Below are 144179 nucleotides of genomic sequence, written 5' to 3' on the forward strand. Positions count from 1 at the left end.
TATAATTACCCAGCTTGTTCAGTTGCTGGTTGCCCTTTTGTGGCTCCAGACCTGTGAGTGCATGCTTCCAGTGTTTGATTCTTGTGTATGACCCGGCCTGCCTGACTCCTATTCTGGTACTGACTCCTGCCTTTTTGGACAATGTGGATTTCTGGACTCCTGACCTCAGCTTGTGTGACTACCCGTTCTGGCTCCTGACCTTGGCTTGATCCATGACCACCCACTTGTCTTATGCTTTGGCTTCTTGTTGTTATTTTTTATTTTTAATAAACATTTTGACCAGTACCCTTTTGCCTCCGTCCTGATTCAGTGGTACCCTGACAAGAAGCCACGTGCAGCACCTCTCCCGAATACCTCCTGCCCCCCCAGTGCATGGAGCTCTATCCCCATTAATTACCTCAGTAGGCCCCGTGTGGGCTGAGGCTGCAGGCGCCGGCCTAGGGCACAGATAGCTTGGGGGCGCCTCCTCTTTGATAAATTGATCTCACTGACTGCTAACCTTGCGTTTCTTTGCTCCCTTGCGATGCTGCCGTTGAGTAATGAAGGTGCGCCCGACTTAACTGCAGAGCGTTCAGGCACACATGATGGAGGCCTGCAAGAAGAATGACTTCAGAAAGAAGAATGGTAAGTGATGGGGAGAGATAGTATAGAATATAAAAAAGGGAGAGATATGGAGAAGGGGGATCAAATAAAAGGGGGATAGATAAAAGAGAAAGAAGAGAGCTAGGGAGAAAAAAGAGAGATAAAGAGAAATGAGGCTGAAGAGAAAGGGGAGCAATAAAGAAAAATGAGGAGAGGAGATTAACAGAAAGTAGAGTGGAGAGATGGGTAAAAAAGTGAGGCTGGAAGGCTGGACTGAGAGAAGACTTGATCTATACCTTCACCTATACCTGCTTGTGATTTTTCACTTGTATCAACACCTGCAGTGCTGTGTTTCCATGTGGTGTTTATTTGATCTATATATTAAGTACATGGGGGGATAGGTGTTGCATAGTGACGGAAAGGACTGTAATAAATGATATGAAGTTACTTTACAAACTTGCTATCTTAATCTTGCTAACCGATATGTTCTTAATGTCTCGCTGCAGTGGGCACATTACTTGTCATTCACCAGGGATCCAGCCCATGGTTAGTCCTGTACTTAACCACAGGTGCTAGTGTCACTTGAATTATCTGTACCCTAGACAGCTAGGTTCCGTACTGATGCCAACACTGAGGGACTCTGGTCAAAGCTCATCATCTTAATCTGAAACAAAGAAAAAATAACCTCCCATGATTCCTGCTTCCCTCCCTAAATGTAGTTTCTTGCTCAATACACACTGACTTGAACCCTGGGTGCTGTGTATTTTAATAATATTCCATGCCCAGTCAAGCACCCCTTGCATTAATGTTACATCACGGGGTGCTATCAAATCTCAAGAGACCAAACACCCCTATCCTGAACCTATAGGTCTTTATATATCTTAATTCATTCCCATGCACTCAGGCTCAAACCATACACCCCAACAACCAATTGGAAGCATGTGTATGCTGGGGAGATTTCCTCTGACCCATTGGGGTGAAAAATTAATTGAGGGTGACCAAGCTTCCAGTCGTGACAACTTTTGGGCCTGGTCCTGCCCACAGCTGTACTTCTTGCCACACCCTCCAACACAAGTGTCCCAATTTGCACACCTGCAATGTCGGGCAGTATGGTTCCATCTACTCTAAATTTAATTTATTTGGAAACTCACTAAGATCCAGTGGGGTAGCCCTTTCCTGATTCTAATTACTGCCCTGCTCTAAGCTCTCCTCCCAGCTTACTTAACCCGCTCCTGACACTATCTGTCCTACCATGCTCTGATATAGAATTGGATTGAAGCCTAATTCTAATAAATAAATATATATTTAATGACTATTCCATGCACTGCCATGCAGCCCTTACATCAAATCTTAATGTCTGTGTTGTCCTAGTTTCCTGATTTATTCTCAAACTGTAAACAACACAAATGCAATCAGAAATCACCCAAGGTACAGAGGAAGTCAGAGAATGGAAGGTAATAAATAGGCCAACTATAAGTATATAAATACTAATATAGATAAGAGTCTGTAAGAAATCCAGAGAAGTCTGGTCAGAAATGTCTTCATGGAAGACTTGCGGCCAAAAAGCCACACCTCTGACTGCTCTAGACTGAAGAGTAAAAAATGTTTAATATTTGGCTGCAGCAAAAGACAGTTTGTTCGCTAAAGAGCTGGAGACCAGTACAAAAATGAGTGTTTGCAGTCAACAGTAAAAGATGGTGGTGGTTCCGTGCAAGTTTGGGGCTGCATTTCTGTAAATGGAATTGGAAATTTCTCCCCAATGCCGAGAAGTACAGGCAGATACTTCTCCATCATGCAATATAATCATGGAGGTGAGCTTAATACCCCAATAATTAGAAACGAATAAAGAATTCATTTAATTTCTCTTCTATTTCCATATAAAAAAAAAAAGACAAAACTAAACATCTCTGATATTGCGTTAATAAATGCGTGACATATATTACAAGAGCATTTGCTTTTATCTTTTGAATGTTAGAGGCACGCAGACAAAAAAAATCCTGGGGCAAAGTTTTAAAGATTGCCTTTTTTTACAATAGGAGTTTTACTGTTTATTGGGCATTTAGTTGCTATGGAGAGAAGACCTCTTTTCGAACTTAGCGTCATCAAAATAATTGTTTATACATTGCAAACTGACCCTCAGTTGCATGAGCTTTGTTCCTTATGGTAACAATAAAGGAGGACAATATTACCCTTTCGTTTGGAAATTATGATGCATGGTAATACTGTCTGAAAAGTGTGAACAGTTCTGAAAGTTAATCATCAATTAATCACAATGTGCAATTATTCTAACCGTGGGGAAGAGATGTAGATTCAGAAATAAGCCATTTAGGCACACTAGAGGCAGTTAGACAGCATGTGGCGTACGCTATAATTACAAGCTGGACGGAAAGCATTTGCTGTGTTCTCATAGAATGTCAAATTATTGAGACTGTGCAGTACGAGGATGTAATTTTGGCAATCTGCCTACACAGTAGAAAATAGTAAGTATTTTCAAACAGTGTTTTGCATTCCATTTAAATAGGCATATACTGTATGTACAAACGTGTGCAAATATATATACCTATATATATATATATACATATTATATTATATAGTATATACTGTGTGTGTATATATATATATATATATAGTATATACTGTGTGTGTGTGTGTGTGTGTGTGTGTGTGTGTGTGTGTGTGTGTATGCATTGTACAGATATTTAAAAAGTAACTACATTATAGTATATAGCATATATACACCAATGCAATATCCAGTCTGTGAAGGGAAAAATTTGTAGTTTACATTTAATCTGAAAATAAACACATTATTACAGTATAGACATTAATACTTCTTTACTGGTGATATTACGTAACCAGCAACCTAGAGCTTTTATATGTTGGTTTATCTGTTTTTGATGGACCACTACAAATTATGTATGGGGCTTTCTTTCGCGCTATGGCCAGCGATGCATTTAATTTACCGTCTGACCTAGGCAGCGCCCCCAAATCGCCTGCTCCTCGTTGGAGTCTGCACTGCCTTAAAAGGCGCGGTGATATGACATCATACACCTGTGTTCCGTGTCTTATAGACATGCAACTCCATCTCATGCAGACTATGGAGGCTGTGCTGAGTGGCAGTCTCTATAGTGTAATGACTGTTGTAGCTTCGATTCTCCTGGCTAGGCTTAACTCCCCATTAAAAAAAACCCCAATAATGACACCACACCATAAATATGGATGAGAAAAGGCCACAGCCAATTTTATTTATTAGAGTCATTGTCACACCAAAACCTGAAACAATAAACATAGGTGCGTTAACAAGGACAATGACTCAAAACACCAACATATACATATATACAATAAAACACCCAAGCTTGCCAAGCAATCCAGGTACCATAACCAAATGCCACTTAAGGAAGGGGCATACCGAGATGCCCCCACCCTGATCTGAGGTTCCAGCACTGACAGCCAAGAACCTCCCACCAGATGTTACCAACCATTCACTTACCACCACATTAACCCCCTGGATACCTGGCAAGCTGCCGCCCCCCTGTGACAAACGACACAAACCTACAAACAAAAGAAAAAAGGGAGGGAGGGTGGGACACGCAACCAGGTAAGCTAACCACAAAAAAATGGTTCCTGAGCCCGGGAAAGCAGCCACTTATATAATCTTCCCCCAACTCCACCCCGAAATTCCCGCCAAAAAGCCTACTCCTCCTCCGCACAACAGTCAAGGCCCACTATAGCCCATGCTGGCCCCCCCGTGGGCATCAATGAACTAGTTGAACCCTGTAACTGGTTCATTGAGCAGCGGGATACTGGGGGATCTGATCACTCATGAAGAGGAAGCTGCCGCCATTGACCTAGTCGGCCTGGGCCAGAATACGTCATACATTAGTGTGAATTATATGTTATATCATTTTGCTATGATCAGGGCCGGTCCTAGTACCAGATGGTCTTGCCAGCCTTCTGGGGTGCCTTTACTTGGGGGTGCCCACCGCTGGAGGATCAGGGCCAGTTAGGGAGATCATGGATTTCCATCTAACCAGACAAAAACAAAGTGAGTGCAAGCTCTGTTCATACAGACTGTGTGCCGGCGATTGATGCCATATCCCAGCATTCAGCACTGAAGCCCGTATTTAGTAGACATGTGCAAATAGGCCAAAAACAATTCGGACAATTAGGTTTTTTGCCCATGTGTTTTCGGGCAACGAATTTCCCTGCCCCTCCAGTTCGGCGAAAAATTAGGGGCATTTTAAATTTGGGAACAAACTACATTGCCCGGTGTTGACATTCACTCCCTCTCTCACACTCTCTAAATGTTTCACTACCTTCTCTGCCAACCACTTCTGCTGACCTTCATCTTCTATCATCTATCTTTTCTCTTCAATCTTCTATCTTTGTCTGCATCTCTGCAGACATAACCAAGCGAGAACTTCCACCAAAATGGTGGGGCTTGTAGTGAGGTCTTCTCACTACCCGATCCTCCAATTAGTAATGGCCTACCCATAAACACACATACGTCTGTTCTTCTCTCTCATTCTCACTCATATTATATTCTTCATTGTTTCTCCCCTATACCTTTATCTTTATCTCTCCATTTTATTATGATATGTCTTTCCTCCTTTTCTTTGATCACTCTTTCTCATTATCTTTTTCTTTATCTCATACCTCAAATTTCTCTTTATCTCACCCCTTATTTCACTATATCTTCCCCCTTTCTTTTATCTCTCCATTTTTCCTCAAAAATGATAAACGTTATCATTTATCTCTTTCCTTCACTTTGATTCTCATTATCTCTCCAATTTCTCTTTTTTCTTCATACCACTGCCCCTTTTTCTTGTATATCTCCCCTTTTTCATTATCTCTCATCCTTCTCTCATTTTATCATTATCTTCCACTTCTCTCTATCTAGCCCCTTTCTCTCAACTCTTCATTATCTCTCCCCTGTACCTTTCTATTTATTTCTCCATTTTGTTACCATCCATCTACTATTTCACCTTATGTCCCCCTTCTTTCTACCCATCTCTTGATTTTTATTATCTTCCTTTTTATCTCTCTCCATTTTCTTACTATCTATTTTAACCCTCCCCTTTCTAACAATCTCTTAACTTGGTCCTTTGGTGAGAGCCTCATGTCTGTTCTCCTCCTGCCAGCCACCAGAGGAGAAGGAATGGTTGGGGAGATCATGGATCTCCCTCTGATGAGCCATACTGCCCCACATGGCTACTTATATTCTATATAGCCAGCCAATGCTGTTGGTAATTGATGCTGAGCCCCGGATATGACGTCACGATCAATTGCCGGCAGCATTAAAAGGGAGCAGACCTCATACAGACTTTGTGCTCCCTTTGTTTTGGACCAGTGAGAGAAATATCCATGATCTCCCCAACCGGTCCTGCTCCTTCGGCAGCAGCAATGTGCACACATAATGGTTTTTTGTGCGGTGCTCATAAAACAGCTGGATGCGCGCCCACACGCACAGCTTAGAGGGAGCATGATGTCAATGTATAGTGTTAGACTGTGTTCGGCGTCAGTGTACGGTGCTTGAATGTGTGTTACCCATGTTATTAGACTGAGTGTATGAGCCAGGAGCACTGAAGAAGCTGTATAGAGTAGGTGGCAGAGCAATTATTTCTTATTTTGTAGAAATAATTGCTCTACCCCTACTCTGTATTGCTGTATACCTTCTTTGCTGCTTATATCTGCTAGACTTTAAATATTGCTATCTATGTAAAAGAAGGCTAAAGGCGTATGAGCGGCCCTGGCTATGATAACTGCCACTATAGCAGTTATCTGTGCGTGTGGGCGCGCATCCAGCTGTTTTATGAGCACCGCACAAAAAACCATTGTCTAATTTAAAGGGAAAGTCTCCTTTTATTAGTATTGCATTAAAAATAAGTTTTGAAATGTATTGTACCGTTTCCTTTTTGTAACAGTTCCAGATTTTGCATAATATAATCTTGTCAAACAGCTGTATATCAGACTTTTGTATGTGTTCCAGCTATGTAATCTTAGCCCAATTTTCTTGACAAACTTTCTGATTCCTTTTCATACATACTGCCTTGTGGTAAATAGTAGAATAGCAAAGTCCTAATCACCCCACTCTTACTAATGAATGTGTATGGGGAAAATAATTTCCCCTTGGAATCCCTGGTAGCAGTTGCTCAGAATGTCTGCTCCTCTCAACTTAGGTATTGCATGCAAAACATGCGAGTATGAATTACCCCTCTATATCCCCATGTGGTTTTCCTGCCCTACTAGGCAGGGAGCAGGTTGTCTAACCCTCCTCTTTTCTCCATTTACTCTAGTCCTTCTGTGATGACTGCTGCTAGCCATGAGCATACCTGGGAACTCTCCAGGTATGACACGCCTCGCTCCCCGCCCACCGACATCACAGGACTGCCCACCGGCGTCAGTGGGCAGTCCTGGCCTTGTCCCGTAAGGAAAGGCTCCAGGTAGCCGGAACTCAGAAGTTCCCAGGTATGGCCATGAGAGCAGCCTTGAAAAGGTGTGGGCCACTTGGGTGGGGTAGATAAGATGAAGCAACCTTGTTGCGGTGGAGGCTAAGCCCTCTGCATGCAGCACAGGCAGGACAAGTTAGCTACGGCTTGGTGGGTTGCTTTCCCTCAGTGCTGCGAAATTCAAGATGGGGGTGGCAGCTTTTGGTTTCTCAGTGTTGGATCTGACGTCAAATGCATGCAACCTCTGTAGAAGGTCAGGATGACGCAGAAAACGTTACAGTTTTTTTCTTGGCTTCTGCAATTTTGGAAGTACTGTTTTGACAGGAGTTTAATCTTCTCTGTCTACCTGTTAATAGCTGTTTCCCAAGTGATTTTAAAAATGTTCCAGAAGGTTCTGATTAACCACCCTGTGCCTCTGAGGTCCTTGTTTGCCAGTCTTTCTACTTATTTTTTAATATTTCATTTTAAATTATTTTTGTCCACTGACCAGAAGACCCTGGAGGGTCCTTTTGCAGGGCATACTTAGGGAAAAAACCAAAACTTCTGGAAATAGTAAGCACGCAGTTTGTTCCACATGTAAAAAGACTTAAGAGATCTCTCTGTTTCTCATGAATGATGGCTAAGTAGACAGCAGATGAAAGAAAAGAATGTATGAACTGGATGAGGTCCGAAATGCAGGCTACATTCTCTCAACTTAGAAGTCTGCCCAACCTTCCATATTCAGTGCAGGAGATGAAGCACCCATCCTTTGTTCAGGACTTTGAGGTTTATGGAAGGGAAACCTCCTCAACCTCTGAATTAGAGTTGATGTCCTGATGAGGACCTTTCTTCTGAGGAAGGAGAAATTGTTGAGCAATCTTCTTTCCTGTGTAAGAAGTGGGCAAGCTAGCTTTGACAGTACAGACAGCCCTGTAATTATTTGTGTCCAAGGCGGAAACAAAGGATGAGGATCCCTAACAGGGTTACTCCAAGAAATCTAAATATTTTCCAGTACATGAAACCCTAGCAATTATAATGGAAGTATCCAGAAGGAAAGCCGAATACATCCAAGAGAGTAAGGAAGCTCTAACCCTGTAAAGAGGAAGATTCTACCTTCTTGGGCCTGCCAAACGTGGACCTGACTGTGGCCAAACCAACTAAAAGAACTGTCCTTCCAGTTGACAGTGCTGCTCATTTTTCTGACCCCATGGACAGGAAAGCAGAACGTACTCTGCATAAACATTTCAGTTTCAAGCCCTGCATCACTTCAGGCTCAGTAGCAAGGTCAGTCAAATCCTGAATGCAGCACTTGGAGTTTCAGAAAGAGGCATTGCCAGAAATGTTTCAGCCATCACCTCTGCTAGAGACTGTTTCTTCAGGTCCTCTACAATAACCGCGCTGGCACATAGGGCCTTGTGGCTAAGGAGCTGGCTAGCAACATTGAAGTTCTTGATAGAGCTCAGGACAGGAAATAAATTCTGGCTGCCTCAGAAAAGAAAGTTTCCGAAGAAGAATATCTCCTTCTGCGACTTCAGAGTCCAGGAAGATCAGCATGGCTCAAGGTCCTTAAGAGGGAAGCCCTATCCATCAAGGGGTCGTGCGGCCTGCGGCAGAGGTGGTGACATGGCCACCTTTCATAAGGTCAGATGCCAGGTTCATTCCAGTTGGGAGTTGTTGGGGGAGTTTCTTCTTGGAAGCCTGGAAGAGGATTCCTTTAGATGCATGGGTCCTGCAAATTATCAGTCAGGGTTATCACATGGAATTGAAGGCAATGTCTCATCCGCATTTCGTGGTTTCTACTCTTCATACATCCAGAATCAGCTGAGAATCTTTGACCATGATAGTGGAAGAATTCATAGACCTGAATTTGATTCTCTGTCATTCAGCTATTGATGTAAGGGGTTGTATTCCAGGATCTTGGTCATCCCCAAAGAAGCAGGGAAACTGAGGCTCATAGATTTGCAGCTTCAGAATCATTACATAACATACACTATATAGACAAAAGTATTGGGACACCTGACCATTACACCAACAGGGACATCTAAACACATAGACATTAATGTGTAGTTGCCCTCCCCTTTGCAGTTAGAACAGCTTAGACTCATCTGGGAAGGCTTTCTACAAGATTTTGTAGTGTTCCTGTGAGAATTTTAGCTCATTCCGCCAGTAGAGCATTTGTGCAGTCAGGTACTGATCTTAGATGAGACGCCCTGGCTTGTAAACTCTGGTCTAGTTTATCCCAAAGATGTTTGATGGGGTTGAGATCAGATCTGTGCGGGCTAGTCAAAGTCTTCCACACTAAACTCATCCAACCATGTCTAAACCTGGGATCTAAACCTGGTCTTTAAGGATTTAACCTTTCGTGCTATTAGAAGATGCTTCTGCCAAACTTATGACATTTCCTAGAAGCCATCATCTGCAAGAAAAGTGAGTGTACTCTACCTAGTACAGAATCATTTTTGAGGATTTTAGACAATAAGGTCTCCTTTTCTCTGTCCAAGGCCATGTCGGATTTCCATAAAAGACCTTCACCTTTCTACGTTCTACCCAGAACCAACTTCTGACTCAGTTCACTGCCTAAATGTAACCTGCATCATAGAAACTACCGGTAGATTGGAACCTTTTTGTTGCCTTTTCTGCGGTCATCAAGCAAGGTGTCCAGAGCTACTTACGGAGAATTCATTTTTCTTGCTCCTCTCCTGGCAGCAGTTTTATCACCCAATAAAATCTTTTTGTATCATTCTTGGCATGACTTTTTTAATTGAACACAGGGGAAAGAGAGAGATCTGGGAATAGTCTCTCTGAAAGATTGCTGCAGGAGATGAGCAAGGAAAAGGAAATTCTCAGCAAGTACAACTCAAACTTTCTTAGTATCGCTATAAAGCATCAACTCAGTGGTGTTTGAGCAGGGAAGGCCACCCAAACATCACATGACTGATTACAATGGCTGTACACGTTACCAAAAGCGACTCTCCCAGCACGAACTGCCCCTTGTCAATGTAGTTCCCCTTTCCACATATACCAAGTAGTACACACATGAGCCATGGCTGAGCCTAGTATGAAACCAGCTATTGAGCAATCAGTTTAATGAGTATGCACATTTTTCAAATTGGAAGTATGTCCTCGTATACTTGGAGGTCCAGGGTCCACACCTTCAGAAGCCTATATTATCTTCTCTGTTACCATCATTGGAGAGGGATAGCTTAAGTGTACTACATTGCACTATTTATTTTTTTTAGATCTCTTCACAAGATTTGCTAAACCTGAGCACACTTTTTTTTTTTTTTTTTTTGTCAATTCTCCGTTTATTAAAAAAACATGCACGGCAGTAAACACAAAGGCGTTACAAACGCATGGTACAATGTGCATAGTCACACAAGAAGCACGTAATATAAGTCAGAATGGATGATCCACGGATACATATTGCAAGATATAAGTTACACACATATAGACATTAAAGGATCATTTGTTTACTGCAAACCAGAGTCACGCACACATCAGTAGTTGCTCAAAAGGCACAGGAGAATAACAGAAGAAAAATACATAGCCTCAATAAAGACGTTACAATGTCTGGAACGTCGAACGTCAAACAAGAAACAAACGAAACCTGGGTCTCACCGCACAAAAAGATCCGCAGGAAAATGTCTATTGTCATATTGCGCAGCCAGAACGAGCACGGAGAAAAAAAAAAGAAAAAAAGGGGAAAAGAGAAATAGAAGCAACCTCAAACCCTATCGAAAGCGAAACCCGGGGGTGCACGGAGGACCCCAGGGAGGGCGAGACCAGCGTGGTCATGGAGGCTGTGCACAACCAACGGCCATCCCACGCGACGAGGACATATAGGATAGCCATGGGAACCACTTAAGGCCGTTTTTATACAACCTGAGCACACTTTATCACTGTTTTGGAATTTGTGTGACTACTACAATAACAGACTCCAGGTGTGCAGATAAAAGAAGTTTATTGGAACAAGTTTATAAAACCTGTTTTTTTGTTGATACCAACTTATATTACTGTATACCGCAGTGAATTTTATGCTTGAGAATCTTTTTTTTTTCATGGGACTTCCCTTTTATGTATAAAAGGGTTGCCAGGGGCAGAGCTTGGGAAGTACGGTGTCACTAAAACAGGCACCACTACAATGCATGCACACAACTGGTGCATGCACAGTATGAGATCTCCTGCGTCCCAGACAGGGGTGAATAAAAATCGGAATCACAGGATTTTCCTGGAGGCTACTACTGTTGCCAGTCATTTAATATTTTGGATGACTTTTCAGAGCGTCAGACAGGGCGATTAAGGTCAAGCCTTTCCATTGTTACCTCAAGGCAGTAGAATTGTAGAGTACAATCTGGCTCATCTGCCCTGCTTTCTTATGCTTATCTTCTTCAGGCTGCTTATTGTGTGCATTGTGGTGTTTCCTACAGCTTCTATAGACTTTCCCCTGGTGGAAGCTGCTTTTACCAGGAAGTGCATTTAATTATAGTTTCAATATAGTTCTGTTTTCAAAAACAGAGCAAAAGGGAGGCTGCACATTTATATAGATTACAATCTTGTAATCCCAGCCTCCATATGGGTGAGCATCCGGTTCCTTAGCTCTTTCAACAGGCACGAAGGCGTAGGTCACGCAAAGATATGAGACAATACATAAGGGCATGTAGATCTAAAGAGGCACACAGGTATTCTCAGGAAGGACCATTACCTGGTGACTGACAAAGACTGCAGGTGATCATTCAATATTCCTAACCTTTTGATCTGGCACACAATCATTCACAACCAGTGAACACAAAACCAAATCATGTTTATTTTTTTCATCTAAAAAGGTACTTTATTGGAAGGTATGAGACATCACAATGGGGGAAAAAACTCAGCAAGGATAACAGTATGACCTGCAAGAATTTCAAATGGGAGTGTTAAACAGAACATGCAAATCAACTTTCTTTATGTGACCAACTGGTCAGCCATGGGGCCACGATTCTCCAATTCACTACTAAATTGACATAACTGAACGGTTTTACTAAAAATACATTTACTTCACTTGAAATGACGAAGCACTCCAGGGCAACTCATTTATATATTTACCTGGTGTTGAAAAAAAATACACACATCTGTCGTTACTAAGAAAGAAAACATTCTGACACTTTGTTTCTAATAAGTGTTTTAAAATTAATAGAAAAAAAAAATTCTATATATATAACCTTTTTGGGACAAAAATCTTAGGACAACATTAAATAATGTAATGATCAAACATACACTTTCTTTGTTCCGTAAAATAAAAGCTAAAATAGCGTGTTAGCAGATTCTATATTTTCAGGGATTTCTGTTGTCTTCAGCGATTCTGCAAAACTGAAAAAAGAAAGGAAGTTGAGGACGACGGAAAAGTAAATATTTTTACATTTCAAAGACCAAGATCAAGCCTGTAAAACGCCTTTCTTGCAGTTTAAGGGCAATGTTGCATAATCCAGGCAAAGGGCCAGTTTTAATACCACTTGTATGACATCTTGTCCAGGATTTAAACAATAAAAATACTGTCAGACAAATGGCATCGCAACAAGGATTTTGTAAAAATGCACGATATATATATAAAAAAAAAGTTTTCCTTTGTTGACTGGCACTTGCATTGTTTAAAGTCCAATAAACCCATATTTGATGCTAAGTCCATAACAATGAAAACATGCCAGTTAATAAAAAAATATATATAAAACAAAAAAAAAAAACTGTCTAATACAAGATTTCCAGGTTCACATATTAACCTGAAAATGTTTCGCAGCCCTTAAATGAAAGGCTTTGTGGGAAACAAAATTCACTCCGTGTGTCACACATGTGAGCTGTCCCAAAGAGGGGTAAAAACCAAAACCAAACATATGCAGAAACCATGCAAACCGGTGTAGGGTGGTACAATGGCAATGCAGCGCACTGTACATTAAGTATGCCTGGATTGTGATACAGCATTGTTTTTGTGACCGCAAGCAAGTCACAGTTTCCTTTTGGCTAAAACTGGTAAACTAAAGAATTTTATATGTAGATATATACAAAACAGAATATTTGTGATGTATCTACATGGCGAGCAGAATGCGCGCTCTAGATGATACAAGTACACAGCTAAAAAAATGCTGCAGAATTGTCACAACTTGCAAAAATATGATGTATGAACAACGTGCAAGGATCAAATGTATTTCCCCACAAAGATATCTGCAAGTTTTCACGGTCTCTTAAAAAGGAACCACCTTGCTGCTTTCGTAGATCTCCACCTAGGAACATTCTCTTATGGACAATGTCGTCACAGAAGAGCCAGCTGGGAGATGACAAAAAAATAAAAATAATAATCCACTACATCTATGTGGAATCAATCTGAAAGAGAATAGATTTTGCGAGTCGATCTGCATGCTGTAGATTTGTTTCCTACGCAAAGCTACAGCATCCACTGGTGACGATTTGAGTAGGCTCATAGAATAACTCCAGATCTTCGTTGTATTTGCACATCAGCATTTTTTTTTACATTATACACACAGAAAATGTGCACTTGCAACTTAAGTCTTATGTGAAGAAGTTTTTGGCCCATGTGATTCTATGTATTAAAAAGTAAAAATGCCTGCAACAGCAGCAACAGGTAACATTTAGGGGTATTTAAAGTTCTCTTCAAATGCACTTAATGATGGTTATTCATTTCTGGTCACGGTTTCCTCAAACAGGGTGTGCAGAATGCACGTGACCTCGGGCAGCTACCCCACAAAAGGCACCTGCCCACCTACATTTTGGATAAAAACAAAAACACACAGGAATTCAGGGAGGGATTCCCTAGATTATAAAGCAAGGTGTTTAAAAGGCACCATGCGTAAAAAGTAAAAATACAGCTAAAATAATATCCTTATTTTTCTTTGGTTTGCTTCCGGCTTCACTAAGAAAAACACAAAATGAAGGCTTCAAGTAAACAACGGGAAAAGACGGCTGCAATAAAACCAAAAGCCGTTACACTGAACTTACCTATTTACCCATTTTTTGCCTGTACATTTGCATCATTCTTTGTCGAAAGACGTCAAAGTTGTCTTCTTGGGAATCTGCACCCTCTTTATTTTCCACACCTAAGCCCTCTCCAGCAGACACTGCCCCCCTGTAAACATAAAGCGGCAGACTTAAAAACAATTTTGTGGTAGGAGCGGAATCAATGCCTTTGGATATCTCACGTTATATTTTCTCTCCAAATGTTAGCCTGGTCACCCATTTGACTGAACATTGCAGTTTTCAATCCCAGAAGGGCAATGAAACTGGGATAACAGCATTTGAAGAGGTACGCCAGGAATTCCCTCGGACTATGTGCTGTGCAGGAAACGGCAAGCTGGAGGGGGGCACAGTATTCAGTTTATTTCACCATAACATAGCCCTGTTATATTTTAGGTCCTTTATTTCCTATATAAATTTAGGATTACTGTTAGCACGTAAATCCCTTAGTACATCAAAGGGGAGGAGAAGGATCAAGCACATGGAGGATCACCCAGGAGTAACGGATCTAAGCTGAAGGAGTAAGTGAATAAAAGTATCCCCTTCATTGCAGTAGAAACCCAGGGTCTCACACCCTACTTGGAATCTTCGATGGTCCCCTTGCTAGCACACAGCTATAAAACAAACCAGATGAGGTTTTGCCATCAAATCAAAAACAAAAACAAACCAAAGCCCCAACATACGGCACTTAAAGTACACACTCATGTTACACTTGGTATCGCAACATACACTTTTATGGGGTTCTTTATCCCAGACCCGCCAGATCCAAGTCCGCGTCCTTCTTTCCAGCCCATTTTACTCAGCATCTGGAAACCCACATTCTCCTGTGTCAGTTTCTTGTTGGCAAACTCCAGATCTGCAGGTTTCTAGAAACAAAAACAAGTTGTAGTTGGAGATTTAAACAGAATAATTGGCTTCACAACATTACAACTTTCTATTTGACATTTAGCTCTTTGTTTAGGACAAACCATTATACAAGGCTTAACATCTGTTATAAAATTATGTTGGAAAGGGATGTAAAGGGAAATTCTTTACGCAAAGCACCACATCATAGCCATTTTTCTAGAAGCAAAGCACCAAACCAGATTAGAAATGGTATGGAGCAACAATATACTTATAGAAATGTGTACAGATTCATATGGGTGACCTACAGCTACAGTTTCCTCAAGCATTTTACTATGTCTATCTTTGATTTATTATCTCACCTTTCTTCTGTTGGTACCACGCCCTCGTGGACGGTCATATTCTATACGTACTGGATCATGAACTGCAGCAAGAGATGGGAAAGAAACACACATCAAACATTAAAATGAATACATAAACGGTTAGACCAAAATTTCAGCACGATTGCACTTCTGAATTTTAAAACAAAAAAAAACTTATTGTTAAATGGCATGGAGATTTACATGTGTCACAGAACATATGTTCCATTAGTCATAAAAGTTTGTGAGCAAGAATTTCTTTAAAATTAAGTTGGACTATATTCTATCAAACACAGAAATTGAAAAAAAGGGCCATATAAAGCAACAGATTATCGCCAAATACATTTTCTAACCTTTGGGTTCATCCACAAGACACACTCTTTTGGGCGGCAGCATTCCAACTTTCAATTTTGAGACCCTCTTCCGTGGCATTGGCGGCCGTGCTGGTGTTGGCATTTGACTAAATGCAGCGACTAGTGGATTTTCAGTGCTGGGAGCCTCAGCTGCCTCACATTCGGCTTCCATCTCCACATCATCTAAATCATCCAAAAGCTGGGCATCATCAATCCTTATATTCTCCAAATCGCCGTCATCTTCCAACAAATCATCGTCGTCGTCATCATCATCATCAGATGCCTCTTCTTCCGCAAGTTTGAACTCCTCCACCTTACTCTTATAGAAAAGGTAGGCTGGACTCTCCTTCTCACGCAGAAACCTTGGTAAGAAGGAAAAAAGATCATTGCAAGACGCAGACAAATATTGTGAGAGATTATATATACACACACATTGTTAAATGCATTCCTTGGTATCAGCTTATGGAAACACTGCCATAAACACAAAGAGTAGAACTCACCAGAATTCTGGGTTGTTAACGCTGTTCTCCATGCTGAACTGCTCAATTTCTGGACCCATCTGAGCGACAAACTGTGCCAGCTTTACAGCCGTGTCCTTGGTCTTCTCATCAACTATAAATAAAAACACTTATCTTTTATTTATATAGTGCCAACAATTTACGCAGCGCTTCATACAATACATATATTCAAGGGGTATGACAAGAATTGACAGACTAAGACAAACCGATACATTAGGTGGAGAGAGCCCTGCTCGCAAGCTTACAATCCGGAGGGAACGGGGTGACAAACATAAGGCACAGAGACAGGGTGAGAGGTAGTGTGGTGAAGTCAGCTGAATTCCATTTCCTATTTAGGCTTACGGCTTTTCGATTCCATAGCTAGGACTCCTATGCTGATCCATTTTAAATAACTAAATAATACCGTTTGTAGGTTTTAAAATTAGTTCAGGTCTCTAGTGTTTCACTGCAAATACTGGAGTCCATATTGCATGGGCTTCGATGCATAGAAAATAAGCGATGCCTCCTCCCTAGACTGCCTCTACTAAAAGCACTGAGAATTCATGGGTACACGTATAACACATGCTCAGTAGCACCCCCATCGAAGTTAACGGAAGAGGTTCTTAGTTTTGAAAATAATAAATACAATTTAAAAGGCGCACTCTAGCCCCAAAATTCAGTGAACCCATTATAAATAATTAGAACCCTACCATCCAAACACTGGGAACCTGGTGCAGACTCATCCTTAACATCTTCAGAAGGCTCCTCAGCCTGTGACTTAGTTTCTGAGGTTACGGTGGAGGCTACGGTAGGGTCAGAAGCCTTGGCAGCAGTTGCTGTGGAGGTTGTGGTAGAAGTCTTAGCTGGGGCAGAAGCCTTGGTAGCTTTGACATTGGTTGTAGTGGAAGCTTTTCCTGGTGCAGTAGACTTGGCAGGGGCTGGTGTGGTAGTTTTTAATGGAGCAGCAGACTTGGCAGGGGCTGGGGTGATAGCTTTTGCTTGGGCAGGAGGCTTGCCAGGGGTTGAGGAGGTCTTGGATGGTGCCACTGTGGTAGCCTTGCCTGGGGCAGAAGGCTTGGCAGGAGTTGAGGTGGTAGCTTTTGCAGGGGTAGAAGCCTTGACAGAGGTTGTAGTAGCTTTTGCAGGGGTAGAAGCCTTGGCAGGGGTTGTAGTAGCTTTTGCAGCGGTAGAAGCCTTGGCAGGGGTTGGGGGAGTAGCTTTTGCAGCGGTAGAAGCCTTGGCAGGGGTTGGGGGAGTAGCCTTTGCAGCGGTAGAAGCCTTGGCAGGGGTTGGGGGAGTAGCTTTTGCAGCGGTAGAAGCCTTGGCAGGGGTTGGGGGAGTAGCTTTTGCAGCGGTAGAAGCCTTGGCAGGGGTTGGGGGAGTAGCTTTTGCAGCGGTAGAAGCCTTGGCAGGTGTTGGGGTAGTAGCTTTTGCAGCGGTAGAAGCCTTGGCAGGGGTTGGGGTAGTAGCTTTTGCAGCGGTAGCAGCATTGGCAGGGGTAGTAGCCTTTGCAGGGGTAGAAGCCTTGGCAGGGGTTGGGGTAGTAGCTTTTGCAGGGGTAGAAGCCTTGGCAGGGGTTGGGGTAGTAGCTTTTGCAGGAGTAGAAGCCTTGGTAGGGGTTGGGGTAGTAGCTTTTGCAGGAGTAGAAGCCTTGGCAGGGGTTGGGGAGGAAGCCTTGCTTGGGGTGGAACCTGGGACAGATGTCGAAGAATTTTCAGGGGCAGAATCCATAGCAGACTCAGAAGCAGATGCACTGAAAGAGGCTGGAGAAATGCACGTATGGGTTGAGGACGTAGGAACGGAAGATGAGCTAGAAGGTTCATTTTCATGCATTTTCTCATCCGTATCAACCTTATCTTCCGAAGACGACAATACCTCCATTGGCTCAACCTTTACAGATACTTTTCTGAATAAACGGGTAGCATTCTTCCTTAGTTTTTGCCTCCTTGAGTATGCCAAGTTCTTGAAAAGCTTTCTCTTCACAGCTTGTGCCTTTTTTGCATACAGCATGGCCCTCACAGACTCACAGGCTAGCTCTTCAGGGGACCTCCTTGTTTTTTTTGTCTGAGCGTTGTTTACGGATATCTGGCCGGTAGATTTCTGAAATTCTGCTAGTTTCTGACGGTAATATAAATATTCACCGCTGTCTTTATCAAATAAGAACCTGAAAAAATAGAAGTTATAAATCATATAACCAAAGCCTTTTATAAAACATTACGGTGGAAAAACTTGACAAATAGCTTGTGACCCTCTTACTATAACTTACTATGTATATATTACCCTCCACCAAAAGGGGTAGAGTTTTATAAGGGATGAGGGGCAATAATTATGTAAAATGGGTCAAGGTGGAGGATCCATGCAGAGCTAGACAAACATTTTCACCCATATCTGGAAAAGCTTATATAATGTACACAGCTGCAGAAACATGTTACAACATCACTTTTTGTGCAGCTTCCTGGAGGAAGGGGAAAAATTAAATAAAGAATATTCTGAACCTTGCCTCGCACCTATTTCTAACAAAATAATGACAATTACATTTCAGTAGACGTCACGGAGGGTGAGTTTACAAATGGGCCCTTACCAGAATGCTGGACGTTCTCCTTCCGATTGGCTCCCTTTCATGGCATTCTCTACCAGCTTGTCAATTTCCGCTACAACCGCAGGGTCAGCTTCCTTTTTAACTTAATAGGAGAAAATGGATATTCCAGTCGTTAGAAAAGAGGCTTCCTGAAATCATTATTTATAAGCTACCAGTGTGAAACATTTAATTTCTACGTGATGAAACCATTCACACATTAAGTAAAAAGTACATGGTAGGACAGACAAGTGCAGATTATCAAATTTAACCTATGGAGTATGGCAGAGCGTTAACCTCTAAGGGTAAAGAATCACAATTCTCTCTCAAGGAAAGTCTGTTAACATTTAGTAGCATATTAATCATCACACCTCACAAAACGTGCTGGCAGAAGCAATACGGTCTGAACTTTATCCCTATTCATTATGAAGGGCCAACACGGGCAAGCTTCTCCGGCTAAAAGGGCTGGGCTAGTCATGCATAATGTATAGTTTAATGGAATAATATTTAGTGGGATTGCTTCAGACTTAACACTTCAGTATACAGGGCCAGTAGTAGCTCGCCGGGGATGATCCAACCCTACTGCAAACTCTTTCTTCTCTGCCGTGAATAAAATGCAAGTGTTAGGCCACGATGCACTTTTCGGGACAATGTGGGCATACATTTCATAGGGGAGGCTATAGCTTTTTAGAGGACCTATGTGAAAAGATTATATTTTTAATACAAACTGCAGATTTCATAAAATAAAAAACACTTTACTTTCAACATTCAATAACGCTAAATCCCCAGCATATGAGTTGTTACTTTAACAGAACCAACCTTTGCCTTCAACATCGACATCGAAATCCTCTTTAGCATCCTCGGACTTTTCCACAGGCACAGGGCGCGATTTTAATTGTAACTTGTTGCCCGGTTTCTTCAGCCAGTCTTTCAGCTGAGCAACGAACTGCTTCCCAAACAGGAATGAATCCTTGAAATTTGGATACTCTGAAGGCTTCCGCTGCATTTCACTCAGCCCCAAGACTTCCATAATATTATTCTGCCTGGAGCTGGAGATCAACGCAAAGGTCTGTCCCAGCAGCACCATTGACTTGCGACACAAAAACACGGTGCTCTTGAGAGCACCAAGCAGTTGGCGTTGGTCGGTGAGGATAGAGTGTTTTAGTTCATAAGTGTTACAGGCCATTAGCAAAGGAATTACACTTCTTAGTAGCCTCTGTTGGATAACCATCATCTCCTTGTCGAAAGGCTTTATGGCTTCAAAGAAATCATTTTTGCTCTTCACAGCTTGTTTCTCCATCAGTAAATCCAACAGATCATTGTCAATTTTGGGGTTCTTCAAAGCTGGGTGACTTAGAAATTTAACCCCAGTAAAACAGCGTTCCCTGTGGTTTGAACTCATGACACTTTTAAAGCATTCAACGATCATCTTGCAGGCTTCGGTTTTCACCTTGAACAAAGCTTTGTGCTGTTTTATATGGTCCATATCGTTTTCCATTGTATTGAACTTGGCCCACCGCATCATCTGCATACTGAATTTAGTGACAGGACTGTTGGCATCTTTGACATTCGTTTCTGTCTTCTTCACAGAATCGTTTTCAGTCTGTTTCCCCGAGGATTCACCAGCCTTTCCGGTTTTCTGACTTGGGCTTGCTCCACTCATCGTCTGTCCTGCTTTGCCACCCTGAAATGGACGCCCTGCCTGCGCCTTTCCACCCGGACCCTTCTGCATCATGCCTCCACGAGCCTGCTTTACAGACATCTTTCCCCTTGCTCCTGGAGACCTGAACAGATTTTGAACAGGACCTGTATAATCTGCTCTCTGTTGAAAGCGCTCTCCTTGAGGTGCTGAACGAAATTCCCTGTAGACGTCTGGCCGGACCATACTGTAGTCTGGAGAACGTAGAGGGTCACGTTCAAGCTCCCAACGTCTGGGGCCATCCAAATCCCTAGAAAGTAACTCCTCGCGCTCCCTGTTTCTGAGCGGATCAAGTTCATAAATCCTACGGTTAGTGGCACTAAGTTCCTCCCTTAACAGACGCTCCCTTGTCAGAGGGTCATCTGAACGCCACCTGTCTAAAATCTGATCACTGAGCCTTCCTGGTGACAGATCTCTTCCGTATTCTCTTAACTGGTATGACTGACGAGCTAAATCTTCTCTCCGTGTCTCAATATCCCAGTTTCTGCTTAAAGAATCACGATAACCATATCTTTCGCTGTCCCTAAAAAGAGAATTGTAGCTCTCCATTGGAATTCTTGAGAGATTTTTTGTCGGTCCTGTTAGAGGGAGGAAATAATAAAAAAAAAAAAAAAACACACATTACCAATGAGTTTCTGTATAAAAAGAATATTCTCAAAATTTGTACGTTCCTTTTTTGTAACATTACGTAAATAATGAGAACCTATAACGAGAGCAATATTAATGAAAACAAATTAAATAAATATATATTTTATATGAGTTATAGTATCATGCAAGGGACTATTTAACAGGTGAGCATTATCAACATGAACGCACCGTCAAGCTGAAATTCCTTTACTGTTTCAGAGATCGCTTGGTCCATACTAATTCGATACCTCTTCATTTTCTCCTGCACTACAGCATCAAAAGTCTCACGCGTTATCCTCTGACTCGCCATGTTTTTTGACTGTGAAAACCAATGAGAGAAGAGATTAGGATATGCATCAAAGCAAAGCAATGACAGTAATGCTATATACAGTAAGGGAAGGGTTACATGTTATGGGAAGTGGCATAGGGTATTGGATATAGGCAAGTATTAAAAAAAAATTGCAGCTAACACACACTACGTTCTTTCTATCTCCTCCAGACTACATAGTTGGAGGAGAGAGACAGAGCATCTGCGGAAACGATCACTGCGATCACATGAAAACACTGCCGGATCATTGGTTCTCGCAAAGGCAGCCCCGATGATCACTGCGATCGCATATAAATACTGCCGGATCATTGGTTCTCGTAAAGGCAGCCTCGATGATCACTGCGATCGCATATAAATACTGCCGGATCATTGGTTCTCGGGGACTGTCTCATAAAGGCAGCCCCCGTGAACAATAACGGACCAGACGTGGTGCCCTTGTGTAATTCCACAAGGGCATCTCGCAATGCCTTTTCTGGACATACATGTACATCCACAGGGGACTGAAGAAGTTAACTAAAGGTGTTACAGACTGCCGTGTAAGACTCATGTGGCCGTCTTCTCACATGCACACTGTGATTGCAACCAAAATGGATGCTGCTCTATTCCATCATTATGTTAGCTTCATTTGGGGCTGGGAACGGTTTCCTGGAATCAGAACAACTTGCCCTCGAATCGCTTCATTAAGCTCCTCTGACTGAATTACAAAAAAGGTATTTCAACTGATGTCGAAGGCCCTAACAGGCGCACTTGCAGTAGAACACCAACAGAATATCAGGTGTTAATCATTAAGACAACTCCCATTGTGCTAGGTAGGATGTTACCTTTTGAATGAAATATCAACTTTTTAGCTTTAAAACATTACAAGTAAATGGTGTACGGAGAGGTAATTCATATACATCTTTATAAGAAGATTTAACAAAAGAAAGCTGTCCGCAAAAATAAAAAAAATAGATTAGAGTATTTTTCCACATTTTATTAAAAATGATAAACTTTTGGACTAATTGAGATGTGTATGTATGTACGGTATGTATATATGTGAATCATAAGAAACATGTAGGTAACATGTAAACAAAGCTGCACAAACTGGACCGGCCTCCCACGGGGGGTGATTGTGGCCCGGTACCCTCCCAGCACTCAAATGGTTAATGCGTAGCCCACCTGCACAAAGGGCAATTCTGGTGCAATGTGGCCTCCATATGCTCCACACGCAGGGCTATACCGCACACTCGCTGTGTAAACATGTTACCTCAACTATTATTATGAAAAATAAAGATGCCGCCAAGTCCAAAGCCCACCCATATCTTTACATGGAAACCAACGACCGTGTTACCCACCTCCCTTGTGCTACCGCTATCAGGGAGACACGGGCATGAGGGAGGGAAAGAAGACTGCCAGCGCCATGCCACACTATTCACGCGTGGGTGTGCTGGGACGCGCGGTATTATATAATACTAATTAGCTTGCGTTTCTGGCCTACAGAGATTGGCTCATTAATCGAGGCAATTAGAAACCACGCATAATAAGAAACCCACGCTAAATAAACACTGCTTTCAACTGTATGCATATTAAACCCGACTAACCCAATATATCTACCAACAAAGCATTATAATACAGTTTTACCTTCTCACCGATCCTCTACAACCGGGTACTCCCGTTGTCCCCTTCCTAGGTCTCGCACGTTGGCGTGTTGACGTCACACGCTGACGTGGATGCCCGGATAAGCCTTCTTTATTAAGGGCAGGGGAGTGGTTTCTTTCTTTCTAGAACTGTTATGTGCGTTTCTGAGGTAAGTAGATAAACAGAAACATAGACGTTATAATTATACGTCATTGTACGCTTACATAATCCTCAATAACAACCCTGGCTTTAGTTTTTATTTTATTTCTCCAAGGAGGTATTTGCCCTCAGAAAAGATGGAGGCAGCTGAGTGATGCCACTTCCGCCTATGGTTGCTATGTCAGAACCTGGAGACGGGTAAAGAGGAGGCAGGTAACTTTATACGCGTGTTTATTATAGCTTTATTGGTTTCTTGTGCAACTGGATGCATTTTGTTTCTGTGTGAGGCCTCTTTGTTATCGGTTGCTTTTCATTTATTATACATAAATGGGTGATGTGCTTTATACCCATGTGGAGCCACCTTTATTCGATGGGGCCCTTAGATTTTTTTTGCACATGTATTAAAATGTTCTCGCAGGTTTGATGGACAGGGATAATTAATTTAAGGTTCTGCTCCACTTGCACCATAATCCTTCCCGTGTGAACAATGAGCCTGTCTGCCTTTGCCCATAGCTCTAAATATACAGTTGAAATATTAGTGGCAATAGGAACATTAATACAGACAATGCAATGATCAGCATCCCAACATATATGAAAGATCTCAATGAAAGTGGACTTGAATATGTATTTGTCATGTAAAATGCAGTGCATTGTTTATGTGACCTATGTCAACATCTGCCAGAATTGTGCTTTGGGAATCCTTTGTTGCAGGGACTGGACATCATGCCAGTCAGTGGCTCGAAAAGCAATCCCATTGAAATCTTGGTACGTTCCCCCAGAGATATTCACGTAACCAGCTCTGGAGCTTACTGGCGCTCCGTATATCATATGGCAAGAGATGCGTTTGGCCGAACGCATCTCCTGCATGGAAAATGGCTGAGGGGAGGGTGAGGAACGCAGCAGAGGCATAATATGAAGAATCCCATGCATTTAATGATCATTAAAGGTAGCACTAAACTTAATGTGCATTCAGTGGCTCGTGAGACACGGTCATGCAGTGAGAAACATATAAGACAGCTTCATGAGAATGGCCGAAGAACAAGGATAGGTCCTAGAATGAGCTGCTCACGCTTTAAACCCAGCTCGTGTTCCTGAGTTGAAGCAGTTCCGAATGGTAACTAGGCCAATAACGACAGGAAACGGTGACGGACAGAAGTATGAAATGTATGTTCTGTTTGAAGACATCTAAAGGGACCTAAAATGTGCAACAGTGCAGAAAATGAGACCTGGAGAAACATCCATAAGATTATTAACATAACATGAACTCTAAACATTTTTAACAATATGATTATTGTGTATACTAAGCAAAGCACTCAGCTTCTTTTCACCCCACAGATTCTGTTCTGCATTACCTTCGCACATTCCAGCTACAACTCATCTTGTGCCATTTCTTAGAATTAAACTAATTCACAGTTGTTGAGAACAGTTGTGCAGTCAACCTGCTCGTAACAAAAGTATAAGAATTTGTAAAGCTAAGCAAAAATAATGTAGGATTTACACAACATGCTGTATTTTTACAGGTTGTCCCAGATAAAGAGCATAGTGAGCCGTGATATCTACTAAAATGGCGTGTAGATGGATTACGCAGGAGACCTTTGATGCTGTTGTACAAGAAAATATTACAGAGTTTGAGATGGACCCAGATGAAGCGTTGACTGAAGCTATCCAGCAATTTGAGTCTCAAGGTACCTTCTGGAGATTGTGCTTATTCAATTCAGTTGACTAGGCTGAACATGACCATCCTGAACTGGTCATCCTGAACTGGTCATCCTTGCTAATAATTGTACCGGATTTGCCCGAATATAGGCCGCACCTTCCCCCCCCCCACTTTAAGTCTTTAAAGTGGGGGTGCGGCCTATATTTGGGGTTTAGCGCAGGAATGCACAATTCGTATTGCCCGACTGCATGTTCCGGGTGCTGGGCAGGCAGCAGGGTTAGGATCCAGATCCCCGCAGCACTGCAGGGGACCTAGATCCTACTCTCCGGCAGGAATATTTGCCTAGTGGAAGCTGGGACGTGAGTATCGATGTAGCACAGTTTGCATTAATGGAAAGAACATCCAGTCTAGATGTTTTCTATCATAGCTTCATACAACCTTTACAACCCTTGCCTGAACCAGTCAGCTGCAATGAGCAACTTAATACTAGGGCAGGGATAAGCTAATGGGGTGGAATTAAACCATTACATGGGTTTAGTTAGGCTATCTAACTGTAATATAGAATTTGGAAAAAGTGACAGATCTGCTTTATGTAGCTTTACTGTATAGATGTGTGTTTGGTGTACGTTACAAGCAACTTTACAACCACGCCCTCACCCATCAAACACAATGGACTTTTCCCTACATTGTAATGGCTAAAACTGTTTTTGCTGTGTGTGCATGTGATGTACTGTAATACACCATGATGTATGGTAATGCGTCACAGTACCATTAACTACTATTTTCCATTTTAATTAGGGGTTGACTTGACAAATATTGTTAAGGCACCGAAGAAACCTTGCAGCGAAAATGAGGTTGAACCGAACCACGACATTCTGCAGGTTTGTGCCAAGATTGCATAATTTATGCATCTCTTTAACCCCTTAAGGGCAATGGCCGGTCCCTAAACCCATTGAAAACAATGCATTTTGAGCCCGTACATGTACGGGCTTTGTCAATAATGGGTTAAGAGCGATTGTGCCTTTTTCCTTCCCTGATGTCTGTCTTTTCTAGGAATGTTTTTCTGGGTGTGAGTGTTTTGTGGTGTTCTGCAGCATTAAAAGTCAGAATCAACGTAAATGATGCTTATAATTGAAGCGCATAAATAAAATACATTATTATTCTAAAATAAGTATCAATAAAAACCTAGCCACACCTCTAATCAAACACCTTATTACAAAAGAGTCCCTCTTTGGCCATGTTAGGAGCTATGAGATGTTAGGAGCTATGAGATGCTGTTTCATAGGTAGCCATGCAATGGGAGACCAGCTTTCACTAAACTGACAGAGTGAAACTAGCCTGCTTACATGTAATTGCCAAGGATACATCTACGTGTCATCCTTTGGGATTGAGGGACCTTAGTAGAAATGACAACTTTCAGGTCAAGAATATAGCAGCCGAGGGGTGGTCTATGCAGTCTGCTAATGGCCTCATTGTGCAGCGCTGCAGAATATGACGGCCCTCTATAAATCAATATATAATAGTGATATTGGCAGCTGCACTTTGTGACTGACTCCTACATGTCCCGGTAGTTTGCCAACCCCTAACATAACCAATCACGGAGTGTGATGTTGCCATCCACTGTAATCAAGTGTTACATATTTATTATGGGTTTGGATTATTCCCTGTATTGTCACTACTTGTTTTCACTCATTTGAAACAAGAAAACGAACAGATGTATGTTGCTGATGCGCTGTGCTCTTTCTCTCATTCCAGATACTGGAGTCCCTGAAGAAAGCCATAGACTCATCAGCTTTAAACAGTGTCTCAGAACTCCTTGTCAAGTTTGGGGACCAGTGTAAACAGGGGCTGGCACACCGTTACCTGGCAGGCCAGAAATCTGCCTACCCTGTGGTGTTGAAAGCGTGGAAGCTTTCAGAAGGAGACAGAGAAACATTGTTGAATGCCCTCTACGCCATGTCCTGCCTCACTGATGGACAGCCTGATTTACTAGAGGCTGATGGACGACAACTGCTGATTCAGGCTTTGCAGAACCACGCGAGTGACGCAGAGGTGACACTGCTAGCCATTCGTCTCATCCGCCACGTGTGCCTAAAGCATGAGCAAAACCGTCAGGATCTTGTGAAGGCAGGGGTTTTACGGCACCTGACCGCTGCCATAACAAACCATGGTGCAGATCTAGAAGTTCTGCGTGAGTCCTGCTCTGCTCTGAGGATAATGACCTTTGACGATGACATTCGAGTCCCATTTGGCCATGCTCATGATCATGCCAAGATGATTGTTTTGGAGTATGGCGGCCTGAAGCTTTTAATCCAAGCTGCAAAAGGTAGATTTTTGTTGTCCATAACAACTACATGTCTTATTCTATATTAGTCTTGTGTGAAATAAGTCTTTTAAGCTATAGAGCTAAAGATCCCAGCACTGCCAACCTCCCTCAGCCAAATGACTTCTTCTATATCAATACAAATAGGGGGCTCAATCTCTGTCATCTCAGTAGTGGTCGAACAGCATTTGTCCAATTAGTTCAAATGAGCCTGTCAACACTATGTTTAGTGTCAAGTGTTCTTACCCATTTATTATTTCCTAATTTCTGCAACAGTTAAACTTCATAAAAAGCAGCCAATCCAGAAGGGGAGGTCAGGTGTGTGCTGGGAATTTGTATGCTCTAAGCACCATACAGGTGTAATTTAAATTAATTTAATTACAATTACTGTTGTGTTGAGAACATTTGTAATGTTTCGAGGTGACAGAAACAAATCTAAGCTAATCACTGTGTATCACCTTTTAAAGCATTTGCAGATAACCCTGGTGTCCTTAGTGAGCTGTGTGGTACCATTGCCCGTCTCTGTGTGCGTAATGAGTATTGTCAGGACGTGGTTGACCTGGGTGGCTTGAACTTCATGGTGGCATTGTTAGCAGACTGCATAGACCATCAGGTAATCTATACAAGGGATGGATCCCTAGCAAACCCCTGGATGGTATTGGACCAAGTAGATCCTTGCAATATTTTATCAATGCATGCATACTTAAGAACATTGAAGGTGCCAACTACTCAACAAACTAAACCAGTGATTCGCTGAAATATTATTGGATCAACATTACAGACTAAGCAGATATAATTGCATCATTACAATAATGATGGATCATCATTACAGGCTAAGAAGGAAAATTAATTAAGGTGGACTTCTTCAATCTTTTTTTTTAGATACTCAGAAAGCAGCTTCCCCAAAGCAGCACTCTGTTCCAAAGATTAAAACACCAAAAATGTGGTTTCATTAATGTGCTTTAATAATAAATCCATTGCTAAATTTTCAATACAGTTAGAGACTTTGGGTTTTTTTTGTCTGTAAACCCCCAGGAACTGGTAAAACAGGTGTTAAGTGCCATCAGAGCCATTGCTGGGAATGATGATGTAAAAGATGCCATTGTGAACTCTGGAGGGACCGACCTCATTGTCCTGGCAATCTCGCGACACCTCTCCAATGTTCAGGTAATTTAAGTATCCAACCGCTGGTAATTGGTACGCTAATTGTGTTATCACTGTATATTGTGAACTTTTATTATTTATCAAAACTACTATATTCAGGGCCGGCCAAAGACTTAACGCCGCCTGGGGCGAAGTTTAAAACGACGCCGGGGGGGGGGGCGGCGGCGAAGTTTAAAACGCCGACGCCGGGGGGGGGCATTTTAAACTTTGCCGACGCCATACGATCCCCCCTCCCGGTACTTACCTTTAAACAGTCTCCCTGCTCTGCCACGGTGCCGGCTTGTAATGCTGAGCGCCGGCAATTGACGTCACTTCCGGCGCTCTGCATTACAAGCCGGCACCGGGACCGAACAGGGAGACTCGCCGCAGAGGAGAGAGAGAGAGGGGCGCCGAGCGGGTAAGCGAAAACCACTCGGTGCCCCTCTCTCTCTCTCCTCCGCTACAAAAAAAAAAAAAACGCTTGGGGCGGCAAAGTGCCGCCCCTTCTAAAGTGCCGCCTGGGGCAATTGCCCCAGTCTGCCCCATTATAGGGCCGGCCCTGACTATATTTTACATAGGACCATGCTCGCCAAAAAAAGAAGTTTTAAATGCTCAAAACCACAAATAAGGGGTCTAATCACTAAACAGAGAGTTGACAGGAGACAGTTGACATTATGAACATCTAAACCCAGTGAGCTTTTGCTGCAGGAAGGTTTTTGTTTGCCTGTCTAACGGATAGTTCTCGCCCATTGAAGTATGCATTATACAGGGTCAGTTCAGCCCTTTCTCACTGGAGAAACTTGGCAGTGTTGGCCATTCATAATTAATAGTGAAGTGAGAGAGCTAAAAGCACCACTCTCCTGCCAACTCTCTCTCTCTCTTTAGTGAATAAACACCTTTGCTGTAGAGAGCTCTCAATTACAGAGCTTGTCAAGATCTGAGATTTCTGTTGACGTACTGCCAAAATTCACTCCTATTCCCACATTGGACATTAATTCATAAGGCATTAGAATGCATAATAATTTGATCTGCAGAAAAGTCTACCACTACATTTACCTAATTGTAATTGCCCAATTGAATGTAAATGCCTTGCAAACTTGCCCCCTTTAGTAGGTTGTAATCACAATTGGGAAGAGATGCTTATTGTCAGAGGTCAGTTTATCGATTGGGCGAGGTATAAAGGGTTCTACACAAAACCTACAGCGTGAGATTGTTCTCCTCTTGTGAGCATTATGCCCTCTGACCATACCTTGACCAAACTTTACAGTGTTTGTGCAATATACACAAGCAGATCACTAGTAACATGGCATGTAGCTGTAGACTGGGGCAACATAATCATTATTGTGACAGAAAACTGTAACACAAGTTAAGCTTGGACTCTGGACATAGAGCTACAGACCGCTAGACTTCCGTGTCAAGTCCTGCTTTCACCAGGAAAAAAAAACCTAGAAATTAGCATTTTTGTTATAGAAAGTTTGTGTATAAATACCACTACCCCAAAATTAATAAAAAATGCTGAAAACCCATAAGATTTTGGGATTTTCTCACATGAAGTTCCAGCTTCATCTGGGTTGTTAATGTTTGGCCGTTTGAATAATGTAAAATGGTGCATTATTGTTACTCATAGTTCACTCGTCAATTCTTCTAATCCTTTTATTTATGCGCTTTCTCATTGATCTCGTTTTTCATTAAATTATGCTTTCTGCCTCCCACATCCATCTTAATTTCATTAGTTCTTTCTCGCCACTTAATCATCATCCTTCCCATATTTAATGCTGTTTGAGAGTCTGCATCTGATAGATACATTGTTATAGCCGATTGTATTACAAACACTAAGGCTTCTTGTAACAGTCTATTCTCTCTTTTTCAGGTCTGTGATCAGGGTTGTGCTGCACTAGCTATGCTGGCTCTGCGCAAACCGGAAAACTGCAACGTGATCATGGAGGGTGGTGGAGCACTAGCTGCTCTCCAGGCCATGAAGACACATCCACGGGACCCCACCGTGCAGGTAAACAAACCGATGTCTGCCATGTGGATTCTAGACATTTTTTTTCCTTAAATATTAAAGGAGCCAAGGTACGTCTCAAAAATCTATCTATCCAATAAGCAATACACCTCCAACCACGAATAATGCTCTCCTATGATAATTAATGGTGGAACTCATTTTAGATTAAAACTGAAATTTGCCTTGGCCAATCACTTTTTTTTCTTCATGTATTTAATTAATCCAATGTTGACATGTAAATTCTCCCCCCACCAGAAACAAGCTTGCATGGTGATCAGGAATCTAGTCTCTCGGAATCCAGAGTTCTGTGAGCCCATCTTGGAAATGGGAGCAGAGTCGCTGATCGTACAGGCTCGCAGCACACACAAAGACTGTGACGATATAGCCAAAGCTGCTCTAAGGGACCTTGGATGCAAAGTAGACCTCCGAGAGCTATGGACTGGCAAGAAAGGAAGCTTAGAGCGCTGATCCCAGCATGACCTGGTCAGAATAAAACGCTAGCAGGTTAAAAGGAGGCAAAGGATATTGTCTGTCCCTCCAAAAATGAGCATATGTGCTCCACTGTAAACAGTCTTTATTTATTTATGTTGTACATGGATTAACAAGGCACAAAGCCAGTGGTATAAATCACATGCTATACTTTTACAGTGTCTAATTTGCTTCACCTGGAGTTTTTATTAAACATTATGTCTATACACTTTACAAAGCCCTAAACAGACATGCCACATTGTGTAGGATTATGTGTGCCACATAAGTAACCAGACTTTTATCCTACAAGGTGGTATGCATATTCCATATGTGTCTAGTGCCAACCGTGATTTAAAATATGCTTTTAAATGACTAGGTGTGAAGTTTAGTCTGTAGAAGAGGCACATTTCTGTATCAACATGTCTCGCATTTAAATGAATGCTTTAATTGAAAGCTGGGTGGGCTGGCACCCCTTGGACCTGGAGCCAAGTCCAGCCGAATGGTCCTATAATGTCCCATCCAGTATTATAGTGTCCCAAACAACATTTGGAAGATCCTATGCTCAGTGGGCATTATCCTACATGCATTCATAAAAAAGGGCTCCACAGAATTTATCTACAGGGGCACAAAAAACATCTATTGTGGGGGAGGGGCAAATGCTGCGTTTAGTCCTTGCTGCACCAGAAAATGATTTAGGCAAATCTTAAAATGAGAGCAGCCCAGGGGATAATTACTCCCCTGCACCCTCCCATTTGGAAAGCGTGGCCACAAAAATAAGATTAGTTGGCAAACTAAATTCTCCAAAATAAAGCATGTTAGCTGGAGACATTTTCCGAACCCACGTGATGGGCTACGCTTGTTACCTGTAACTGATCCCTCAATACAGTAGATAACTGAATTATATCTGGAATAATAAAGGTTTACAATTTATTTAAAGGCATTTTATTACTAATCTAGGACGCAATATTCTGTGTGCATACATTCCAGCGGTCACCCAGTAAGGTGTGATGGCCACTAAAGGGCTAGCTTAACCCGCTGAGGCTGTTCCATGCTGTCATGGAATTTTATGCCTTAAAGATGCGGTGAAGACATGGAACATCCTAAGTAAACTTCTTCAGTGCGATCAGCATCGCGTCATTATGCCTCTGTTATTGCTGTTGCTCGATGCCGCGATGCTGTGTCTCCAAGCTTTTCTTCTCTCTAACTCACTGTGTGCTACTGTATCACTAGCGTGATACACACCATAATACTTAATGCCCAGCCGAAGTATAATTTACTGAAAAATAAAGATGCATATCTTTTAACATAATTATACCACTGTGCGAGTGTCAGTTGTCAGTTGTCTTGGTATAAAAAAGCCACAATCTGTAATGTACAATTTGACCAAGCCTGGAAAGAAATGCAGATTTCTAGGTTTCCAGCCACAAAAGTGGGAGACGATATGACATTTACTCCTGGCTTAACTGCCCGTCTCAACCTCTGTATTGGTGACTACTTCAAGCAAGTAGAGCTTACAAATATTGGTAGATTCTGTACTAGGGGAATGCAGGTGACCTGATGTAACTACTATTTTAGATAAAAAACTTTAGTAAGTCCAGTCACTCCTAGAGTGAAATATCACAAATCTGACCCAGTACCTTCAACACAAACATGGCACATTTATGCATGTGGGGAATGACTTTGTTAGAGTGTGTTTGTGCAGTAACATACAACTATGTCCCTAAATTCACATCTAAACTTTAATGTCTGTGTTAAAAAAATGCAAAACAAATAAACCACCAAACATTTTTGCAGGGATTGGTGATAAAATGGCAGCATGAAAAGTGTCAAAATACCCCGTGGGAAATATCTTTGGTTGTCTATTTCATAAAATATATACTTTAAGGGAGTACATTCAATTAGTGGGCTGAGAAATTGATTTGTGTTCAGTAGAGGAATCCGTAACAATTCCAAGTTGGAAGTGCATGACCTAAATGTGGCCCCCAAACAACCCAACAAATCTATGCGTGGGTGCTATCATTATACTCAGGAGATGGAAAGTATAAAAATACCATTTCAAATACCCTGGGTTGTCTACTTTAAAAAAAATATCTGGTTTGATGAGGGTGGATTGAATTGGCCAGCTTCAAAAATGTCTCAATTGGGACATGTCAAAATTCCAAGTTCAAAAACTAAAATGCGCACCTCACAAATATGTCCTTTTTAGCCCCAAATCCACCCACCAAATGTATGCATGAGATGATGAACACCTCATTGGGGTCTTGTTTGGCAGTGACGTATACCATCATCTGTATATTCATACCTTAAGTACAACATGTGTGAAAAATCCCACAACCGTTACTACCACAAACTTTCGCAAAGGCTATTGCTACAATTAGAGCATGAAAGTGTTCAGATACCACCAGATACCTTTGCTAAATAAAACACCCTTAACCTCCAGTGGATTGTGAATGGATTATTTTGTTATCTTCCCAGTAACCCAAAAGCTAAGAACAAAGCACCAGATGTGGCACTACATTACATGTCATAAACTGGTTTGTTGGATAAACCTTGTTTGCCTCAAATAAACGTAATCATGATATAATTGTGTATTGTGGGTAAATGGCTTATTTTCCATGATGTTTTTACCTGGGGCTAACCTGCCCAGACAATGTATATACTATGCCAACTCTTGCTGTGTTAGTCACTTCTTTTAGGAAGTAGATATATATGTATATATATATATATATATATATATATAACACCATTCTGATTTACAGATATATGCAGTAGAAATTGTGCTACATACTGTATAATGGGGTCCGGGTAGACTTTGATGTATTGAGAACACTGCATTTACTAATACACTAAACTGCAACAGAAATCAGGATTCGGGGGTGAGGGTTTTTAAATTCAAAATACACCGGGCTGCCACTACCAGTGAAATTATTCAGGCTCACCCTTTGGGCTTATTAGAAAGCTGATGGTGTCGGTCCGAAGCGATCCAGGAAGACACTTTTGTTGTTGTCCAAAAAAGATGAATGAGACAGGCACTGTCTCATTCATCTTTTTGGACAGCGAGGGTTATTAGCCACATACATAGTATATGCTTCTTTTTGCATGGCCTTTGCAAAGGATTTTGCGTCTTTGCCTTGTTGTGTTGGTCTCAGAAATGTTTATTTCTTTTTTTTATTATTATATGTTTGTTTCTTCATTCCAGTGAAATGTTTCATTTCTATTTGATATTTTTGGTTTCATACTCCTAACTTCAATTTAACTTATACTACTTTATATCATTGTTTTGCAAATATATTTCTGATTTTAGTGTGCTGACCTCGCCCTTTTACAGTGCCAACAAGTTCAGCAACACTGTATAGTTACAAAGGGTTGACATACAAGTTGATACATGCCGACATATTACTTGAAATAAAATTTAACGATGACAGAACTTACAGCAAAAAAGGAGCTGTTAACAAAACTACCACTCGCAAAATCTTAGATCGATTTCTACTCCTGCTTAAACTCATGCCGTGCCAGGCACATCAATTGTTACCAACGAGATGTTTTTCCATGATGTGCATAACACATCAATTGTCATCAAAGGGTTAAAGCCAGAAGGAGGCATTCTTCGATTAAAAGAGGAGAACTGGCGGTTTAAATTCCATAGTTATGGATGTGCCAGGGTGATCAGATAATAATGATATGAATGCTTGTCTCTCGGAGAGAAGCAAATAGTTAATCATTGATGCATGTGATACCGGAGTTTTACTTTATGGTTCACCTTTTTCTCCAACTGCATAGAGCGATTCATCAGAATCCTCAATATAAATTCGGTCTGCTTCCCCATCACTCCAGCTACTTTGCCTCGCACTCCTCTGCGCACGTGCAGATACTCACGTTCCAGTAGCCCAAACTGGCTCATAAGGGGTTAAACTAGCTCTAAAGCCGGTAAAAATGCAAGAACTTTAATATGCATTCATCATTAGTAAGCCCGTTTTGGGCAACACACTGCCCCTTTACATTTGCTTTACTACCTTTGGTGTTATTCTATTTATCAACCTCACCTTAGTTAATGGCGATGCCCTCTATTGATTAGCTACAACCACAAAGAGGACAAATGCAGAGACATGTAATACAAGTATATGGTGAATGAGGTCTGAATATAACATTCTCTTATTTCTAAAACGTATGCGCGTTCATATACGTAATTATATCAAAAGCAGGCGGGTCCGGTGCTGCTACTAATCATATTATTGCAGGTAGTTGTGTCCTGCTACCAAGAGCAGGTCTGAAGTACAGCGCCTTATCTCTTGTTTGCAGGTAATTGAGATATCGTAAGTGCCTTATCCCTAATATCCCTGAATGCCTTAAATATCACATGAACTCTGTGTGTATAGAATGTATTTGCGTGTGTAGATAGATAAGACATAGTGTAACACTGCATACACATTGCTGAACATATAGAGAAAATAGGATCAATAAATTAATGGGGCTAAATATATTAACAACATATTAAATTAATATTTCAATTGTTAAAATGTTCATACTGCTCTCCAGAGGTCTCCATGCTTTTTTGCTCCATGAAAAAGACTTGTCCAACCAGTTCTGTTATAACACTAGACAACGTTCAGATTCCATACTTAACCCTTTCAGGAGCGGGGGTTTGCATACCATAGTGACCAAAGTTTTTTTTTTAATTTTACCGTATTAACCCATGATTCCCCTTTTCCATATTTGATGCACCCACCCAAATTATACACGATTTTGTTCAGGACCAGTAAGGACAGAGCCCTGCATTGCTGATCGCAAACAAATCCCAGTAGGGTCCTGTCCTCCAGTGACCTTCCAGTAGACGTCATTTTTGAATGGTGTACGCAGGGCTGGTGCAAGTATTTTTGCCACCCTAGGCAAAACATAATTTTGCTGCCCCCACAATCCCCACCTCTTTTAATGCTTGTTATGCTGGGCCGCCCCAACCAAGTCTCAGCAGACAGCAGCTCAGCATGAGCCTCCCCCCTCCCACCAACATCTATGCGCAAGGCAGGAGCATAATTACAATAGGGGCGCCGCGCAAGTGTGTCGCGGCGCTCCCATAAGGTCCTCCTAACTGGCTGACTCATAGTGACCGCGAGCCGCGGGTGCCTACTTTGCCTATGAGTGGCACCGGCCCTGGGTGTACGGGAGCTCAGTACGCTTTTCAGAACGTTAAAAACGTGAATAGCTTCAGCAACAGTTCCCTCTGGAATCACCAATCCCTACCCATAAGGCCCCCAGAACATCAAGGTGCAAAGGCCAGTTTTGCATCTTATAAATTCAACGCAGCCATTAAGTGCAATTAGGTAAAGAGATCAGGGAAGTAACGCTTTACCGTAGACTACACAGTTATTCTTAATGCATATTTAGGTTGAACAACAAAAATATTACAATTTAACCCCTACAAGGTAATATAAACTTGTAGTACCAATAGTTTTCCGAAAATGGGGCCCCAGGATGACTCACAGGCCTATAGTAACAATGGAAGGCGGGAGGGCCGATCTGAATGAAGGCAGAAATGGTTAATGTGGTTGTGTGCCAAGCATATGACGGACCCATCAGGTATGTCTGAGACCTAGGGATTGGAAGTCTATTTAAACTCCTATGATCCAGCCTTCCTAAAACACTACGTCAGCTTCCAAGAAACCTTCCCTTCTCTCTCCTTTTTATTCTCTTTATTCCCCTGGGGGTGAGCTCTCTAAACAGACTTGCTGTCTCATCAGCCGCACCTAAGTTCATCACCTCTTCCCAACAAACTGATCTCTCTTCAGTCCACCATCCAGTTTAAAACTCCTTACTCTACATTATAATCCTCCTTCTTAAGCAGTGCGAACCCACATCATCACATATACAGCGCTGTCCCTGCAGTATGTAAAATGTATAAACTAAGCCTGTGAGTTTATACATCCCACCGAATGCTGGAAAACACTTTACTTGTGCTGCTTAGCAACAGGTGAAAATGGTTTGTGTGTGGAGGGAAAAAAAGCCTACGTCCTTACGTCCTTACGCCGTCATAGACTTATTATTGCCAGTAAAACGGGAGGCATGGAACCCTAGATGTCGCCAGTGTGACAAAACAGCCTTCTGGTTATCCTGACAGCGAACTCAGCAGCGTCAATGTTACATGTTGCTGACCGGCACATGTAAAGCGCTGCCTTGCACAATGCGTGATGTATAAACTCACAGAGGGGACTCAGTTTCTCTATTATTATTATTTCTCTATTATTATCTCTATTATTATCCATACTGCAGGGCAGGGCTTTACATGTGTTCTGTGGTAAATGGCTAATATCACAGCAGGTTCTTGACACTATATTTCCCAAAACTGTGGAAACCATTTAATATGAGGTAAACGACACTACAGTGAAACTGCATGGCATAGTGACATTTATGTGTACAAAATCCCCTTCATGAGTGACACACCTGTAAACAATCACTGTGACATATATTTATACTGGCCCTCTTCCCCCTCCTGTCACCTTTCCCCCCGTTTCTAATACCCTCTGTTCACCCTTCTCCCATCCCCCTACTCAAAATAGCAAACAGGCACATGGGACAGATGGCCACACCCCCTGTTTCTGGCTGGTTCGTGTCGTTGCCAATCGCACCTCACGGTTCTCCCACCCTGGCATTCCAACGCCCATTAACATCTGCTCTTCCGCGATTGGGCGACCGCTCCGTCACACACGTTTGCCTAGCCAATGCACGAAGTTTGGTTGCTAGGCTACACGGAGAAGGGTGTAATGTGGGTGGGAGGATAGTCTTGGGTACGGTGGCCTGGAGTTTACGCATTTTGGAACTGGTAACGGGGGACCAGCAGGCAGAGGTGAGTGCATGCCACCTCCAGACCCTGTCACCTGCCCCTAATAACTTCCTCGTGTGCAAACATGTGGCATCATCTGTCTGTCTGGTGCACATGCATAAACCCCTTCTCGATGTGATCTGCCTAGCCCTGCTAGTTTCCTCACACGCAAATACTGTGCACTGAGAGGGGTTTATACTTGTGTCTCTTTCTAATACTTTAATAGTGTGGAGCACAGAGGGTTAAGGGACTGACATCCCGCTCTTTGCATGTTCATGTGGCAGACCCTCAGTAATAAGGCTGATGGGGTGTTCTGGGTGTATAGGAATTTGATTAGCTAATCAGACAGTTGATATCTGCACCATGAAATCATTTGCAGTGCCCATGACAGCTGTGCCCTTCTTTTCCTGCCTTCTTTTCCTCCCTTCTTATTGCAACCAATAGAATATTCAACTAATAAGTCACCCTTTACTGCATTGGACGTGGATTATTTTCTATGTATAACTTTTGACGTCTAAGACCATGTCCAGGGCCATGCCATCCAATTCTGTGTCAAATCTGTGGGAATTTGGTTTTTTTTTTGTAGCGTTGTTTTCAGGAATTTACCCAACCCCTACATGTTATAATGATTATTTTTCGCTGGCTGTTTTTTTTCCTCTACAAGGCTTCTATTCACACTGGTGGCGTTAAACTTATCACATGCTGCTTATTTTCCAGAGGAACATCTGCTATCGTGAGAAGATGTTCCATTAAAAAGGACACCCATTTTGGGCATAAATAGCTTAAAATGCTCAAGAAGAGCCAAATCCGTCTGTTTCACGCGTGGTCTTAATAGGCTCTAATAAGGTGCTGCGTAGTATATGAGTGTTTTCAGGCATTAAAAACAATATATGCTTTAGGGCTGTTTACCACACTGTCACTCGGTGTCATACCGAAAACAACCAACTAATTGATCTCAATATTCATGCTCAGAGCAGGGCTCATTTTCTGCAGGTCACATCAGGTTGACATTCTAGTTCCTTTTAAAGGAGAGAGTTGCAGCTGAGGAGTTTTCCTACTTCCCAGTTGAAGATCCATGCGTGTTTCCTAGTGTGCATCAGAGCTTACTTTGATTGATTGGCAACCTAATCCTCCGCAGGGATAAATCATGACCCAAAGTGATCTAAAATGAGACTAAGGTATGAATCTTTACATCAGGAGAAATCGGCAGACCACATGGGCTAAATGGTTCTATATCTGTTTCTATATTTGGGTGGATTGGTTTTATTGTATTAAGTTACCTCTGGGGTAGAGGCAAAAACCTCCAGAAAACAACATTACAGAATAACACAATGGGAATGTCCTCAATCCATATACAGGGATTCAGCGGAGTACAAGGAGGGAAGTACATTTCAAAGGAGAAATTCTAGGACTAGAGGTCATAGTCTAAAACTAGACGGCGAAAGGCATACTTGTAATCTAATACAGTATTGCTTTCTTGAAGGGTGGTGGATACACTGTATGCTTTCCAGCAGAAGCGGCAGATGTTAAGGGATTAGTTGTACCTTTTTTTTTTTTTTTTTTTTGACAGGACAGTACCTTTTAATTGAGTTGTAAGACCTCCCTACCCAAACTCTCAAAATGCTGTATAATAACAAGGTTATTGTTACAAAGAAAAAGCAGCAACAACAGCTAAAATACTCAAGGTCTACAGTGCCCCTTCCCAAGGGCACTGTAGACCTCTCCATCCTGCTAATAGTCACACCAGGTCCAACACTTGGCGCTGCACCACTCCAACATTGAATGTTCATGAATGAATATGTGCATAAGATCATATTCTTGTTGCAAAGGAAATCGCAGGTCACCTAAACATTAGGCATCTCATTTACAACCATGACTTGAGAAAACCAATTTAATGATATCCTTGAAGTGGTGCAAGGCAATGTGAATTTGAATTTGCCCTAGGTTTATCATCCCCCAGGGACACCTCCAGACCTGGACATTCCTAAACACTTCTGCCCAGCCTGTAAGATTTGATCACTAAGCAAAAGCAATCCTTGAAATGGCTTTTCAAATAAACCTTTAAGCCCTGGGGACATCCAGAAAGATGTTTTGTTTTCTCGGTCCAGCTAAACCAGTTGTCATTTACTACAGGTGTTGATCCAGTAACCTGACTGGAATTTCCCCAAAATATTCAGGGACGATGATCACTTTTAAAAAGCCATTTTTTGTTTGCCAGTTGGTGTTTTATTTCCTGTCTTCATCCACAGCAAAACAATGGCAACCGGCATCCTGAAATGCATCACTCCCTGAGCGTGTAATCTGCCGTGTAAGGATTGGAGTACGCAAAACTCTAATGGATTTTGTACTGTTTAACCCCTTCGTGACAAAGGCTGATTTTACTTTCTGTACCCTTCATGACAATGGCCGTTTTAACATTTCTGTGCTGCTCGTGTTTAGCTGTAATTTTCTTCTTTCCCGTTTACTGAACCCACACACATTAGATATTGTTTTTTTCAGGACAAGAAGGGCTTTCTTTAGGTGACATTGTTTTGATTGTATCATATTATTTACTATTAAAAAAAGTATAAAATATGGTGAAACATTTAGAAAAAAATTACTTTCTAACTTTTAGTTGAAAAATCTTTTACTCATCTATAAAAGGTAATCAAAAAACCTGCTAAATAGATTCTACTATTTGTCCTGAGTTTAGAAAAACCCAATGTTTTTATGTTTTTTTGCTTTTTTCTACACATTATGGGGCAATAAGTACAGGTAGCGTTTTGCTATTTCAAAGCCATTTTTTTCCAAATCTGGTAATTCTTCCCCCCATGTGCCATTTCGGGTATCTTTGAACCCGGCCAATGCAATTTACCCCATCAAGTCATATATTTTTGAAAACTAGACAGCCCAGGGTATTCCAAATGCTAGTATTTTAACCCTTTCCAAGCACTTATTCTACCATCAGCCTTTGTCAAACTTTATGGTAGGAATTTTTTTGCATTTTTGCATGTTTTTTCACACACATTTTACTTCAGGTATGAATAAACAGGTTCTCGTATATGTCACTATCACAAAACACCCCAATATGTGTTCAGCAACATCTCCTGAGTACAGCAATACCTCACATGAATGATTTTGCCTGGCTGTTTGGGGGCAAAAGGGCCACATTTGTGGCATGTACATTTTTCAAAGTTGAACTTTGGCATTTGGGGATCCACTGCCCATGCCCTATTTGGTACATCTTTGAGCCGGGCCATTTCAGTGTGCCCAACAAAACCATATATTTTTGAAAACTAGACACCACAGGGTATTTTAAATGCTGGTATTTTAACTCTTTGCATGCACACATTTTACCACCAGCATTTTTTCAAAGTTTGCAGTAGTATTTTTGTGTGTGTATTTTTCCCACACACACCTACTTTATGTATGAATTTACAGCTCCTGGTATATGCTGCTGTCACACGACACCCCAATATGTGTTCAGCAACATCTCCTGAGTACAGTGATACCCCACATGCATGGGTTTGTCATTTTTTGGGGGAACTAAAAGGCCACATTTGGTACGTGTGCATTTTTCTAATTGGAAATTAGATGTGTGGCCATCCTTCCCCCCGTGTTAATTGGGACCTTGTTGAACCTGGCCAATTCAATTTACCCCATCAAATCATAAATTTTTTAAAAGTAGACACCCCATGGGCATTTAATATGCCAGTATTTTAACTCTTTCCATGCGAGAATTGTTTTAAGCTAATATGCTAATTTTAGGACTTGCTCACAAAAATATATTTTTTATATATTTATATAATTATTTTTTGCCTTTTTTTAAAAAAATTTTTTTACATTTTTTTTCAACTTGAATTTCAGTGGGAAATTATTTTTACATTTTACTGTTTTTTTACTATTTTTTTCTAATTATTATTAATTTTATTTTTAATTTATTTTTTACTAATCACACTGTGATTAGAAAGCTGAGCTCCATTGACTTGCATGGTTGAATGCAGTACCTATATTCAACCTGCAACTGGAGACCATCTAGCGAACTTTTTCGTCTTGATTGTTTTTTTTCCCGGGCCGTCGCCATCTTGCTGAAGATCACCGGCAGCTGCGGCTGTGACCGCTCTCCATAGCGGTCACAGTCCATCCCAAGGTAAGTGTTTGGTGTCGCTGGATGCCTCCTGATCGAGGCATTCCAGCGACACCATTTAAGTTTAGGAGGCGATTGTTGATCGCCTCCTAAACGCTTTTAAAACGGGCATCCGCCGCCATACAAAGTATGGCGGATGTTGACACCCCGGGGAGGGGCCAGAGATGGCCCCTTTTTGCCGATCATGGCGTTGCTGAATGCCTCGAGGTGGAGGCATTACAGCAACGCCGTTTCGGTGCAGAAAGCGAAAATAGATCGCTTTCTGCACCCGTTTAAAGACGTTAACGACTTGATTTTCGGTGACGTGCCCGGACCGGCAATTGTCATCAAGGGGTTAATAAAGGGACATTCCAGCTGTTGCACGCACTTTAATACATATGATAGCTGCAAATCAGTGGTGAGAATCAGTGGACCATGAAGGAGGAAGCATCTTCTCCCTAAGTTTTTTTTCTTTTTTGCATTATAAAGAATGTTTTTTTTCATAAAGTGCTTTATTATACTGTACTGTACAAAAGTTTTAGGCAGGTGTGAAAAAAATACTGTAAACTAAGATTCCTATCAAAAATAGACATGTTAGTTTATTTTTGATAATTTAACAAAATGCAAAGTGAGTGAAGAGAAGAAACATTTGGTGTCCCCACCCTTTGCCTTCAAAACAGCATCATTTCTTCTATGTACACTATTTTAGGCAAATAGTTGATGTATGATTAAACAATTATACCAAACTCATTAACTAATACAACTGCGTGAGTGAGGAACAGCCAAACTCGCTATAAAAGTGAAGATGCTGAAGACAGTTTAATCTCAAAAGTTATACACCATGGCAAGACTAAGCACAGCAACAAGACATAAGGTAGTTATAATGCATCAGCAAGGTCTCTCCCAGATTTCAAGGCAGACGGGTTACCAGATGTTCTGTCCAAGCTCTTTTGAAGAAGCACAAAGAAGCAGGCAATGTTGAGGGCGGTAGACCCAGTGGTGAGCCAAAAAACCTTTGCAGTAGATGAAAGACACATCATGCTTACTTCCTTTGCAATTGGAAGATGCCCAGCAGTGCCATCAGCTCAGCATTGGCAGAAGCCAGTGGGACCCTGATACACCTATGTGCTGCCCAGAAAAGTCTGGTCAGAAGTTGTCTTCATAGAAGATTTGCAGCCAAAAACAAGGCCAAGTGACTCAACTATTCACAAATAATTATTTGCAGGCAACAGTGGAGCATGGTGGAGGTTCTTTGCAAGTTTGGTGCCGCATTAGTGCAAATGATGGAGATTTGGTCAGAAATAATGGTCTCCTCAGTGCTGAGAAGTACAGGCAGATATTTATCATGCAATCTATTGTGCATGACAAGTGATGGTTTTGCCCCCACAGAGCCATGATCTCAACATCATCGCCTCGCCTGGATTACATGAAGAAACCAAGGCTCCCTAAATCCACAGAACTGTAGTTAGTTCTCTAAGATGTTTTGAACAACCTACTTCTGAGTTCCTTGAAAAACTGTGCAGGTGAACCTAGAAGAATGTTACTGTTTTGAAGGCACAGGGTGGCCACACCAAGTATGGATTTGATTTACATTTTTCTTCTGTTCATTTACTTTTGCATTTTGATGAATGATAAAAAACTATTAACATGTCTATTTGTGAAAATATTCTTACCTTACAGTATTTTATTTTGCACCTGCCCAAAAGTTTGGCACAGTGCTGCACATTGTTTTTGGTGAGGCTATCAGGGACATTAACCTGCTGCTTTAAACTTGAATCAGCTTGCTGACTTGGATCTTTTGTTTGCCGCTTTACCCCCATTGTAGTTTCACTTCTAGAACGAGTGTAGTTTGCACTTCACTCACGATCATAGGAGAATCACATTGCAGAGGTACAGTACCTAGTTCTCCACGGATTATGTTTAATCATCAATTCTGGTGCAAAGTGGTAAAAATGTTTTGGGCAAGGCTGGTTCTGCTGTAATACATAGTAGATTTCAAAGTGATGGCTGATGGTTATGTGAGTTGTAATTGAGCTGCTGCTGCCGGGCTGGCTATTGGCTTTCCTTTGATTGGTGAGAGTATTGTAGTTTAGAACATCTCAGGTTGCCAGACACACACACAACTGAATTCCTCACTTGGTATAAAAGTATTCTATTCCTCTGAAAAACTCTCATCAGTTTTTGATTACATTGTCTGTTTGTAGACCAAATAAAGTAGGACAGGCTGTCTACAGGAAGCTATGATAGTGCATATGTAAATAAATCAGACTGCGTGTAGCACCATCGGGGTTAATGCACTGAGAACACAAAATATCATGAATCCATGTGTATTCTCTTAAGATGCAGACCTCTTCGGGGTTGTGTGATTACTTTGTGTATCCAACACTTTAAAGTGTTTATAATGTTATAAACCCTTTTTGATGACATTGGCCAGTTCTGTCTTAGCACAGGCAACTGCACATTTTATTTTACAGCTCTGTTTCTAGTGCTTTAGTCAAACAGTGCTACCAAAACATTTGATCTTCAATTTAAAATATAGACCTGCTAAGACACACGCTGCAGTGAAAAAGATTTAGATGAAATTGCAGAATCCTATTCACAAAATGCTCTATTTTTAAATCTTTCGTGTTTGTGGGTAATCCTAAAATGACCTATATATATACCACTGACTTTAGAGCTTTAGTGACTTTTAGGGGAAAAAAATAAGAAACCTATATTATGTTACTTGTTGGCTTTTCTATTATTTATTTACCATCCAAGATTTAGACTATGGACTCTTACTTTAAAAAATACAGTGTTATACCTCAAAAACACAATTATTGTACATACATGACAATATATGGTGGTACTTTGCAGAAGAAAACACTTAACGTGTATACCACGGGGCAGCAAGTTTCCTGCTCTCGGAGTTTGGATGGGGTTTTCATTCCCAAAAAGTTATTTCTGCTTTTTTGTTAAGTTACTGCATCCTTTGCTGGAATGGTGATTGGGTATATCAGACCTTGTAAAGGATAATGTAAATGTGAGAGGATGTTCTCATTTGATGTACAACCAAGCATTGATAGGTTGTTGCCTGAAACTGAGTGGTTTATGTGTTGTTAAGGATCTACTGAGGTTTTTGTGCATAACATGTTTGAGAGCTTTGTGTAGGAGTAATTTGTAGAACGACTTCTTTAAGCATAATATTTGTGTACTGTGGTCTTTTGGAAGAACATGCAGTTGCTCTCCACACCCAAAGTATAATGAGAAAAAATACACAAACAAAACTATTGAGATACATCATAGAAGCAATGTTTGGTTTCAGGCATGGTCATTCTGCAGCAATGAAAAACCTTGGGGTTTGCATAAGATTGGGGGGTTCTACCTCCTTGAATTTGCCATGCATTATGTATTGTCATTTCTGGCAAATTTCTGATATCTGTTGGTGTTCCTCAGGGCTCCATTCTAGGGCCTCTACTCTTCTCCATCACCACCTCTTCTCTGAAACAACGATATCATCCTTTTGCTTTCAATACGCTTTCATCCATACGTGGATGACACCCTAATCTTAATTTCTTCTCCAAACCTCTCACAGTCTTTTCTAATGCGCCTCACTTTCTGGAATTGCATCATGATGGGGTCCTATTATCTAAAGACTGAGTTTATGGTTACTTTGCTATCCCCTCCACATCCTGACATCTCTATCACTGTTGATAACTCCATAATTCATCCAAAAGACCAACTTCACTGCCTTGATGTCACACTTGACTTTGCTGTCTCCTTCATCCCTCACATCCAATCACTTACCAAATCCTGCTGCCTACACCTGAGAACCATCTACCGAATTGGTGGTTTTCTCGCACAAGAAACAACCAAAATAAGATATCCACTCCCTTGTGATGTCCCCTCAGGATTACTTCAATTCTCTACTAACTCATCTCTTTCTCTCCCACCTGTCACTACACCAATCCTTCCTAAACACTGCTGCTAGACTAATTTTCATTTACTGCCATTCTTAATCTGCTGACCCGCTGAGTCCAGCCATTGGCTCCTTATACCCTCAGGAATCAAATTCAAACACCTAACCCTGACCTATAGAGTCCTCAACAAATCTTCACCACCTATAGCTCTACTCTCATACACAAATACTCTCCTAACCTCCCTGTTCGTTTCTTCCATCACTTGTGTTTCTCTTCTGCAAATATTACCTCTAACCATCTGCGTTTTCTTGACTTCACATGCACTGTACCACTTCTCTGATATTCTCTGCCCCGTTCTATCTGTTGTCGTCCCTTGTATGCCTCCTTCCATTGCTCCGTTGTCCATTTCTTATGCTCACATGCCCATTGTAGGCACTTTTGGCAGTGGACAAGGGTCAGCATTGGCACCCTGACTGGTCTGCGGATATATTTTTCCCGTAGCAAGGGTGAGGCGAGAGAGGCATTCACCTTGGGCGCAGCTGCGAGGGGGCGCACAGCCGCCCGAACAGCAGCTTCAGCCTCCAGGACTGGTTGGGAAGATCACGGATCTCCCTAACCAGACCAACATTAACGTTGCCATTCAAACGAATTGGGCACACTGGGCAGTTGCCCAGGGGCCCAGCATTCTAGGGGCTCCATGGTGAATCACATTGGTGACAGCAAAGGGATTCACCACGGAGCCCCTAAAAAAACAGTAGCGTTTCTATGTGGGAGGGGCGAGCAGAGAGGCCACCTCCCCTGGGATGGTCTTCAGGGGACTGCTGAGGCAGTGGCACGATTGTGCTCTCCCCAACCAGCCCTGGTCATCAGGCGTCACCGTGGGCAGTGTGTGCCCGATGAGCAGGACTGGTTGGGGAAATCACAATCCAGCCCACGATTAGGGAGCGCAAGGTCTGTCACTTCAGACTTCAGCTTCCTGCTACCTAATCACTACGCGCCGGGAAAGTTTGCAGAGCACCAGGATATGATGTAACCGCGGCGCTCTGCATCAATAGCCGGCGCATAGTTATGAGGGAGCACTAAAGCAGAGGCCTGGAGTCACAGACCACGCACTTCTCCAGGACAGAATGGAAGATGATGGAGGATGAGAAAAGTAAGAGATGGGGAGAAAGGAGTATAAGGGCTGTGAATATGTGTGTGTTTGTAAGCTAGTGTGTGTGTATGGGCAGTGTGTGTGTGTATATGCGTGTTTATGGGCATGTGTGTATATATGTGTGTGTTTGTAAGGTGATGTGTATAGGCAGTGTATGTGTATTAGCAGTGTGTGTGTGTGTAAGAGAATTATAAGTATTTGTATGTTTGTAAGCTGGTGTGTGTGTGTAAAGGCAGGGTTGTGTAAGGGCAGTGTATGTCTTAAAAGGAGCTAGCTACGGCTCTGGCAAAATGTTCACTTGCTGCCAAATATATCGCGCCCACTGACAGGTGCTATGATAACAAGATTATCAGTGTTGTTCACTTCACCTGTCGGTGGTCATAATGTTATGGCTGATCGGTGTATAGAGGTATGGTTTTAAAAAAAGCAAACAAAAACAAAAAAACACCTACTTGTGCTGAAAAAAAACAACCCATTATATAATTGTGTTTCGCCAGATTGTTGGCTCATTAATGGCTATAAAGTATCACAACCCCTTTATAGAGTGCCTTTATTTGTGTTACTGGAAATAATGGACGTCATACTAAACACAGCTTACATTTGAAATCCTTTTACCCACCTATTCACTTGTTCTAGCCTATGTCACATGGTAACAAGACCTAATGCCCCTGATTTCCTAAATTCTGTTGTGAAGCACTGCGTCCAGTATCATTTTGTGCAGATATGTTAGGTGATAATCAGGATAGTTTTATAGTTTTTCTTTACCCAGAACTTGTTTCAAAACTAAGGTGTGTGCAGCTTGTGGCTTCCTAGGCGTAGAGAAACGCTATGCAGCCTTGTAATCCATGCGTAAAAATGTATATTAGTGACATGGTGATTAGTCGCTGCGACTGTTGAGGTCTGGTTAGGGAGTGACACCAGGACTTGCGGATCTGTATCCCATGCAATTCTATATCCCAGTCACCACCAGATGAAGCTGGATGATCTCCAATGGAATTATTATTACCTGCATTTGTGCTCTCCATATGGGACACTAGGGCCCCATGCAGATCTACCAATAAATAATGCATATTAAATTAATTTGTAAGTGCTGTAATGTACATTCAACCTTCAACCTGTAAAATCACTTACATTTAAGAAAAGCTGTCACTGCAGAGCTAGCTCTCAGCATGGCGGGGATGTCATGCACTCCTGTGCCTCCCTTGCAAGATTCCTTGTACATCACTGTGCGCTTTACTGTGGACAGATTAGGTGGACGACTGGCTGGACAAATGGCGACCAGATGGGTTTATGTAAAGGTGGGATAAATCACCTTGCTCCACTGGTAATGGCTCGTGTGGACCACCTCCTACACAAAGCTATGAAAATACATGGAGAGAGGCTACAGGTTACAGTGGAATCACCCAAAATCCTTATAGAATATTGGGTTTTAGGATATCTATAATTAGGCTATTGTATTCAAATTCTTATTTTACTGAAACATGACCCACATTTTCTGTGCTGCAGTTATAAGATTCAAAAATTTTTTAAATGCGGATTGTGGTCACACTTTCTTACAACGCCTATGCGCCCTGGTAACATAATAGATCTAAATTTAAATCATGATCTGCCTGCCAAACATCCAGAGTGATTAAAACCTGTGGTTTAAGGTTTCCCCCTTCATCCACCCGAATATCAGGCTTGAAAGTGATCTGAGCAAAACATCCCACTGTTACTAGAGTGGAAAAGAAGTGAGTGGCTTAATGGAAGCAGCAAGTGCTCCTGGGAAATATTACCTGATTAATTGTGTCTAATTTTATGCATGTATTTTATCTCATCCGCAGGGGTGATTTTTTTTTTAAAACCTCAGCTGGCTGAAGAGGCGTGGTATGGATAATGGTATTAAAGGAAGCCAAGTGGGTCTAAATAAAAATGGTGCACACACGATCCTGCCTACGGCTGTGGTATCAGAGGTAAGGCAAGCTAGGAAAAAATATGTTGTCGGTGTTAACATGAATATATACAGAGGCAAGAAAACGTAAGTGAACCTTTTGAAATTACCTGTTTTTCTTCAGTAATTTCTTTGTGAAATGTTATCTAATCTACATCTAAGTCACAAGAATAGACAAACACAATGTGCTTAAGCTAATAACAGACAAACAATGATAATATATCACATCTTTGTTGAACACACCCATTGAACATTCACAGAGCTGCTGGAAAAAGTAAGAACCCTTGGATTTATTAACTGGTTGAACCTCATTTGGCAGCAGTAACCTCAAACAAACCAGCTCAGTAGCTGATGATCAGGCCTGCACAACGTTCAGGAGGAATTTTAGACCATTCTTCCTTACAAAACTGTTTAAGCTCAGCCATGTTCCTAGGTTGTCTGGTGTGAACTGCTCTCTTGAGGTCGTTCCACGGCGTAAAGTCTGGGCTCTGACTGGGCCACTGCAAAATATGTTGTGTTTATTTTAACCATTCTCTAGCAGAATTACTTTGATCTTTAGGGTCATTGTCCTGATGTATTACACAACTTCTACTGAGCTTCAGTTGGCGGAGAGACACCCTGACATTATCCTGTATGATACCTTGATAAACTTGGGAATTCACTGTCCCCTCAATGATGGCAAGCTATCCAGGCTTTGAGACAGTAAATAATGATGCTCCCTCCACCATACATTGGGATGATGTTTTCATGTTGGTCTGCGGTGCCCTTTTAACGACATGCATAGTGCTGTGTGTTCTTCCAGAACAATCCAACATTAGTTTCATCAGTCCACAAAACATGTTCCCAGTAGCATTGCGAAGCGTCAGTGTGCTCTTTGGCAAACTTCAGGGAAACAAACAGGGATGTTAATTGTAGAGCAGTGGCTTTCTCCGTGGTGTCTGCCATGGACTAGATGCCTGTTCAATATTTTGCATATGGTAGACTCATGAACAGAGATGTTGACCAGTTCCAATGATTCCTTCAAGGCTTTACTTGTTACTCTAGGTTTTTTTTACCATACTGTGCATTCTGCATTGTGCCCTTGCAATCATCTTGGCAGGGCGCCCACTTCTAGGGAGAGTCCCCAGTACTAACTAACCTCCAATTGCAAACATCTTCTGAGATTTTTTTGTGAGGCATGGATTACATCAGCAGATGCTTTTTGAGACCACACATCCAATACCGTTTCATTGCTTGTACTCCAGGTTTGCTAACTCCTGACTCAAATTAGCTTTTGTTGAACTGATTAGCTTAGGGGTTCACCTATTTTTTCCAACCCACACTGTGAATGTTTAAACAATGTATTCATTACAGACAAGCACAATACAGCAATTTGTGTTTTTAGCTCAAACAGATTGTATTGTAACCAGAGTTGACTTATTTTTCTTGCCACTGTACATATATACACCAACAAATGATTCCTTTTGAAAATAAGATATAGCTCATCCTTTTGTTACTAAGTTTCAATATAATTAAGGATTCTTGTCATTTTTCTTTTTGGACTAACAGTAGAGGTACTTCATTTGAAACCGTATGAATGGCTGTATATCAGTCAGAACTACAGGCCTGAGGGCAAAATGCTATTAAATTGCTAGTGAAACATGCTTGGACCTACAGCCTGGGGGGCAGTGATAATACCCTTCATATGGGAATAAAGACAAAGTCAACCAAGCATGCAGAAGTCATTTCTTGGAATGTCCACACACCCACCCATTCTCCATAGTTTTGTCCCGTTTGATGTTTATCATTATTACTGCAGGCCTTATGGCAGTCATAATGTTATGCTTTATCTGCGAGGGATGGGGTGTGGGTCACACATGTTACAGTCGGGGTAATTTGCAGAAATGGATGTAGGGTGATTTAAGTTTCTCTAGTACAAGTCTTGCAGACCAAAATGGAAAGTTTCACAGAAAGCAACCCCCCAATACTTCCAATATTGGGCGTCACACAATGTGACCTCGCACAACAACACCAAAAAATCTTTGAGGCCTAGTAGAAATCCCAGCCATTGCTGCTTACAATTGCACTCACTTAGATTGCCAGTTATGCAGATTGAGGTTAGCTCAAAGTTGCTTAATTACCGCGTTTACTTAAAATTAATATTTTTTTTTTTTTTCTGCAAGGGGCATAAAAATGGGAACAGTATTCTCAACTCGCTGATGTCTGGAGCGCTGGCTGGAGCAGTGGCCAAAACTGCTGTTGCCCCCTTGGATAGAACCAAAATCATTTTCCAAGGTAGGTCCCTTGGCCATAAACACCTATAGAGAGCCTGTCTGTCACCCTTCTCAGGACTCTGAACTACCCCTTCAAAAATCATTAAATTATACAAAGAAAATCTCAAGATTTTTTACACAAGGGTGATGGAAAGATCCTTAGGGTTACACAGTCTGAAACAAACCCCTTTTCCTTTTTTCTCTGACTTAATTGTATCTGACAATCCCAGCTGGTGCTTTTCTCACTTGGCATATCAGAGATGAAATCCCTGCTTGAATTCAGGTAACCTAATTCAGAATTTCTTTACCGCCTGACTACATTTTATAAGAGACCATTGTTAGAACCATTAGCAAACTACAGTAGAATGTTTGTGATGGACTATTAAAGGGTTAGTATTGGAAGACCCTTAGGTCAGCTCGTTCCTTAAAGCGTAAGATCTTGATAGTGTCTATTTAACCCCTTAATGACAAAGCCCGTACAGGTACGGGCTCAAAATGCGTTGTTTTCAATGGGTTTAGGGACCTCCCATTGTCCTTAAGGGGTTAACAGACAAAATAGTGTTTTAGGTGCCTTTCCAGTAATGGCATGTATTGAACATATATATGATAACAATTATTTCTTCTCCATGTTTCCCAACAGTGTCTTCAAACAGATTTTCAGCTAAGGTGAGACTACCATTACCTGCTGTGCATGAAAATAATATATATATTTCAAAGACATGATATCCACTGCAGTTAGATAAATGACGTAATCTGGTAAAAATTGGGAGTTTAACCCAGTTTCTATAATGGTTTATAATTTCATATTGTGCAATACATTCCTTCATATTGCCCATGTTATTAATCAATATATCATATGAAAAATGGGCAGACTAGATGGGCCGTCAAATGTTTCTATCGCTCTGTAGTTCCCCATATTGTTCCAGATAACCTGTCTCTGTAGCTCTTGTGGCTCCTTGTCATCTTTCTCATCAACTCTACCTGTTGCGTTTAGAATTTATGTGACCTTAAATGATACTAGATGATAGATTGTATATAGTAATGGACAAAATAGTAAGTTGTTTTTTTTAGGGTTTTTAGGATTTTCATTATCGATTAGTCGAATCGATTTTTATCGATTATAAAAAGAGGTTTTTTTCAGAGCAAAAAACTCCTCTTCTTATATAATCCGACCTCAAACAGAGATCGGAATATAACACTAGAATCCAGATCCCCCGCAACGCTGCAGGGGACCTGGATTCCCCTCACTGTCAGCCGGTGGGTGTCCGTGTGATGCGCACAGACTTTCCGTGAAGGGGAGTAACAGAGGCTGTCTGTGCAGACCCCCACCGACTGACAGAGAATCGAGGTCTCCTGCAGAGGATCATCCTTTCTGTCAGCTGGTGGGGGTCTGCACGATGTGCACAGACAGCCTCCGTTACTGCCCTTTACTTACGCTGAGGCTTCTATGAAGCTGCAGTGAAAGTGCCTGTTAGCAACGGAGGTTCACAAAACACCAGGGAGTTGGGAGAGAGGCAGAGTGATGTATGGGAGGGAGAGGAGGCAGAGTGGTGTATGGGAGGAGGAGGAGGCAGCGTGGTGTATGGGAGGGGGAGGAGTCAGAGGGGTGTATGGGAGCCACCCTCCCATACACCACGCTGCCTCCTCCTCCTCCCATACACCACGCTGCCTCCTCCTCCTCCCATACACCACTCTGCCTCTCTACCCGACTCCCTGGTGTCTTGTGAACCTCCATTGCTGACAGGAGGCAGAGTGGTGTATGGGAGGGGGGGAGAGAGAGGCAGAATGATGTATGGGAGGGGGAGAGAGGCAGAGTGATGTATGGGTGGAGGGAAGAGAGGCAGAGTGATGTATGGGCGGGGGGAAGAGAGGCAGAGTGATGTATGGGCGGAGGAAGAGAGGCAGAGTGATGTATGGGAGTGGGGAGAGAGGCAGAGTGATGTATGGGAGGGCGGGAGAGAGGCAGAGTGATGTATGGGAGGGCGGGAGAGAGGCAGAGTGATGTATGGGAGGGCGGGAGAGAGGCAGAGTGATGTATGGGAGGGGGAGAGAGGCAGAATGGTGTATGGGGGGGGGAGAGAGGCAGAATGGTGAATGGGAGGGGGGAGGAGGCAGCGCTTTGAATGGGAGGGGGGAGGAGGCAGAGTGGTGTATGGGTGAGTTATAGTGGTGTATGGGTGTGTAATGAATTTCAGGGAGGCAGAGTGTCATATCTGGGGGAGTTAGGGTGGTGTATAGGGGGAGGTAGAGTGGTGTATGGGGGTTATAATGAATTTCAGAGTGGCATATCTGGGGAGGCAGAGTGGTGAATCAGGGAGTATAATGAATTTATGGGGGGAGTAGTGGCATATCAGGGTGCACAGTGGCATATAGGGAGGTATAAGGCATAAATGGGGACGAGTGGCATATTGGCAGTTATAAGGCATATCAGGGGCACAGTGGCATATAGGGGGTATAAGGCATATCAGGGGGCATAAGACATATCTGGGGGTAAAAGGTATATCAGGGGGCTCAGTTGCATATCACTGGCATATAAGGAGTATAAGGCATATCGGGGGCACAGTGGAATCTGGCATATAAGAGGTATAAGGCATATATAGGGGCAGAGTGGCAAGCTGGGGGTCAGATGTGCATAACTGGGGGCAGTTTGGTAAATAAAAGAAAATACAAACAAGGCTTTTTTCTCATAGTTTTTATTAAATATGAAAAATAGTTAACATATGAATTACTATTTACTAATAACTTTGTATTAAAACCTAGTTTGAGAAACACTGTGTTTGGGTTCATGTAGCTTTTATTATTATGTCAGTAAAATAGGAAGGTGAATAGAGAAATGCCATTGTGATAAAGAGATGAAAGTGTAAATTGTAATTTTTTTTTATAACATTTTTTTTATCCGATTAATCGGCCAACTAATCGATTATTAAAATAATCGTTAGTTGCAGCCCTATTGTTTTTTGTACCGATCTGTTGCAAGCCTCAAAACATCCTTTGGTTCTCTGTCTCAAAACATCCTCCTTTTTCATCCTGGGAAGTCCCCCTAAAATGATGGAAAGCTTTTGTATTTTATGTTTTATCCGTACAAGCCTTTGCTGTCATTGTTATTGTGTCCAAAGTGTAAATGACTTCTTCACCCCATGAGTCCAAGGGTTTGGCTTTATGGATGGGTAATGCTAGTAGCCTTCTTAGGGACTGCACCTGGCAAGTGTTGTTGCTGTTATGAAACTATATAACTTAAAAGCAATTGGAGATTAGTATTGTACTGTTGTTTGTTTGTTTTTTTTTGGAGGGGGGGGGTATTTTTTTAATATGTTTCCTTACTGAAATGTTTCTCTTTTTCTCCCCCTTTCCCTTATGATTCTGTTGTGTTTTTTGGCAGGAAGCCTATAAGCTGATCTATCGCACTTACCTGAATGAGGGACTGCTGAGTCTTTGGAGAGGTAACTCTGCCACCATGGTGCGTGTTATCCCGTATGCTGCCATACAGTTCTGTGCTCATGAGCAGTACAAGAAGCTGCTTGGAAGCTATTACGGTTTCCAGGGAAAGTAAGTGATTCTTTACTGTGTTAACGCTGCCCTCCGCCACCTCTGCTGGAACAGTGTTGCATTTACCCCCACTCGCTCTCTGTCTCGCTTTTTTATATTTAAAAAAAAAAAAAAATCCCCCTCAGCGCAAACTTGGTTAGCCCATGGACCTTCCAGCTGCTCAGGGTTATGGGAGATAACAATCAAATAATAGGCTAAGTAAATAAGTAAAGGCCGCCTAACTCTGCTGGCATCCTAGCATAACCTCATCTTTCTGAGATGTGCATTGCTTCTTGTTTAAAAAAGTGATTCTGGCACAAACTTTATGAGCTCAGCAAATAATGGTATGGTCCAATCAGTTGGGTTGTTAGATTGGTTGTGCTGCTGATAAGGACTTTGTGCATTCGTTTTTATGCATCACCCCCAAGGAGCTCGTGCAGTTTGTTTGCATATCTCTTGGTGGCGGGAATATCTTTCTTTGATTTGTTTCCCTTATCAAATCCTAATGTTGAAAACAGGCATGAATGAAACCATGGGTGTAGCGCAGAAAGGTTGTACTGACCTGTAACATTGTGTGTTTAATAGTAACTCTTTCCCTCCTGGTTGGTGACTTTTTATGTATGTTCTGGTATACCTTGTAAAATTCCAGGCCAGAAAAAAATAAGAATGTACAGAATGTTCGACATTGTGTAATATTCTTTAGTGACCTGTATTTAAAATGAATATGTGACCTTTCCCAAATTCTTAGTTTTGCAGTTTGGTATAGTAATGACACTTATTTAATGGTATTTAACCCTTTGAGGTCAGGCCATTTTTTTTTAGTTTTTCTATAGTTAGGTACGGGTGAAAACTTTATAAACAGCTCATACTTTTATCTAGGGAAATGTTTTCTGTTTTGTTCCCTAGACAACGTAAGCAGTTCATAAATGCCTAGTTAAAGGCAAACCACGTATCACATGATGTAATGGTATGAATAGAAAAGGCATGAAAATGTGTTTTTCCTGATTATATCCCTGTATACGCAGGACCAAATAAGCAAAGCAATGAAAAAGATCTGACCCCCACTTAGTAAACATAGTAATATGAATATATAATATATATACACATTTACACACACATACATACATACATGCAATCATGGCCAAAAGTTTTTAGAATGACACAAGTATTGGTCTTCACAAAGTGGGCTGCTTTAGTGTTCTTAGATATTTTTGTCAGATGTTACTATGGTATAGAGAAGTATAATTACAAGCATTTCATAAGTGGCTTTTATTGACAATCTTTTTCAAGACCTCTGCAATCCGCCCTGGCGTGATGTCAATTAACTGACTGATGGCAGCCCATTCTTGCATAGTCAGTGCTTGGAGTTTGTCAGAATTTGTGGGTTTTTTTTTGTCCACCTGCCTCTTGAGGATTGACCACAAGTTATCAATGGGATTAGAGTTTGGGGAGTTTGCTGGCCGTGGACCCCAAATTTTGATGTGGCCCAAGCCACTTAGTTATCACTTTTGCCTTATGGTAGGATGCTCCATCATGCTGGAAGAGGCATTGTTCGTTGCCAAACTGTTCTTGGATGATTGGAAGAAGTTGCTCTTGAAGGATGTGTTGGTACCATTCTTTATTCATGGCTGTGTTCTTAGGCAAAATTGTGAGTGAGCCCACTCCCTTGGCTGAGAAGCAACCCCACACATGAATAGTCTCAGGATGCTTTACTGTTGGCATGACACAGGACTGATGGTGGTGCTCACCTTCTCTTCTTTGGATAAGCTTTTTTCCCTGCCATCCCAGGTGACACTATGAGAGACTCCTCCTCCGTACCTGAGATAGGGCAGGACTCAGAACATTTAAAAGGCCCCTCCCCTCCTAGCACCCTCAGTGTTTTTTCCTGCCCTACATCAGGTAGGGAGGACTCGTCTCCCGTTTGTTATTTTATTTCGGCTCTAGGTTGAGCCGTTTCTCCCTAGGGCTAAGCCCCCTCGGGTGGGGGTAGTCTCTGCACCTTAGCCTGTGGCTGGTGCCGCGCTGCCCGGCGCTTACTTACCTTGGCTGTGCGGTGATCCGTCCGGCTTCCTTCCCTCAGCTCCCCGCTGCTTCCACTGCCGTTCGCTGTTCCTAGACGCCGCGGCTCGGCGTCTCAGCATTTTTAAAGATGGCGTCTCGGCTTTTTCCGGCTCGGTTCGCCAGGCGTGTCCGGTATGCGTTCCAAGCCTCGTTTTCGTTTCAATTCAAAATTTTGGCGCCAGAATTGCTGCTGTTGCAGCTTGTAGCCTGATTTGGAGTTATTTAAGCGGTGTGGTGAGTTGACTATGGGTTATTATATATTTTCTGACGGTGCTGTTGCATTTTGTCTGATTATGTCTGCTCCAGATAATTCTGAGCCTCCCTCTGTTGAGGAGAGACCTAAAAAGGCTTTAACTAAATCAAAACATGCGCAGTGTTCTGGTTGTCACAGGCCTCTGCAGGATGCTAAGAAAAAGCTCTGTTCTGCCTGTCTAAAGTCCGTTGCGGATTCGGAAGCCTCTGGTGGGAGAGAGTTTTTGGCCTGGCTCAAGGAGGAGATGCAGTCCACCTTTTCGGCTTTTCGTCAATCGGTTCCTGCTCCTTCCCATCTTCCGGCAGTTCGGGAACCATCGCTCCTGGGTTACCAGCAGTTTTCTGACTCCGAGTTTGATTATCCTGAGCTGGAGGAATATTCTTCTGAGGAAGGTGAAATCCGAGAGGAAAGTTCCTATTTGTTCCCGGTGGAAGAAATTGATACTCTCATTTCTGCGGTAAAGTCTGCCATGAACTTGGAGGAAACAGCGACGCCTAAGAAGGATCACTTCTTTGCCGGCTTCTCCAAGCAGTCACCTTCTTTTCCTGTGCACCCTGCCTTATCCGACATCATTAAGCAGGAGTGGAATCATCCAGAGAGGAGGGTTAACCTGTCCAGGCGGGTGAAACGCCTCTTTCCGTTTGAGGAGGACTTTGAAAAATTTTGTGCAACTCCGCTGGTTGACACCACGGTGATGAAAGTTTCCAGGAAGACTGCCTTGCCGCTGGAGGATGGCTCTCATTTCTCGGATCTGATGGAAAAGAAGGCTGAAGCAGCCGTTAAGAAATCTTTTGAAGCTTCCTCTGCTGCTTTTAAACCTGGCATAGCATCTGCCTCTGTGTCTCGAGCTGTTAAAATCTGGCTGTCACAGATCGAGGAAGAGGTTGCGGCAAAAACGCCTAGAGAAACTATCCTCAAGAACATTGCTGCTCTCAAATTGGCAGTGGATTTTCTCTGCGATGCCTCGGTTGAAAATGTCAGGATGTCAGCCAGGGCCTCTGCACTTTCGGTGGCGGCCAGACGGGCCTTATGGCTGAAAGCCTGGGGGGCTGACAATGCCTCAAAGAACAGACTGCTAAATATCCCTTTTAAAGGAGGGTCTCTGTTTGGCGAGGAGCTGGAGTCCCTGCTTGAGAAGACGACTGGGGATAAACATTGGATGCCTCTACGCAGAACTGCTCCCAGGAGGCGGCAGTCCTTTCGTCCATACTTTCCAGGCCAGTCCAGGGGTTATGGTTCCGGTTTCTTTCGCCCTGCAAGGGAGCATGCCTTCCGGGGCAGATTCCATCGTGAGAGAGGTAGACACGACAGGTTCGCCTTCCCCAAAGCGGCCCAGGATCCCAAGGGTTTTGCATGACTCGTCAGTCATCCCGGTGGGAGGAAGACTTCGGCATTTCATGGACTATTGGTTCCTCATCACCAAGGATTCCTGGGTGAGATCCATCATATCCCAGGGTTATCGACTGCAATTCGAAAGCAAACCTGCAGACCGGTTTTTGATCTCCCACCTTCCTCAGAACCTGGAACAGCGGGGATTCCTGCTGTCGGCTGTCCATCAATTTGTACATACAGAAGTCCTTATTCCTGTGCCCCGGCAGGAACAGGGTCAAGGAGTTTATTCTCGGGTCTTTTTGGTCCCAAAGTCACCAAAGGGGTTTCGTCTCATTATAGACCTACGTTTCCTGAACCGTCACCTTCGTTTCCTAAGGTTCAAGATGGAGACCATAAGATCAGCACTGGACTCTCTAAACCTTCAGGACTTCATGGTCTCCATAGACCTAAAGGATGCGTATCTTCATGTTCCTATGCATCCCTCCCATCATCGGTTTCTGCGGATAGCTATTCCTTGGGGTTCAAGAATCAGTCATTTTCAATTTCAAGCCCTGCCATTTGGACTGTCTCCAGCCCCCAGAGTGTTTACAAAACTCCTTGCAGTGGTGGTGGCCCATTTCAGACGTCAGGGCATTTCGGTCATCCCTTACTTAGACGATTGGCTGATTCACACGCATTCAGCGATTCTCCTTCAGTCTCACCTTTCCCGGGTGGTCCAGACGCTTCAGGATCTCGGCTGGATTCTAAATTGGGAGAAGTCCAAGTTAGTCCCTTCTCAACGATTGGAGTTCCTCGGCCTTCGCCTGGATTCCTGCGAAGGAAAAGCTTTTCTTCCTTCGAGCAAGATCAGCGGTATTTATTCCCTAACCTGCAAGGTGCTTTCTGCACGAAAAAGTCCACTAAGGCGGTGTATGTCTCTTCTCGGCAAGATGACTTCAGCAAGATATGCAGTTCCCTGGGCCCTGGCTCACATGAGGGTCCTTCAGAACCATATTCTTCATTTGATGGAACAGAACCCATTCGCCCTGGACAGACTGGTTCGTCTTCCTCCGCATGTCAAGGCATCCCTCTCCTGGTGGCTCCTACGAGATACTCTGGCCTCGGGAAGACGATGGGCCTGGTCATCCAAAGAGCTCCTGACGACGGACGCAAGCAGTACAGGCTGGGGGGCAACTTATCGGGACGACTTTGCTCAAGGTCTCTGGTCGCCTGCCACTCAGCTCCTACCCTCGAACTGCCTGGAGCTGCTGGCGGTGGAGAATGCCCTTCATCACTGGGAAAAGCATCTCTTTGGCGGCAACATCCTGCTTCGTTCCGACAATCGGGCGGTTGTCGCCTACATCAACAAGCAGGGGGGTACAAGAAGTCCTCGCCTACTGCGTCTAGCTCTCAGGATTTCCTTTTGGGCAGAATCTCGTCTCATGACTTTGTCTGCGGTTCACCTTCAGGGGGCTTTGAATTCCCAAGCCGACTTTCTAAGCAGAACTCCCGTTCTAAGCCACGAATGGGCTTTGCATCCGGCAGCCTTCCACATGATTGTCCAACGGTGGGGAATGCCCGAGATAGATCTCATGGCCTCCAGGGACAATGCTCAAGTTCCGGCGTTCTTTTCTCTCAATCCTCGGGACCAGCCTTTGGCGGTGGATGCCTTCGCTCAGACTTGGAGTTTCAACCTCGCCTATGTTTTCCCTCCATTGCCTCTGATATCCAAGGTTCTTCAAAAGATCAAGTTCGACCGGGCATCAGTTATACTGGTTGCCCCGGACTGGCCCAGACGTGTATGGTACGCGGGCCTAGTCTCACTCAGCCACGCACCACCCCTACGGCTCCCGGCCTGGGAAAACCTGCTTCACCAGGGTCAGTTCCTTCATCCAAATCCTGCGGTATTTCAGCTGACGGCTTGGAGGTTGAACGGAGGATTCTGAGGTCTCGAGGCTTCTCTGAGTCGGTTACGGAAACTCTTCTGCGCAGTCGTAAGAAGGTCACATCCATCAGATACATTAAAGTGTGGAAGAAGTTTTGTAGCTGGTGTGGATCCAGGAAAATTCTTCCTTCAGAGTGTTCTCCAGCTGCTATTCTGGAATTTTTGCAGAAGGGGTTTGACCATGGACTTCAGCCTTCTACCATCAAGGTTCAGATTGCTGCCATTAGTGCTTTACTTGGCGTTGATTTGAGTTCTGTTCCAATCATCAGGCGTTTCTCCAAGGCTATGGTGCGTATTCGTCCTCGCCCTGTCTCCAAGATGGTTCCCTGGGACCTGAACCTGGTCCTTCGCAGGCTCATGTTGCCACCTTTTGAGCCTCTTCAATCAGTGTCCCTACACCTGTTGTCTCTGAAGACGGCCTTCCTGGTGGCCATTACCTCTGCGAGGCGTATCAGTGAACTCCAGGCCCTTTCTATGAAAGAACCGTTTCTACGTTTTTTTCCGGATAAGGTCATCCTCGCCTTGCCCCCGGAATTCTCACCCAAAGTACAGACGGCGTTTCACAGGGACCAAGAAATTGTGTTGCCTACGTTCTTCTCGTCCCCTCAATCGGCGGAAGAAGAAGCGCTCCATACGTTGGACTTAAAAAGATGTCTTTCTATTTATCTGGAATGCACACAGCCTGTGCGCAAATCATCTAGTTTGTTTGTAGCCTCTTCTGGTCCCAGTAGAGGTCTTGGCATTTCTAAGCGTACGGTGGCGAAATGGATTGTGTCTACTATCTGTTTAGCTTACACAGCAGCTGGCGGGGTTCCCCCTCCGGGGATTCGTGCCCACTCTACCCGCGCAGTTTCCACTTCATGGGCTGAACGATGTCTTGTCTCGCCTGAACACATCTGTAAAACAGCTACGTGGGGATCTCTAAGTACTTTTGTTCGACATTATAGACTCGATCAGATGGCTCAGGAAGATGCCCTGTTCGGTCGTACGGTTCTTGGGGCGGTGTTTTCCCCCTGAGTTTCTTTGTTTCCCACCCTTCTTCTTTGTTATATCTCTCATAGTGTCACCTGGGATGGCAGGGAAACATTAAGTTCTACTTACCGAGAGCTTCTTTTCCCTGCCAATCCCTGGTGACACGTTTTGTTCCCTCCCTTCCTTTCAATAAATGTTTGTTTTTGCAGTGATTCTGTTTTCCTGTGTGGTCTTTGATATTCACTGAGGGTGCTAGGAGGGGAGGGGCCTTTTAAATGTTCTGAGTCCTGCCCTATCTCAGGTACGGAGGAGGAGTCTCTCATAGTGTCACCAGGGATTGGCAGGGAAAAGAAGCTCTCGGTAAGTAGAACTTAATGTTTCCGGATGCGCCAAACAATCGGAAAGAGGATTCATCAGAGAAACCTGTAGGACCGCAATATCCTTGCCTGTGAAGCCCTTTTTGTGCAAAGCAATGATGACGGCACATGTTTCCTTGCAGGTAACTATGGTTAACAGAGGAAGAACAATGATTTCAAGCACCACCCTCCTTTTAAAGCATCCGGTCTGTTATCCAGTCTGTTATCCTAACTCAATCGTCGTAACAGAGTGATCTCCAGCCTTGTCCATGTCTCACCTGTGAACGCTCTCACCTGTGTTTGCTGGTCCTTTTGGGGCAGGGCTGAAATGCAGTGGAAATGTTTTTGTGGGATGAAGTTCATTTTCATGGCAAAGAGAATTGCAATTCATCTGCTCACTCTTAATAACATTCTGGAGTATATGCAAATTGCCATCATGTAAACTGAGGCAGCAGACTTTTTGTGTCATTCTCAAAACTTTTGGCCACGACATATATACACACACAGTTGTAAGTTCATGGTTTGTTCATGCAGCTTATGGTGGCCAAAACATTGCAAGGTAGACACCTTTGTAGGTTGCTGACCCTCATCATAATTGTGACAAAGGGTTATGGGAGTTGTACTTCACAAGTGTGCGGTTTACAATAAGATTATTACATTTTTTATTTAAAATCACAAACAATAACAAGCTGGTACAAAAGGAGAAGAGGGCCCTGATCTTGTATTCTAGTCGGTTGAGGGGGGGGGGGTGAAACAGTAGGAGAGGACAGTTTGGACGAGGATGAGTTAATTGAGTCAGGATGAGCTGTTGAGGTTGTTGTTTTTTCAGATGGTTTAGACAGGCTGCTGGCTGAGCCTGTTATGAGGAAAGGTTGTACACTCCTTGAAAGAGGTGGGTTTTCAGGGCGCTTTTAAAATTTGCATATGAGGGACAAAATCTGACTGAACAGGGAAGAGAATTCCAGAAAACGGATACAGCACGTGTGAAATGCTGGAGTGGGAAGAGGTAAAGATGGTAGAAGAGAACCCCACCTAGTATTAAAATATTTATGGGAGGCTTTGGTAGGTTGATGGGCACCTGCCTTTTCAGATTCCAGGCAGAATATCAGATGATTTTCCCTGCACGTGGACAACCTGATCCGACTATAAATCACCAGCCTGTATGCAGATTTTTTTTGTTGGTTTTATTTTAGTTAATGCATCGATATTATTTTAAGTGAAATATTACAGGTACCTGCGGGTCCCGCAAGGCTGCCTTCGCGCTGCTCCCTCACGGCGTCCCTTTTCTTGCTCCGCCCAGGAACACAGCGGAGTCACGTGATGTGACATCACTTCCTGTGACTCCACCTTGTTCCTGGGCGGAGCAAGAGAAGACACGCTGTGAGGGAACAACTCGAAGGCAGCCTTACGGGACTACGTGGGATATCTGCAGTTCAGGTTAGGGGGTGGGCGTGATTGGCCACATTTGTGGTGGGAGTGGCTGGGATTGGACAAAAAAATCAGCAGGGGTGGGATTAAAAAAGCAGTCCCATGCAGGGCTCTACATTGTACCATTGTATGGAAAACTTCTTGCCTTCAGACATTACAGATGGTTTCTTTAGAAGGACAATGGGCACCAGTGGACTTATGAATGTCAGGCACACTCCTCATCCCTCATTATTTGTGAATGGTAAAATTCTGTTCCATACTATTTAATATTTGTCCAACCATGCACCATGAGACTTGTGAATTCACTTCTATTTATACTCCAAGTTGTACCACAGCTCAATTTCATTGAAGAGTAGCATTTTATGTACCTCGTGTGTTATTGGGACCAAAGCTTTGAACGCATTTACATTTCTTTTTATCAGTCTCTTTATCTTGTACACCTCTTGCTTTTCCTTTTATTATTTACCCATTTTTATCACATGTATCATCTTTTCCTGGCATATGGCTACGAAACATCACCTTGTACTCAATATGCAAAGGCCCGACAGTCACAAGCAATATGGAAATGTTTATCTTTTCCCCGGGAACCCATTTTATGTTCATTTTGTCTGGAGATCACCGCTAATCCTGCATGAGCTCACTGTGGGTTTTATTCATTTTGGGTTTCTTGTAAGATCCTTTGCTCGATTTTACGGTAGTAGATTTGAGCATAGATCAACATATTACAAAGCCCAAGGTATGGATCAAGCGGTGGATGTCTTTGTAAAACTCCATCATTTCTTTCTCTCCTGCAGTGCCTTGACACCCATTCCGCGCCTCGTTGCGGGATCTCTCGCGGGTATGACGGCTGCAATGGTGACCTACCCTCTTGACCTCGTTCGTGCAAGAATGGCTGTAACACCAAAAGAGATGTAAGTTAATCACCCACGCCATACGGTGGGCCCTAACTTTTCCCATTTATAATGATGTTATGATGTGACACTACCTAATGAGGCATGTTTGATTTTAGCCATCTTTTATATCCTGGAATGATATAAGAAAAAACAATAATAAATAATCATACAAAACTGCCTATGTGTAAAATTGGGTAAGAAACTCACAATGCAATAGTTTTGTGGATAGTCGCATAAAATCATTGAAGAGTAGCATGTTATGTATCTTGTGTGTTATTGGGACAAAAGCTTTGTATGCATTATGTTAGATTTTGGGGTAACTATTAAACTTACCTACTCCAGCAGATGTCTTTTAACACTTAAATGGTAAATTCTACAGAAAGAGTTAATGAGGTCCAACACAGTTTCAGTGCAGCTAATTGTGGGGAAGATTGTCCAAAATGCTCACTTTAATTTATTTTGCTTCGCCCGTAACAGGTATAGTAACATAATTCACGTGTTTATGCGTATGTCAAGAGAGGAGGGCTTGAAGACGTTGTACAGAGGATTCAACCCAACCATACTTGGCGTCATCCCTTATGCAGGAATTAGCTTCTTCACATATGAGACGCTGAAAAAGCTACACGCAGGTACAAAACCTAGATCATACAATACAGGTCCTGATTTATTTATCGCCACAGAAAAATGTCAAGCCGTGTATCTGTAGACACCACAGTGAACAATACAATAGGTCTTGTTTATACATAGACATTATGGTGCAAAATGCTGAATATGGACCAGTCACCATGGAAACCAGTGGAAAGTGCCAGCTAATATAGCCCACTTAGTTTTTGTGCACATGTCCTCCCGTTTACTTCATCAGGAATGGACTGGTGATGCAAAAACAGCTCTTGCAGACGCAGGTGCACACTAAAGCACTGAGAGGGACCATCGATGGCCAGTCTTGGTCTGCCCCTCACTGCACTGTCCAACCTCCACACACGCTACGCATTTTGGGGATATATGGTCTGTCCCTTTCCACATTCAAATTGATTTCTCTTTTCCTCAAAACGCTAGTTTTGTTATTTGCCATATACATGACCACCATAGTGCCTATTTTGATATATTGCATATTATTATGTTACATATATAATTATAAGGATTGATGGATTCGCAATTTGCTGATGAATGTAATGTATTGTTATTACCCCAGAGAACAGTGGAAGAATCCAGCCGTACCCTTTTGAGCGATTACTGTTTGGTGCCTGTGCTGGACTACTGGGTCAGTCAGCTTCCTACCCCTTGGACGTAGTGAGGCGACGGATGCAGACGGCCGGGGTCACCGGTCACACATACGGCACGATTCTTAGCACTATGCGGGAGATAGTTACTGAAGAAGGGATTGTCCGAGGGCTCTACAAAGGGCTTAGCATGAACTGGGTAAAGGGTCCAGTGGCTGTTGGTATCAGCTTCACCACCTTCGACTTAACCCAGATTCTCCTGAAAAAGCTGCAGCGACTGTCAGAAATCCAGAGGTAGGGTGTGTGAGTTGAGAAGATTACCCTGTTTAGCCCTTTGTTACGTTTGCCTACCCTGAAGGACAAATGCTGCTCTCTCATTATCCTGGAAAAAAATTAACTGGTGCTTGTATATGTTACTCAAAACACAATGGCTTTGTGACAACAGGCCAACAGGCCACCGGTTACATAACATGGCTAAAACCTATGATAACAGATCCAACTGGTAACAGATGTTGGAAATTATGGATCAACTAAAGTGTTTAGTTAGAGTTGGTCATGGTATGGTGAATTCGGTATGGTCAATTTGAAGGAAATGCTTCAGTTTTCCTCTTTGAACAAAGTCTTCGTAACCACCGTACAGCAAACCATCAAAGCACCCCCCTTCCCGGAGCTGCTCTATCCGATCAACCGCTCCTTATGCGGTTTGCTATTTCTGTGTAATGATAAAATTGGGCTTTTTGGAAAGATCTGAAGCATTTTGGGCTCTCGTATTCATCCTTGGGTATTGTCTGGAACAGCACAAGCCAAATCCATCTTTTTTTTTTATTATTTTTTTTTTTAACCAGTGTTTTATGCCAGTGTGTGAAAGTTTTGCCATGATATGCGCTTAGAGTTTGTGTAACAAGATTAAAGTTTATCTTTCAAAACTTGAGTTAGGCCTTTCAGCAGCAGAACAGCTTGTAGTTCCAGTTTGCAGCTCTATTTAACTCTCTAAGATGCACACAGTAGTAACTGAATCTAAATTCTAAAGCACGTGCACAAAGTGCAGATGGTATGCATTGACCTTTACACATCCATATATTTGCACTATACATAGCCATATACTGGAAATGTTTATTTTATTCACTGGTCAAGATAGAACCAGTTCATGGAATTTCAGTATTATCACTTTGCTGTGAATTCTACATGTAATGATGTGTGGTTTTGTTTGTTCGTTTGTCACACGTAAAGCTGTATAGTGAAAAGGTAACTTAATTGTTTTAACGTATATAGTGACTTACTATGTGCCGTTTCTTACTGTGTTGTTATTTTTAAGGGCTATAAGTGTAATCTGCCACAAAATCAAGTATAATGATTTGCATCTCTTCACTAGGGTTGACAAATGTGTAAAGAATGTTGAAGAGAGGCAACCATTGAAACCAACCAATATTTTTAGGACTTACTAAAGGGTTATATTTGAGTTCTGTATAGAACAGTAAATAATGTACAATAATTACAACTTTGAGAACCATAGCTATCCAGTTCTAAGAAATTATGAATCCTTGTTTAAGCGTATCCTACTAAAACTAGTTTGTCCGCTTGTGGGTCATCGTACAAAAGTCCACACTGTGGACATCAAGCCAACAATCATACAGGGGGCACGTTAATTTGGGTAAATTGAAATGGGTTAGTCGCACATGAAACGCACATGAGCTGCGAAGCAGTGTAAAGAGTTTGAAACTGCTACTTTAAATATAAAATATATTTTCTCTCTGCTATTTTACTACATAAAGAGTACTAAGAGAGCTATCACTCGTGTTTCGTGTATGCTGATCACAGGAACAGATCTGTTAGTTCTTAAGATATTCTCAATCTCCACCGTATAAACTGCTTTTCGCTGTGACCTCAAGATTTATAACAAAAATATATATGTACATTTATATATATTCTTATTGCTTCAGTCAGCACACAGTAGACCCTTCTAGTGTCAAGGAGTCGGGCTACAAACTCACACAATATACACTGCTGTGTATTTCGGGTAGGACACAAGCACATATTACTGAACAATGCATGGCCGTCTTACCTTCGCACTTTGATGTTCTCCATCTCCACGCATTATATACACGCTGCATTACAAGTCTCTGCTGTTGAAAAGCTGAAATGTATTTTTTAATTTTTAACGGAATAAGCTTTTTGTCTTGTGTTCTGCTGTGTTGCAGTGGCAGCACTTTTGGTAAATATGTTTATAAATATATAGATATAGATATATATATATTTTAAATATCTGTGCCAAGAGACTGTACATTTAATAAAAGAGAAAAAAATATTGTGCAATCTTTGTTTTTATTTATTGTATGTCAGATGTATCATATAGAAGCACACTCGATGACTCGGTCCATTGCCAGATCCTGGCGCTTGCGCACACACACAAAAAAATCTCGCATCCTCCCATTCTTCACCCAAGAAGCCACAAAAATCCCGGTTCATTCCCTTATCATCTCCCGCCTCAACTATTGCAACACTCTTTTGGTTGGCATTTCTCGATTCTCTCTTCTGTAATCGATCCCAGATCTAGATCTATCTAGATCTTACCTGCCACTAATACAAACCCCACACTATCTCTCCCCCTTCTCCGTACCTTATGTTTGTTTTTACCCCATTCCCTCTAGATTGCAAGCTTTTGAGCAGCTTTACCTAATGCACCAGTTTGTCTTTGTCAATTCTAGTTTTTACATACGTGTAAAGCCAAAATATCAAATAATGTATTTAGATGTTGACATTCATCTAATAGCAAGAGTACCGTGGCCTAATTGTATTACATAATTGACGGGACTGATTACATTTTGGACCATATTGTAATAGCAAGTTAATGTTCCCGATTCCTATGTATTAGGATAGCTTTTAGTAGAAGGCCAGATTTTTGTACTATTGATAAGGGAGATAAACATTACACGTCAACATTATTATTTTAGTAAAACGTAAACAGGACAGGTATTTGATGGCTTAATAGGAGTTTGTGTCAGCCACCAAAGATTTCCTTGCAGTATTCTGGATGGCCACATGAGGGCGCTGTTATATTTTACTTAATGTTTTGCTGATACAATACATATCTCACATCTTTTGACATTATTATTATTATTATTATACTTTATAAAGCGCCGACAGATTCCGCAGCCCTGTACAAAGATAAAAATGTTACAGACAACGACAAGTACAATACAGCAATTACCATGCAGATACAAGAGGAATGAAGGGCCCTGTTCCCGCAGGAACTTAATATTAAAACCAATGAAAAATAACCACATCCAAATTATATTTTAACCGTAATTTTAAAACTGGCAATAAATAAAACAAAATTTTAAAACAAAAATATATTCATTCTTTTTTGTCTGTGTTTAGTATTTTAACACGGATGGTGTTTTTTTGTTGCCGGACGGAATCAGTTAAAGACAAACAATTTTGCTTTAGTGTTTGAATCCCTGGACAATTAATAAAAATCCTGACATTAATCTGTAATGGGGCTCAGGCGTCCTGCCTCTAGGCCCTGTGTTTGTATGTGTAAATAGTAGGCACCCCCTCTCATTAGATAGGCTCCCATTATGGCTGCGTGTGAACATGGCTGAGAAGTGTCCTACACGCCCTGTCCAAGCCTAGGGGGTCACGTCTGGGTAAGACCCCCTGGGAAACGCCAGACTGCACTTCTGAATATATTACCACCTGAAATGTTCTGCTGATGAATAGATAAATGAAACCCTTTCACTGCCAGTCACCCCAATCTTATCATTTTATAGGGAGATTATATCATTTTCTTCTCCAAACAGCACAGCAGCGCATTTTTTTTTATTAGTGTTTTTAAATGTTTTTTGTTTTATAGCTGTATTAGCAAACAAAAAAATGTGCCGGGACTGTTGAACAAAATGTAATCCGAATGATAAATCGCCTAATAATTGGTGGTTTGCGTAAATGCACAGAGAGTTTTGTAAAAAAAATAAATAAATGAGAAGAATTTGACGCATCTGCATTTGCGGCTTCTTAATAATTAGCCGTGTTAGTGCCTAATGACATGCCAATTGCCATCAAGCATTTCCCAGCGTGTCTGCCCTCTTTGTACTGGTAGGGTCGGATATTAAGCATGCATTGCTGGCAGGGAATTATGGAAATTAATGGCATTCCTGAATCTGTTGTGGGACCAGCTGCTCATGCAGCCCCGATCAATTAAAGTGATGGGAAAGCTTTAATAGAACAGTAGAAGGAGAATGGGGCGTGCTCTGGCACTCACCGTCACTACGTTCAAAAGCTTGGGAAAATAGCAGAGGACATGAGAAGGAAAAATTTCAAGGAACTGCAGCTGGGATCTCTTAATATTTCACCAATAATGAAATTCCCTCGCTACTTAGTACTGACACTGCAGATTCAGCGCATTATCATTTATTAAAGGGGGGGGGCTGTCCCACTAATTTAATATTGTGATTTATTGCACTTTACCATTTTCCCATGTCAGTATTATAATTTTATTCTGGTTTGAAATATGTGGGAAAATTGCACACAATTAGCGTAAAATGGGTTCCAAGTAAGTTAATACTCCTTTTCTTCGGATATTCGTCATCCGGAACCCCACCCCCCAATTATAGGGTGACTTTTTAGCGTTTAGGTACCAACCATGCTCATAAATGTGTAAGTAGTGGATCATTTATTAGAACAGTAAAAAGGAAAATGTCTACAATCAATGAACACAGATATTACTGTTTTCGTATAACCATACTGTCCCTTTAAGGACTATGTGACTTTTTACATATTAAATGTACCCCATATTCATACATTTTCATTGGCTGTTTACTAAAGTCATTTCACAGCTAACCTGATTCACCAATAAACATTATGGCAAACACAGGTCTCACAACTCTCATATAGCCCATTAAAAGAAATCATACAGCCTGGAGTGGCTTAACAATGGGACAAAGGGATCAATTACCCCAGAGCCCCTGTGGCAAGGGGCAAGTTACGTGTTCCTCTGCACTATATAGTAGGAATACAGTTTTGTGTGTGTGTGGGGGGGGGGTGAGGTAGGTGCATGGGGGTCCTCTCTTGCCGCAGGGGTATTTGCAGAGACACCAGCTCCGCTTCTGGAGTATGATCAGTGATGGCAGAATTGTCTTGTACTTCATGTTGTGTGACATGATCCACCAGTAAGAAGCTCTTTTTATAGATGCCATAGTTGTCTGCTGGTAAAGAAAATGCAAGGCTCAGAATTACCGTGTGAGGATCCCCTTGGCAGGAAGCTGCAGTTACGGGAAAACCAATACTGTTTAGGTAGGAGATGGAATCTGTCAATGGATTTATTCACTAAAAGGAGATATATGGTTTCAACACCTTGATTTTAATATGGATTAAGCTTTGTAGGAGGATCTTGCCCTGTAGAATGCATATTCACTGATCAGCCATAACATTATGACCACTGACAGGTGTATTGAATAACACTGATGATCTTATCATGGCAGCTGTCAGCGGTTGGGATATATTAGGCAGCGAGTGAACATTTTGTCCTCAAAGTTGATGTGTTAGAAGCAGACAAATAGGCAAGTGTATCTGAGCGACTTTGACAAGGACCAAATTGTGATGGCTCAACGACTGGGTCGGAGCATCTCCAAAACTGCAGCTATTGTGGGGTTTTCATCAAAAGTGGTACAAGGAAGGAAAAGCAGCGAACCGGTGACAGGGTCATGGGCGGCCAATGCTCATTGATGCATGGGGGCGCTGGCCCATGTGGTCAAATCCAACAGACGAGCTTCTGTAGCTCAAATTGCTGAAAAAGTTAATGCTGGTACTAATAGAAAGGTGTGAGAACACACAAGTGTTGTGTATGGGGCTGCATACCTGCAGACCGGTCAGGATACCCATGCTGACCCCTGTCCACTGCTGGAAAGCGCGGTCTGGTGGCCTGGTCTGATGAATCATCTTTTCTTTTACATCACGCAGACGGCTGGGTGCGTGTACTTTGATTACCTGGAGAACACACGGCACCAGGATGCATCCGTGGAGGCCCTACCTCGCAACTTACAGGTCTTAAAGGATCTGCTGCTAACAGTTTGGTGCCAGATACCACCTCGCACCATCAGAGGTCTTGTGGAGTCCATGCCTCGACGGGTCAGGGCTGTTTGGCAGGGCTGTTAGGGGGACCTACACAATATAATGTTATGGCTGACCGATGTATAAATCAATTCCAGTTCTTCCCACACCACTTCACCCTTTCAATTTTGCATTATATAGGACCTGCTTCGTCCTTCTCATCGGTGGAAACTACCAGTGTTGGACTGTAATAGGAAATTGTATTATGGCTCCCTTCGTGTGCCCTTGATACAGCCCCAGCATTTGTACTGTTTCATAAAGTGTATCTCATAGCCCCACCTATTGGTTTGAAAACATCTGTATCTTTCTTAATAAAAAAAAATGAATAAAAACATATCACCCGGCACTACGTATACTGTGAACCATCTCTGCTACAAAACTATATACATACCAACAACCCTATGTGCATATACAACACAACAGCATAATGTCCAAAAGAACATGTATGTCGCCTTTGTGCCGTTTATTTTACGCACGCAATACTTGTGATCAGATGGCTACCAAAACAATGTATAACAAATATGAAATGATATTCATTACACAAAAATAGTTACAAAAAGAGTTTTATTTCTTTTTTTTCCCCAGCAAACAGCATTTCAGCTGCCCCACCTATAAATACAAGGCCACTCATATCACTTATTTTTTTGATCTACTGTATCGTGATTTTCTGTCAATTTTGCATTATATATATATATATATATATATATATATATATATATAAGAATGCTACTGAATAAATATTTGAAATGTAATTTTAAAACAAGGGTATCCTTGGTTGTTTTCATTCACTATATCGATTAGAACATACCCCCAATGTCTCATGTAGCCCCACCAAACAAGAATGCATATTAAACTACTTTATACAAACTTTAATATGCACTCTTTAGCTGAAAGGGGGAAAGAAGAAAATACATTTACCTTTAGATTCCATGATGTGATTTTCATGTGAGTTTTGGCTCAAAGCAGCCAATCACTGGCAGGAAAGCCAGCCTACAAGAAGCTGGTGCTGCAGCTTGCTGGAGGTAATTATTGTGACATTTCTCTATACAATCATATGCATTACAGTGGATGATGTTGGCCGGAGCATCCCATTCCACTCCAAGCTATTTTACTGACCTGTAACCAATTACACGCAGCTTACCCAAGATGGCGGCTCTTCATAGTTAAAGAGTTACCACAGCGATGATGTAGTACAAGCTAGATGTTCTCTAGAAGCACCTTCCATTAAACGCAGACATGTAAAGATAGGCTTTAAGGTACTTGTGTATTATCTGGGCGCCACCTATTATAAGTGTTGCCCGGATAATGCACAGGCACCAGCTTTAATTTTGGAACTCGTGATACTGTCTGTATATGACTGATTTGCATACAAGTATTTTATTAAAAATATATTTCATAATAAAGCAACCTGAGATGGCACTTGGACTGCTTCACTCGATCTCTGTCTAACAGCCAAGCCAATAAATGGACCTAGTACCAGGACTCTTCAAAGACTGCGGCCCAAAATCTTTCCTTTGGATCCTGCGCTTATGAAGCCGCAAGGTACTGGTGGAAGTAGAGGCCAAACAGGCTGGTGACAATTTGACATATGGAGACCCACCACGTCAAGAAAGCAAAAAGTCCACGGTAGAATACTGGTGTAAAGAGGCCTCGCAAGGCACCCAAAGCTCCCATAATCTGCTCCACTGCAGCTTGGACATCCTCAGAATCATCCTCCTCGTCAGAGGACATGGAGGAGGGTGGTGACTGGGTGGAGAAGTCAACAGCAGGTGTGACACCAGGTGGCTCTGGGTAAAGACCCCAAGAATAGTCACCTAGAAAAAAATATATATATTTATGTGTAAGAAAGTATTCCACTAAAAGCTGTTGTGCATGTGGTGGGAGGGGTATCACTGCTGGCAAAATGGTGGTTATGTATAAAGTGATTATGGAGCATAGTTTAGAAATCGGTCTTATTACCTTAGCAACCAATAGATTTTTTTTTTTTAAATAGGTAATATTGACAAAGCAACCCCAACTTTGCTCAGTTCTCCATAGCTCACAATGTATAGGTAAAAGCTACTCCTTACAAGAAGACACATTGTCATCACCCTTTTGCAACACTTTCTATTTTTACATACCCAATGTTTTCAGCAGCAGAACACAATGGAGAGTCAGGATGACAGGAGCCAGATACTGCAGCGCAACCACAGTCAGGTAGCAGAAGATGCGGGAGATCTGCAAAAACAAAGCCAGACCAAACGCTGTGAATGTGTATATCTATCTATCTATATATATATAAAAAAAAAGTATATACACACATACATGCAAACACACCGTACTAGTACTAGATCCTTCAATTTACATTTGCATTGGTAACCAGTATGAATGTGGACTTATTAACGTGGAAATGAATGAGACCTGGTACAAAGCATTATACAGAAAAGATAGAGGAGGTAGAAAATAGCATTAAGATGAATCCGATACAAGGTAAGGAGGAAACACTAGACATAATTTGGAAAGAAAGTGGTTGTTTGCATACATGTGATATATAGATATCAGAAAGTGTGAGATCATGTAAAACATGTCTTTACAGACAATGTCTTGAGGAAGTTCTACTTGAACCCAACTCCAACTATAATCAGACAAATCCATGGCACCCCATGGGATACACTCAAAGTTATCGAAGGAACTCCTAAGTGTTCTAGCAAAACCATTAGCAGACTTATTTATGTTACTATGTTACTATGTTACTTATTTAACTAGTCAATATTGACTGGAGTAGTTCCAGAAGATTGAAAGTTGGCAGTTTAAGTACCACCTCACAAAAAAAAAAAAAAAAAAAAAAAAACATAGTAGAGAAGACTCTGCCACCGGTGGTTTGGCATCGAGGGAAACCTGGCTCAAGGAAACGATTGTTTAATATAGACGCGCAAGGTTTGCAAGAACAAAAATAGCACACAGGCCAGGAACTTGTGTGAAAGTTCTTGTTGCAGTGTTTGCATTTGGATGTTAATAGTTGAATGGCTAGGTGATGGCTGAGTGACAGAAGACATGAGGTTTTAGGTCATGTGTATATTCAGAAAAATGTCTTGTTGTTAGTGGGGTACCTCAGGGATCAGTACTTTAAAAAAAAATGTTTTTATAATATTACAAAATGTAATGTAAGACGATACAAAGCTCTGCAACAGGGCAGACATTCCTGGTGGAACAAGCCAAATGACTGAAGTAAATGACAAGAACGATTGTGGCAGCTGCTATTTAAAGTGGATAAAAATAACGCACGTGGGACATAAAAAACCAAAAGGCAAAATACAGAACTGGGGGAACTGTGATGTCAGCAATAGCAGATGTGAGAGACCTGGGAGTAATTGTTGATGATGTAAGTGTAAGCAGGCAATGCCACAAAGCTTTGGAAAAAGCAGGCAGGGTGCTGGAGAGAAACATTAGTAGCAGGAAGAGGTTCTGCCTCTTTATAATTCTCTAGACCTTTTTGCGTACAGTTCTAAAGACTCCATCTCCAGGAGAATATTGACATATTGGAGATAGTTCATAAAAAGGCAACTAAAATGGTAAGTGGTTTGCAGGATAAAAATTATCAGGAAAGGCTAAAAATTATTTTAATATGTATAGTGGGGAGGAAAGAAGAGAAAAAGCATTTAAGCTTTAGAACATGAGGTCATAATTTAAAACTAGAGGGTCAGAGGCTTAGATGTAATTTGAAGAAGTTTTACTTTACCGAGAGGGCGGTAGACAATTAGAACAGCCTCCGAAGCAGACATGGTATAGTCTAATAAAGTGAAGGAGTTTAAACATCCATGAGATAGAGTCAGTATAGCTTTATGCCCAAGAAAAGACCAAGGACTCATTAAGGACTGAGTCTTCACAACAGTAAGAATGGGCAGACTAGATGAGCTTAATGATTCTTATCTGCCATCAAGTTGTATTTTTCTAGTAACACAAAAGCTTTGGGTTGTACAGTCAGTCTCATTGTGATTGCTCATTTGATGTTGACATGCTGGCTCACTTAAGACCCCTGTCTTCATGTGATGTCAGAAGTATACAAGTAGTCACTATTTTTGTCCCCTCACCTTGCGCTGAATCTCTAACATAGTAATCCTCCCGGCCTCTCTCTTCATGCGATCTACCCAACTATCAGCAAGGCCCAAGTACGCCTGCAAGTGGAAGCGTGTGAGACAAAGGCGTAGAAGACACATAACCACGATGATCCACAGGCGGAAGGTATTGTAGGTCGAATCAGACATTCTGAATTTTAAGGAGAAAAAGGGGAAGAAAAAAAATGAAGCAAGGTAGAAAGTCCATGTTGCAAATGGGATAAGTGTTTTTGTGTATGGGTGGTGTTACTTCTGATTGCTACACAATATCCGCACACAAAATCATCAACTTAAAAATCCAGAATGTTTCATTATTGCACTTACAGTTGTACAGACTCCTTTCCCATTGGTGCATTCAGGAGGAGGTCCCTAGTGATTGGTCGGATCCATAACACTACCGCAATAACAGGAGGCAAGAAACTGGCATGAAGTAAGAGCCTTCAGGAGAATACAAAAATAAAACAAGGTTGCTTTTTCCCCTCTAACAAATAATACTAATTCATAAAAAGAAAAACACATTCTTTCTACAACAATGTGACCTTACATGGTGTCATACTTTAAAGACCTCTGTCTCTATTAGTCAGGCCTGTTATATTAAGGACACCAATTGCAGGTTATGTACGGTAGCTTTAAAACAAAAACAAAAAATGGGCAGTAGTTACGATCATGAATTTATACAACACCAGTATGTTCCATATTGTCATACAAAGGGTTATACAATATCAAACAAACACCAGACTGAACACTAGAAACGTTTTGTAGGCTTACTGGAGCATCGGCCTGTCCGCTGCCATCTTTAGAGCATCCAGGTGAGTCTGTGCCAACCGTAGGCCAGGAAAGGTGAGACATCCACCAATAAAGGAGCATAATGCCACCAGGGCAATCTTGAATGCTAGCTTGATCACAGGAACCCTGTAGGATTTGAAATATTGGACTTCAGAGCTTGTTCACAGTTTTCTGCAAAGGCAACATACCTATTGATATATTCTAAACCTACAAAACTCATTAAAGTGCACATTAAATATTCAAGTTCTTGTCTTTTTCCCCAGCTTAAGACCTGCCCTATAAATTTGCAGTAACATAAGGGCACAACAGGTTTCCACAATCTTCTCACCACACCACACAGTTGCCAACAATCTGTACCATACTTCTGCGGAAGAGCATTATGTGCTACAGACTACTGGGACACTGGTCAGAAGAGGTAGTGAGGACATCAGTGTTGTCTACCTTGGGAAAGTTGGTAATAACATGAGTCCAGATGGACCTTTTGTCAGCAGTAGTGAATCTTTCACAAAGGCTAGTGCATTGTACTGTCTAGAGCTAAACATCAAGAGTGACTTAGAACAACACTCACGCTTGACCTATACTAAAATATCTCGAATATTGCTTTTACTAAGAGATCAATGACTTACGACAGCTGCCAGCCTTGCTGCTGGAAGAAACGCTCCAAATTGTGAGTAAAGCTAGTCAGACCTGTAAAAACAGGAACAAAGTTAAGTAAACATTTCCTGGTTTGTAACACATGGTAACTTGCAGAAAACATGGCAGCTCTACCAGTCGCTTAGTGGTTGGTAATAGTAATAAGGGAAGAGGGAGTCTACAAAGCTTCATTTGTTACGCGAACACATGGATCATATGAAACACATCACCTTTTGTTGCAGAAGGGACAGCCAAACAATTTTTTTCTGGGTCACCCTTACCTGGTTCCAAACCAAACTCCAGATACTCTTCTCTCACAATCATCACGATCATAGCAATGAGAAGGAAGAAGAAGGCAAAGGTCAGACACACTGATCTCTCTCCACCTTCTTCTGATTGGAAGTAGTGCTGCATCACAGTGAACAGGACTTTACTGAGTACATCTATGTAAGGAAATGGGTACAGTGCATACAAATCTCCCAACACCTTGCCATTGTCATTCAGAACACTGGCAACCCCATTACTACTATCACAGTGCCAGAAGGATACACAGAGAAAATGATGGTCATTAGACACCAGAGGACTCCAATGTTGATCTCACTTTGGGCATCTACAAGACAGTAGTATCCTTCCGTGAACAGATAGATGATGGTTGCGTACAAAGAGAAGTCTATAAACCACTGGTATTCCAAGAAATAGCGAAGCACTGCAAACATAAAAAAGGAAGAAACTGAAGATAAACTATAAACAAGACCTTAGAAGTGTCAACAACTCAAGCAATACCAGTACAAAGGTCCATCGTGTGATAAAGAGCAGTCTACTAAAGAAGTGATGATGGACTGTTTTTCTTCATTGCGATGAATGATCTGACACATTCTGGATTGTTCATTTATACAGGATATAGTTGAGGCTTTCTGTTACAGACCAGACCCTATACAACATAACTCCTTAAGCAAAGTATTCTCCATGCAATTTATGTGAAGCAGGGAGAAACTGGCTCAAGCATCCTTCACCAACAGAGCAGCCTGGGCAACTGTCTACGCTGTTTATATAAAGGGACTGTATAGCTTTTAGCAGCCCAACTGCTCTCCATGAAAAGCTGGCCAAGTCTTACCAAGAGCATCAATAGTAGTAATCGGCTGGGTATCCAAGTGTAGGTCTATGTCCCTAGGAACTGTCAAGGGCTTTTCATCTGTTACACCATTCACCCTCCTAGAGCAAAGAAAAAAAGTCTAAATTAAGCAGCACATTTATCGAACTTCATTAGTATAAAAGTTTTTATGTTGTGGTGGGAATAAATAATGTCAATTTAGTTACCAGAGTTAAATGTTCATCTTCAGATGACATGTGTACAGAGCCATGCATTTAATATTAGACATCATGGACCATGCAGGGTCATTTTATAACTGAACACATAGCCAGGTGCCTGCCATACAACAGCATCACTGCTGCTGAGAAGAACACAGTTATAATTGTTGCATGAACTGCTTCCCTGTTGGGAGCATCGCACGTGCATGGGCTGCTCGCTGCAGGCAACAGCATCCTATGATCAAGAGCAATGATTCCTCATTGAGGCTTCCACGCCACAGAGACAGGGATGGGGAAGATGCAGTAATTATTAGGGAAACATAGAAATAGAAATGCTGTAAGAAAAACAGATAACGAGAATAAGGAGACAAAGCGGAGAGGAAGTATCCACTGTGCCGACACGGAGGAAACAGGAAGTGGCCGGGACAAATGCCCACTAGGGGACATGAGAACATTGGAAGAAGGAACTGGCTCCAACATCATCACATTGATTAGGAAGACTCGGCTTGGATAATGAGGAAAGCGCAACCAGAGTTTCTTTACAATTAGGGAGCAATATTTTCTACATGATCTTTATATTGGTTTTCTGATGTGGAATGTTAAGTAAAATATTTTACCTCTCTCTTTTAACTTTAGGTTTCTGCTTCCCAGCCAGCGCACGAAGCTCATCCTCGGTCGGATGCTTATAGCGGAACAAGCTACAAAATTAAAAGCAGACATGAACGTTTTTTATTATTTACAATTAATTGGGGTTCCAAGTTCACATCATGTTGTCAAACCATGACCTATAAAAAAAAAACAGTAAGGGAATGAAAGAGTCTTTCTTGAAAACAAAATGGATTAGACAAGAACTAACATCAACACCACTTTGACTTCACTGCAGTCCAGAAGGGTCTTTTATGCCACAGTTAACTTCGGAGTACTCAAGGTTAGAAATGGCTGCTGAAGTCAATGGTTCCATACTCAAGAGTACAATGTATTCCGAAATCTTTTCGTAAAAACGTGTCACTTGCCCCATACGGGAACTACAATTATTTCATGAACTTTTTTGTAAAACACTGAAGATACTCATCGGACAAAGAATAAATACCCCGAAGGATGGGGCATCCTCGTTTTCAGTGACAACACTCTCTATGACACTTTAAAAACTCTTGCTGTACCGGTTTAAAAACGTTACACAAAAGATATCAAAATAAATAAGAAAAAAAAAGTGGAAAAATGATTTAAACCTCCCCAAAGTTTAAAGCTCTTTGATATTTTTTCATAGTTACCTGCCATTGCACAAGAGCCACCGGCCAAAGGAGAAATAAGGGGACACTCTGTGCATAACAGTGGCCACCAGAAGTGTCACCACCATCTGTATCCCCATCACAGCCTGAGAGAGACAAAAAAAAGGGATCTTGCTGTAATCATACAGTGCAATAAACTGAATATAAAACATCCTCAAGCATATTATATACCAGCAATTATGTAAATATCCATAACATCCCTACACACAGCAATATACCCATATCCTTATGTATTAATGAATGCATCGTACGGAACCCCTGCTGTAACAGTATTAACAGGTATTACGGCATCACATTCATTAAAAGTTTCTCCTGTATCTGCCTCGTATTGGCGTCATACACCCCGGGTACATTTACATTTTAGTAAATAAGCCGTCACATATAATAAATAAAATCACCCTTTAACCTCACTCACCATGATGAATCCCAAACCCCAAAGTTGCTTGAAAAAGTAAATTAAACGTCCCCAACCATGTGACTACCGCAGAACAGCTGCAGGAAGGACAAGGTACTATCCCTTTAAGGCAGTCAATTCAGTGCACACATTTTGTCCAATTAGACGATAGGTTTGAGGTGACTGACAGCTTATCAACCAATTACGTTCTAGGAACCGACGCGACCTGGCGTGACTTTGTTATTTATATTCCATGAGTGCATCCGGGTCAGCGGGCGGTCATGCGTACTGCGTGCTAGGATTTGTAGTTTTTAGTGCTGCACCTAAACATTTGGTAGCAGCAGCCTTTGACGGTTTGAGGTATAATTGCAGCAGCCGCGCTATACTAGGGCAGGGCGGACAGATATGCAAAAGTGCATATACCACCCAGTCCAACGAGATAGCTTTCTTTTAATTGACACGAAGTCCATTGGTGTTAGTTTATGAGACCAGAATATGACACCATAACAAGGAATCACCACAAGACATCTCAGGTTACATAAGCTTCTGAAAGCCAACCCGAAACATAGATTTTTTTTTTGAAACCTAGTATCTGGTCCTTAATCTTGTGGCATATATAGGATAAACATATGTGTACCCCATGCATGTTTTAATTCCCTCACTATATCAAGCATTTCTGATGGGAGCTTGTTCCGCTTATCTACCATCCTCTCAGCATACTTGGAAACTTCTCGGTTATGGCTACCCGGAGCCTTCCCTTGCGGGACGCGGCCAGGACTGCGCACTGACGTTGGTGGCCGGTCCCGCTGACGTTGGGGGAGTTCCCGCTGACGGCGTTCCCACTGACGTCGGGGGAGTTCCCGCGGCGGGGAGCGGGGTGTGTCAAGACCCCGCAACGCGGAGGATTTAGGTCTTGAACCGGAGGAGCAGCGCTCACCCGGCAATCTCTGGGTCAAACCCAGAAAGTTCCCAGGTATGCCTCTCAGTGACAGGGATAGGCAAAGTGTACAAGGACAGTGTCCATGGCAAGGTTTGTGAAGGTCTAAAGAACATTTAATTGTCCACCGCAGGCCCCAGTACATGTCCACCACGACGTAATATAGAGTTTTCACGTGCTAAACATTACTCAAGACATGATGTAGACGGTTAGACACACAGGTCTCTTTCTCTGGTCTGCATACAAGAGGTTAGGGTAGCTGTTCACTATATACGCATGATGGACCATTGACGATCACATTGCCTCTAACATAATGCAGTGCAAGAAGGGTAGACTTTTGCTGACCCTGGTGGAACTAAATAAGTACGAGTGCCTCGTAGCATAAGATAGCGCACCTTTACCAGGGTGCATCCATACACAAATATTAAGGCTACTTCCTGTAGCCTAATGAAGACACCTATGACGGATCCATCAAGGTGGTTTCCAATAGCCTATACTTTTGCCAGTCTGGGTGGAGGGGTCTACATTGGGTTTCGGGCATTGAATAACTGTGACGTTAACCAGTTTGTCATAGAATCTAAGCCACTGAAGAGCAGCTGCCAAAATAGATGGAGGAAAGGTCCTGTTTGATTTTCAGAAGTCATTTATGAGGCTTGGCCATACTTGTTCTCCTACCCAAGCTACAATGCCTGGACCAAAGTATACCTTAATCTTTTGGACTACATATGTTGTTATATTTTACGCCTAGTGATGCTGTTTCTAATGTAATGACATTCATTCTAGTCTAACTTTAATAAACACATTTATAGATTGTTGGAGAGTTTGATTCCTAAGTATCAGACATGATCTGACTTTAATTCTCTCGCTCTAAGATGGTTCAGTATCGCGGATGGGAAGCCCACACTTAAAATCTGAGACTTTTTACTCTAATCCTTAAGAACTTTATTCATGTTGGGTATCTTGTGTCTTGATTGTTTGGAAGAGCATGTTATGTAGAGGTTTACTTCATAAATAACTAGAAATGTATGGCAACCATAAAAACAGGCATTTGGTGCATTTCTATGGCATTACAGTTGTCAAGAATGAACATTATTACATAAGGCACAAAAAACATGATTATGTATTTGTATACTTGGTGGTCATGTGCCTGGTTACAGCTTCCTTAGGAATCACTTCATTGCTGTGCAAGGCTTCCAGATTCAACCCCAAATCATTCCTCCAGTGGGTAAGTACTTTGCTATTGTTGAAAACTACAGGCTGCTGTGGCCATCTCAACCCGTGCGTCCATTATTCAGCTGTGCGGTCAACCTGATGTCCCACCGCTTGTGATAATCCAAAATAAGTTCAAAGGGGTGATAGTGATGGATGAGCTGGCAGCTGCAGCTCTTCCTTGTGGTCACATTGCACACAAACACATTCGCAAGCACTTCAGTACACCATTTATCGCCCTTCTTATTTTGTTAACCCTGGGTTTTTTAGTCCATCATTGGTTCATTAATACCAGTTAATTTCCATTATTTGGTTAATTAATACCAGGTACTTTCGCCCCCTTTTTTTTAACATGTTTTTTTTGTCTGGGAGGCATCTACTGACCTCTGATACTCACACTTACCACCAAGGAAGGCAGCAACGAACAACTGATATGAAACTTATATCCCGAACACCTTTATTGTCTCTTTTATTTTATTCCACAATAAAGGCAATAAAGTTTTCACACAATACAACTATAGAAGTAACGTTACAGTTTTATTCACTGGTGTCTATAACAAAATAAAATCTGTTTACAATATCACATAGGATTTAAAGGTAAATATGACACAGTGAAAACTTAAATTAATAATGCACATAGTTTCAATGAATCCTCTTTTTCATGTGACAGCTGCCGCTGTAGTTACGCCACAGACCACTAGATGTCGCCAAAAGCTCTGCCATACTTAAAAGCGAGCGATGCTTACGAAACAAAGTCCTGTGAAATGTGATGCTCTTCTTAATTATTTGCTAAATCATGACAAGGGCCAGACTAGTTCATTAAAAACAGTAACGTAACCGAGATGTCAATGGGATTCAGCTCTGTTACTGGGACAACGCTGACATATACAGAATAAATTAGGAATAACAATAATGGTAAATGTATGCTCAACAGCCACTGGGTCAATCTATAATGTTGTTTCTTATTATTAAAATATAGTGTCATCATATTTCGCACAGCTGTACAATGGTTAGACAGAACATAACAAGTAGTATATAACGCAACAGTTAGACTTAATTAATTAATTAATTAGAAGTAAGCCGTCCCTTCTAAGACGCTTACAATCTATTATGTATAATATTTACCCACTTTCTGATGTATTAAATGTTTCATTATTTTTTAAAGGAACACATATTGCTAACAGCAGACTGGATGTATTCTTATTCTTCCAAGTATTTAAATTGTAGATACTTAGATCTTGTACCACCATGGTAAGATTGAGTCGATCGGTTTTATTATCGTTAAATTGGATTTAGTACTAAAAACACTTTTTGTTCTTTAGAAGTCAGCAGTGTAAGAGAAGCAGGTAATGGAAGGTAAACATGTCATATTTGTGCATCCTTAAACAGTGGGATTACCACAAATTCATTTTCTGATGGAGTGTTGCTCTCATATATTTTCATAAAAAGAGATACCGCCTGTTGGATATTCATTTGTCTTAAATATCGAAACCTTTTCCGTGACCAAACAGAAATCAAGACAGCAGCTTCTAAGTCTTCTTATTTATGATATAAAGCATATATATATATACAGTACCAATTGATGGCAGATGACCTTGATGATGTACTTGAGTACTGTAGGTACTTGGGAATGACGGAGGAGAGTGTGTGTTGTGGTAAAGGTAGAGGTCTCTCACAAGTTTTTATACCCTTTTTCTAAAATAGTCTATATGAAGGGTTAACTTTTTATTGCAGTGTCATTTATACCTAACGTATATATATATATATATATATATATATATATATATATATATATATATATATTACAATAAAGAATGCAAGACATTCTTAAACCTCCCCTTTAATCTCACCTCTGGCCACGTGGAGTCTCTAGTCAAAGCCTGTTTATTGGGCTAACCTAGGAAGATATATAGTCACGTAAGTATTCAGGACCACAGAGATCTCCTCTTCAGGTTAAGTAAATGAATGTTATTCCATCCGAAGAAGAGATCTTTGAGCTACCTAAAGCTTATGTGACTAACCATCTTTTTCGTGTTGGTTCCAATAAAAGGAATTCACAAATGTCCTTTTTCTTCCGTGCATGAGGTAACTGCTCTCTTGTTCCATTTTGCTAAATATTCCAAATATGTTCCAGTGTGAGAAAAATCCGAATAAAAGCATATTAGCATTGGTGTAGATCAGGTGTCTCTGAACTGGTTAAGAGTAACACCATTTAAAATCTTCAACTTCAGATCCATTGTTTTAAATGCAGCCATGCCACATGTATTTATTATATGTGCCCTGTGAACCTCTGTCATTTGTTGGTCTATGTTTTTGCTCATCAAGCAGTGAAAATCTGTAGGCAGGATATACACTGTAGAATAGATGACATATAGAAGCATATGTAAATTTTTGGTAAGCCATCTCAGTTAGTATTCTGTTTTCTTTTGATCATTCAGTGCAATCCACAATTGTGTCGTATATATATGATGTCCCAGACACAAGGTGACAGCAGGCCTTTCCCCAGGGGCAGTCCCTCTCTTGGGTGAGTGTGAGAGGTGCTGGGAGCCGAATGCCTCGCCTGTTCTCAGGCTCCTGGAGGGTAGTCGGGGAGGGTGGAGGGGAGGAGGGCAGGTGCACAGCAAGAGGCTTCTGCAAATGAGGGAGGCGGGGGAGAGATTAAAGCACAGAATGGAGAATGACAGAGGATATGGAATACATGCATAGAAAAGTGTGCACGGCGCAGGGGGAGAACGAGAGCTTGACTGGGAGACTACTGAGACTCTGAGATACACAAAAAAGATTATACAAAAAGTGTGACCTACACAAACTGGCTGGGGGAGCCAGTGAGACATAGACGTCAGAGAATACACTACATATATTTATTACATCCTCATAGAAAAGACAACAACTGCATATTCCAAACAATAATATTTATTATTGACAAAAACAGTTATAATGTGAAATGTGCAATAAATGGGTACATAAGTGCTGGAATGCATTGAAGTATATAGAGGATTATGTATAAAGGGCTATTCTGGTGCAAAGTGATAAAAGTGGACTCATTAGGAACATTCCATCGGTTGCTATGGTTACTGCCTCTATTTTCCAACTTTACACCATGATTGCTCATTAAACATAACATCCATTATGTACTAACAGGACTCCAGCTCTAGCCTGGTCACATGCAGATAGACACATGGTGATCTGCTCATCATCTAGTGACATACCCTTGCCCAATATGCCCTGAGCCAGTGGGCAGTGGGAAAGTCCTCCCGGGTTTAAGGAATGCCACATATATAGAAGGTCCTCGAGCATCTGCTTTTATTGCTGTTTGAGCTGTTGTCTGGTGCAGCGTGTTTAGCACTTGAGAGCCACAAAAGATGAGAGAATGAAGAGGGGGCTTAATTAGGCTGTAGTACTTAGCATGACAAAATGACACAGCCAGTGACAATCTTCTGTCAGGAACTATTTGCGTATCGCTCACTTTCTATGTGTATAGGGCTGCTGTGGTAGTACAAATGTTTGGAGTAGTACTTTGATTTTTTTTTCTTTGCGACCGCAACAATTAATGTAATGGAACACGATGACATTGTCCATTCCATGGGAAATATTTTTTTTCGCACACGTATTACATCCTGTTATAATTCACTGCTCTAAATGACAGCATGTATAGCAGAAACATTTACATGGACTTTAAGGGCAGGGTGGACTTAATTACAGCTTTAACTACAGAATTCAAACTAGTTATTGTCGCTTCTAGCTTTAAACTTTTAGCGAGGATTTCATCTTCACAGATTATATGCCGTATAATAATTTTACGGCCAATACAAGAAGGCTTAATGCAACAGCAGCAACCTGTTATAAGTACAGAAGTGTGAATACCAATTAAATGCAAAGTACATACCAAAACTGTCCATCACAAGTAATACACGGGTTATGTATAAAGCAGGATTTGTATTAAACCCAGGATACCCAGTAAATTAGGTTTTTATGGCTGTATGGATCATTTTAGTTACATCCTTGTGAACTTGGGAGAAATTTGATTCATGAACCCCTCGTTTTCTGTTGAATGTATATTAATCCAGTCATCCCTCCGTGTCTACATTATTTCTAACTTCACGAGGTTGGACGGAAATAATGTGTTATTATTTTGGAGAACAAAGGATAAATTCTTGAGTGCCTTTTGCCTTGTTAAACTGGATTAACCAATTAAATTGACAAACGGTTTAGAAATGGTTCAAAGCAATAGTGAAGAAGCACTCCTCTCTTTATGGACTCCATCTCTTCCAGTGCTTCTTCTCATGGTCATTAGACCAGCTGCCTTCCTGCACATAATTAGTTAGTTAATTGGAGTTTTTATGTACTAACAACTAGTGAGTTTATGGCTGCTCCCCAGCGCTTAATGAATTTGTCTTTCAACTAAAAAGCACTTAGCTATGTGACTACTTGCATGGCCATCTTTTACACGCCAAAGGTCACAGTAGCTGTTTAATAGATTGTAAGCCCGCAAAAGCAGGGCCCTCTTCTTCTTCTTTACTACCATGTTTTAACATGCATTAATGTTATTATCAGTACAATATAGTGTCAGTTTTAATGTAATGGTTCATTTTCACTCTGCACATAAATGTAATTTTGCTCTTGTGACCAATGTGATTATGATATATCTAATTTATATAATTTAATTATTATACATTTTAATATACATTTTGTAGGACAGAACAAAATGTCACTGGAACTGCAGTTCACTCTTTAGCACTGCTATAAGATGAATTACGCTCACTAACCTATTAAATAATTTTGTACCTGATCCTATTTTACCTCTGTGAGAGATCCTGAGTACAGAAACCAAATCTGCTTTGGGGTTGGGGCAGAAAATGACTTAATGACAGGGTAAAACCTTTAATCCTTGCAGAGAGCAGGGCAGGAGTTTTATCCCTGGCTCAGACCCTTTAAAATCCTGAAATCACTTGTAAGCTGCGGCTTCTTTCAGTCGGGTGTCGTATGGATGAGCGCTCACGTGGTGGGAGGTCCAGGGTGGATTAACATGATAGAGAAAGTCAGGCAGCACACAGACAAATCACATGCAAAGTGCCTGTGTACTGCACACTTGGCAAAGTACAGCAATATATGTGACACATGTTGGGTCCTTTTCTTAAGATTCAGTTGAATACAACCATACAGCATCATCAACTTGAAACTCTTCTATATAAAACCTAATATATCTGCTATCCTTATCATACCTCCTGTCGCTCCATATAAACCATTACCTATACCTCTTTCTATTGCTTCATATAACCCCTAAGTATTCCAACTTCTTCTCCATATAATCCTTTCACATTGCCTGCCTACTACCGTTATAAATCCCAATCCTATTACCCCTTTAACTTCGATCGCTCCGTATAACCTTGTCCTATCAATAATCCTATCATCTAAATATCCCTATAAATTATTTTTTTCATCTCTGTATGCCACCTTCCATTATGATGATCTCCTCAATATAAAGCATTATATTTGATATCTCTAAATGTCCACATAATCCTTTCATGCATCGTCTCTAATTGTACCTTTTAGCCTGGCCTTTCATTTATTTTGTATCTTACTTATCAGTTGTAATACCCTTCTTAATTAACTTACATCTTGAATCCTGGTTTTCTTTGGGACAGCTTTTCACCCTGTTGGAAAGACAATAGAGTGGATAAATTATCATAATGAAACATAATCAAATACATTCAGAATAAACATTTATTACCATGCCCCCCCCCGCGCCTCGTACAAGCCAATGTTGTCACAGGTTGACTGAAACAGTTTAAAGGGACCGTACTGTTTATACCAAAAGCTAATATAATGGATGTATATGCACATATTGTATAATAGGTTAGAAAAGATTGATAGCTTATGTGATCTTCACTTATGTATTTTAAAGGGATACTCCAGCCGTCATATATACCGGTACTTTAATACATATCAACATATGATAACTGAGAGTTCCCTTTAAATTTTCCGTATTCTGACATGAGCAGGAGGCCTAGTAGAACTTGTACTTTATGTTGTGTGATAGTGTTGGTTTATTTAGTGTGAATGGGTTTTCATATCTCTTTAGTTCATACATAAAAATACAATTTATTCTAAATAAATAAATCTGGGAGATAGGCCAGATGCACCCTCCTATCTCCAAGATTTATGTGCGGCCCTAGTTAAATATTAAATATCGATATAGTGCTGTTGATATTATGTGCATTTACTCTTTATTTTTATTTTTTGTGTGCTCTACGTGCAACCCTACCTTTTCCCATACATTGTGTACAGTTACGAGGGCTTTGGGCTGCATATACATCCGGTTATAATGTATGTGCTCCTTCTATGGCTTGAATGCATTAGATAATTTGCGTAATAAAAGTATTCAGCAAGAAAAAGCAAGTTGTAATTCCCGCTATACAAAAGTGAGGCTGACCTCTGACACCACTCTTTACCCCATGGGTCTGCTTCACTGCTACACAATGTAGATGGATGCCTCGGCACAAACACATACTTACATGGTTGTGTTTTTCTCTGCGAATTCTATAAATAATAGATATGAAACGTAAGAAAATAATAAAATAAGTTAAGCCATCAAATTCTTCCTCACAACACCCCCCTAAAAATCTTACCTTGGTTTCGTATGACCCATTGCTGTATCCCTTAATTTAGTTTAAAATAATGTTTAATATAACCTACAACCTTTCTTCATAAAACCACTCCTCTTAATCCCCTTATGTCCCACATAGCTCATCCTTCACATAACTGCAAATAGGATTTCCACGAAACAGTAAAATAACTGGTTTGTGGTCTGGTGCATGCTGTCAATGTAAACACTTACCAACAACAGCCTGCAGGGGGCACTGCTGCAAGGGCCCTGCTCCTTTTCATAGTCGTCATAGGATAGGCTCCTCTTTCCTTAGGAAGCGCTCAGCCTTCCGTGTCACAGCAGTCTCTGTGTTAAAGGCATTATAATATTAAACTGTCCTACAATTTTCTTTTGCATCCTATATAACCTGCATCTATATAACATATATTGCATCCAAAGATTAGTATGGTTGGATTCAGAATCAAGAGAATCAAGATGTAAAAAAAACAGAACAAATAAGGCGGTTTTATTTGGCACCTGGCTGTTGAAACAGAAAAAAACAAATATATGTTTCCTTGGAATCTTGCAGCGTAGGAACTAATGGCAACGCCAACCTTTTTTTTTTTTACCAGTATCAGATTAAAATAGGCCTTCATACATATTGGACTGTTTTCTTTTATAACATGATATAATGTTTTCAGACAGCTGCATATTAGTCATTTGTATGTGTCCTAGCTGTGACGACATCTAGGCCTGTGATAAACAATGGAACGGCTCATTGTTAATCACTCGGTCGGACACTCTGACTAATGAAAGTCTATGGAGCAACAGACTTCATTAGAATTTTTTTGTGAAGAGCTGCTTCGGTGTGGAGTTTGAGCAGGGAAAGTCACCCAAAATATCACATAACTGACAAGGGTAGCCTGTAGGTCTGCAGATAAAGGACGTTTATTGGAACAAAATGACATAAGGGGTTTTGTAAATCCTGATTTACATTATTGTATGCTGAAGGGGATTTTTTTCCATGGGAATTTTCCTTTAAATGGATCATGTCACAGAAGAGATGAATGTAACAAACTTACAGCCACGCAAGCACAATATATAGGGAATGTACTTAGGTGCCCATCTATTTCTTCTTCCATGTGTCTCTCTCTCTCTCTGTATGTATGTGTGTGTATATATATATATATATATATATATATATATATATACATATACACATACATGTACACGCACAATGTGTGTAAACACTGGATGCAGGCAGCATTATTCAGGGTCGGATAGTTTCTAGGTCAGTCGGGGACTGGGGGCATTGAAGGGACTTGGTTTCTGTGGAGTATAAATCCCTTCTGAACCCCCAGGGAGGAAATGCCACTTTATATCACCGTAGAAATTCACTGGGTTATTTTGTTTTAAAAAAAAACTAAACAGGGGAGGCATTTCATGGGGTAAAATCCCATCGCTAACTCTATCCTGGAAGAGAGGTGCAACTTAATTAAAAGGAGAATAAGTAACGTGGAGATATTTAATAGCAAAATGAAGACACATGTCCTAACTATACTTATGTATGCGTTACTGTATGATAATAAATATGTATATATATATAAATATATATATTTATATATATATATATATATATATATATATATATAAAATATATATATATATATACTATATATAATATGCAAAATGTGGGGGTAACAGTGGAAAATTCCACTGGTTGCTATAGTGATTGTTGTGAAACACCTCTATGCACAAGACAACCCTAATGCTTGCCTGAGGTGTAACTGTAACCATGTTTCTGAGGATTTGCTATGAGCACACGCCCCATCCATATCATATATATAATTATGCTTTTCTATATCTCTGCTAGTACCTATGCAATCTGGGTTCATAGTGACATTCCCACACATATAAAAGACAGCAATGCATACTCATATATGGCTCTGGAATACAACCGGATCCAATGTTATTACTTAGACACAAAAACACTGGCGTTTGGAAGGTCCTTTCGTGCATCATGCCACAAACAGCTGTCAGGCCCAGGCAGGGCCACCATTGTACCCATAGTGAATAAATAAGAATAAAATGATGAATTATACTGCAGCACTACAGAATATGATGGTGCTATATAAAACAATCAATAATGATAATACTGCATATTGTTCCTTAAATTATTCTACAATATTTGAATGCAACACAAAATGCTAAAAGCTGATAATATATATATGATAAGCACAAAACTTAATTTTTCAAATTCAGGTCATATTCCCCATCAGGGAACACTATAACCACATTCAAATCTAATTAGTTCTCATTTACATAAATAGCAAAAAAAGCAGTGTGGGAAGCTCCTCTTACATGACAGGCTCCATTTTGTGCACCGGCTGTATTAAGTTACTATGCTCAAATTATAAGCAAATATAAATTATTCCTTCCCATCTGCTACTTCTACCAAAAACATCTTAAATTAGTTTTATTTTGGTGCATAAACCAACACATAAACAGGTAACAAAACTTTATTTCATGAAAACAACCTATTATTTTTCTAACATTCCCTAGAGATTCATTGATAGTATGAACATATTTGGGGAAGATTCCTAATTCCTAATCATTCCTAATCAAAAGGCTCCTGTAAAAGGGAATCCCTCTCTCTGTTCCCGGCAGCCATATGGGGCGTTTCAAAGCTTCATTTCTGTGAGCTTTTCTAAAATGAATTATTTCTTTTTTAACTTTAAGAATACGTATAGATTAAAAAACTATGGTGACCAACAATTATCCCTCCCAAGGTGTGTGTATATGTATCACCAATACTATGTCTGTTAACACCCTACTACAAAATACCACAAGAACTAAAAAAAAAAATTGCCATCCATTTTGGGGGAAATATTAGGGACTTTGAGAAACAAAGAAATAATATTTCACCAAAGTAACCAGGAAAACATAAATTCAGTGATTGGTTTAGAAATTCAGGTATACTGGGATCTCAGTCGTTTTCACGTCTGAGAAACAAACCCAATGAGCCTAATGCCCGGCCTGGGCAAAGACTGCAGAACTAAGTTATTCTTTGAGTTATTTATTCTGTTTCTTATGTTTCTTGGTATAGAAACGGCCCTTGTAACACCAATGACAGGTGTACGCTCACCATATAGTCATATTCTGTAGACATGCATTTTGTGGACATTTCATTGGCTAATGAACTGAGAACCATCTCAGTCATATACTGATAAAGTATGTCCTATTGCTGCCTTCACTGTTAAAATATATTGAATTTGTTTCTTTTTTAAAAACACTTAATTGTAACTCAACTTGATTGTTCTTACCTCATCTGAAGGCGTTGCCAGGACAGCTTGATGAGTCTTCTTGAACATCCAGTTCCATCGATGACATATGGAATACATTTCCTTCATGTCCAGCAAGGACACACAGCACTTGAGTCCATAATGATTAGCGCGTGGGGATAATTTCTCTTCTTCTTCATCGTATTTATTCTTCATCTTAAATCCAGCTTCCGTTTCCCGTGATATGTAGTTGTTGAACACTGCATTCATTGTCCTTCAAGACATATGTCCTCCATATATTCTGAAAAAATAGAAACAATACATATTATATGTATTATTCCTTCTTAAAGTATTATTCTAAGCATCGCTTTATAGAGAATATAATCTAATAATACACCATACATTCCCTAGCTGTGACCAATGACCAGTGACAGTATATGGAATACCAGAATAGATGCATTCATTTTGGTGGGCATGCTATGATCCATTACGTGAATACATTAAACAGTCAACAGTGATCCTTGTTTTCACACTGGCTGTGAACAATATAGGGTTTTTTAGATGTAGAGCACAATAAACGGAGATGTTACTGATTTTAATGTTTATAAGACCATATATACTAATATCCAATTATTTATAAATGCTTATAACTTTTACCCATGTTGTATTTCATTTTGTAGTATAAACCCTTTGCACATGATTAGAGACATTTATTTTATGCAGCATGAACAAATAGCAGTTTGTTGTTGTTTGTGTCATTGTCATGCTGATAATTTTGCTTCTTTCTTTTTCTTGCACCCCCTTTTCCTCTACCCTTTTTCCTGTTGGCCCTTGCTTTGTCTTTCCTACTCATTGATGTTCCCTTCTATATTTATCTTCCTTGATGACCCTTATCTTTCATACTTACCCCTTTCCCTAGGCTATGCTACCTAAATCTATTTGTGTCCTTTTTGCAGCCTTCCAACCTCCACAGGCTGAACCATGGCATTGACGACCAGTAGGGAGCAAGCACTTATGGATTCCACTGTGTACTATAACTAGTATACCAAAGATAACTGTCTATAACACACCTCCATCTGCTCCATATAATTTTCCTTTCACTCCTCCCATTACTCAATGCAACCGCTTTTTAGAACTCATTCTGTTGCATCGCATAACCTCTGTTCATATTCGCATGTGCAAGATTTGGAAGGCTTTCTAGATAATTACAGCCCTGATTTGTTTCTTTAATCTGTGGGCTGTATAATTAGCTTTACTCATCATGTTTAATGTTCTACCCTGGTGCTTAACTGGATATTGGCAACCAGTAACACCTGACCCAGTCTGAAAAAGGAACTGTCCAAAACAGACATTATAGGATCACATCTATCCCCCCTCACCACATTTCCTCCTCCACCCCATCCCCCCCAACACTGCATCGTGAGAAAGTGGTGAGGACATGTCATTGGAAAACAAGGCCCTTTTCAAATTCATATTAATTTATCCACGCACTCCGGCTGAGCCGCGAGGAGCCTGGAGAAGTGAAAGAGGGGGGTTAGGAGAGGCAACGGAGTGAAGAGACAAGCTGGATGGGGGGTGAGAGCAGAGAAGTATGAATAGGATCTCAGACACAATAATGCCATTCATAGATGGATTGAGCAGACACAATAAGAGAGTCCAGTGTGTGTTGGGTGGACAAAATGGCTCCGTCCCAATCTTTTCTCTCCCCTCATTATATAATAGACATGCATTGTGTGCCCTCCTCTCTAAACCAGGAGTGAGACTCATGTTTGTGTAACTGTCAGATTTAGGGAAGCAGGGGAGCTAGAGAAGGAGGCCAAGAAGTCTGTCATATTGTCCTACCGCACTGGACTTGCAAATATATTAAGAGTACTTTCCTCCCATAAAAAACCCAGGATCAGAAATTTGTTTAGGAAATATAAGCTAAAGTGGTGTTATATTAAAATATAATATCACTGTATAGGACAATTAACAGTGACAAAAGTTAACTTGACCAATCAGTCTTTGTCCACCATGAGATTGCTACACAAATAGCTAAGACATTCATATGAGATAGAGTAATTGGTAGAAGCTAATACAATAAGGGATAGAGATGCATAGGATAAGCATAAAGCTGTCCTGAATCTAAGATGAGACTACGGTCTTAGTCTTCACATCAAGAAAAATATGTAGATGACCCATATGGTTGTTATATGTTGTCAACCTCTAAATTTCTATTACTTAAACTTATGTCCAAAAGCCATTTAGGCCTAATAGTATAGTTTATTTAATAAAGAGGAGATATTCAGAAAACTTGGATATATAAGCCCAAGATAAAATGGTCTTTAGTTGAAGTTGGTACCTTTAAGTGGTCCAACATACCAAAGGATGTAATGTTACATAAGCTTTTGGGACTTGAGAGGTCTCTCTTTTCATTGTGTATTCTATCTGAAGAGATCTCTGAGGTCCTTTGCATGTTTTTCTATGTTGACCCAAATAAAATGAATCAACTTCCACTAATGACTCAATTTACAGCTAAATTGTGGACTGTAGGGCAGGGCATGAGGATGCTGGTAACATTTCTTCCACACATATGTATTAGAAATGTAGCCAGAAAACGGGTGCAGTCCTCTTTCCATCCTTCAGAAAGCTTACAGAAACATTACATTGACAGGCAACCAGCTTTAGGTTGCTTGCTTATCAAAACCAGAAACTCTTCACAATCACAACATAAAATATCAAGATATCAAGCTTTACAGGGGAAAAATACTTTCTTAATCAAATTTCAGAATTCGTGTTATTATTGATGTTTGAGACTGTTGATTTTGACCTCAGCCTAAATGAAAATTGGGCAATCACGACACCTTTTGATATGGTAATGAAGTTGCTCTCCTATTTTCTCAAAAACATGGAAAGACAATAGTTTCACAGTGTTTACAGCAAGCATGGCTGGAAGGCGCTTTGCAGGTTGTAGTGAACAACTTACAGTACAAAGGACTGGACATCATAATAATTAGAGGAAATAATTAGACTGGCACAATAAAAAAATACTAGCGTAATTGATATCACAATCACAATTGTTTGCAGTTCATTAACAAAGTAATTTTGTTTAACACACCTTCAAACAACCCAATTAACCTTAAACACTTACCATATTTACACGAAACCATTTTTCCTCTAACACAGTGATGTACCAATAAATGGATATAACATGATGTGTGTATATATATATATATTGTATATCTATATCTTTATATATATATATATATATATATATATACTAATATATGTATATACAAAAATTTGGTATTGTGGCACTACCACACATGGGAATATTTGTGTATTTATTGCCGCTGGGCTAACATAGCTGTCCACAACAAACAAGGTTGTATATTCAAAAGGTCCAGAAAAACATTTAAATCTAAAATACTGCAAATTCTTTTTATTTCATGTACCAATTTCACTGATATATAATTATATATGACAATTTAAATCGGGTTCTAATAGTATTTTGTAATTTTTATTTGCCTCTTCCCTGCGTGAAGACTTGAAGTGGGATGAACGCAAATGCCATGGAAAATGGTCCTTTGTGTGAAAAAAAGAATTGTGTGCCGAGTAGAAATTAGTGTCACTTGTCTTTCAGCATATATGCATAAAACGAAGCCGTGGACTGGCATTGATATGGGACACAGACTGTGTATATATTAGTGATGTGAGCCAGGCTGACCTCAGCGGGGTGAGATGTCGTTCGGGCGTGAGAAAAACCCTGAGACCCTTTTCACAGCTGTTCAGGGCATCCCATTGAGGCTGAGGAGTGCAGAGTTAACCGTCTCCCCTCCCTACCTCTTCCCATTCATTCTATAAACCCCCTTTGAGAGAGCCTTAAAAATACACCTCATTACTCAGTGCTGGTTGTATTCAGTATCCCGCAGTGCTCCTGGTGTATTTGTGAATCCCTGCAGTTCCCCTTTTTTTAATTCTCTTGCTTTGACTTGTTTTAACTTTTTTTGCCATCTTTATCATTTGTAAGGCCATAAATGTTGATTTTTTTAATACAATAAATGTTGATTATGTAACAGATAATTTCAACTATACATGGTCCTTTATATTAAGTGGTGTGCAGGATGCTATAGGTGTATAGGATAGCATAATGCATCAATATTTCAGATCCTTATGATTTGTTGAGTAAACTTCTTAAGGAGAAGACGCCCATGTAACATCCATTTACCAATATATATGAATCCAGAATTATTATACATAACACTACAAGGATTTCTAATTTTCTGGGTTGTCTTTCTCTAGTCTCAAAGTATATGATCTGATTGTCATGCTCTAGCGCTAACTGCAAAATAACTACACTCAAGTAACAGTGAAGCTCCACCCCCATGGGCCCTCCTCCCCAGCCTAATTGTACCTGAGTATGCTTCCTCCTCCTGCTGCTATGTACCTGGATATGACTTCATGTTCCTGCATTCTGCACCAGCATGCAACGCACAGGCTACAAGGCATAAAACATTAGTGGAGATGTATGTGCCAATGATTGCACAGACCTCCACCTCCAGGCCCTGGTAGCCTGAAGGATAGCTCCTGCATGCTGCTAATGTAAGGCTTGGTCCAGGGCAGATGCCTACTGTGCCCCACATTAGAGACGCTCCTGAGGGTTGGCATTGGAAATACTTTGCCCTCCACGCAGCCGTGTACATACAAGCCATACTATTAGAGGTATGGGGTGAAACCATATCCATGATTATGACAAACACTATAAAAGACAACCTACCATCCTTTAAGCCTTATATTTTATTATGCTATCCATACCACTGCATTTATGCATTAAGTATATTTTAATGATATACATAAAATTAAGTTTTATGGTACGCCATATGACCAGACAGCTATATGTTGAATGCTGAGCTACACCTAGGTGAGAAGCCGACATGTCTTTTAGACTGCATCCTATTATATAATATTATTACTGTAAGGAATTGTAACAAAATGTACGTGAACAGATATATATATTTGTGAGCCTCCCTAAATTATATATTCCAAGCACGGTGTTGGGAGGTCTGCCTGCTGCTTCGAGCACAGGCTACAACATGTCTTCTTCCTGCTCTATGATTTCCCCCTGACCTTTCCCCACTGCTGTGATGTATATTTTTTTGACAAAAGCAGGGGTATTACACACCTTTTAATGCTCCTCTCTGCAGAGAAGGTTAGGCGGTGGGCCGACAGCCAGTAGCTGTCAGGAGGAATTAGGGGAGGATATGAACGTTCCCACCCTGGGATCCTTTCTGCATCAGCGCATCCTGCATATAGTTAACACCCCCTATCTTCAGTGTCCCTGTGACACCCCTTTTGGTGAGAGAATGTGAAGGGACCAGACATCCACAAGGGAATTCAATCCTACACAAGCCAGCGGCACAAATCTTCATCCTCCTCTTTTCCGCTCTAGCCTTGTCTTCATCTAGTTTCCCTTTCTTTCTGTCCCTTGCGTTTTGTTTCTCCATTTCTACCTATCTGCACCCCACACCTCATGTTCTATCTCTCATTTTCCATTTTCACAGCTCTTTAGATTTTTTTTTTAAATAAAATACAGAGTTGACCTCTGCCTCTTTGTACATCTACCATACATATTTGCCTTTTTTATTTTTTTTCTTAGTATTCCTCCACATTTCACTTTTGCTGCCTATGCTACTTTCTGCCTTCCTTGAGGTTTTATGTCATTTTTGTAATCTCATTCACCTCGTCCAATAATTTTTTTTTCTTTAATGTGGCTAGATTTTACTCACCATCATAGTCCATTTTGATATGATTCTTTGTTTATTTTAATTTTCCTATCTCAAATGTTTCTAACCTTCCTAAGCGCCAGAACTTTAGCTATTTCACAATTGAGCTCAATTTAACTTGCCTATAAACACCACCTTCTAGATGAAAGCGAAGCTCCTTCACAGACTGTGCTTACAAGGCCATCCGTACCCCTCCACCTGGAGATCTTTGGTTCAGTATCCTCAGTGTAGATATAAGGCAGACAAACATGTCTTAAATTATTTCTATTCATTCCATATACCCTGTGGTACAGCATTTATAACAGTGGCACCTATGCAACCACACATTTATAAACACAAATACAAAATGTCTTTCTAAAGATGGAAATCATTTATTCTTCTGCTCTACTAAATAAATATCATCTATATAAAGACACATTTTCAGAAACAGACGTTTTTATTTCCTACCAAAAAAAAATGTACATTTCTAAAATGACCTCTAGGATTCTATTTTCCCAGCCTGGAGGAGGGTTATTTGAAAGAATAAGCTCTTTGCTTTAGACATTCATCATAAATACATCTTTTTCTTTCTGTGATGATGAGTCAATATCCGGAAGCAGAGGCCCAGAAGTAACTAAATACAGAAAGTGACAGGAGACAAAATCCACTTGTATCATCACATTCCTTTCCCCTGTTTACTGTGACAATTTAGACCCTCCGTGATATTTGTTCTTGCTTTGCTCTCCAATCCAAACAATCAGGAAAGGGCTGATATAATGAATTATTTAATGTGTTTCTGTGAAACATCAGGGCCATCCCTTCAATCTCAATATAATGTTGGCCCTGACTATCATTGAACTTAGGCATGGGTTTCACGACACATGATAAACTGGATCAGTCATTGTTAGTTTTCAGGGTTACATATGTTCTAGGTTATAAGATCATATTCTGTAAGTGTGTGTTACGTTCTTGTAATTGTCGACATGTGCAGTCCCATCGTCTCGTTTATGAACCTCACACTTTCTATCCCACTTGTTTTATCCTTTAAATTACATTTTGCCTTCCTACCCCGGCTATGTCCCTGTCATAGTGTTGCTGTGTCCTCTGGAGTTTAGGACACTAGGCAAAGAGTATGTTGACCCTTGTCAGAAGTAATCTGTATGTCCAGAATGTCTGGGCAAACAACTCAAACACAGAGCGATAGCAGGTCAATCTGGAGGCTATTCTATGAGCTCGTAGAGGCTTTCACCGAATTCTTCAGTGAAGGACCCAGCTGGAGGGACTCAATACAGATTATTAGTGTCCCACCAACTGCACGATTTACCTTCAGGTGATTTAGGCGTCAGGATGAGAAAGAACACATTTATGCCTCAGAAAAAATTAAAGTTAACATAACACAGATATGGCTCTAGTTATACATATATGCTCTGTGTGTTCAGATACATACAATGTTCAGTGTCTAACCCCTCATTTTTATGTATCTTGCACTTTGGAGCTTTTTATGGATAATTAAATGAATACATAAAGGAACAGATAGTATTATTAAGGCTGTACACTTACTGTTATACACCTTATACAATTCAGAAATGTGTGCTGTTTTGCTATCTTTTCCAATGAACTCCCTTGTGTATTGTGTTTGTGTAATACAGATACACATAAGGTTCTGCCTGTAACACCCATCGTTGGGCATAACAAAAAGACTACCAAACATATAACAGAAAAGGAGGGCTCACTTTACGGCAGTTAAACAGACCTAGTACAGATAGCCAGCTTTGCCAGGAGACTTAGTTTGGTTACAATGAACTTCTGAAGTAAATGGCACTTTCTCCAGCAGACATGTTATCCCGGATGCTATAGCAGTAACGGAAAGGAGGGCTGTGATAAAGGACACTCAACTATTAATTTCATTTTTAGTTTTTTATTACCCTTTTTGCCGCAGGCTGACAGGTATAAATTCAATGGGTTTTTGTTCATTTTCAAGAGGTGGAACATACTTCATCTGTAAGGGGTCAATCCTAATACATTAAAGTGGAGAGGTGTGCTTGTGAAACAAATAGGGTAAACTCATTTGAGAAAGCCCACTAGAAATCTCTATGTTTTACATGAATTGTAGCATGCTTGATCATTGTTAAGGGCAAAATTGACAAACTAATATAAGTTACTATCACATAGGCTCTAACCTTTTAAAGAACACCTCCACAGGGCAGACATTTTTGCTTGATATTGACCTGTCTATGTTACCCTTGTGGCATGTAAGGAAAAGCCAATGTAAAATGTATTGATTTTGAGTTGTCAGAAGTGACGAGTGGGGGGCAGCTCCTTAAAGCCACAACTAAGTGAAGTTCCAGAGAGGGTGCTAGTACATGAATGCTTAGCATGTTACATGTGGTAGGGATTGCAAGAAACTGCTACAGTTCTATCTTGGTTTGGCTAAATATTATTGACTCTGAAGCTCTGGGAATGAGAAATAGCCCAAACATGTATGGTAGGGCCAAATTCTTATATGGGAAAAAGAAAACATGCACTTTAGCCTACCGCTCAGTGATCACTGTTTAAGAGCACAGTTGGCACAGAGGCGGATATAAGTGTTGGATATGCTGGCGATTGTACAAACTGAGCTTTCTTGCCACATATGACAACACGGTGCTTCTAAAAAGGATAATGGTTGAATATTATGCATGTATTCTAGATTCCACAATAAACTCATCTGGTTATCTGTTTGTTAAAAGTTATGTGTTGTCATTGGTATTCAGTATCTCAGTATACGGCTATTTCTGCCTAGTACTCTCTGTTTGATGTTTGCTCTGTGACACATAGCAACAGACTAGGGCCATTTAGTTGTTGTGGTATGTTCACATTGTTGGGGTCATTGTGGCACACAAGACCAGTGAGGCATCCAACGCTGTTGAATAATAATAAGTTCTTGTTGATGTGCAGTGGCCTGTGGTATGGGTCTTATTTGTCTTCCGCTTTAAGTCAGAATAGTCCTATGGCTCTAATTGTGAGTAGCCACAAGAGAATTGGAAACAAGGCAAAATAAAGCAAAGGAAGGATAGCTGTTCACATGCTCATACTATACTATAGATATTCATCTTTTTGGGAGGTGCCAGGAGGTTGTCTCTATTATTGTAAAGCTGAAAGGAATATATACCAAGCTAATATTTAACTTAGTTAAGTGTAGGTAACATTTCTGCCATTCTCCAATACAATATAAACTGATTAAATAATTGACACTAGAAATGTTATGTGAGTTAATGATTGCCCTTATATATAAAGTTGATTCGCTATACTTTTGGGATATCTATTACCAAGTTCCCTACAAATGAAGCAGCATAACTCTGTCATAGTGTTAAGAATTAATATAGGGCAAGGGTTATTAATATACGTGGAGGAGAGATACATAGGATGCTTTTAAGTGTGTAATATTAAATAGATGGTGCAGTCTTTCCAAATACCATTGTTGCGCAAATAGGTTAAATCTGAAAAAGATTTAGACCTGTTAAGTTGTAGGAGGACACCTTTGTTGAGCAGCATAAAACATAAAGTACAATAGAACCAGTGTTACTAGTAGACACAGTATTGTAAATGAAACCATCTCCTGGGTCTGATAAGCCCAGCTAAACAGTTTGCATTGTTTTGACATATGTAACCTTTTTTGCTATTTTCAGCTGACTATTTACATTGTTTCATGCTTTAGCAGACTTATTACAGGCTACATTGCAGCTAAAAACCATGTTTATTTTTCTAAAAGTATCTCGATAGGTTTCCACTGTGACAGTCAAGACTCTTTATGATGATGTGCCTCAAAATATATCCTTGTTCTCCTTGGTGAGCCTTCCTGATTATCACTTTCAGCGACATATTGTAAAACATTAGCCTGGTCATTTAATTGATGCCAATGAAAAAATAGGCTATTCTCTTATGGTGAATCTCCATAAAGGTTCCAATAGAATGTTCTTAAAACTGCAAGACGGCATCACATCTAACAAAGACAATCAAAACCACACATAAATAAGGAGGTGTCTATGATCTTTGACTACACATATACTAACAGTTTACCTTGAGAAATCGGGCAACAGAAGACATTTATAACTTCAGCTCACTGATCAGACATTGCAGGCAAACAGGAACTGATGTTCAAAAGGTGCAGTAATGCTCAATGTTTTTAAAATCAGTGAGGCCAACTAAGTTAGCTTTGCTGTCCAAGTTTCCCTGCGATTGAAGCTGCCTTTCAATGGGAAGTGCATAGGCACTGGGATTCCACATGCTTGCCCCCATTGCATTTTCCTTTTAAATATTAGTTCAGCAACGAAAGCAGTAAGATCTTGTTCATGTAATGAGAAAGCCACCCTTTTGCCAAAAAGATGTATCTACAAACAAATTGTTTAGTTTCTCATGGAAATACTATAATTTGCTATGCGTAAAGAGGGCATTGGTATATTACTGAAAAAATAAGGCGTCACTCTTTCATTTAACAGGCAGTGGTGTAGCTGTACCAAGCTAACTATGCTGATGACTCTATACAATACCCTAAACACCTCTATGGACCGCTTGTTCTCCAGGCTGGATTGGCTGCCCAGCATAATAATGAACATCTTAAAAACAGATACAATATAATTTCCATGTGTTCCTGATCTCTGTACCTTAACCTGATCACAAATGCTTTAATTGCTTATTTTCCACATTTACCTGTACTACACTAAATTACAGCTCAGGTCTCACATTGAGACTTTAATTATCTCATCAAGCCTCAATGCCTAGCCAAAACTTGTTCCACACTGACTGGGTCAGAAAATCCTAACTACCGTCACTCTCTATTCTAACCTTGATGTTGCTGTGGAACCTAGCCACCCAGAAGACAAAGCAGCATTGCCCAAATAAAGGGACTTTTTATTCTTGCAAAACATTCTCCAGTGACAACAAATTAACCACCACTAACCACTTTTTCCACCTCCCGCCGTGGAACCTGTTTAAGGGTAACAACCAAACCCATCATAGTTGGGAGAATTAATTTCGTTACTTACTTTCCTGTAAGTAATAATATATAATATTTCACAGATGTAGATTTTTTTTCTTCATGTTATAACTAGGTGGTTTTGCAACTGCTTTTGTCATAGTGATTGAAAGAAGTTCCTGCTTGGAACTGTTAACATGTCCAAGTCCATACTATCCGCAATTGCTCTCCCCTGCGTTCAATATAGCAAAAGGTTTATTTCTGACACAATGATACATATCCCATAGAATACCAGAGCGGGGAAATCTGCCTGTCCACTTTCTATGGTCTTTACGAATAGTATTTCCATCCTTTATAATCTGCATCAGTCAATTTATCCGTTGAATTACATGGAATCTCGGAGCCATACTGAGCATTATATGTTAGGTCACATATTCAAATTCAGGCCTGTTTGCATATAGAGATAAATCAGCAAAGGCAAGTAAATATACTGTATAACATGATAGATACACATGAGCATATAGGGCAATGCATACAAGCCATATCTAACACTGTATCACACATACTGCAAAGGAAGCCTGGGTATCTTTGTAGTTTGTGTTTTCACATCCACCTTTACCATGTTCCATGTGTTGCTTGGAGATAAGATTTCTTCTCTGTTCTAGATCCTGGACAGTTTTGAGGAAAATAGAATCTGGATGGTTGAGAAGAAGAGTGAATCGATTTATACGTTCGGTTGTCTAGCTTTATGAAATTAGGAATACTCATACAGCTAGGTAACCAAAGACAGAAACCGATTCGCAGCTGAAAGAATTCCGCCTTGCTGTCGCAAGTTAACAATTTAATAATCGTATAGCTTGATAAAACAATCCATAACAAGTTAAATATCCTTATTTTATTTTAAATGACTAAGCTTTTATCTCCCAAATCCCTCTTTTTTGTGTGTGTCTGACCCAACAGAGATCGTAGACCTTTCATGAGCGGGATGGCTGCCATCGTTATTACTTGGTGAACAGTCTGCGTTGCACTTATGGATGGTTTTGTGTGATGGGAAACACCAGTGCCTTGGTGGGCCACCCATTGCAGACTGAGTTACTTTCCACAGTGTGCAAGAAGGGGCACATACATCAATCATTACCAATGGTCTCATGAGAAATAAATGCCCATTAGGATACATTATATAATTAGCAGTTGGGAGAATCGTTACAATGTTGTCCCAGAGCTCCACCTGTTCTCTACCCACCCTCTGTCTGACCTTGAGGACTCTTTCTGCAGTGACCTGACCATGCTCCATCCTTCTCTTTTTTCACCACATATAACCTGCTGTTTTGTCTTTTTATCATTATATTAAAATGTTTGGTCTTTTATGTACCGTGTTCTTGTATCACATAACACATTTACAAAACCATCTGTAACTACTGCTTGAAAAAATGCATCTAAAAAATAAATAAAAGAGACTTTTTAATTAATAAAACAATCTCAGGTTTTATCTCATCGTATTCCTTCTAATAGTATATATATATAAGCTGGCAAAGTGATCTAGTGTGCAAAAACTGAACATCAACAGTAGCTTGGTGGGCAAACAGGGTAACCTGGCTGGAACCTCCTCAGAAAATCACTGTTTTAAGCTTAATATGAGGCCAAATTCCCCACCAATCATTTTAGTGAGCCTTTAATTTCAAAATAGGCTCAAAAGCATACAGCTGAAAGCAATTGCAGCTAATAAAATTTAAGTGGCCTCAGATACCATGTTTGGCTGATCTCTTTATTGAGCGGCTTCTACTGAGAAGAGGGCTGGCAATGTGGCGGAAGAGGGCATTTGCTCCCTGTGCGTCTCTGATTTGAGGATTTTGAGAAAGTACCACAGAATTTTTTGTTTTGCTTTACCTGAAGTTCTACGTTTAATAGCGCCCACATTTTGAGGGCAGGTACTCCATGTGGCCTGTCAGAGGGTTGCACATGTGAATGCAAAAGTGATTGGTGGAAGCTGCATACATGTAACATAACATACTGGTATATCAACACAGTAGTAGGCCTCTGGAGAAAAAAAAGGAGCATGGAGCAGAAATATTACAGGGTCTCTTATTAGCTGCAGCCTCCAGTGAAACCCCTAACTGTACCGGGCCAAGGTTATTTCACCCTTGCTAATCAATGATAGCTGTGACTCTGCATTAGCCTTTCTTGTGTTGTGCGTGGAGGCTGAGAAAGATGCAATACTGTAACCCGGTCCAAGTTTAGCTAGTAAGCAATCATCCTTCCAATGAGTAAAAGAAACTATGACAGATCATGGTAGGCGTATGTATTCATTTTTGTATGTTCTTGTGTCATTTCTATTGTTCCCAATGCTTTTTTAGCTATATCCAGCTACAGTACCCCTTGTTTTGTCCCTCCGTTACTGAAATCTAGGTGTTATAGATAACACCCATATGAACGGCAAACATTGCTAACTACTGGCAATAAATACATAATAAAATTCCATACTATGGGAATTATACAGTACAGGAACTAGAGGGCCTGAGTCTTTTTTTATGCTTCACTAAATCATTCTCTGCATTTCATTATTTGCCTTATTAATATTATAACTAATAATTTATTAAGCTTTATATTGTTACATGATTTACTTAAATTTGTCCTTACCACAGATTATTTACCAAAATTATGGATATAAAAACATAAATTCAGAAGAATGCAATCACCGAACAAAAAGGTATTAAAACAGATATTCGAATAATGTGAAAAAAAGAATAAAAATTAAGTAATTCCCTTATTAACAGAGAATAAGCAAACCGCACATCTTTTGGGGAAGGAACAGGATGTCCATTTAATTGCATTTTCTTTAAACATTGGTTGTTTAATCTTGCAACCCATTGCTCTGATGATGCGTTATGGAAAGGGCCATGCCTCTAGATCTAAGTCCACAAAAATGTAAAATAAGCAACATTTTTTTTTCAACCTAAGTATTTTAAAGATACTTAAATAACAACAATGCGATAAATCTATTCCGTTTACTACAATAAATAATTCTAAATCAGATTCCCAATTGTTTCACAACTCAGACACTTAACACATTAAAATCCCAAAGCTCGCATTAGGATTCATTTAATGCATTTAAGCTGATTTCCACTTCAACCGCTGCATCTCAGGGTGAAAATAACAACACGCTATTTATCATTTAAAACTAAAGTGGCGATTATTATAAAATGTCTTTTCATAGTAAAATGTATTTAATTGTACTAATGCTTGTTAATTTTAAAATGGGAAGGGAACTTTTCTAAATAATGCCCCCACTAAATATTTGTTAAATAAAACAACCAGACAGTAATGACACCAATAAGCACACACAAAATGAGAACGGGTTCTGAAAATACCTTATTGGAAGTTGGTGCCTAAGTTGGAGCTTCAGATCTTGGCTTGATGAGAGAAGGGAGGATGCATTTCCATGAATGTGGCTTCATTTGGGAAACTAGAATGACCCTAGGAAATTAACCCTCCTCCTGTCTTCCCCCACAACCTCTGATATTACCATACCACCTCCCTCCCTCCCAGCTTTTTGAATGTTAGTTCAACAGAAAAGGCATGGTCATCTGGGTGCATTATGGGAACATCTCCATCAAACTGCTAGAGAACTGTTAGCTGGAAGATCAGAGGGAAAGCGCTTCTCTTTCCTTCCTTTTTTTGGAGATGGGAAAGTCTGGGAATGAAAGGAGGTTTTGGGAATAATGCTAAGCTAGGGGCAACTTGAATGAAAAGACCCCATTCTGAGCAGGGTAACCCAGACAGAGGCTAGAGGTCATTCCACCAACATAACACTGCAGTGTCACCAGCAGTAAACACGCTGCCTGATCCATGGATAGGCAAGCCACGGGCTGAGCAGCTGTGTGACTCTATATATAGTTCCTGATATTATTATCATATAATTTAAAATAATTGAAAGGTTGAATCGGGACCAAAATATGTCTTCGCTTAATCTACATTTTCCATTGCAATCTATCGGCTTTATTCATTAGAATAAAAAAAGATATGCTGAGTGTTAAATTATCTATTACCACATAATGCATAGAATGATATCCTCTTTAATATTTTAGACATTTTTTTATGCTTTGAATACTCATAAGAAATCAGTGAAAAGCAGAACTCTGGTGGAAAAGATGCTATTTTATACATTTTAGAGCAAACACAATTTTCATAAAAATTGTGCTTGCTCTAAAAAATTCAATAAATCCCTCCAAAATGATATTTAACGTGTTAACACCATGGGCAGGCTTACATGCTGTGTTAAGTGTTACATTTTTCTCCTTTAAGGTGATAATATTTTGATATCTAAAAGCAGACTGAAATCCAACAGCAATATGTTTTTAAATAAATGTAATCCGCAACACCGTGCTCAAAAACGACGGTGGAAAGTGGCAAGAGAACCAATGAGGCCTTTTAGATCTGAGTAGATCAAGTCTAAGTATGGGGAGTGTAGGCAAGACAATGTAAGCCTTCAAGATCTGAGGTATAGATTTTACTAGTGAACACTAATTTTCCACAGGTACTTAAAACTGTAATGTACCTGACAAGTAGCCGCCATAGTTAAAGCCATACTTATTGAATTGATTCTTTTTCTGTGACTGGGTATGAATCCTCAGCACAAAACTCTATAGACCTGTATTCTCGTGCAGTGGTGCGCTAACCCGAGGTCAGGACCTCTTTGGAGGTTGTGGGAATGTCTTTAAGGGTTTTCAAAGTATATATCAGTTCAAGAGCAACACCCTTGTAGGGGGTCCTGACTTGAGAAGAAATAGAATATGGGATAATGGGTAAAAAAAAAGCACTGGCTCAGCTAAAAAAAACAATACTATGTACTAATTTTTGTTCTATCATGGCTTTTTTTTTTCCTGGAGGCGCAATGCTACTTAAATAAAAAAAAAATAGGTTGGATATTTTAATATTATTTATATTTCATAATATGTCATAAAGGTATTTAGCATGTCATTAAAGAAATGTCACTGCTGAGTATGCCCAGGTTTAATTTCATATATATTTCATATTGGCTAATCTTTTACAACAAATACAAACCCAGAAGTTGCTTTTCTAATGAAAACACCATTTGAGGAATAAGCATTTTTCCACGCGGTGACTAGTTTATATCCAGTTCGGTATATGGCATTGGAATTGCATATCAAATGTGCTCACCCTAAATTATTCTTAAGGAAGACAATGGGCAAGAGACAACGATTTTGGCTGAATAGAGCTGAGGTTAACTTTTGTCTCCAGAGGGCAAGGTTACAGATGAATAATGGCTTGGGAATGTATTGTTGCAATATTGTGTAGTGCAGCGCAACACGATAGCCTACGATGTTATATAAGGGCTGACGTTTTTAACACACACAAGTTTAAGGATGAACCGACTACAGATAAACCAAACATTTCGAAACAATGTGTTTATTATTCCCTTCATGGTTACCAAAGTTATACCTTGACTGATTCCACTTTACATTATGAAGGCCCAACCTCGGTTGGGAGCTTCAGGTCCAAAAATAGCTTGAATAGCTCCTGTGTAAGATATATTTAAATAAGTGAGATTATTAGAAAGACGCGTCATGCAGTATGTAGGACCAACTCAACCATTCTTGCAGAGAAGAAAGTCAGTGATGGCTCTTTACAAAGCATAGTGAAATCAGGTTGTTGAAACCACAACTCATTTTGCCAACTCATGCTTTACTGAATAAATCCCAATCTATATTTCTATGCATTTATGTATATGCAGCTAGACTGTATTTACACCATATTTCATGTCATATGATTTCCATTATAGTTTTTAAAAAAGCAATTCTATTATTTACAGGAGGCAGATCAGTGGTTAAGTCAGGGTTAGCTAATAAGCAATAGGGGGCGCCAATGTCCCACATCAGTTCAAGCATTCATGACATTAGGCGAGTGCACACTTAGCTGCAGAAAATGTCTTCTGGCCTTCGTTTGGCCTTTAGATAGATACAAGGATAATGTGAGGATTCCCTTATAAATTCTGTATATCACATTAATTAATATCTGTGCCAACCATGTGACAGTTGACCATGATAGGCAATTTTTTTTCCGAATTCCCTGTTAGTGTTGTAAGAAGTTGTCCCCCACATAGAAAAAGGAGCATGGCACAAGATAATGGACATATCCCAGCCATTGCTGCCATGTATGTATGTTCCTTCCGAACACTGGATAAAGGGGTACAGAGTATTGAGTCGTTTATACAGTATGTGTACAGTTAACATTTACTGAAGCATTAACTATGCTAAAATTGCTAAGCAGTGCGCCATTGCCAATATGCCTCGCTCTTTAAATCCTGGTGAGGACTGCAAATTGACAATCCTAATCTATGACTTAGTGGAGTTATTAAATATGCAGTATGGGAGTATGAGACCCGCTCGGCGCCCCTCTCGCTCCTCTGTGAGCCCTCTAGCTCAGTCTCGGTGCCGGCTTGTAATGCTGAGCGCCGGAAGTGACGTCAATTTCCGGCGCACACCATTACAAGCCGGCACTGTGGCAGAGCAGGGAGACTCGCCGCAGGACTGTCTAAAGGTAAGTACAAAGGGGGGGGGTGGATAATGGCGTCGGCGAAGTTTAAAATGACGCGCCCCCCCCCGTGTTGGCAGGGGGGGGGGCGTCATTTTAAACTTCGCCCCAGGCGGCATTAAGTCTTGGGCCGGCCCTGGATATATTTTAGAAAAGCAGAACATACATAGAATATATTATTAATATTTGAGATCTTCTGGATCCAAGGAGAAATCTGATTGTCTTTTGGAGCCAACAAGTTTGTTTTTTGCCTTTTGGATCAAAAGCAGTAAGGATAGGTAGAAGGGTTGAACTTGATGGACGTAGGTCTTTTTCAACCTAAATTAATATGTCACCTATTCCACCTATTCTGTTGAGTTTAATACTTTTTTAAACTAAATGCAGCATTGAAAGCATCATTCCTAGTACTGCCAAATTACCATACTCATCCCTAGAAATAATTCTTGAGTCAAGGAAAACCTAGCCTTTTTCATATTCATAACACCTATCATGTGACACATAAGAAACATTTCTGTGTTGTTTTCATGTGATTATATGTTCAAAGGAAAGGAACAAAAAAAGTGACAGACCTGGTAGTTTTATTTTTCTTAATAAAGAGACTGCAATTGGGGCTTTGTTCTCATTCGAACACAACAGTGCCTTCAAAGAATTAACATGGTCCTCTATACTGGGCTCTTATCAGCATTTATTGACCCATGAGATACACATCTATATGAACTTTTAATGATACGACTTGCTGTGTTTTCTTCCAGCTAGTATGCAACTTAACATTGCATCAATAAGTTGTGTTGTATGTATTAATATATTTCTTATGTATTATGTATTTTATGTTAATATATTTTCATACTAAAAAATTCCATTTTTTTGGACTACTAGTGTAGCCCACGTACATATTTGTGTAGTGCCAGGGTGACATCTGTCATTTCACAGGCTGATAGTTAGTTGTTTTGTGCTGATTTTAACGAGGTCTAGCAGTTTACTATTACACATTATTAAGTCAGATTCATTAATGTGTCAAACCTGTGGAAGAGCCTCTACATGCATGTTAGCTTGCTCTCATTGGCTGCATAAGCTGCCATTTTAGACCTTCGGTAACCTTATTTCCAGTCTGTACCAGGAATTCCACATAATCAAGCAATGATAGTGAAAAGAATGTCCACTCGTACGGTAAACAGCACAGAGTGATTATCATATTATTATAGAATGACGGGCGGGCCCAAGGCAGTGCATTTAGTGATGGAACCCCCTCCCTTTTCAAATTTCGCAGTGTGACACAACTGAAATATTAAGAAACAAATAAATGAAAAAACAAGGACATAGGCCGCTTGGGATCCCATGTGCGCTCATCCTTCTTAGACACTGGCCTGGTAGGGCGTGTTTCCATTTAATTACCCAGAGCGCCCATTCTATGAATTGACCGTGCATAACAGCCATTTACTTTTGTGCGGACTAGTGCTGTAATATTCAGCACCGTGTGGAAGAAGCTACGCGCTCCGCCCTGCTGCTGAAAGTGTTAAGACAAATTGGCACTGTCCACATTCTAGGCATTGTGAGGACACAAGAAAACACGCAGAGCTCTCTGCTGCTCTCCGTGGTCCTGAAGCAGGAAAAGCTGGAGAGCCATCATTGTATATACAACTAGACACAAACCAATTGGAAGCGCGATCTGCTTCCATGGCAATTCTGCAACTCATTTCACTTAAATCAATGGGGCCCGTTAAGGTCCACCACTGTCCATATATAAAGAGAAAAAGAAATGTAATTACCAATTCACATCCACAATATTTCTGGGCTCAAGACCAAAAGTCATGTCAAATCTCATTATTCTGATCTTAGATAACAAATATTTAGAGAATTACTGCATTCCAAACAAAATAGCACTGGATCAAGGTGCTGAGTGGCCAATTTGCCTTTTGCATGTATAACTAAAACATAGAGGTTTTTGAAGTACCAGCAGCTCCATCCACAAGACAAGAGAAAAATAATTGTATGGTTCATAAAATCAGGCTACTCAAAAAAGATATAACATTACATCATACAGAACTGCCATGGGTTTTTTCTTAATTATACGATAAATATACAAAGAATTGTGAAAATCCTGACTCAGTGGTCACATGAGAGATATCCTCGTAGGATCTCAATATTACATGTATTCCGTTTGGAGGATGCGCTGTGTAGACTCTCAACATTAAAGCCACACCTTTAAATTTGGAAGCCTTCTGGATGATAAATATCAATAATTACAGGCTTTATATTAGTTTTACGATCATTAAATCTTTGAAAAATGCAGCTTATAACCAGAGGAATACAGTACCTCATTTCTTCTCTAATTATAGAACCAACACTGGCTGCCACCACACTGCCTGCACCTAACGCCTATCTTATTTGTATACATTTCTAACATCGATTTACAATCCAAAATAACAGCCCAAAACAACCTTCAATCGGCCCTACTAAGTCTATTTATCAATTTTCCCTACTGCTATCAAATCTCCCAGACTGTTAAAATAGAAATTCGAAACATTTTAACCATTTTTGTAAGCAACATGCAAACAAAAGAACTACAGTAACAGCAACCAATTATATATATATATATATATATATATATATATAAATATATAAATATATATATATATATATATATATATATATATTTAAATAAGAAAAAAATAGGATGTAGATATTTAGTTTCTCATCATATCACATTTATATGTCAATGTTTTGCACAAGGGATAGATTTTTTAGCTAGGACCATTCTTTTAAGTGGAAAATATACTACAAGGTTGTATGACTGTAGGATTTTCCTATCAAAATTAGCTATATAAAAAGGCCTGCAACTGAACCAATTTAAACCCTCCAGCACGCCTTTTTAATAAGCGTCCATTCATAAACTAGCAATGGCGTAATTCTGTATATTATATATACTTGTGGCAGCAAGCCAGTGCCTTGGCTCGAAAGAGTCCTTAGATTTTAATGTAGTCAGCTGTCTTGTTGCAACACGCATTTCGCGTTAGTGGAATAATCATAATATGCACCAACTATAACAGAAGGGGTCCATGTACATAAGGTTAGCAGTGTAGTGTTTCTAAGGGTTGTAGGGTTTCGTAGATTCCCAGCTACATATATGGGGTATTGTACATGCGACAAACACAAGGGTTCCATGATATTTCTTAAATGAAACGACGCAAAGGGCTTAAGTGCACGCAATTCCTTCATATTACCTAATGAAAGAATATGGGACTTAATGAGTTAAAATTGAAGGTGCGTTCATTTTCCGGCAAAAAGGCCTGTAACGCATTGTTCTCTTATCCAGTCCTAGCCCAGCTGACAGGGAAAATTGTTAAACCCTCAAACTGTCCCTTGTCATTAGCAGAAACCTCAGGAGCAGATTGCTTTTGTAATTGTAAGGGCCCCTCAAACAACCTCAACTTTATTTATAACAAATTATGTACAAAATAACAAACCATTACAACCCCTGCCTGTACATGTAGACGGAAATTAGTGCCAAGCAAAAAAAACAAAAAACCTCATTATTTGTTCTTCTCCTACCATCTAGGGACACATTGACTTGCAACTTCCTAATATATATATATATATATATATATATATATATTATTTTATATATGACATACTCAATTTCTGTTTATATAATAATATGTATGGAGGCTTTTATTGGATCAAATACAATATAGTAAAATCTAATCTAAAAAAAAACAACAACATATTTATGCATAATAAGGCCTTAAGTAACATTTCCTACTATAATATTATTTTGCTTTTCCATCTGTTCCACCATACTATGGTTAAGTAATGCATTTATTTGTCTGTTTATCTATGCTTCTCTCTGTGTAGAAATAATTACATATGTGGATATATATATATATATATATATATATATATATATATATATATATATATATATATCCATATATGTGTGTGTGTGTGTACATTATATTTTCATGATTATTTTGTTTGCTGAAAGAATGGGTCAATACTAACATATTAATAAACAGTATTATTATTATTATTATCATTATTATTAATAATTGCAAATGTGGCTTTCAAAGATATAGATAGATAGATAGATAGATAGATAGATAGATAGATAGATAGATAGATAGATAGATAGATAGATAGATAGATAGATAGATAGATAGATTAATAACACACATATGTTTGTGTATTAAATTGTCATAGCTATCTGTAGAGGTAATAGATAGAGATTATGCAAACAGAGTTCAGACAAGGTGCTCATATTGTATGGAAATGGCACAGCAGGGTGTTTCCAGTAGTGTCAAATTTGTACAGTTACTTATGAAACCAAAGAGGGCACCATGACCTCAGAGATCAGAAATCCACACCCAGAATTACGTCATAACGTGGTTAAAGATCAAACATACTCAACAAAAAAATCCTGCTTCCCCAACTCTGTGTAGCATAGAGGTACATACTTATCAGCACCCCACAACCTCTCTCATTCCCACGAATCCCAACCGTGAGCCCTGCCGCTTCCAGATAATTCCCTCTGGGGGTCAATAGGTGGCACGGTGGCACGAAAGCTATGGCATTGTATAAAGAGGCATTCATAGTGTTATACAGCATACGGTGACATCAAATAATAATTAAATAAGCCGCTAAAATTAATATAGCAAGAGCAAAGAGAGAGGGGGGGGAGTGAGAGAGAGAGAGAGAGAGAGAGAGAGAGAAGGAGAGGGGTGTGTGGAGATGGGGGGTATGTGCAGGGAAGTAATCAAGGCATACGTGGGGATGTGGAGAGATAAAACACATGAACCCCTGCATCTGTGTTGGAGTATACATTGTGAATACATACTCGCAGTACGTGGCATTTAGCCGTATTCATTGTGTATTTATTGTAAAGTAAGCAGAATAGACGGAAGGGAGACTGCCAGCTGTATAGGTGGGGAGGAAATACAGTAGCACACGAATAAAAGCACTCACCTGCTGCCAGTGTATCACCCGGCTGGCACCTCGTGTACCGGAAATACGGGATTGTGTCCGTGCCTTCGGAGCTCGGAATGCCCACCTGGATGGGAGGAAGAGAACACGGTGAATACAGTCCTGCTAGTGTCACGCAGGAACATGTGTGTCAGGAACATGGCTCTCGCAGCTCATACGTTTCTCTCTCCCTCACACGCACTCCTTGGCGCCTGAAACCGACACGCAATATATAACACTACGCCGGCATGTAATAGAGGGCAATACGCTACAAATCCCTGCCTAGCTACCTCACAGACCGAGGCAGGGAAGGGTTAACCGCGCTGCTGTCAATCATTTGCCGCGTGAAATGTATGGTTTTCGGTTACAATGTATTTATAGGAATGCCTATTCTAAAGACTAGAAACTGCAATATGTACATTATGTAATATTAAGTGTATACGAATATACCGTATTATATACTAACACACACACGCATATATATATATATATATATATCTATATATATACACATTCTTTTGAATTTAGTATGGCTTTGACAATTTGCAAGGTGTTAGCGACAGCCCCATCTCCCCATATAGGCCTTATGGCTCAATGCGTTGACCTTAATCTTATCACCGAGCGCAAGAATAAACATTTGTTACTAGATTTTAAAGAAAATGAAACAAATAGACACAAGTACTCGTCTACAAAAACAGACACACGAAAAGAACAACGCGCATTTTACCATTGCCATTGATATTAATATTTGTGGTTTAGTAAGGTTAATGATGGGTTAATCGGGCCTTTTGTTCCTTTTGCCATTTATGGTCCAAAATAGCACCGAAACCCGCTACACCATTTTATACATATTACATATACTCCTTGTGTGTATATCTATCTATAGATACAAAACAGATATATATATATATATATATATATATATATATATACATATATTGCAAATAGATAGATAGATATATACATAGATATACACAGCAGTTTACATAAAAATGCACACCATTTTGCACTTGTTAATAAATACTGTTTTTTTATTTTGCTTCTATTTAAGTAATTAAATTTAAAAAAAAATTCTGTAAAGAAAAAAAGTGTACTGTGTGTAGTGTGTTCGTCGTAGATAAACAGCTAGGATAATAAAATGGAAATAATGTATTATAGGGTATTGTAAACATAAAATATAAATGCAGCACCAAAATCTATAGTAACTTTTTTTTGTTTATATTTTATTTATGTACAAAAAGGGTAAATGTATACTTACAGCAGCCCCCAAACTAATATTTGTTCGTCCTGCTCTGTGGGCAACAGAGGTTAGAATATAGGGTAAGCCTGTAAAAAGTTAAGCCTAATAAAATACATCCTTTGTGTGTCTGTTTCTGGGGGAAAAAACTGATTAATTAATTTCACACTGTAGGCTTGGATTTTTTTTTCCCAGAGAAAAAAAAACAGCCAAAATAGAGGGGGGATTCAAAATCAAGTTCAGAGTTTGTGTAATTAGCATGACAATAATGTCTGAGGGGATAGAGGTCTCTTGAGACACAGGGTCTGCAATGAATTGGGTGGGCTCCGTGCTGCACTCGGGGCATTTTCCCAGGCTTCACAACAATCCGGCAACTGTTTGTCTAAGGTGGCCAACGTTTTCTTATGAATTTTGTCTTCAGATAGCGAGAAAAATAGATCATTAGTGTAGACACTAGACTTGGAGGACAAACACGATCTGGGCACAAACGCTGTGTGAGAGTGTGACACGCATGTTGTGTATGTGAGACAGATGGATGTATACTTGGATGAATAGATGGACAGATCTATAGATGGATGATACGTAGAAAAAGTATAATGCTAATGTGCAAGAGAAAAAAAGGATATTATCTTTTGTATAAATATATATATATATATGTATATATATATATATATATATATATACATATATATATATATATATTACATTCTCGGGTAATATGCTGTATATATATATATATGTATATATATATATATGTATATATATATATATATACATATATATATATATACATATATATATATATATATATACATATATATATACATATATATATATAGCTTTGTGGTTGAACTACATCGTTACACGTAATTTCTACATCTCTGTTATCTTCTATCAATTTATTCGTATAACTGGACAAATCACACAAGGTGCTAGCCAAGGTATTTCTAATGCTTATGCCCGCCCCTGCACAGATATACAGTATATATTTATATATATATATATATATATATAAAATCCCCACAGTTTACGACTTACTTGTTCTTGTTGTGTTTTAAGTGATCTTGGTTACGTCTTCTCCTAGCTCGTAGACTGGGACTCCGGTTTTGTAAGGTTTATCTTCCAGGTTGGGTTAAATCCCTTGCAAAAAACTTTAGGTAAGTAGACCGCTGACACCCAACTGATGCCAAGGATGACATATAGCGTGTGTGTGTGTTTAAAGAAAAGGGAGAGAAAGAGTGTGTCGGGGGAGATAAGGCCAGGGGTGGGCAAAGGGGAGGCGGGGGGCTCACTTAACTTAGTTGTAATAATTTGATGTCTTGTGCCTATTTTCACACAGCTTCCTAAAGATGCGTCTGGGAATCATTTGTGGTTCTCAGAACTGGCCAAGCTGTTGGCAGACGTGTGCAGAAATCCTAAGAGAGTTCTCCATTCATTGTCCAGAGAGCAAGGATATCTATTGTGTAGGCACTGCATGATCTATTTTACTTTTTTTTTTTATTCACGCCTATTAGTTACCCCTTTCTCAATAGCTTAGGAATAATTCATGAGATCCCATTTAACTCCAAGAGAGTGAGAGAAAAATCCTTGAACTAGTCACCAAACCTATTAGAACTTCCTTTAAACTTGGAAATACCTGGAAGGTGGCTGGTGTGCTTTGGATCCAGTCTCTTCTTTTCTCTGTCTCTCTGGTTCTTTTTTTGTAGATGAATATTATTGTTAGTTGTGGTAGTAGTAGTCATTTCTGTGATAGATGCAGAAAATTCTGAGAATTATTTGCGAGGATCATCTCATTAATGGATGAAGACAAAGTCATTTACACAACTTTGGAATTTGATTTGTTCTCCGAGTTCCTCTTGTATAGGACCGAGGAGAAGACTAGAATACAAGGCGCTGAAGAAGACTTGTCCAAAAGGAGAGGCCAGGGCAAGTCTGTAGTCTCTGGCGTGCACTTCACTGTCCACAATCGAAGAAGGAAATTCCAGCCAAGGATGGTCACGGAAGGAGAGTCAAGACCAAGATAAGGGGAGGCTCTTGTACTTCGGGATGCTGGAAGAACATAGATCGGAAACTGGCATCGCTGTGGGATTCTGGGAATACATTGGGCTGTAGAGAGTAGTAGGTTGGGTGGAGTGATATATCGGTTGTCTGCTAAGATCTAAGAAGAAGTAATGATCATTATGGATTAATTATGGGGGTTCAGGATGCAGTGGTGTATCAGGAGTGCAGTGCGGTATTAGAAATGCAGTGGTCCAACTGGCAGAGAGTGCACTGGCTTACTGAAGATGCACTAGGATGCAGAATGATACCACTGATGAGTGTATGGTGATACTGGAAGCCAATGGCGTGTTAATAGAGCAGGGGTGTGTTGCCAGTTGAGCTACAAGATATGGAATTGATGGAACTGGAGTGTCCTAGATATATGCTGGGAGAAGTAAAATAAATCCAGTGCGTCTTGGGAGACGAGTGAGGAGCTTTGAGTGGCAGTGAGGTACAAGGCTGAGGATGCAGTGAATAAGGGAGGATGCTGAGTGTGTAACAGGAGCTGCAAGCTGAATGTAACACCCAGGGCTGATAAACGAGGCTGGTAGTGTAAAGGGGTGTCAAGAAAGCCGATATATGTTGGCACTTTGTCAGATGGATGCTGTCAGCTGGGTAGGATCCTATGGGAGCTGTAAGATTCTGGCAGTCAGAGTAAAGGATGCTCACAGTGTGTGAGATGCAGTGAGAGCGAAGGATGCTGGCAGTGGTGAGGGATGCTGTAAGACGCTGACAGTGCAGTGAGATGTTATCCACATAGGAAAATTTGGATGCTGAGTCCTATAATTAACCATGTAATGCCCACCTCCATGAAATCCACCTTTGCCTTTTGTAGGTAGTATGTGAGGGATTCTACCACTGTGTCCCCTGATCTCCATTGAACCCAGTTTCATGGTCCCCACACCTCCATAGGATAATCTGCACATCCATTTTGCAAATGGAGAAGAATAGAAGGGAAAAAATCCCCTTTTTTTGGTTTCTCCTACTTGCCTACACGCAGTGCTGCGTCCTGACGTCAAACCCAGGGATAGGCCAGCTGGATGCACATATTAATGCATTTTACTTCTCAGAGGGTAGGGGGCTTTCTCATTAACCCAGGCACTGTGTCTATTGAACTTCAGGGTGGCTTTCATATATCCTACTTAGTCATTCTAGAACATATTCATTATAACTGCACTATATGGAAGGTGTGTGTGAGCAGGGAGGCTCTTTACGTATTGATCTATAGTTTGTTAATGTTGAAAGTACACAGATGTGTTTCTGGGTGTGAGTGTATAGATACAGATTATATGTGAAAATACAGAAGACTGTCTTACTAGGGTCGTTCTGTATAAAGCCTGCATCTGTGATTTGTAATTCAGCTTGCTGATTCTATCACAGGGTTTTAGATATTTGAATTTCTAAGACAATGTACGTTTAACGCATCATTACATATTCACACTCATATATATATATATATATATATATATATATATATGTGTGTGTGTGTGTGTGTGTGTGTGTGTGTGTGTGTGTGTATATATATATATATATATATATATATATATATATGGGATGTACAATGTTTCATTTTCTATCTCTGAATTACAGGCTTGCACATTGATGCCCCCTTTGCATATTGATATTGTTGCTGTACTATACGTAAAATACATTACATAAAATGGTATATTGTATCACCCACATTTAACACATACACTCATCTGTCATGCAATGTATGACAGATGAGTGTATGTGCACACCCAGTTACCAGATGTTCTTACATGTAAAGAGATGTGCATTCAAGCACAGATTCGCAAAGGTTTACATATCCCTTAATTAATGCAAGAAATAGATAACTAGGTATCACACACACACACACACACACACATATATATATATATATATATATATATATATATATATATACATGCACACTTGTATTTGTTTTCTGGATTGAAGTGGATCAGCTCCCTTTCCGTTTGCGTGTAGGTGTTTGTATACCATTTAATACTGACATTAATATTACATGTACGTATGTTTTGTATACTACCAGGGGTAAGGTTGCTTGTTAAATAGTTTACTTGCCAGTGTTAATAATCAGATATCTGTATTGCACCAGCAGGGTGGTAATCAGTAATGGAGTCATGTACAGTGTGTATATGGGAGAAACCCATGTTTTAAATGAAGTATATATATATATATATATATATATATATATATATATATATATATATATATACCCTTTCATTGCATGCCCGACCCCAGGAAAAGCTAATTCTGTTTAACACTGTATGTGCCGGTAAGGCCTTTCTTTCTTTTTCTTTGTTATTTCCGTAGAGCTCTTGAGTGCAATTGCTATTCCCTTTCCTGTTTGGAGAACAATGGGTTAACGTTATTTCCACTAATGTTTCCCTCTTCAGTTAACCCTTGTCTTGCCTACATGACACCTGCGATCGATAATGAATTAGGTGCTAAATGCGTAAGAGTGTATGTGCTTATTTATTGTGAACTGTCTTCCATCCAACTTATCTCAAAGATGAAAAGACGCCGAAAACCATATTTATTTGCGGCAAATAATAACTGCCAAGTGCCTAGTCTTTCAGGAAACATATCTATCTATCTATTTATCATCTATCTATCTATCCATTCACACACTGATATCTGTATGTGTACATTATGATAACCAGTGTGCTGTTTCATAGGTAAAATACAGCTGATTATTTATACGTAAATACAGTTTTTAGATACCAGTATATATATATATATGTATAGTGTGTGTATATATATATATATATATATGTGTGTGTGTGTTTGAGGGTGACATTTTTATAAACGATCTTTACCTATCCACCTATTAATAATTATTTAGATTTTCATTTTACAACATAATATAATATAATAAAATATTTGTCTGGATGGTGATTTTATGGAAGTACATGCACATCTGTATGTTTCAGTTGTTTATGTGTAGATTGTTTATATGTATAATGAAATATAGGGGCACACCTCAATACTGCTGAATGCCGTCTCCTAGTTGCACCCTGGACAACCTTATGGTAAGGTGTATCCCATTTAGCAGCTTTTCAGCAGCCATCAGATCACATTACTTTTAGGGATACGTTGTTTCAGGATATTTTCAGATGATCTAAAGTGCCATATAACAAATAATCCCATACGTTTTGATACAGTCTTCTGTGAGCCTCTTCTTTCAAATAAAAAGTAAAAAGGTTCATATTTTGGTTAGATATATGGGTAGATAGATGATAGATAGATGGATAGATAGATAGATAGATAGATAGATAGATAGATAGATAGATAGATAGATAGATAGATAGAAAGAGCACTTGCATTAAACTGTCCACCTACAAACATTTGTCTACATTGAGTGGATCCTTTATGATACATATTGTGTATCAGAAGGAAGAGTTGTATTAATTCCTTTTTAAAAAAAATAGAATTACTGGGTTTTCTAAAATTACAAAACACAAATCACTTTATGTGTCCCTCTTACTTTGATAAAGGTGTTTGTTCTATAGCTCAAAGCTCAAATATGTGAGTCCTAAATTATACATTGTGGAACACAAGGTATAAAAGCAAAAAAAAAAGCAGGAAATACTTATTTTTAGGATCAATAATGATCGCAGTCTTGTGTTATTATTTTTATTGTTTAGAAGACAACTGCATCAGAAAACTGTTTTTTGAAATGTACAAATGTAGTATAAATAGAACCAGGGGTTGAATGGTTAATTTCAGCTGGTACTCTATGCAAATCGTGCAGCCTCCTGCTTGTCTGTCTGGGCACGTCACGTGATTCTTATTTGCATATTTATTCTGTACTGTATAAATTATTCAGCAGGATTTGCTAGATTTTCCTCATTAGGGTCTGGGGAAGCTGCTACAGACTGGTGCTCAAATACAGCAGAAAAGCAAATTAATTTGCACCTATTTTACAGTGCAAGGATTAAGTGATTCCGTAAATAAACATATTTACTTGTGATAGGTAGTAAGTAGCAAAATTCCGTCTTTGAGGAAAAAACACACCTTGATATATGTGCACTATTATGTTAAGCAAGGAAACAGTTAATTTCGATGTCTTTAACTTGTACAGCCAAATATATGTGTATATGCTTCTCTCTGTACACTGTATATATTATAAATGTATTTCAGGTACAGTATGTAATTATAAGGGGGTGTTTAATTTCAGTTTCTTATAAAATAAAATTGTATTCTTCATACATCCTCTATAATTATTACATCTACAACATAGTTCTTTTAGGCTTGTTATTAAATGAACATTTCTAGAAAGTATTACGTTTTTTAAAAAAATATAAGTCTATTGACTGAAAGGTTACAATTGCACAGTGCACAGATGACGCATTCCAACACGTCATATTTTAATACAAATTGTAACCGTATTAGGTTATATGCATTACTGTATGAGGAGGAAAGTACTTGCTTCTACAAGTAGCTATTGTATGTATAGACATAGACACTTTGCTTACTTGCACTATATTTAGATAATTTTTATTTTATTTTGTGCACGTTTACTTCAATAATCTATCTATCTATCTATCTATCTATCTATCTATCTATCTATCTATCTATCTATCTATCTATCTATCAATATATATATGTGTGTGTCACACGTCTCGGCGTCAAAGAATCATCATACACCATTTATACACCTGTAACATTTCTATGAATGTAACAGTTCAGGTGTCAAATGGAGAGCATCCTATTTCCAAGTTAGAAATTACACATACATATTTTTTGAGTGCATGTGATAGATGGTATATATACATATATATATATATATATATATATATATATATATATATATATATATATATATATATATATATATATATAGTATCAACTGGTTATTAAATGTATGAGTCTGGTGCAGTCATTTCTACGGAAATAGAAAGATATTAAACACAAAAAGGTATGTGTTGAAATTGGTTAATCGTTCTGCATTAAAAGGCGTCATCCCATGACAAATTCCATGTATGCAAATATGATATTATGTTGGCATGTTGCTGTAGATATAGAAGAATGGATATAGTCTGAAACCTAGTAATTATTACCATAGATAAACTTTGATAAAACATTTTGCATTATATATGCACACATAAAAAGAACATCTCTCTCTCTCTCTCTCTCTCTCTCTCTCTCTCTCTCTATATATATAGGAATGGATATGATATGTTCTCTTTATGGCCACATACAGGACACTTGTCCCTCTGTTTAGAAGTGTCGCTCCGAGTGATATATATATATGATAGAATTGGTTTAAAAGTACCCCTATATATTTTATATCTACATCTTTCTCGTATAATTGGGGGCATAAATTAACGTTTCGGCTACCGCTTGAGCTACTTCTGCTGATCGCGTAGATGAGAGGTGTGTAAATAAAACCCAAGTAGTCGGGAACATGTGTTTTTGTGTAAGTACTCTTTAATATAGTGATCTTTGTGGGCTCTATCTACTAAGGTAACCAATTATTTAAACCTAATTCTATATTGCAGCCTAATTAGAAAAGCTTTGGGCGCCCATAGACGTACACACATATTCAGAGCTGCATAGAATCATACCAGCTATCACACTTTAAGAAAGGAATTAAATCCTTTACATTCTGGTGTGTCTTCGTTCACTCACATATACACAGTATAATGTATGTGAAATTCTCCCTAATAAGATCCAAATGCAATTAATAACAATTGATTGAGTCTAGCGCCATCTATCGGTTAGATAGTTATTACACCAATCATTTAACACATATGATCATTTTGTTATAAATTTATATAATACATAAATAACGAGACTGACAAAAAAATAAACATTTGTTTAGGTAATTATAAACAGGTCATTTAGAAATATACAATTCCTCTCAAAACCCAAAACAAAACAGGTATCCTTATCCTCCATACTCAATTTACCCTCAATCCTGCCATCCACACCTCAATTCACGACTTCTTTTACATTCTACAAACAGCATTCCCCAGTATCTGCAAATAGGTCTACAAAAGTTGCCTTAATCGTGCACTTATTATTGGAATAAAGTCTATTTTACATAAAATGCCTGTGGTACAGAAAGACATTAAGATATTTGGAGCATTTTTTCTAAAGAAAAATATATATACTTTAAATAAACGGATTATTATATTTACACTAGTAATATCGGGTGCCCTGTCGCCTATTCAAGTCGATAGTTTGAACCTACTCCTCATTAAACAGGAACTTTGTTAAGATACAGTTAATGCCTTTGACAGACGTGTACTAATGCTGTGGCATTTAAAAAAATAAAACTAAATTCGTTTTTTAAATGTTTTACTGACATTCGGGTACATTTTCAACTAGACCTATGTAAGCAGAGAAACCACATTTAATATTATTTTCATTAATTTAGAATTATATTCTTAAAATAGAATTTATTCTTAAAATAGAATCTAAAAATACCATTATCTCAATAGATATCTTATTTGGTACGGATTATAATTATGCACAATTAAAGTCCTTCCTTTTTTTAAGGGTTATTTACAGGAAAGGTTTTTCCTCTCCGGGAGAAAAAAAATAGGGCATATACAGAAGATTTCAATAAATTAATATGCAAATGCATATAGGCTAAACGAGGATAATACAATCTTATAGAGAAGACTATAGCAGGGTCGGTTATTGTGGAAGAATGTGAAATAGAGCAGTATTGTGATCTTCATACACACAATCACATGATAGTAATATTATTAATATACTTTCGGAAGACAATGTAATTATTATCAAAACGAGATCTCCCTCTGTAAATGTCTGTATGTGCTGAAGGTGGGTGAAGCATTCATTAAACCCAAAGCTTTCATTATTCCAATGATTTTATAGGCTTTATTATGTATGCACCCCATATTTATATAATGGCTGAAGCATCATAGGCACTCTTGTTTACATATATATATATGTTTTCAAATATATACTCAGATCATTATTATGTCACAAGAATTTTTGAATTATTAGAAATTAAAATTGTTTTTTTTTTTCCCATTCCGATTTGTAACATCCTGACTATGACATTGACCTTGTACAGAAAGGTATTAGGCAGTTTAGGCTTACTATATGACTACAGTGCGAATACTTTGTATCTTATAACAAAATGTACGGGTCTTTAAAATGCTATTCTATTAGAACAATTTAAAAAACAAAGAAACATCAGAGACAACAATCAAGCAACTTTCATTTATAATATAGCTTTCTAGTAATTCTATCCCATGAAATTGATCAAAAGTCATTCAAATAAAATAAACCATATTACTTTTCATATATTCAATAACTGTAATGTATATCTCTCTGCACTGTTTCATATTCCTCTTTATACACCCACTTTTGATCAAAACTCCTATATATATATATATAAAAATTGGCACCAGTGTTCCCTTGCAGTCAAACAACTGAAACTGGTAACAAATGACCCACTATACAATAATATATATATATTCTCCAGAAGAGCCCTCTTTTAATCTTCTCCATGTTGGACTGATCATCTGAGTGATAACACTGCTTCATGTGTTTTAAAACTCCCTATATATAAAGATTGTTAATGGTTTGTATAAAAAGTGCAATTCAATATGAGCATGAAAACATTGACTGTTTTGTGTTGTTTCCAAAGATTTTAGTGTTATTTCAAAACTAAATGCATTCGCATGTTTATTTATAGCAGCGATGTACACCTACAATCTTGTGAGATATATCACATTGACTCATTGACACAAACAAACAAAAATCTCAGAATAATGGCATGAATTAATTCAGAATGTGACAAAGGTACACCATCTTATAGGAGGTACCACTCTAGGTATAGGTCTGCTTTTTAAATTGGAACTGGGTATATTAAAACTAATAATATATACATACCACTTATTAATAAAGGTGCTGTTCCACTTCGTCAAAACATTAACTGGACTATATAGCATGTTAAGCAAGTAAACCTTAGGAGATGTATCATTTTGTTCCCTCCTCTGAAAGTTTAATTAAATAAATACCATTCAGACATGTACCAGAAGCTTTTTTTTTAGTTTCTATGACAACATGGCTTGCTGTTGTGTCACATGGTAATAAAATCTTCTATAAAAATATGAATGATGCAATATTATTATTAAAGAATGATTTCTGGGAAGGCTTTGGCTATTCAACAGTACTTGGATTTTTTTTTACATTTGGCAGAATAAGTGGAACAGCATCTTTACAATCAACAAAATAAAAAAAAATAAAAAAAACTGTAAAGTCTAACATGCAGATGAGAATTCATTTACAAGGTAAGCCTATTATTTCCATTCTTATACAAAATTAGTATGGTAAAAGGTTGAATATTTAACCCCTTTGTTTCCCAGCAAAGGAGTGAAATACCAACCTGTACTGATAAGATGTCCCTTATCCTATTATAAAATAAATTCAATCCAAAGCAATTGACAGATTATTTAAATTTGTATCGGTTGGGCGAAGCAGTTTATATGCCTTGGGCAAAGATTCATTCTGACAGACCACTTAAACAGGAATTAACAAACACTGGGTCTACAATCACTGGACTGCAACTCCCACAATTCTCGACCAAAATATTCTGCAGCTCTACACGGAATGCGCCTCTTGTACGAGCTGGGCTCTCTTTTTTTTATTCCTGTTTTATACACTGCATGTATATTTAAATAAACTATTGATAAAAAAATAGGGCCTATAAAATCATTCCTGAAACATGTCTGCCTTATAATACCTGAGTGTGACTGAATAAAAATGTTTTGTGAACATGAATATCTTACTATTGTCGTGATTTAATGTGCAGCTAAATTCTAATTGATGTTGGTTGGCATGAAAGTAAAAGTTTATCTGTATAGAACAATGTGACCTGGAAAAAAAAGCGGTGGGGTATCTGGGGTGCCTTGCAAACCGTGTTGAGCCCCAGTCCATGTATGTACCTTATTTTGGGACAAAATGGCTACATATGTCTTTGCATATTTTTAAAATCATGTCTCACTTACAAGACTGTTATGTTATGGAGCAAATAAGCTGGTGATATATTATATTACATATTTGGGAATAAATAATTACAGGTTTCGTAGCCAATGCCTATAGTAGTATGTAAAGTGAGCCCACTTGTGCACCATGTGAGCCCCTAAAAACGTGGGGACCCCTCTACATTCCAGGGGCCACAGGGGACAGCATTATACACCGGGAAGGAACAGGCTTGTAGCCAATTTAAGAAGATTTAAGGATCTGGGCATAATTTATTTTGTATTTGCCCCTCTCCTCACCCTCCAGCTAAATCTCTGTGCCCATAATGTACTCACCTCCAGTCAGCTCCAGCACTGGCCTTGGGAAGACCCCCATGCGCATGCGTGGAAAGTGATCTGGTGTGGAAGATGGCCAGTCCGGGCCTGGTATCCAGTCACAGACCACCTCTGGCATGCCTACCTCTTTGCTATGGAACATTTCGTGTTTTGCACCATACATGCTAACCTTAATAAGGTTTGGGACCCGTGGCAACCTATGGAATGTTCCTTACCGATTGGTTGCTATGGTGATAAGTCCAAACTTTTTACCAGATGACAGCCCCCCCTTCTTGGTTCCTCAACTAATTAACTAAAAGCGCATAGTTTAAGTTTATTTTTTTCCTTATTCATTAACTGGGAACTTCAGGTCAGTTGTGGTAAAACATTTTGCCTAACTGACCTACCTACGAATTAAGAAAGGAACATACAAATGAGAATGAATACTACTAGCAAATCCCTACTTCCATGAAGGCTGAGCCGGCCCTTAGTCCTTCGTGAAGCAGAAACAGATGGCCCTTGGTAATGCATAGCGAAGTTACTGAAATACAATGTATTGTCTTATTCCAAACTACTTGTAACCATCCAAATAGGGAACAAATCAGATTTGCGTATATATAAATATAGAGGATAGATAATCTCTGAACATTTCCTCAATTTAAAGCATAATCAATTGTAAATCCCACAACTCTTGACAAACCCCCATTTCTGCCTGCGAAAAAATTTCTTGACGCAGGATGTATGCTTGGATCTTCTGAAAATGTTTTGATGAAATATTCATCATAAGGAAATCACCCTCAGAAGTGTAGTGAATAATTCACCTATGTTTGACAATGACAAAGAGAATCATTGTGGGTAAATTGAGGGTTTAGCTATCAGAAAGCAGACAAAACACTTAATCCAAGGGGCATGGGTTCCACGGGTCTGGATACAACATGTGTATGCTGTATGTGGTTGTGTTTTGGGTGCCTCTAATTGATGTATGGGCGTAAAGAACAAAAGAGCGTTGCCAATGTTTAGTCCAGGAAGCAAGGCCAAGAAAATTAGTCAATAATATGGTGGCCTGAACAGACAGCTCAATGCTCACTATCCATCCTGGCCAACACACTTTACTTAAAAGGACTGCATAGAAAAAGTAACAAAGGAGCATAGAAACGACCTAATTGGAGCGTAAGTTTTTGCAACGCTAGACACTCGGGTGGCTATATGTAGAACAACAAGCAAAACAGAGAAAAAAGGAGAAAAAGCACAGTGACCCAAAAATATTCATATCAGAGCAGACTAGGATACAAGTGCTCTATAACATAGAAAAATATAATCGAAAGATTGTGCCTATAGATAGTGATGACTATTTATTCCCCACCACTACATTCCTTTAACACCGCCCTATTCACTCTGTTCACCTATGCGCTTTCGGAATAAATGCACTGCTTGTGTCAAATCCCCAGACTGCCCAGATGGACCAGATCGCTTCTGCACCACTACAGATGGAAAAACAGAATTTGACGGCAGATAAGGGCCATTCTGCAAATTTTTCCTGATGTAGACACTCAGACCTTAATTGGCACTTGTTTTTTTCTTAGATTCAGGATAGATTTATGCATATCCCATGCATGTTTAAATTCCCTCATTGTATTAGTCTCTACTGATGGAGAAGAAAAACTTCCTTACATTACATCGAAGCCGCTGACTCTCTAGATTATGACCTCTTGTTCTAACATTCATGCTGCTTTGATGACCCGACATGGACTTTTCTGGTGTGACCACAATCTCCAGCCTGCAATAAAGTGGCCTTGTGCTGCAGGCTACCATACCCTTCAGCACTCCAAAGCCTCCTTTGGGCACACATTACAGGTTGAGGTGGTCAGATATAATAAGAGCCATTGCATCCGTGTAAAACAATCACTTCTCAGATCATTAGTGTATAAAGGTATAGAATTATTACCTGTAGTTAAGCTGCTTCTGTGCCCAAACACAGCTTCTTACAGTTAAATAAGATGGATCCTTATGTTAGACATGAAACATAGAAATATAAAATTTGATGGTAGATAAGGACCATTCAGCCCATCCAGTCTGCCAATTTTTCCTGATCTGAACCAGTCCTTGGTCTTGTCTTTGAGTCATGATAAAGGTATGTGGTGCAGTTGAACTCATTAATTGCTATAAAAGAGCTTGGATGTAACGTTACCCATTACAACGACTAAACCAAATGTAAAAATATCTATTTCATTAGATACCAAAGGAATAAACAGAGACAATGACGCCAAATGGCATTTAGCATGGATATTTCATCAGTTGCACCACTTTCAATACTTTGAATCACAATTACAAAACTAGTATTGTATTGATTTTAAGTCATACCTTTGTCTTAAGATGTATAGTACATACGATTTCATATAGTTTAATTAATGGAGTTGCTCATATCAGGCTTTTAAATTGCCCCCCCCATAAAATATATTTTTATTATTATTATTATTAATGATAAAAATAAATAATAATATGTTGGGAAATGCAATGAATTTTCTGTTATATTTTGCCCCTGACTTTATGTTTCTTACCGTTGCTCCCCAGCAACCTTTGACATTCATTCCGGTTTAAAAATCCTGTGTATATCTATCAATTTTCTGCTCAAAATACCACCTTTGCTGAGAACATTTTGTCAGTATTTCTCTCGTTACTGGGATGTTCCGATATTACTATTAATCATGGCACTTGAAACTCAAGATCTCCAGGGCCCCAAAAAACATATGTATATCCGCATTCACACACAAAAAAACACATCAAGGAAAATAATGTACTTACAGCTACAGAGAGTTCCTCGTAGACAGCCCAGTGAGTGTGAGTGTCACCCGAGAGGGTCTCCTTTTAATATGGCTTGCAGTTTGGAATTAAAGGCTAATTATTATGTAGATGAGATGCAGTGGCCTGCACTAATCACAGTGTATAGCATGACTGGAGGAGAAAAAAACAGCTTGTCTTCTAATACGATAGGCAGGGATAAAAAAAAAAACCACCACCAGTCCACCACAGATGAATTTAATATTTATTTTATTAAGGGAATTGTCCACAAAGTCATGCCATCTACTTTAGGTTCTTTCTGTATTACAAATAAGCCCCCGTCATCTGGATTTGCATTCACTTTAATTTATACAGTATATTCAACAAAGTAGAGGAATCCAGATTGGAAAACCACGTCATGCTGGAATGGAATAGAGGTGCTGGTGACCACATCAGGTCAAGGCCCTTTGACCCTTTGAATGCCCGCCTGATGAGCTACTTATGATTGTATAATGCATTTCTCAGGCACTTGAGAAGTGGTGTAATATGTCTTAACCCTCTATGGCTTCGAGAAGGTTAATCTGAAATGGTGTCTTTGTGTGTTTTGCCAGCACAATACATTACCTATAGATTAGTGTACTGCTTTCTTCCCCCATCCGATTTAAACTGATGGTATTTTAGCAGTAAAGGGTAAAAGCCAATGACCATATACATCAAGGGAATGAAATGGTGTATTTGGCATTTTTTTTAGTAAGGTAACATCATGTTATATGGCCAGATGAGATTTCGTTTTCATCTATATATCTATACACATATTTATAATTATAAATAAAATTAGGTGTACATTTTATGGCGGCATGTTCAACCTCTTGATTCACTTCCTTAAAGTCCAATCTAAAATTGCCCTATTTCATAGAATATATCATCAATTTATTCCCACAACAATGATTTCCTAAAGTCCTGATAATATTGACAATTTCCATATAACCTCTGAAATAAATTCATGTTATTCATAAATCCGTCATTAGGGTTCAAGATGGCATACTTATTTTTGATGTATAGATAGATTTCATTTTAATTCCATAAATACTTTTATTAAGTTTATACACAATAAAATGGAAATGTATAAAAACTGAAAGTATGTGGACAATCCTTCTGATTTGATAAAATATCAGCATAGCTAATATACCGTAAAAATAAAAACTGAACGCAAATAAAAAGTGACATAAAAACAAGTATAAGCCCAAATAGCCATGTTCTCAGAGAACATGTAATCAATGTCCCAAAACATGAAATTAATCTTAACATGTTAAAAAATATATAAAGATTAATTCTGGTGGTAAAAATGGAGCAGTCAGGAAGAAGATTTCACATTGGTTGCCATAGAGATTGCTTCACTTCTACTACTTTGTGGATGGGTTAACTTTTGTGGATGATCCCTTTATTTCAAAGTGTGGTATAAACTTTACCAAGTAACGACTAGAATATAGGTGTTTACAAAATATACATGTGTTGTATGTCTGGGGTTGCCATGAGACTTTTTGGGGCCTAGTCCTCCATATGGCCCATAATGGTAATCCCCCCATGGTTCTTTGTGTGTTAAAAAAAGGCACCTGTCTTCCTCATGTTTAAAAAAATGTTGTCTGTTTCTACAAAGCCCCTTATATTTAAATAGGAGACCCCCAGGACCCCTGTTAAAGAAGTACACCCCCACACCTATGTACGTTGAAAACATTGCATCAGTATCCAAGGTAACAAAGTGTTTTGTAGTGTGGGACTGTGCGGGCCAATGTATATGTCTGGTGACATATCTCTGGTACTATAATGTTATGGTAATATTTAGAGTAAGAAAAAGTCAGTTTAACCTGCTTGAAACCAAATAAATAATTTGTTTTGTCTCTGTTACTGCAGTATATATTTTGTGGATATAACATGTAATGCAGATTATACATATGCTGCAGAAGTTGCTGGCGCTGTATAAGTCAAAGATAATATTAATATTCAATTCTAATGTAATATGATTTTTAGAAAAGTACATTATTTTGCTTTATTCCATTTTTTTTATTTTCAAAAGATTTAATAGAATTAATTAACACAAATTTTATAACTGATTATAGAGTTAGTGTCCTTATTAAAAAAGACTACTTTATAATAAATAATACTTCAATTTAAAAACTTGCTTGCCATGTTAAACTCACTTACATCTACCGGCCTATCTTTTAAAAAGCCTGTATTGGAGTGTTTTTTTTGGACCTTTTCTCAAAAACCAAATGAAAAAAAACCTATTTTCTAGAACATGCATTAAAGTAAAAGGAGGCCAGTCAAATCCTCAAAGACTAAATGAATAACCACATGCCTCCTTTAATGATATTTTAATCATATTTTAATCATAATAAAACTGGGACTGCATGTCAGATATTAAAATTGAAAGTTATACAGTTATACATAGGAAACAAATGCCTTATTTCTCTTTTCATCGGTATAGCATGGCGTGCTTTTGTAACCAAGAAAGGGTTCAATGATTTAGGGTTGCCGTGGAGATCCTGGCTGGTTGAAGGGTGGCAATCTTTTTAGTATACATAAAAAGAATTAGCATATATGCAAATGACTTGCTGGGTTTGAATAAATATTTGCATTTCATTTTACAGATGCTTCCTACATCTCATTGAAAGTTCTTGGCCGTCTAACACTTTCTTCTAGTTGTCTATAAAGAAGCAGGAGGATGTAAATACATGGCGGCCTGGCCTTTCTTTCCCCGTTGTTGTGTTGGTCTGTCTGTGTGTTCCTCTCAGTCCCTATGTATTAGTTGTCTCCCAACTGTCACGCTTTGTGGGAGACAGTCCTGATTTTACCATGTTATCCTGCTGTGCCCCCGACCTCTACCTCTGTCCCGCTTTTTGGTGCTGCCAGTTTGAGTGACATTCTACCTCCCAATATCTGCCTTCTGGTGCTCCAATTTGCCGGGGGTAGAAGATGGTAGGTATGTATACATAAAGAACAGCATTTTTACTTGGGAAGAAACATTAGACTAATATACTGTATATGACAATTCTGTGTAATTCAATGGCTACAGTGGTAATTTAAAAACACAGGAGATAAGTTAAGGAGGAGAACACGACGTCCCAATCTAAAAGTGAGACGCTTAGATATAATTAAGTTTTTTGCATTGTACGATCTAGTCCTCTTCTTTGGGGATATTATATCATTTATATATTATCACTTATTAGAAGAGACCTAGATAGTCTTAAAAGCTTGCAATCCATTATATGTCAGTTAGCCAATAAAGGTATTATCTTTACCAAATTTAATTTAGTTACTTAATGACCTCATAACATTTGTGGTCACTCCCTTCACACTCATTGTAGGTCTATAGCTGCTAACTGTCCTATTTTCTTGACGGCTACTGTGCATGTCAAGTGTTTGTCAAGTGGCAATCCCAAGGCTTTCCATGTCTGCAGTCCTGGACGTACAAGAGAAGCATTTATAGGCATAACATTACAATTTATAAATTTGAGTAAAATATATTCCAAATATAATGCTAAACTGCCAATGTAACACATGCACGGGTCTTTCAATTTATGCCATTAATGCCCCTGAAGGAACTAATTCTGTACTGGAATGGTTAATCATCAGGTCACACGAAAGACTGTGAAGTAATTTGGTCTCATCAATCAAAGGAGACCCTCATTTACACCCCTCTGTCTAACAACCAGACTCGAGACAGATGTCCTGTGCAGTTCTGGAGCGTGAGTGGCAGTCTAGACCCCATTTGGAATCCATATACAAAAGAGAACTAAAGAGTGTCTCTTACCCTAGACAAAGAAAGGGCGAAGGGCGATTTAGGAATATTTTATAATAGCAAAACAATCTATCGGTTTAATATTAATAATTGTGAATCTGGTTGTTTTATTTAAAACATTCCATTCCCAAAGACTCTCATCACATCAGTGAGAAGGCCCTACTGTTTATGAGCTGGGGGATTTTATTAAGTTTCCGACATTCCAGCCACAAAATTCGTCATTAAGCTGGTGAACGCCAGGAACATCTGTGCACCAAGACAAGCTCAACTTTGATATGCAAACAAATCTCAGTACTATTTTGCTAGATATAGAAAAGGATGAAATCATTCAGTTCAATATGTAGAGATGTATTTAAGGACACACCAATATATGGGAAAATGTATATAGCAGTGTTGCTCCAAGAGGCAATGGAGTCTTTAGTTCAAGGTGGTACTTTTAATTGGGCTAACATAAGGTATTGGAACCTCAGAGGTGTCTTCTTCATCCGTTTCCATGCTGACCCAGTAAAAGGCATCATTTTCTACTAAAACCCTCATTGGGCACATCAACTGGCCAAGAAGTTAGAGGTTCACCTTATATTGGGGCAGCAGGATATAACCTATTGGGGGTTATTTATAGAATTGATTAAGATATGAAAATAATGTATTTTATTTATACAATTGATAAACCTATTTTCTTGAGTTTATATACACATTACTTTTATGGCTGCAGCACCCCATGATACACTCATCAGCAGCACACATTCAGGGGTCATAAACAAGAAGGACATCATGGAGAAAAGAGGGCCAAAGGTAATTGGGTTCCGAAAGAGAGACTATGCTTCCTGAAGAAGGACATTCAAGAAGTATGATTCTTTTCTGTAACTATGCAGTAAAATGCAGATATCAAGTAATGCCCTTACAGCTTCATTCCTTACAATTTCATTCTTGTACCTTGGTTAACTCACTTTTTCTTCAAGTGAAATCATTGACATAAATATAATTTGGGGTTGTTTTGTAGAGGTAGACTATGCTAAAAAGATTATCTGCTTTCAGTTTTAAACATACAGGTCTACTTAGTGTGCAGTTATTTCATCTTAAAAAGAACAAAATGATTTCTCTGTTGCAAAAAAATGTTTTTTTGTTAATGTTATATTCCAGTTATAATTATTCTTTGAAAGTGATTCTCTTTAGGTAAATAAATCAACCTCTGAGGTTTTATTGACACAAAATAAAGCACACAAACTTTTAAGACGTTTTTTTTTCCTATTTCTTTGCCAACAATCTATCAGTGCCGATTGTTACCACATGACAATTAAGGCTTCCTGGTAATAAAAAGTATATGAATGAAGCAACATTTTACATGATTAGATAATTATTTCTGGAAAAAGTACTAGGAATAATGTTTCTAATGAGACAGGTAAAACATATTCAGTGCAAACAGAATTTGACAGCAGATTACCATTTGGCCATTTCAACATTTCTGACTATTATTCCTACTATAAAGACTTAAATGTTAGTCAGCCCTTTTCTTATATTGATCATATCCATATGTCTATCCCATGCAAGCACAGCTGAATATGCTGAATGGCGCTTTTAGTTTGAGTACATGGTATACATGTGAGCCGTGCAACATTCCTGACATCTAGTGGCAGACATTGATATAATCAACCTAATATGAACACCACTGGACAAAGAAAAAGGCCCTTTGTGAACAATTTTGGATCAGCAACACAGTCAGATTACTTAACTTGACCGCAAATGTGTAAGTGTGTGTGGGAATGGATACGTATGGTTGTGTGAGCATGGATGTGTATGTGTAAGTGCGTGTGAGCATAAATGTGCATGTGTGAAAGCATGGTTGTGCATGTATGTGTGAGTGTGTGTTAGTATGAGTACGTGTGTTTTAGTTTAAGTATTTGTAAGCCTATGTGTGTTAGTTTGTGTATTTATTTGTGTTAGTGTGAGTGTGTAAGTTTGTGTAAATGTGAGAGCGTGTATGTAAATACAGTATGTCACTTGGCTTTACCTGCCCCCTCGGACCAGAAGGTGCCAGCCTTCCCCACTCGTGCTGCGTGTGCATGAGTGCCTATCCAAAGTGGTGTATCTACCTTTGGTGCGGCCGTAGGCTGACAAAGGATAGCCCCGCCAGCCACCCTCTTCATTTGCCATCCTGAATGCATAAAAATGCTATGGCTGCCATTAAGACACACCACCCCAGGATAAGACATCTCCCCAGTAACTGGCCCATTGTGCAGCAGTACACCGAAGGGCCTGTCAGCCAAGAGAGCAATCTACCCCCCCCAGTTCTGCAGCAAGGGGACATGTTTCCTAAGAAAACTTAGAGAAAGTATGAGCGCATCCTTGTACATCTCGTAGTAGAGTTATAGATTTCAAAATGACACCAACGTTATCCAGAGTAAATCCCAACTTTATTCTAGTATAGTATATGTACTGTACCTTACTTGGGGGTCCCATGCATGAGGCCCCAGCATTTTTTGTTACACCACTGAGTGGATAGGCAGCGGTACAGCAGCTCGCACAGAGAGTGCAGTATGGGAGACAGAACTTAGCAAGGTTCTTGTAGTATGTGTGTAGAATGTTTGTGTAAATGTGTGTATGTGTATTGTACTGTTGTCTTTGAGTCTGTATAAATGTAGTAATAAGTGTCAGAGTCAGTAGGTGTATACACACATACTAAATATATAGTGTTAGTCTCAATAGGTGTGTATATCTGCATGGAGCATTGTGTATATGTAAGTGTGTGTGTATTGGGGGTTAGCATGCCTGTTCATCGGTATATGATGATAGCGTATGTGTGTAACTGTAAGGTGTTACCGTTTGTGAGCATATAATGTTAGTATGTGTGTGTCTGTTTCTGCATGGTGTTAGCATGTGTAAGTGTATGTTAGTGTACGATGTCAGCATGAGTTTTAGTATTTGGTCTTGGCATGTGTGTGGGTGTATGATGTTATTTCGGGTTTGTGTGTCAGCGTATATTGTGCATGCAAGAAAGAGAATGCCGGTGAGTCCCTGAACACATCGTTTTGACGTGGCAGGTGGGCTGACCTCCTGGCCACCATCTTCCCTTGAAGGACTATAGTCGTTCCTTGCTTCGGAGAGGGACATGAAGATCTGGCCCACCGACTGCACTTTTGTCTAGAGTAGTAAGGAAGGGGTTGCATATGTTCAGTGTTAGATAGAATAGATAGAATACATTATTGTTCTTCTGAATGCCTTACTTAGTTACATAAACTATATGACCAAAAGTATGTGGACACCCCTCCTAATTATTGAGTTTAGGTGTTTTAGCAATACCCATTATTAACAGGTGTATAAACCCAAACACATAGACAGCCATTGACAGTAGAATAGGTCAGATTGAGCTATTCTAGTGACCTCAGTGGTTTTAAATGAGGCACTGCCAAAGGGTGCCACCTTTGCCACAAGACCACATACACTCACAGAGTGGGGCCACTTACTTCTCAGGCTTGTAGTGTGTAAAACTGACATGCACTTTGCACCAGGAGCATCTGCACACAAGCCAAACGTAACTATGGACAATGCCAAGCATCACTCTGGAGCAGTGTAAGCATGTTCTGATGGAAGAATCTGCTTTTGGTAGATGCCTATGATACCAACCAGAATACATAGTTATTGCTGTAAAGATTGATGTAGGAGGGATTCAAGTCTGGGGCTGGTTTTCGGGGTTTGGGCAAGGCATATAGGGAGGTATAAGGCATTTCGGGATGTGCGGGGAACTCTCCTCACTGACAGCCGGGGAAGGTCTGCAGCTCCTTCCGGCTGCAGCGGAAGTTGTCTGCGCGAATCGCGTAGACGTCTACATGCTGCCCTGGCTACACACCGGGGACTCAGAAGCACCGGTAAGTTGGGGGGGGGGCATAAGACAGGAGGATCCAGGTCCCCTGCAGCGCTGAGGGGGGATCTGGATCTTAGTCTCATAGTCAGATCTATTTGAGGTCTGATTATAAGACGAGGGGTATTTTTTCATCTTATAATCGAGCAAATACGGTATTACTCCCAAGTAAGTGACTACATGGGTAGAAAGCTATTAACACTTTCAGGACTGGGGGGTCTTCATACCCCAATGATGGGAGTTTTTTGTAACTTTTGACATCTGTCTGTTAAACCATGATTCTCTGTTTTTCATGTGCACACTCACAAATACTGTATTTGCTCAATTATAAGATGGCCCTGATTATAAGACAACCCCCAAAATCTGAATATTAATTTAGGAAAAAAAGGCAGATATGCCTTATACCCCCTTATATGCCACTCTGCCTCCCCGATAGGCCACTCTGCCACCAGATATGCCTTATACCCCCTATATGCCACTCTGCCTCCCAGATATGCCTCTTAACCCCCTATATGCCACTCTGTCCCCCAGATATGCCTTATACACCCCTATATGCCACTCTGCCTCCCTGATATTCATTTTAACCCCCTATATGCCACTCTGCCCCCCAGATATTCCTTATACACCCCTATATGCCCCTCTGCCTCCCTGATATTCATTTTAACCCCCTATATGCCACTCTGCCTCCCTGGTCAATTTTGATCCGTATTGTAAAAGCATTACAGAGTCAGTTGGCACTCTCCAAGTAAAATGTGATTAATAACAAGCCTTCAAATTCATCATACCTGAATTTAAAGGTAGCTTGGTACAAATATCTTATCATGTCTTATTGAGACATCTCTTTAGAAGCTAAACTCTTTTTAATCATCATAAAACTAAAAACCCACTAAAACTTTTTATTTCATAAACAAATTTTTTATTTTCATTAAAGCTATAATTTTACCAGCACAAACATTTGCTTCCAAAACAATTACTACATTTGTGACTTATTCAAGTTCTGATGAAGCCAGGAAAGTCCTGGTTATTGAGCGATTCACCGACTAAAGTTGAAACATGAAACATTTCCACCTTCAGAAAATCAATGGATAACAAATGTCCATCACCAGCAACTTGAGTTACTAGTGAAATAAAATGTTTATGCCCCCCACCCCCTCCACTAATCTCTTAGAGCTAGTTAATGATGGGACATATTTGTGGTTTAATAAAAGGACACTCTATCAGGTTTCTTGCACCAGCGAGGGGCTGACAATTATTGATACTAGCAGAATCCTATGACATTAGCGGTGCCAAGCTATCGGCAGCTGCCGGTGCCCATCAGAATGGTCAGGCTTCTCATTCACCAAAAGCTGAGGTCTCATAATCGGGTAAGGGTGCCAAAAGTCCACGTGGCTCCTGTGTTGTGGGGAAAGGGTGTGCGGTGATACAGAAAGACATCCCATAGGTGGCTCTAGGGGTTCTTTTTTAATGCTGACCCCCAGCGTTTGGGAAGAAATAGCTGGAGGTGTCTTGGTTTCTCTGCTTTGTTGGATCCTGCTCAAATCCCTGTGGAGTGAAAAGAACACAGTGAGAAATACAAAAATGAGACTTTGTTGCGTCCAGGATTAATTTTCAGAAACCCCATATGTTGTTAGAATAATCAAAATATGCTTGTTATTATATTTTATTTCAAAGTATTTTAGGAGAAAAGTATTGTTAAAAGGATGCCATTCAGTACCGTCATTTAGCACATAGTTTAAATAGCCAGTAGATGGCAGCATCAGATACATAATATTAAAGAGACACTCCAGTATCCCAGAGCCCTCTGAACAATGAATCCCTATGGAAGTACTTTGTAAGTGCTTTATTATTATTTATTGTTTTATATAGCGCCATCAAATTCCGTAGCACTGACCTTAAGGAGAAACTGCAGTTCCTTATGGTCTAACATTTCGTGCCATGTTGCACCTTTCATCAGACACTTCCCCACTCACCGAGCCAGGGTAAGTAGGCTGAACACATCTCCTGCATGCCAAATATTTGGTGGAAAGGGCAAATGCGTATGGGGAGATTATGCAAGGTGGGTACCACTAATAAAGTGACCTCTCAGCTATTATATGCATTTAAGTGAGTTTACAACTATTGCATATTGTATATTACAGCATGTCAGACCGAGATCCTCTGCGACCCTTTTAACTGGAGATGTCTATGGGGAAAATACAGTATATTGTAGCGTTGCATTAAAATCACTACTGAAGTTTATTATGTTTAAAGCCTCCCCAGTAAAAAATCCAGAGAAAGTTTTCAAGATCTCGTTTCATAAAAAAGTTATTCCTAAAATCTACCTCAATTTGAGTCATAAGACTCTTACAAACAACAATTCTCAAGAGGTGAGTTTGGAAACCTATGCTTTAGAGGCACCGAGCACTCCTTGGTTCCTCACCTCAGCTGAGAGTGTCCATGAGAGACAGGATGATCCCAGTTGGGCAGTGCATGCCTAGGCAGTCTAGATGAGGGACACAGTGCTGGGTGATAGGAGTCTGACATATGATAATCTGAGATCATAAAAAGAAAGTATTTGTTTATTAATAAACTGAAAATGTGTGTTGACATGAGAATTCTATGTTTAAAGATCAGCAGATAGTTTACCTGTGTGATTCACTGAAAAGAACGGATAACTTCTTAAGCCATGACTATATAAAGTTGAGCTTCCAGCCTCCCCACCAGAGTATCCCATTATTCTTTGCTGAAAGAAGTTATGGTAAATGATGATATTCCATTAATTTATTTTGTTTATAATATGAGACAATGTCACTGGAACCATTTATAGCTGAGTCCCTTGTAGTGGAATTTAATACATTCAAAATGCTGTATGTTATATATCATGGAAGGTTGAAGGAACTTTTCTGCATTGCGTTTTCTATGTCACTGCTTCTGTCTGTCCTTGTCTTGGTGCCACAGTGGACCTTTAGCAATTTCAGTGCCTGGGGTAGGCTGCAATTAGGTTTGTGGTATACATTTAACTAAATACCCTATATGAACTATTGACTTCCACAATGCCAATGTGGGCAGTGGACACTGATAGTGGTGATATGACATCTAGCACCAAAAGGCATCCATCTAAAGTCAAACATTCGTAGATTAAGTACTTTAAGTGGGCAATGTATGTCCTTTTGCATTACTCACCTCGGCACTGTCCAGTCTGTCCTTCTGAGTCTGGTTTAGAATGCTCTTGCTCTGCCCTTCTTGACTCTGGCTGGTGTAGGAACACAGCACACCTGGAGAAATAGTACACAACAAAAAGTGTTTTCAGCATTGTCAAGTAAGCAGTATGGCCTGGTGTGGCCCACAAAACTACTATACAAGGAAGTGAGATGCTTTCCAATTGGTAACCTTGAGAACAAGGACGGCAGCTTCATTTACCAGGGTAAAGATTTGGCAGAAAGAGGGTCTGCATAGGACCAACTTCCCAGTATTGGCTGCAGTTTTTTTGTCGGCTTCTCTCAGCAAGAACCATTAATTATTAGAATACTACAATTTATAGAATAAAATAGATTTAGGACAAGCTTTATTTTGTTGTGGGCTGGTTAAGGGGTATTTGGGCTATGTTTTTTCCATCCAACATAACATTTCACAATTCAAACCGCGTGTGGTGTGGCTCTGGGTCGATGTGGCCAAGCGAAGCTATTTTGAGTGCTGGTGTTATGGTCATATAGTGCATTATTATGACCAAAAAGGTTTTAGTAAGTCAAGGTTGTTGTAGAGCTTAACTCTTTCCACAATGATTGTTGTATGTGTTTTCTTTCAGCGCCATCCACATGCACAGAAAGCGCTCCGATTGATTTTAAACACCATGTATATGTCTGGTGGTAAATATTTACAGAGGTGATAAGCAGTAGCTATCATTAATGGAAGTCTTAAAGGACCTTCTTGTTTATCAAGAAAGCATTAGTACCCCTAAAACATGGCTTTGGAGGTTCCATCTTTAAAGTTTTCAGTCAGTGTAATGGAGGAAATATTTAAAAATGTTCCTGGGCTGGAATAAGTACCAAGTTCTGTAGGCTCAGGTGATGATCTCTTCTTCACCGCTGGAGACCCGTGATTTGTGGATTTGATTACCGATGGAGGAAATATATGAGCCCTGCCTTTGTTGCTGGGAGAAGGTTTTGAGAGTGGAGCATCATGGTTCAATTGCAAAGGCTTCTGGGAATAAAAATAAGGAGGACATGAGAGATAACACAAATAAAGCCAAAGCTGTTTGTATTGCAAGTCACACATTTCTGTCCCTTTTCATATAGTTGTTTGTATTAACCTTTTGCAGCCAGCAAGAAAAGAAAAATAACAACTTAAGCTGATGAGCTTTCTTAAGATGTTAATTCTTTGGGTGGATTTCCCACTATATGGGGTCCCATAGTGCCAAATACCTTATTGTACCATTATAAGTTGATCAGGATCAGGACTGCATCCAGGTTGACATCAGAGTCATAACAAGATTTTACTGTATTTACCTCTTCAGTAAACGCCATAAATTACGTAAAAATAGTAAAAGTGAGAAAAAAATATTTATATCTTGTCAAATTATATATTTCAATGAATATAACTAAATTAAAAAATAACGTATTAAATATTTTAATATCTGACATTAAAGAAACCAAAGAATACGTGCAACTTGTTAACATTGATACCTTTAGCAACAGCCAGTGATAGAAGACAATTTAGGGAAAAAGTATAAAAACATTTAAAGAATTACTCCAGCCCTAATTTCATGTAAAAGAAGGAGGCATACTTAGGTATGCTTTCTGCACATGCTCAACAGCACTTCTGCTGAACTCAGTGAGAGCTGAGCTGCCATGTAAAATAATGGGAGTAATGACAGCTAATAAGAGTGCTGCTAATCATATGCAGAAAGTGTACTTAAGTATGATTTCTGCTTACACTTCCTGGTAGAGTCAAACAGAGGAAGAGTTAAAGGAAGCATATGACTCATTTTCTCCAGTAACGAAACCAATGCATGCACAATTGGATGCAGTACAGTGCACTGCAAAATGCACCATACAAATTGGGGATGGCTGAACTGTCCCTTTAAGAGCATGCCCAGAAGCCTTCTAAAATTGTTTTTAAATACTTTCTATATGAAAATAAATATGCAAATAGGCCTCCATGGCCCATCACAGAGCCCATCTCAGAGGTGTCCAACCTGCGGCCCTCCAGCTGCTGCAGGACTACATTTCCCATAATGCTTCAGCTAAGGGGCTGGCTGAGGAGTATGGGAGATGTAGTTCTGCAGCAGCTGGAGGGCCGCAGGTTGGAAACCCCTGACCTATGTGATTCTAACAAATAATATTCGGATGCAGTAATCTTTGATCTACTTCTATGGTCCTCATGAGGAAGGGACTCACTGGGGTTGGTTATAATGCATAGAGAAGTTCCACCTTTACGAATAGGTAGTTTTTTTTTTTTTTTACATGTTACCAGTGGCATATTCTGGCCCAAACAATGTTCCCAGTAGGTCACCTGTACACTTTTTAGGGCAAGGGTGTGCTTATTGTACTGCTGCTATATTGGGATATAAAAAGCATTGGCAATTTAATCATTTTATTTAAAAGAAAGTACACGTACTGAAGACACCTGATATCTCTAAATAGAACCTTGTGGCCAACATGTATATATGACACCCATATATTTACAGACACACTTATTTTACTTACAGGAGACATTTGATGGGCAGTGGTCAGATTAATGCTATCATTTTGTTGCTTTATTTCATGCTCCAATACCTCCTCAGTCTCCTGCCCCAGCTTCCTCCGCTTCAGGGCCTGTTAATAGTATAAGAGAAGCAACTGTGAGGTGAAACAATTGTTTTAGGAAGACAGCAGAGACGCGAAAATTGCATAATCAAAACAGTCATTTGACGGCTATTAGTTAGGGGTAGGTAACTTGTCTTTACGTAGTCACCAGTGGCATTCATTAATGGATTGGGTATGTAGCACTTAGAACTACCCGGAGCCTTCCCTTGCGGGACACGGCCAGGACTGCACACTGACGTCAGCGGGAGGTCCCGTGATGTCGGTGGGACCTCCCCCTTATGTCGGTGGGAGGTCAACCTGATGTTGGTGGCATTCCCATTGAGGCAGCGGGAAACACCCCCATTTAAAGGAAAAATGGGCATGGAGAGGGGCGTGTTAAGACCCCGCTCCCGCGACCCGGAGGATTCAGGTCTTGACCTAGAGAACCGGGGAAGTGGTGCTTCACCCGGCAATCTCCGGGTATGCGTATTCACCACAATGCCTTTTTGTTTCCTGCCCCTAATAGTAATGTGTTAACACAAGCAAAAAAAAAAACAGATATTGGAGGATTATTTAACAGTCTTGGAGTCTTGAGAAACCTGTACATTTTCCATTGCAGTAAAAGAGCCAACAACTAACACATTACCACTGATTATAGGCAGCATACATTTCTTATTACTATTATTATTATAGTCATTACTTATTACTATTACTATAATTGTCAGACTTAACCACATAACCAGCTCCTCAGGTTCACAGGTCATGGGTGATAAAATAGCAGTCACCTCCAGGATGTCTGAGTTAGTACGGCTCTCATGAGGCTCTGTATAATCTGTGTATTTCAGAAGCACTTGGTCCATGTCGGTGCTGGCATACTGAAAGAGTCGATTGGTACCACTGAAGATAATGAGAGCAATCTCGCAGTCACAAAGTACACTCAGCTCATATGCCTTTTTCATCAATCCAAACTTCCTCTTGGTAAAAGTGACCTGGGAAGATGCATATACATGACATTTCTTTCGTTATATTGTAAGCTCTTGATCTAACCCACATACTGGACTCTTGACAGTCTTTTACAAGATCTCAATTGATCAACATTCATGAACCCGGATGTTTTAGTAAAGCAGTCAGAGCTGACCAGTCTACAAGTGTCTCTTTCTCATACCTGTCTATTACGATGGTCCAGAATACGGGCAATCTGTATTTTCTTCCTGCCCATTGGACGTCTTGTTGCTTCTCTTCAAGAAAAAGATCTAAGAAAATCCATAAATGTTAAAGAGTGTTGCAGTGGGAAAACAAAGTGACTGCAGAGTAACAAAGATGCTATAAAAATAAATATGACATGATGGACTGTAAAGGACAGTAGACAGTAGCCCAACTAGACGTGTACCCTCATCAGGCCATCCCCTTTTCCACAAAGAAAGACAAAGAGACGCTTCTTTATTGTATATTTAAACTATATCATCCCAGAGGTGTTTTGTCCATATAGTGTATGTGTATTTCTTGGCATAGGAATGGCCACAGCATTTATTACATGGCACACATTTGAGGCCAGCTAATTCAATTTAATTTCATCAAACCATATTTTTTCACACGTGCATTGTAGTTCAGGTATGGATTTACAGCTCCTGGTATAAGGCACTGTCAAACAACACCCCAATATGAGTTTAGCAACGTTTACTGAGTAGATGTTTCTGATTGGATGTTGCTGATGCAACAACACCCCCTGAGTGAGTGAAGCAATCATTGAACGCTTCTGAACCTTTTTCCAGGAGAAGGGCAGTGCCATATTCAAAGACAGCAAGTCTTTCAAATACGGTAG

At 40.0% G+C, this 144179-nt stretch overlaps 5 protein-coding genes and 2 long non-coding RNA genes across 12 annotated transcripts; 2 read left to right on the top strand and 5 right to left on the bottom strand.

Annotated features, from left to right (window-relative positions):
• Nucleotides 1-3793: 3793 nt before the first annotated feature.
• Nucleotides 3794-4114, bottom strand: LOC128473996 (uncharacterized). Its single transcript, XR_008346308.1, has 2 exons — nt 4070-4114; nt 3794-3852 (listed from the first exon to the last, which is right to left on the bottom strand). It is a non-coding gene; the product is annotated as an uncharacterized LOC128473996 (long non-coding RNA).
• A 7694-nt stretch (nt 4115-11808) lies between these two features.
• Nucleotides 11809-22971, bottom strand: SUGP2 (SURP and G-patch domain containing 2). The gene is made up of 11 exons (XM_053465735.1): nt 22908-22971; nt 21149-21278; nt 19453-20910; nt 18640-18739; nt 16769-18222; nt 16062-16173; nt 15562-15923; nt 15212-15273; nt 14736-14872; nt 13992-14118; nt 11809-12353 (listed from the first exon to the last, which is right to left on the bottom strand). Exons 2-10 carry the CDS (start codon nt 21267-21269, stop codon nt 13992-13994), a joined length of 3933 nt encoding a protein of 1310 aa, XP_053321710.1. The 5' UTR covers nt 21270-21278; nt 22908-22971; the 3' UTR covers nt 11809-12353.
• A 208-nt stretch (nt 22972-23179) lies between these two features.
• Nucleotides 23180-30909, top strand: ARMC6 (armadillo repeat containing 6). Of its 2 annotated transcripts, none has more exons than XM_053465736.1 (8): nt 23180-23276; nt 24584-24748; nt 25519-25601; nt 26476-27046; nt 27511-27656; nt 28079-28210; nt 30057-30194; nt 30447-30909. In XM_053465736.1, the coding sequence occupies exons 2-8, from the start codon at nt 24628-24630 to the stop codon at nt 30657-30659; spliced, it is 1404 nt and encodes a 467-aa protein (XP_053321711.1). In that variant the 5' UTR covers nt 23180-23276; nt 24584-24627; the 3' UTR covers nt 30660-30909. The 2 variants fall into 2 exon arrangements, with proteins under 2 accessions (XP_053321711.1, XP_053321712.1); XM_053465737.1 differs by having other exon boundaries at nt 23244-23272.
• Nucleotides 30910-48439: 17530 nt separating this feature from the next.
• Nucleotides 48440-65360, top strand: SLC25A42 (solute carrier family 25 member 42). The gene is made up of 7 exons (XM_053465738.1): nt 48440-48582; nt 50723-50834; nt 51453-51478; nt 54192-54358; nt 63458-63574; nt 64034-64185; nt 64749-65360. The coding sequence occupies exons 1-7, from the start codon at nt 48499-48501 to the stop codon at nt 65072-65074; spliced, it is 984 nt and encodes a 327-aa protein (XP_053321713.1). The 5' UTR covers nt 48440-48498; the 3' UTR covers nt 65075-65360.
• A 6882-nt stretch (nt 65361-72242) lies between these two features.
• TMEM161A (transmembrane protein 161A) lies at nt 72243-79508 on the bottom strand. Its single transcript, XM_053456243.1, has 12 exons — nt 79407-79508; nt 78974-79077; nt 78320-78400; nt 77509-77606; nt 76944-77100; nt 76676-76827; nt 76388-76448; nt 75744-75887; nt 75300-75413; nt 74952-75126; nt 73002-73098; nt 72243-72695 (listed from the first exon to the last, which is right to left on the bottom strand). The coding sequence occupies exons 1-12, from the start codon at nt 79407-79409 to the stop codon at nt 72409-72411; spliced, it is 1473 nt and encodes a 490-aa protein (XP_053312218.1). The 5' UTR covers nt 79410-79508; the 3' UTR covers nt 72243-72408.
• A 7451-nt stretch (nt 79509-86959) lies between these two features.
• On the bottom strand, nt 86960-129037 carry LOC128493652 (uncharacterized). 5 transcript variants are annotated; one of them, XR_008354209.1, is made up of 6 exons: nt 115877-117125; nt 113605-113689; nt 91441-91699; nt 88370-88483; nt 87965-88071; nt 86960-87185 (listed from the first exon to the last, which is right to left on the bottom strand). It is a non-coding gene; the product is annotated as an uncharacterized LOC128493652 (long non-coding RNA). The 5 variants fall into 5 exon arrangements; XR_008354210.1 differs by lacking the exons at nt 86960-87185; nt 115877-117125 and adding an exon at nt 128965-129037 and having other exon boundaries at nt 87807-88071; XR_008354211.1 differs by lacking the exons at nt 86960-87185; nt 115877-117125 and adding an exon at nt 126184-126216 and having other exon boundaries at nt 87807-88071.
• An 11491-nt stretch (nt 129038-140528) lies between these two features.
• Nucleotides 140529-143576, bottom strand: MEF2B (myocyte enhancer factor 2B). The gene is made up of 4 exons (XM_053469262.1): nt 143523-143576; nt 143143-143346; nt 142280-142387; nt 140529-140774 (listed from the first exon to the last, which is right to left on the bottom strand). The coding sequence occupies exons 1-4, from the start codon at nt 143574-143576 to the stop codon at nt 140529-140531; spliced, it is 612 nt and encodes a 203-aa protein (XP_053325237.1).
• Nucleotides 143577-144179: the final 603 nt, after the last annotated feature.

Source organism: Spea bombifrons, chromosome 1 (genome assembly GCF_027358695.1).
Source record: "Spea bombifrons isolate aSpeBom1 chromosome 1, aSpeBom1.2.pri, whole genome shotgun sequence".
Taxonomy (NCBI): domain Eukaryota; kingdom Metazoa; phylum Chordata; class Amphibia; order Anura; family Pelobatidae; genus Spea; species Spea bombifrons.

Coding starts and splice junctions, on each gene's coding strand:
- MEF2B (XM_053469262.1), bottom strand. CDS start 143,576: ATGGGCAGGAAGAAAATACAGATTGCCCGTATTCTGGACCATCGTAAT. Junction 143,347..143,522: donor TGGACCATCGTAATAGACAG/GTATGAGAAAGA, acceptor GCATCTTCCCAG/GTCACTTTTACCAAGAGGAA. Junction 140,775..142,279: donor CTGCCCATCAAATGTCTCCT/GTAAGTAAAATA, acceptor TTTTATTCCCAG/AAGCCTTTGCAATTGAACCA.
- SLC25A42 (XM_053465738.1), top strand. CDS start 48,499: ATGGATAATGGTATTAAAGGAAGCCAAGTGGGTCTAAATAAAAATGGT. Junction 63,575..64,033: donor GCTGTAACACCAAAAGAGAT/GTAAGTTAATCA, acceptor CGCCCGTAACAG/GTATAGTAACATAATTCACG. Junction 64,186..64,748: donor GCTGAAAAAGCTACACGCAG/GTACAAAACCTA, acceptor TTATTACCCCAG/AGAACAGTGGAAGAATCCAG.
- ARMC6 (XM_053465736.1), top strand. CDS start 24,628: ATGGCGTGTAGATGGATTACGCAGGAGACCTTTGATGCTGTTGTACAA. Junction 28,211..30,056: donor GACACCTCTCCAATGTTCAG/GTAATTTAAGTA, acceptor TCTCTTTTTCAG/GTCTGTGATCAGGGTTGTGC. Junction 30,195..30,446: donor CACGGGACCCCACCGTGCAG/GTAAACAAACCG, acceptor TCCCCCCACCAG/AAACAAGCTTGCATGGTGAT.
- TMEM161A (XM_053456243.1), bottom strand. Junction 77,607..78,319: donor CCTAAAGTTAAAAGAGAGAG/GTAAAATATTTT, acceptor TCTTTGCTCTAG/GAGGGTGAATGGTGTAACAG. Junction 72,696..73,001: donor TCTGCTGCTGAAAACATTGG/GTATGTAAAAAT, acceptor ATTTTTTTCTAG/GTGACTATTCTTGGGGTCTT.
- SUGP2 (XM_053465735.1), bottom strand. CDS start 21,269: ATGGCGAGTCAGAGGATAACGCGTGAGACTTTTGATGCTGTAGTGCAG. Junction 18,740..19,452: donor TGTCGATGTTGAAGGCAAAG/GTTGGTTCTGTT, acceptor TCTCCTATTAAG/TTAAAAAGGAAGCTGACCCT. Junction 14,873..15,211: donor GTGGTACCAACAGAAGAAAG/GTGAGATAATAA, acceptor TTTTGTTTCTAG/AAACCTGCAGATCTGGAGTT.